The sequence below is a fragment of the Phaethon aethereus genome, assembly GCF_964289735.1.
Source record: "Phaethon aethereus genome assembly, chromosome: Z".
In the NCBI taxonomy this organism is placed as follows: Eukaryota; Metazoa; Chordata; class Aves; order Phaethontiformes; family Phaethontidae; genus Phaethon; species Phaethon aethereus.
Genome location: NC_138577.1, coordinates 11,713,497 through 11,855,489, shown reverse-complemented (window position 1 = coordinate 11,855,489; position 141,993 = coordinate 11,713,497). Strand labels below are relative to the sequence as shown.

At 55.4% G+C, this 141,993-nt stretch overlaps 1 protein-coding gene across 1 annotated transcript; it reads right to left on the bottom strand.

The window, feature by feature from the left end:
- Positions 1–29,929: 29,929 nt before the first annotated feature.
- CNTFR (ciliary neurotrophic factor receptor) lies at positions 29,930–115,662 on the bottom strand (the record flags this gene model as incomplete). The annotated part of the gene is made up of 7 exons (XM_082013680.1): positions 29,930–30,075; positions 31,808–31,988; positions 43,654–43,817; positions 51,100–51,266; positions 52,102–52,219; positions 87,466–87,696; positions 115,581–115,662. The coding sequence occupies 7 exons, from the start codon at positions 115,660–115,662 to the stop codon at positions 29,930–29,932; spliced, it is 1,089 nt and encodes a 362-aa protein (XP_081869806.1).
- Between the last annotated feature and the right edge of the window lie 26,331 nt (positions 115,663–141,993).

The following is a 141,993-nucleotide window of genomic DNA, read 5'->3' as shown; positions in this document are numbered from 1 at the left end:
TTTGCCGGGTTTTTTTCCCATGTCTCAAACTCGTGCCACCGGAGAGAAGGACAAGTCACACCTTTCGGCACAGCCCTCTGCCTGTACGAGAGAGCTGGGCACATGCTCCAGAGGCTGTGGGTGCTGTGACCGTCCAAAAGAGCCTGAAGCTCACCCCATCCCACCCCCGTGCCAGGGTGACTCAGAGACCTGGGAAGCAGCCAGACTCGAGAGATAATTCCTATTAACACGCTGATCCCTGACACCGCAAACCTGCTTCTAATTTCCAGAGGAATTTTCCTTTTTCCATGGAAATGGTCCATGGGAATCTGGTTGTTGCAGAAGACGACCCAACCACAACTGCAAGGCATCTGCATCCTTCCCCACCTTCACAGCCTGGATGGGAGGAAAAAACCATCACCAGGATGTGCAGAGAGATTTGCTGGGTCGCAAGGTCACTACATCCCTGGATGAAGAGATTTGGTGATTTTCACACATGCGATGCTGTCGTAACCACAGGAACACTTAGAAAAACCAAAAGCTCTCTAAGCATCCCAGCAAGTCACTCCAGACACCCCAGGGCTAATTCCTGATGCTGGCTTTCTATCAGCATCCCAAATGCCAGTGAGGCCCCGGTGCATCGCCCATAGGGAAAAGCTCCTGTCCCACGCAAGCTCCATCCTTCGTTACATCTTTGGAAGCGGCAGAGCCACCCTCTCCCACGCCTGAACAAGAAGAGGGGAAACAAGCTGGGAGAGGTGCCCAAAATTTCTGAAAGGAGAAAAGCAGAGACACAAGCCAGCACCTGCCCCCTCCTGCAGGAAGCATCTCGTGAGGGGTTTTCCTCCAGAGCCAAACCCACGGGAGAAGAGGAGGCAAGAAACCTTTGGCTTGTTTAACCTAACGAGGAAGCTATAAATACAGTAGGGTAAACACCGGAGAGGGAGAAGAGGTCTTGAACTAAAAGCACAATGTTGGCATGAACCCACAGGGGAATAAGCTCTCCAGGAACGCATTCGGCAGGAAACCGGAGGGAGGCTGAGCCCTGTGTGAGCAGGAAGAGCCTGGAGATGCCTTTGAACAAGAGCAGAGCGGAAAGAGCGGGTTTGAGCCGAGTGCTCAGTTCGTTCATGGCAGGTGAGGGTGCTGCACACCGTCACTGTCCGTGGGGGTTTTTCCCACTCAGAATGGTCCAGGCGAGCCTGGGGAGGAGGGCAGGGGAGGGCAGGGTACCTGCAGGTTAGGGGATGCAGGTGTGGGCCGCCTGGGTGCCCACCCAGCATGATGGCTTCTGATAAACCCAGCAACTGCAAAAGGGAACTGCCGCCGCTGCCACGATTAAGACAGTGGGGAGACTCGCCGTGCCGTGAGTCATTCATTCATCCTTCACAAACAGGGCCTGCACTTGGCCAAGCATCCTCCTCCCCCCGCCACCAGGACAGATCTCTGGGATGGGGAAAAAGTGGCTTATCAGATATAATTAAGTCAAGTTTTCCCCTCCCTGTGAAGTTCCCAAAAGACTGAAGCTCATGGAGCAGGAGGCAGGGCAAAACTGGAGCTGCTCTTCTCCCAGTTTCCTGCAGGCAGCCTCTGCCTTCAGCTGCATCCCCCAGGGTTTTGGCCAGGGACCCCTACCCATCATCCAGCTGTACCCCACACCCCCCATCCACCCACCACCAGTGACATGCAGCCCTGTGCACAACCTCCGTCCCCCGACTCCATGTCACTTCAGCTGCCAAGGGCAGTCCACATCTCTCCGGAAAGGAGACGTGGCCACTTTCACTCCCCCCAAAAAAGGGGGCAGATGGCTGTGTGGATGCTGGGGGGAAGCTGTGGCCATGTCCTGTCCCCATTCCTGCCCCAAGAGCCCTGCTGGCTCAGCCCCCACCAGCTCGCAGCTCCCCATAAGGCTCCTCTGCCCCATACCAGGCTGGGATGCCGTGGGCTCCGTGCAGCCCCATGCATAACCACGCCGCGACCTGCCCTCCTACAAACAGAAGCAGACTGCAAACACCCCACCTCCTCCTGCAAACGCAGCGGCCAGACGTGGCTGCAGCCTGCAAGGAATGGGCACCTCCCGGCACCCAAGGCACTCGGCCAGCCCTGGGCAGCTTGGCACCAGCTATGCCACCAACATCAGTCGATCCAACACTGGTTTGGGCATGGCAACATGTCCGTGAGTTACTGCAGCTCCAGGTTTCTCCCCATGGAGATTAGGCACAAGGAAAATGAGATTCCCAAGTCAGCCCCAGGCCCTGTCACAGCAGGGTCTGGGGTTTGCTGACAGCCATGTCCGAGCCAAGCTCAGCCTTGCGGGCCCCTTTGATGCCCGGAGCCGGCCCGGAGCCGGCCCGGAGCCGGCCCGGAGCCAGAGCTCGGCGGGGATCCAGGGGGTGACACAGCCAGAGGGGGTGACACGGCCAGCCTGCAAGGGTGGTAGGGGGCACAGCCCGGGGCTGGGCGACCGCAGGGGCTGACAGAGGACGGCGAAGTCGTGACTGAAACAGCGTCCCGGGGCAAGGAGGGACAAGGCAGGCAGAGATCCCTGCCAGTGCCCGCGCATGGGAAAGCGCCTCTTTCCGCGCCTCTCGTAATTGGGAGCAGCTTTTCCCTCCCCGGACCCCCCAGGAGAAGAGGGGCCCTGCCGGGGGCGCGCTTTGCCTGGTGGTGTTCCAGCCTTACTCCTCCCGTAGACGGCGCGGGAGGTGGGGGAGTGTGGAGCTCAAAATTCGTCTGGGTGGTCCGTCTGTGGAGGCTGGGGAAGGGGCTCGAAGATCCCACCCTGGGAACTCCGTCCGTCCCCCGAGCATCACCGGGCAAAGCGGAGGCGCGCCCAGCGGAGAAAAGGGAGCGGCACCGGGTACCCGCAGGCGGGAGGGGGGTGGGGAGCGGGAGGGCAAGTCCCTGCCAGCCACTTTGCGAGGGACACACACACCCCACACAGTCACACGACTTTCCCCGTACGAGCAGCAAACAGCCGGGAGAGCCGCCTGCCTGCGCGGCGCCGGCAGCCTGCCCGCAGCCGTGCGCCCCTCACCGCGGCGTCGGGGCGGCGGCGAGCCGTTCCCCTCGGTGGTGGGGGAACGGAACGGGACGGGACGGGAGGGGTGGGTTTCCTACCTTCCTGCGTGGCGCCGCGGCTATGTGTCCATGGCGCTCGGCGGAGCGGCAGCGGGGCCGGGAGCGGGGCCGGCGGCGGGCTGCCCGCGCCGGGCTGGCTGGGGCCGGCGGCGCGGGCGGTGCGAAGCCGCCGGGGCCGCCGCCGCCGCCCCATTGGAGCAGGGCGCTGCCAATCTGCCGCCGCCGCCGCCGGACGCTTCCTGTCTGCGAGCCGCCCCCCGCGCCCGGGGCGGACCCGCGCCAGCTTCTCGCCGCCCCACCGGGGTGCACGGTGTCCCGTGTGTGTGTGTCCCAGACTCCTGGGGCTCCGCGTCCCGCTCCGCCCCGGGCGCTGGGCTCGGGGTGCCCCCCGGGGAACACCGGTGGAGCACGGGGGTCTCCCCGGGGCGGAGGGACCCCCCTTGCCCGGGGTGCACAGCCCTCCACGGTGCCCTCGGGGGGCAGCACCCCCGGCATTCGCCGGTCCTGCCTGCCCCGCTTCCAGCATCCCGGAGGAGTCGAGGCAGGCGGGTCCTGCCCGTGACTTGGTTTCCCCTGTCCCCGCGAGGGGCATCTCTTTGGGGTTTATTTTTGTAGGGAAATAATGATGGGGAACACATAGGGTGAAATCTGGCCCTGGGGCTTGTGCCCCCGCGCTGAAGAAAAGCCTCTTTCTGCCGGCTTTCAGTGGATGTGTGCCCCTTTTGCAGCACCCCTCCATCACCCTACCTGCTTTCCCTTGGAAATGGGTCTGTTTTGCAATTTTATCACTGAAAATTTTCAGGAGTGAAAACCAAGTTGAAACTCTGCAAATGGCAAAGCAGCTGGTGAAGACCAACTGGAAACTTTCTTCTACCCTGGCACCTCGGAACAAGCGTGGTCTGGGGTCCCCCCAGGACACACCAGAGATCCCAGGTGATGCTGTCGGGGCTGGTGCTGCTGGAGCCCTGGGACAGACACAGTGCTTCCCTCTCTGCTGAGCACAGCACCTCTCTGGAGACAAGGGCCACATGCCCCACGTGCGTGCAGCACCCACGCAGCACCACTCCGGCAGTCCCACAACAGCAGGATGCTGTGCTTCCCAGCAGGAATAAATGGGGTTGCAGCCCCACTCTGCCACCCTACAATAACAAACTGATCCTTGCTCGCGTCCTGGCACACCTCTGCAACCCCACAATAACACGCTCCTGAGTCATCTCACCTCCTGCGTAACCCTGCAGTAATAAACCAGTGTTTTCCTTCATCCCAGCCCTCCTGTGCAACCCTACAATAACGGGCTTTGGGAGAGGTGGAGGCTGTGTGTGGGGTGAGCGCGCCCGGCCCAGCGCCCGTGCCAGCTCCTGGCTGTGCCGCGGGTGATGCGCTCAGCTGTGGTTGAGGCTCAGTGTGACCACATTGCCCAAGGAATAGCCCAATGCGGCACATCTGCTCGTGGCCTGGGCTGCCGCCTCACCAGCCACATGTGGCCACATCTGTCCCGCCTGTGCTACAAGAGCTGGGGCCGAGCCAGGGCTGGGGATGTCCCTCCATGGCTCAGTTCACGTGGCCTCTCAGGTGCTTTGCAGGAGGGGTCCGGTCCCACCCGCCTGCTCACATCTGCCCTTAGCTAGTGGCTCACATGGATTTTGGGAGCCTGGGGATGTAGAAGGGGCTGATCCTGAGCAGAGAGAGGTTTTCTCCATCCAGCTTCTCACTTTTCCCTTCCCGCCTCCCCACACCACCCCGCACTCTGCGGTCCGCATTGAGCTGAGGGACACAGAGCATCTTGCAGGACTAGCCCCTCTGGAAGGAGCGGGGCTGGGCGGGCTGCAGCAAGCGTTTGGCCCTGGGTCCTCCCCTGGGAGCAGACCCTGAGCTTTCCCCAGTGCTTCGTGGTGCTCGCTGGGCGCCGGGAGCCAGGCTGCTTGGCGCCGGCGCTGGCGGGGAGCCATGAGATGCTTTCTCTGCCGCTGCAGCACTGGAGAGCCGAGCAGAGCCATGGATCCGGGGAATCCCCCAGCTCCGCAGGGCTGGGGCCACCCTTGAGGTCGGGAAGCTGAGAGCAGAGCTTGATTTGGAGAGGTCTCTGTGCGGAGGGCAGGAGCTGTCAGACACCGCACTGGGGTGCTGGGACAAGGAACATGCTGGGGCTCTGGGTCTTGCTGAGCCACCAGCTCTGAGCAGAGCCAGCGAGCTGCAATGTTGGGTGAAGAATGGGCAGGTTTGGCAGGGGTAGTGTGGGTTTGCCAGGAGAGCGGGTTGCTTGGCGGGGCTGCAGGCACCCTGGAGCCCTCTGGGCAGGACTCCTCTGCACCTCCCTGGCACAGGGTGAGCAAGGCTGGCACGATCTGCAGCTCTGATCTTGCTGCTCTTCCCCTGCTCCATCCTCAGGCTCAGATGAGGATCGTGACCTCCATGCACCTCCTAGCTCCTCCATTCTGCCATGGCACAGCATTTTAGTAAAGGACATCTCCCAGGCTGGCTGCAGTGTCCTGTCCAGCAGGTGGTCCCCTGGTCAGCACCCCAAAATGACAGAGTTTAGGGGACTGCAGGGTGTCTCTTCCCTCTCCCACTCCTCTGAGCAAGACCAGTCCAGAGAGGGAGCTGCCGGCTCTTGTCCAGACAGGTCATGATTTGGACACATGAGCAGATGGCTGGGGGTTATATTACACTATCACAAACCCACGCAGGACCTGCTGAACTGGGGCCACATGAGCTGCACATTGCTTTCCCTCCCATTGCACGGCTTTGCCTGACTCGCTGCCGTTATCTGCTCAAAGATGTCCTAAGCTCTTTGCTGGGAAGAAGCAGTCACATCCATGAACTGGGCTCCCACTTGTTGGACTGGGTGAAGAGATTGTGAGGTTTGGGATCAGAAGTTCAAGAGCTGGAATGGGACCAAACTTGAAGTGAGATGTGTCATGCTTATATGCGGGTGCCGTGTCATGATGATGTGCTGAGGGATGGGGACACTGGTCCTCAGCCATGCTGGATGAGTTAGCACTTACTGGATTGCTGCCTGGATGGTGCGAGTGGAGGAGACAGTAGGATTGAAGAGGACTAGGGGGACTGGAGATAAGCTGCGGTGTCCTTGCATGGTTTCTAAGCAAGTTGCATCTCCTCTGGTGCAGGGCTGTCCGGTGGCATGGAGCCTCTCCTGCCCCGGTGCCCACCAGTGTTGCCTGTCTGAGGATGGCCCATGACCGTGCAGCCTGCGCATGGATGGGACTGGGGTAATTACAGTGCACACACATGCCCCAAAGCCCAGCTGCAGTGACTGACCCTGACATCCCAGAGGCATGGGTGACTGTTCCAGAGCTGCAGGTGCCTGGTGGGTGCAAGGCATTGCGGGGCAACGTGACTGTGCCGGTCAGCACTGGCCTTTTTCCCCTGCATGGGACGTGTCCTGTGAAGCCTGCTCAGCGGCTTTGCTCGTGCTGGCTTGGCGTGTGGCCGGGCTCTGGCTGATGTGCCGTGGGCATGGCCCTGTTTGAAGTGCAGGCTTGTTGTGTGTTTACCCTGGCCAGCCTGAGGTGTACAGGAAACCAGAGAGCTCTGCTCCCTGGCTGTCGCTTTGTTTGTGATGGTCACAGCTCAGGCTGCCCGCGCTGTGAAAAGAAGGTAGCAAAAAACCCCAAGCGCTGCAGTGCAGCTCCTGCCCTGACAGCCCTGCTCTGCTCTGATTCATGCTGCTTTCCTGTGCCTGGAGCAGTCCTGTCCTGGATAGGGATGGCTGGGATGCTCGGTGCCACGCGATGCTCGTCTTGTCCGAGAGGACAGTGGCTTGCCCCAGGCATGACCAGCCACACCACACCACGAGGAATTTTTGATGGATGCCCAGCCTGTTGCCACACCACAGGCATTATCCGTACTGGCACCTGGATGTCCCAGCATGGTCCCATCTTCCCTGGCTTTTCACCTCAAAGAGGTGAGCATTGCTCTTGGTCTCCATAGCTGGATCCCTGCTCCAGGGCTTTCTCTTCATTCACCTTTGTCACTCCTGGGAAGGAGGTGCAGGGGACACAGCACAGCTGCCACCCTCATGCACGCAGCCCTGGGCTCACCTGCTCACGGGACCCCAGCGGTTTGTTGCCCAGGGCCAGCAGCTCCATGCAGCGTGCTCCAGCCCTGCTGTTGTCCCGGTGAGGACATGGTTGCTTGAAGGGTGGGGTTTAAGGATTGGAGGCTGCTGGGGACAGGGAATCCCCTGCTATGGGGCTGGGGACAGGTGCCCAGGTGGAGACTTGAGCCACATAGCTGCTTCCCACCACTGTGCTCTGCAAGCACCCGGGCAGCAGCATTCAAAGCACTGCACGCTGCAAGACACAGGCAAACTCACAGTTGAAGAAGTGAAGCAGAGAGAGGAGACATTATACACGGGGCTATTTATAGGGGCTGCCCTTCTGCCAGGACGTGACTGGCAGCAACAAAGGCTGGGCTGGTGTTTAGGGACCTCGGTCCAAAACCACCAGCCAGCAACCTGGGGACACGAGATGAAACCCTCCGGCGCACGGAGGGCTCCTGGTCCCTGTGGAGTCACGCGGCTCGCCAGGCTGCCTTGCTATTAAAGGGAGAAAATGCTAGTGAGCTGATAAACAGCAGGAGGTGAGCCAGCTCCTGAAACCCAGTGTGATTTGGCAGCCCTTCTCCCTGGGCTGGCAACCAGGTGCTGAAGCCCACCATGCTGGACCAAGCACTTGTCCTGAAATTATAGACAGGGTGGTTTGAGCCACAGAGAGTTAAAACTGTAGAAGACAGAGCGAGTTGCCTTTAAGGAGGATTTTTAGAGCTCAATATTAGTTTCGTTGTGTTTAGGCATCTCAAGTCTCTGTGTTTTCCACTAAAAGAAAGTCCAGGCAGGGATTCACTGGAGGACCGTGACAATATTTGTGTCTGACTTTCTGAAGATGTGAAATTTATAGTGTGAGATAGTGAGCAAAAAAACACAAAACCCAGAGAAGTGGAACATGAGAAATTATTTCCAAAGGAAAAAATGGAATGTTTCCTTCCAGAAAGACTGGCTGTAACATCTGGACACTGCTGGACTCCACCTCTCCCCCCTGCTGTTGTGGAGGGTGGATATGTCTCCTGGCTCTGGGCAGCATCTCCCTGGTGCTGGCCCTTGGCAGCTGGATGCTGCCCACAGAGCCACTTCCTAGGTGCTGCACAAGCAGATCCTGCCCAAGGACAAGGCTCAGCTGCTTCCCAAAGCCACCAGTGACTTTTTGGCTTTTGGTTGCTCAGACACAGGGATATATCACCCACATACCTGCTCCTCAGTCCCTCGGCAGAATAACTCTCTATCTCCCCAGCACATCTCAGCAGAGCCAAAGTGATGCTTTTGTTATGGGACAACTGTCTTCTCCTGATCCCTTGCTCTGCCTCTCAGAACAGCTCCACTAATGCCTGTGCCCTGCTCTGGCTGTTGACAGATTGACTCCAGAGAGGCCTCCTTGATCCCTCCAGGCTGGTGTAAAATCAGAGGGAGCCACCCTTGGGACCTGCTACCGGCTGTGGATCAGGGCAGGGAGGTGTCCCTTCGTATGTATGTGCTCCCAGAGGCTGCTCCTGGTTGTGGATGGCAGGGGATGGGGAATTTTAAATGCTGATGTAAAAAGTCCCGTTGCTTCTGCCCCGAGAGCTTGGATGGGTGCCTTCGGGCTCTGGGTGATGCCACAGTGTGGAGCAGAGCTGGGAAAAAGGGAGGAGATAGGGAGACTCGAAGCCCGGTGCTCAAAGCTCTCCATTCAGATGGATCCCCCGCTCCATCAGGCGAGGGGATTTACCCCGGGATGGGCATGGGGCCGGTTTGGGAGAGCAGCAGCCCCGCGGCTGGACCCGGAGGTGCTGAGCAAGTGCTGGGAGGCTGCGGGCGGAGCGGGAGCCGTCCCCGCCGAGGCCCCGGCTGCGCCGCTCGGGCTGCGGCTGCCCTCTCCCGGCTGCGGCCCAGGGCTGAGCTTCGCTTCCCGGGCGGCGCCTGCCTCTCCCGCGGCCCCGGGCTGGCTGCAGCCCTGCGGGGCCTTTCCCGCTCCACAGGGCCAGCAGCTCCCGGTAACTCCGACCATCAAACTAGAGCTTCCCTAGGCAATGTGTGACCCCTCTTTGAGAAAGTCATGGGCAGCTGTGAGGACAGAATCAGGCTTCAACTCCGCAAAATGCTCCTTCCCCCTTGGTGACAAAGAGCGCTTGTGCTGTCTAATGCCAGGGGTGTCGTGGTGGCTTGTTCTATGGCAGGTGACAGCGACATCTCTCCTCTGTGCTCGAGGTCTCCCGGGTCCCTGGTGCTCAGGGCCTTTGCTTGTGGTGGGACCCTGAACCAGTCAGAGCTTTGGGGATATCTGCTTGGAGTTTTTTCATCCGAGCAAAAAAATACTCTGAAAAGCAAAGTTTTGGAAGGCAAAAAATCAGAAAAACTATGGTGCGAAGGGCAGCAGTGCTGCATGGGCCGTGGCAGGTGACAGCCCTTGTCCCAGGCAGGACAGGGACCTGCCCCGGGGTCCAGGGACAGGCAGGTGTCACAGAGGATATCTCTGTGAGACAGAGATCTCCTGAGAGAGGCTAAACCATACGCCAGTGCCATTCAAAACTCCACCTGGGTTTTGAATTTTGCAGGTGCATCCTCCAAGGATGCTTCAGGCAACAGCTTTCCAATCTGAAAAAAGGCAAAAGCATCCAGTTTGTCCAGTGTTTCTGAGCTATGCTGCTCCATGCTGCTCCAAGCAGAGTGGGGCATCTGGGAGAGAAAGAGTCACGAGGAGGGTCACGAGAAAATGGACCTTGAGCTAAGAGGCATCAGGGAAAATAAAGACCTGGCAATTAATTGCAAGCATCCCTTGAGTGAGGGCAGGTCTAGATGGAGAACAGGCCACCCATATAGAAAGCAAGGTGGCAACAGCCACCCCTGCACCACAAGGAGATGCTGTGGGCTGGAGATACAGGTAACACATCCGGAAAAGCTGATGTTTCCCTGATCATGGCTGGATTTGTTAACCCCCTTCATGAGAAATGACACCTGCAGAACAGTGGGTGCCGTTCTCAGGGGCACGAGCAGCGAGGTGGGTGGATACAAGGGGAGGAGGGAAGTGGTAGTGAAGATGGAGATGTCTGTGAGCAGAAAAGAGGGGTTTATGCATTGTGCCATAAAATCAGTATCTCCAGTTAAGTCCCTGGGATTTGCTGTCTGGATGGGTCTGGGCCTCTTTCCTGGGGTCAGGATGTGAGAGTGGTGGGAAAGAGGTGGAAATATCCCCCCTTTAGGGGATGTCTCTGTCCCTCACCGAGGGGCTGTGTGAGCCGCCCAAGTGCAGAGCATCTGCTGCAGCTCCCAGGCAGTGTCACCGAGTCAGGGGTCCCTGTGAGACTTGTCGCCAGCGGGGTGGCATGTGTTCGTAAATCCGTGGCTGTTTGGGGTGTCCTGCATGCTTTGTGATAGTTCCTCCAGCACAGCCTGGGCCTATGGGTGCATTTGGTTGATGAGCAGTTGGCTTCTGCTGGGGCAGATGGTGATGTATTTCAAACCAGGACCTTCATCGGTCTACACAGATGCTGCCGGGTGCGCTGGGATCCACGGTGCTGGCGGGAGCACGGACCACATGCCCACACCCCAGCCCTGGTGCGGGGAACCACGGTGCCTGAGCCGGGGAGCAGCGGGACAAGCCGGGCCGGAGGGCTGGGCAGCCCGGCAGGACCCACGCAGCGTGCCCAGCCCGCCGCGCAGCGCAGCCGTGCGAGGGCAGCACAGACCGCTGCCCACACAGGAGTCGAGCAGGAGCAGACCAGAGCCTGCACACAGGGCTGGCTCCTGCGAACTGCTCTGCATCAAGCGAGGGCAGGCAGGACGCCTCCACATTTTCTGAGTTAGCTTGGGCTCTCTGGATGGGAGACACGGACCAGGGCAGCTGTAGCCTTGGTGGCAGAGGGGGACATCTCTGCGTATGTGAAGCACCCATTACCATGCTGGGTAACAGAGCAAGCGTCCCGGGGCAGGGTCCCTGCTGGACCTGGTGCACCATGCTCCAACTATTGCTGCATCCTTGTGGGCACGGAGACCATTCCCCAGCCAGGGCAGATGGGCAGGAGAAGTCACCTTCCCTGGAGAGGAGAGGATGGAGCCACCAGTGTTCTGCCCCCGAGCTGGGGCAGGAGCAGTGGGTGCAGGAGGGGGCTCAGCCCTGGCAACCCCCTGCATCCATCCCTTCCTGCTCTTCTACCCTCTGCTCCTCTACCCTCTACTCTGCTGGGTGCGGCATCCTGTGCAGGATGAAGAGGATGGGCCGGGGAGGACCAGAGGAGATAAAAGTCCACAGTCAGAAATGCCTCATTATCTTTGCCTCAGGTCCCCAGTAGACTGCACTCCCAGGCAGGCTCCCTGGCTTCAGGGTTGTACTTCAGTAGTCCTGCTTGTCGAGGACCTGCTGCCCAGGACCCTTTGGGGACCCTTGCCTAGGGTTGAGGCGGAGCTGCTGCAACACCTGCTGTGGGCTCAGGAGACTTTTCCCATGGTGGGTGCAATGCAGTGACCAGCCTAGCTGGGTGTGCATGGCTCCTGCTGTATGTCATCCACCTCAGGCTTTGGGAATCATTCACTGGAAAAAACAGGCTGAATATGGGAAAAGCCATGAGAAATGTTGAAAGAAATAAAATTTTTTGGGAGCTGCACGGGGAGCCCTGCTCACCTAGAATTTGCCCTGTGCACCAACAGGCCACATCCCTGCACCAAGCTGGGGACAGGGACTGGAAACGTGCCTCTGCCAGCAGTGTGTCCATGCTGGCAGCTCCTTGCAGTGTCTGGGAGGGGGGGGTCTGCCAGGCTGCTGCCCACCCACAGCCCTGCAGTGGCTGGAGGGGAGTATGCCCAGGGTGACAGGAGCATCTCTGGTGTGATGGGAGACCAGTATTGCTCCTACAAGGGATGGGGAAGTGGAAAGAAGTGGAAGAAGTAGCAGGGCAGAAGGTGTGTGGGCTGTGAGCTGCCAGAGGGACCAGCAGGCTTTTGGGACCAGCTAGCAGTCGGGAAGGTGAGCAGGCAGGGGATGGTTTGCGTGGAATCCTGCTGCTAATCCGGCAGGTATACCTCATCGCAGACACCATTTGTTAGAGATAGGAAGGCACAGGGGAAGTTTCCAATATTTCCCAGATCCAGACAGTGTCTGGAGGACTTTCCTCCCAGGATAAGATCTCCGGTAGATGCTGGGACTCACCTAACTCTGCATTTCAGGGAGGAGAACCATGACTGTTGGAGCACGTTACCTCCCAGGGTTCTTCCTCTGCCCTGCCCAGCCCAGCCCAACCGGCACCCAAATGAGTTGCAATGGGGTGGACTCTGCTATCTGTATCTGCATTTGCCAAAGGACACAAAAAAATGCAAAGACACTAAATTTGGGCATTGGTTGACTTTCTCCTTGACTAAATTACCTGGAAACACTTGGGAAAGACCCATCCTCCCCACTGTAACAGCAATGCAATGACACCAGAAGGTTGTCCTATCCATGAGGTATACACCTATGCCAAGAACAGAGAAGGTTGCTCCACCTTTGGAGGAGCTAGCACCTTTGGAGCTAGCTAGCTAGGGAGATCATCTACGCATCAGCTGCAGCTAACCTTGGTACCTGCTCAGGTTATGTAGAATTGCAATGTCTCCTCTCTGGATTTGACCTTCCTTCCTTTACAGTTCCTGGAAACTTTTCCTCTCTTCAGAAAAAGTGCTCTTGGGAATTTGAAGTACTCAGGGGTACAGGTCTGTGTGAATCTAAACACAGCGGCAAAGTGAACATCACCCCATCACAGCGTGGCATGCAGACGGCGAATCACCGGCCTCCCTGCTGGGATGTGCCGCAGTGATTCCCCAGCTGTTGGACTGAACGCAAGCGCCTCCTGCTCGTCAGAGGCACGAGGGTCAGGGACGGGGCACGGCGTGTCTCTGAGAGCTGCCAGCTTTGGGGCTCCAAGAAAGCCAGGTCTGATGCTGCAGACCACCCTTGGGTGGGTGAGCTGGGAGCACAGCTATGGGCCTGTGTTTCCACTGGGATCTGGAAGGGGTTGTCCCAACCCCCATCCCATCCTCTGATCCTTGACTTTTCTCAACCTCCAGCTCCACTGAAGAATAAAGTGGTGCTCCATCCTGCAAATTTCTTCCCTGAAGGAGTCCAAGGAAATGAAGAAAAAAGACTTTTGCTACTGCCCCTGCTCTTAAGCCACAGCCTTGACCGTGCAAAGCACTGCAGGGCAATGTGCGTGCAGGTTTCCCTGCACAAGTGAGCCGTCAGTCACGCCAATAATCCCATTAAAGCTGGAGCCATCACTCTCCCGCTCAAGCATCTCTCAGCCTGGCATAGCCCAGTAACACGGTTCACCCCTAGGGCTTGCCAGGCACCACGCAAAGGACATCGACCTGGGGCAAACGGCTCCTGCGGAGCAGGGACTCTCATAACCCTGGCACGCCTGCGGCTGAGGAAGCCATGGCCTCCCCTGATTTCTCCTTCCAGTCGATTTGCAGATCGTGACAACACCCAGGACAGTTTATTCTCAGACATCTGATGCTTTCTTGCCCGAACGTGCTCCCACGCCAAGGGAGTGCTCAGCAAAACACACTTCTGGAGGAGAGTCCCCCGAGACTGTTAGAGTCCATGGGATTTATCTCTGCAACTTGTAAAAGTTTTACTACAAATCTTCTGGCCCAAGTGAGCCAAGAGCTTGCTCCATAAATTACTACCAAGCCAGGGATTAGGAGCACTAAAACAGACGTACTTTGCAGCTAAAAATAAGGCACGGCACAAGCTTGAAGATTTGTTCTGCCTGGAAGTTTTATTGCACCCAAACTGTATGAGATAATGTGCAACAAAGAAATGCTTAGCGGATCCATCTGCTTTTGGACACGTTCGCCTGCGCAATCGCTCTGGAACGAGGCAACGAAACCACGAAAGAAAGTGGAGTTAAACGGTGTTACCCAGCACAGTAAAACTTTCTCCAGACAAAGGGAATGGCAACCCCGTTCCCCGCCAGCACTGCTCGTACCACAGCCCTGGGGACGCTGCAGTCACGGTGATCCAAGGACCTCGAGGTCGGGCAGCATTTGGGGCTGCTTACAAAGGAGTGAGCCCCACCGGTGCTGGTGCTGGGTGTTGCTCTTGCTGGGTTCCTGCCGTCCCAGAGGAACTTCGTGAACAGCCCCAGCCCAGGTTTGCTGTCTGAGCCCAGCCAAGGGCACGTGGACAGGAGGTCCCTTCCACAGCTGGGAACAGATGCAGGAGCTGTGGAGGTCCAGACAGGCATAGTTAGGTCTGGACTGGGATTGCTTCCCTCTGTCCACAGGCATGTCTCCACCATGCTTAGGTTGTGCTCCTTTAGCCCATGGACATGAACAGGCTTTGAGAAAGTGTTTCCCTTCTGCTAGGGCCTGGCTGTATCTCAAGGGGTGACCAGGTCCTTGCTTGCTGGGTGACTGAGCATAGCCTTGCCAGCCTCCAACCTGGAAACATGAAAAAAATTGTAACGCAAAAATTGTGATGCGTACAAAATTGTTCACAGAATCCCAGAGGGGTTGAGGTTGGCAGAGACCTCTGGAGGTCATCTTGTCCAACCTTCCTGCCCAAGCAGGGCTGCCTAGAACTGGTTGCCCAGGATTGTGTCCAGACAGCTTTTGAATATCTCCAAGGATGGAGACTCCACAACCTCTCTAGGTAACCTGCTCCAGTGCTTGGTCACCCTCACAGTAGAAGAAGTGCTTCCTGATGTTCAGGGGGAATCACCTGCGTTACAGTTTGTGTCCATTGCCTCTCATCTTGTCACTGGGCACTGCCCAAAAGGCACTGGTCCTCTTTGCACCTCCCCTCAGATATTTATATACCTTGATAAGATCCCTCCTGAGCCTTCTCTTCTCCAGGCTGAACAGTCCCAGTGCTCTCAGTCTGTCCTCATGCTTAATCACTTAGCCATCTTGGTGCCCCTTCACTGGACTCCTTCCAGTATATCCACGTGTCTCTTGTACTGGGGAGCCCAGAACTGGACACAGAACTCCAGGTGTGACTCCTGAGTAGAGGGGAAGGACCTCCTCCCTTGACCTGCTGCAAAGACTTTCTACAACGTCGCCCAGGATACCTTCTTCACAGCAAGGGCACGTTGCTGGCTCATGGTCAGCTTGGTGTTTACCAGGATCTCCAGGTCCTTGTCTGCCAAGCTGCCTTCCACCTGGGTGGCCCCCAGCATATATTGATGCACGGGGTTGTTTCTCCCTGGGACAGGACTTTGCATTTCTCCTTGTTGAACTTCATAAAGTTCCTGTTGGTCCGTTTCTCCAGCCTGTTGAGGTCCCTTGGCAGCACAACTCTCTGGCACATCAGTGACTCCTGCAGCAGGGGCAGAGGAGAGTTCGTCCCCCTTGCACGCTCCCGAAGTGGGCCAGTGACACCTGGTGAGGAATGGGATGGAGATGTGTGGCACATGCACCATGCAGCGCAGTTGGGGCTGTTTGGACCCTGTGACCATTGGCAGCGCATGCGTGGTGTGGGCTGGCACGAGCCATGCATCCCTCAGAGATAGGGCTGTACTGGCTGGCTGTATATTAAAGAGCTGTATTTCTGCCAGATAACCTCTGGTGATGTTGAGAGGTCTGGGAGCGAAGCGCCCATCATTCATCAGCCTCGCCAGAGTCCTCATGGCAGGGGTAGGCTCCGCAGTGTGTGCCTTGGGCCAGAGGACCACGTTACTCACAAGGAGATGTGGGGAACAGAGTGACTTAGAGGCTGCCTGTCTGCGTGTCCCTGCCTCCTCTGCCACCTGTGGCTCACCCTGCGTCCCTCCCATGTCCCTGAGGCTGAGCCACCCTAGCAACAACCTCAGAGGTGGCAGCAGGACACAGGCATGCAGCTGAGATCCCAGCCCTGCGCGAGGGTCAGCCCAGGCTGGTTAACATTTGAGGCCATGATCACAGCAGCGTTTGAGGAGCCGTGAACATGCCTTGTCAGGGGTTACCTGTCTCAGGATGAGTTTCTCTGGGACGTGAACCAGCGCATGGGGGAAAGCGGCACTGAAGCAGTCAACAGCGGCACAGAGAGTACAGCCAGGTAATGCGCAGCTTAACAGAGCTGGGAATCACAGCCATGCATGACCCCGTCCCCTGTCTGGGACAGAGACAGCCCAGCCCTGCCCTCTCATCCTCCTGAACGTGACAAGCGTGTCGCCAACTTTGCTGGAGCCAGAGCTGGAGAAATGCAGCACTGTCAGGCTTCAGCCGGGGCTGTGCTGCTCCTGGGTGAGAAGGAGCCCAAGCGCTGAGCTGTGGTCAACCCTTGGTCACATTTCCAGGACACAAGTGTGCACCTGCTGCACCGCCCCACGTGCATCCTCATCCTACCTCAGAGTGCCTCGTGCCATGGGACAGAGGAGGAGGATGAGGCACCCTGCTCTGGGAATTGCCTCTGCATGTGCGTGGGGATGGAGAAATGCAGGAAAGGGTTTGCTGGAAAGTTTCGGCAGCAAATGAAACTGCAGCCTCAGCCCCGCTCAAGAAAGCTGCCAAATCTCCTGTCAGCTCCTGGAGGCTGCGAGCATCCTCCCGCATGAAAACCCACTGAGCAGCAGAAGGAAGACAGGTCTCCCACGTTGACCTGCAGGCTGCCACTGTGGTGCCCAGCCCCACAGCAGCACCCAGCCACCTGCAGAGCCCCACACTGGCCACGGCATTTGCTGCCACTCCAAGAATCTGTAGCCTCAGGTGTGCCCAGGTGGTCTTCAGGGCCACCACGAAAGGGCCAGCGCTGGGAACATACCCTGCGCTGAGACCAAGCTGTGGTGCACGGCAAAGCCATCTGTTTCCATCCTGCAGCTGCTGTCCTTCCCATTGCAATTTACTCTGCCTCCTATAATTTATTCATCCCAGGATGCAGCTTGTACATCTGCAGTATCATTACTGGAGACGCCATTAGCTTGAAAATTTTATAAACCTCTGTGCAGGTGATAAGTTGAAAAGTTAAAGAGGGTTATTGTGGCAGGAAAAAAAGGGCTATTTGCTCAGTGTTCATCTCACACCAGAGAGCCGGGCTCCGGGGGGCTGTGGAGGGAGATCAGCAGGCTGGTGTAAGCGAGTGAACCGCTGCCAGCTCCCAGTCAGCTCACCCAGCTGCGAGTGCCTCCCTGCCGGATCCACACGCTAGCCGAGGGACCTACAGGCATTTCCATGTCTTTCTCCCCTCTTGCCTCCTCAACTGCAACGTCTTCTTAGGCCAATGATGAGAAGGGATGCAAATCCACATGTTTGCATCTGGACATGTTGCCCGTGTTTCTACCAGCATCCGGGAGGGAATTGCCAGTGACTGGTGAGGGTTAGGGCAACCCTGAATCTTCTGCCTGCTGTCTGTTGGTCTGGATGCTGCAGGACTCTCCAAGGAGCCGGGAAAGTCCCCACCATGTAAATGTCCACCACCTGGAGCATGCATGGGGCTTCCAACCTGCAACCCCTTCCTGCAGCCCCCTCCTGCCTCTCTGCTTCCTGACCGGAGCATCCAGCTGCATGCGCCCTCATTAAGGATCACAGCAATTAACTCATGCTGGGGAATTTCCCCTAGGCATTTCTGTGGCCTGGATGCTGGTGTGCACCAAAGACTGTGCTTGCAGGGTTTGGCAGGGAAGCAGGCACGGGAGCCTTCACTGCAGGCCCTGCGCCCCTCGCCATGAATTAACAGCACGTTGATCGCTCCTGGCAGCTGGAGGTCTCTCTGACAGCTCAGCCAGGGGCATAAATTCCCTCTCCCCAAGGCCATGGGAGATGCATGTATAAGGATGATTTACGGGAGCCTTGCAGCGAGTGATGAGCTGGAAGGCTGCAGGGAGCAGGGTCAGTGCCAAGCAGCTCAGGGCACGGAGGAGTGAGGGGTGGTGGGAGGGAGTGAGGGGTGGCTGGGACCAGGCAAGGGAACGGAGGAGACAGGGCCCCAAAGGAGTCCTGCAGCCTGCAGACAGCTTTCTCTCTCCACATTACAGGTGAGAGCACGGATCCCAAATTCCCCCTCCACCCCTGCTGTACCTTCAGCCCTGCTCAGCCTCCTGCAGCCTGAGAGCTTGGACACCGTTGTCCGTCCCCAGGGTATGGTCATGGCACAGGCAGGTGTGAGCACTGGGGACGGGCTGCTCGTGGGTCTTGCTGGCACAAGTCTATCCATCTTGTACCTCTTCTTTTTTGTGCTGGCTAATGGTGTCTCTCTGTCCAACAGGCTGCGGACAGATAATCTGACTTGCACCTGCACTTTCTGTGCACCTAGTCAGTCCCTCACTCTGCCTCCTGTGGGTCTCCATCCTGCAAGGTGGGCTTGTCACACACTGGTTAACTGCGTTATCCAAGCCCTGAGCCCTCACCAACTGCCAGCTGTTGGTGGCAGTCCAAGTTCAAGCTTCAGCAAACATTTCCCAGTCTTCGCATCCTTCTCCACCCTACAGGCACCTTGTGTGTCCTTCCAGAGCCACATTTGCCCAGGATGCTCAAGGACCAGCCTGGAAGGATACAGGATGTAAATGCTCAGCCAGAGGGAATTCACAAACCCTAGAGCAACAGGAGGGGAAAGAAGCATGGGGAGGTACACATCAGCTCAGCAGGGACTGATCTGTTCCCAGCCTGTCCTGCTCTCCTGACATTGCCAGATTGTCTTTTCCTTCCCCCAAGGACAGGTACACATTAACTTTCCTGCTCCCCACCCCTTTTCACTGTGATTTTCAGTCTCTGGTTTGTTGTGGGAGATTAGCTTGAGATGGTCCTAAGTAGGAGGACAGGCTCATTCTGCTGCCTGCCTCAGGCAGCCGTTGTCTGCTGGGATGACTTTGCCCCAGGGCAGAGTTCCCATCTGCTTTTTGGGGCCACACGCTGTGAGCATCATCTTTTCCACATTCGCAGACCCAACACTGTTGATTCCAAAACAGGTCAGCCTTCCCGTCCCATCTCACTCTGCTGCATAGTTCACAGCAGAGATCTTCTCCTTGTCTTCCCCACAAAGCCCTGGCTCCTCCAGAGCAGGGAGGGAACTCCTAGCAAGACCTGGACATCGCCTGCAGACCACAGGGTCCTTGAGGACTCCATGACCCTCAGCAAGCCTTGATGATCCTGGACTTGACTCCATGCATCTTGGTGAGCTGGGACAGAAAAGACAGCTCTGGACTGCTGTTGCTGCTACCCACTGCCCGACTTTGGGGACATACATCACAGTGTGGTGTGTCTGGGGACTGCTGACTGCATGCCCAGATGTCATGCAAAGGCAGATACTTTGGAGACAGGTCATCATCTGCTAGGGTGGGATGGAGTTCGCTGGCTGAGCAGAGGTGGCTGGAGGAGCTACCTGCTCATGCTACTCTGAGACCTCATCCACAACGATCCTTTCTGGAGTATAAAGACCAAGCAAGGCTGCACTTGATGGCCAGTTCTTGCAGCCAAAACTAGCTTCTTCTCACTCTTCTGCTGTATTGGCTTTCTTCCTCCCATACTTCATAACTTCCAGCCATTGATATGCCAGGAGAAAGTCTTCTCTAATTGTCCCTGACTTCAGACTGCTGCCAGGTAAACAGCATGGAAATTAGTGGAGACAAGTAAATAATTTGTAAACAATCATTTATTTATTACTTTCCCTTCCTCTCCCTGTGCAAGCAGATTGCAAGGTGCCTCAGAAGCACTCGCAGTTTGGAGTGAGTTCTCTTCTGAGGCATTTCCCACTCCCTATGAATAACTTATGAAGAGATCAGAGTGAATATTAAAGGCCTGAAAATCCAGAGACTTGGGCTGCTGAACTGAATAAGTACTGCTCCAGTTCCTTGAACAGACGAGCTATCTAACAAAACAGCACTAAGTGGATTCACCGTGCTGTAATTAAAGGGCATGCGCATGTGTTGGTCAATGAGTTGCCCATCAGGTGGTGTAGGTAGCATGCAGCAAGGGGATGGTGTGCCTGAGGGATGCAGCAGGTCTATGAACGTGATGTGGGCACCAATTGTTAGCATTTGCTTTTGGGGGTGATTCATGTTGTACGGTGCTCCTACCGAGCTGTTCATGGGAGGCAAACATGACCCAGCCAGCTGGACTGGGTTGATGCTGGAGGTTCACAGAGGAGCTTTCTGGATAACCTCACACTTCTATAAATTACCTGAGCATTGGTAGAAGGCACGCACGGAGGGTTTGAGCCCCAAACCCACTGAGAACATGAAGATGAACTGACTTCAAAGAGTCCAAAGCCAGACTTGCACTTGGCTTCAGCCAGGTGCTCTGTGCCAGGCATTTATCCACCTTCAAGCTCAGCAGCCTGCTTTGTGTTATTTTTTTTTAAAAAGATTATTATAATTCACTTGGAGAAGGGCTCCCAACCCCTGACTTGGCTCCTGAGGCAAGGATTCATATCAGTGCTACATGAAACAGGGGAGGTGGGCTACAGGCTTAAATCCCTGTTGCTCTAGCAAAGCTCCCTGCCAGCCCTGCGCACAATGCTCCACATCCCAGCTCCAGCAGAATCCATTGCCCAGGGTGGTACTTGCAGGATCATGGGCTGCGTCTGATCTCGTGTGTCTTTCCCTGTGTAGGTCTCAACCATCTCCCAGTGTTGAGGCAGGGCAGGAGCCTTCACAACAGGGGACGTGACCAGCACCCTATCCCGAGGCACTTGGCACAGTTTCTTTCATGCCACCTGGCTGAGATGGCAGGAAGAAGAGGGACTAGATGATGGCTCCAGATCCTGCCTATTTCCTTCATTGTAGTGGCTAGGAAGTCCTTGGTAGGGCTTAAACTGGGGATGAGTTCCATGTGAGTCACATAGCTATGGATCTGGGTACCCAAACACCCGTGGTACCCAGGGGATGCCAACAGTCACCTACTGTCACCCAGAACGCTGTGAGTCTCCTCTGGGCGTGCTGTGGCACATCTACTGGTGTGGCATGGGTCTGTCTGCGCCCCTGGGCATCGCCACGGCAGGCTGCGTGCAGGCAGCCCTGCCAAGAGCACCTGCAAGGCAACGCAGCGGGCTCCGGAGCAGACGGAGGGGACCGTTCCCACCGCAGGGATGGACCCGGCGCAGTATGCAGCTTGAGGCCAGCCCCAGCTCCCCCTCACCGGATCCCCCATGCATCTGTAGTGCTTTCCCCTCTCTGTCAGCCCCGTGCACCTGCGCTCCAAGGCGGAGTGGGATTTATCCTGCCCCAGGCGCTCGGTGCAAGGGGTCAGCCCTCATAAACCTCACCAGCACCGGAGCCCGGGCCAGCTGCCTCGCTCGCGCCCGCGGGGACGGCCTCCGCGTCCCGGGCGTGTTTCGCTATCAGTGCCTGGGGCCAATTCTCTGGACCAGCACCCACGGCGGCGGGTGCAGGGCATGGCGTGGTGGCGGTGCGGTGGGGATGGGGCTGAGCGCTCCTGGCCCCCAGTTCCCCTCCCTGCACCAAGCACTCCGGGTAACCCCGGTCCGTGGGAGGCGGTGTGAAGTCATTCTGGTCCTCCAGCAAACCCCTCCAGCTGTCTGGAGCCAGCGCAGATTGTGGGACGTGTCTGGTGACTGACGGGGCCTCAAATCCACGTTTATGTGAGATGATATCAAGAGTTTTCATTTTTTTATGAGTGAGGAGTTGGGGGGAGGAGGAGGTTCCCAGGGCGGCTCGGAGGGGAGGCGGTGGTGCGTGCATGTGCGTGTGTGAGACACGTTTCGTCCTGTTGACCCCCAGCTGCAGGAGCCCTGTGCAGATAAAAACGGCATCCCGTCACCTCTGAGTGGTGGGGAGCAGCTGGGGAGGAGGTTGGACAATGGCTGCTAGCAGCTTGCCTGGAGCAGGGGTGCAGCAGCAGGGCTTGGAGATGGCCCTCCAGACCAAACTCTCTGCTCAGCCCCTCCTGCACATCGCCGAAGTCCCCTCTGGTCCCTGCCCATGGGGTTGCTCCAGGCTAAGGCCCTTCCTCAGCAGATGAATCCCTGGAAGGTTCTGTTGAGCTGGTATCCTCCTTCCCCAAAAGAGGGACCACTTGATGAAGTGCCTGAGCATGATTTCTCCAGTATCCAGAGCCTGGTGAGATGCTGTGGCTGCTTTCAAACCCCACTGATCTTCCTGGAGAAGCTGCTCTCCTGCCCTGCAGCCTCACAAGCAATGTTTGGTGGGGTCATCCCGTTTCCACACGGGTACCCTGTCTGCAGATTGCTCTTGCCCTGGCTTAATCCCTGCAAACCTTAGCTCCTAGCCCTGCTTAAAACCTCATCATGCCACTGAGGAGCAGGTCAGAGTCACCGATGTTTTTCAGCTGGCCAGAAAATTGCCTGGTCCAGTGTCAGACAAGAGTGAGGCAGAAAGTGAGCCAAGGTGGAGCCTGGACACCTGCTCCCAAGTGCCCTGTGCTGGGTAGGATCCTGCTGGGAAAGGTCTTGAAGCAACTGCTTGGCCAAGAAATCTTGAAAGAAGGCAGTACCTGCCTGCTGCACATCCCCAGGGCCATGTTGGCGTCAGGTGACTTCTGAAGGTGTAGGAGATGCCCACAGGGAGCTGGGAGCCACCTGCCATCAATATCCCATGGCCAAGGCTGTGAGGTGGCCACCAAGGTCACACATCATCACCCTTGACTGTGGGATGGGGACTTCCAGGTGGTGCCTGGTTCTTTCAGTGGGAAGATCCTGTCCCCACTTCCCACAGACAGTGGGGATGGAGCAACCTCTCCCCGAACCAGCCGGAGTGCCTGCGTGCAATGACTCTCACCCGGAAAGGAGGAGGGGGGCTGAGGCCTCTTTGTAACCCAATCTCGTCTGCAAGGGCCCCTTTGTTGTTATTACATTTATTTATTGATCCCCCTTGGGAAAACCTTAGCAGCGCTGGGCTTGCTGGGGCTTTATTAATGGGGGTGGAGGGTGAGGGAAGGGGAGGGGGGCCTAACAGAGCGCTCGGACCATCTGTTCCCACCAAAGGGACGGAGCAACAATAGCCATGTTTATAAAACTCCTCTGCAACTCATTGTATTTGTGAAAGGAGAGCTTCCACATCAAAGGCCGTTTCCGCTCCCGCTGCTCGGGGGCCCCTCCATCTTCTAAGATCCTGCAACGATTGCCCCATCTTGGTCCCCTCCACCCCCCACAGCCCTGGACACATGGTGTGGTGGTAGTGGCATCACCCATGGAGGGACCACCATGGCTGGGGACACCTCGGCTGACAGGAGTGTGCATCATCCTCCTCGTGTCTGACGGTGCAGAGGGACTTTCCAAGGTGGGGTTTCTCCTGGAAGCAGTAAAACTCAACCATAAGGCACTGGGTAGAGTTTGCCAGGCACTAGTGGTGGGAACACCAATATACGCAGAGCTGGTGGGCAGGAGACCTGTTACCCAGGCTGGTTTCATCCAGTCTACAGCAACAGCGATGTTTGTGAAGCTGCTTTGGTTTTGTTCAAATGTGGAAAAAAAAGGAAGAAAAACAAAAAACAAGGAAGGAAGTGGGGTCTGGCCATGTCAAAACTGTCTGATGGGGTTCTTCATAATAAAACAACTTTGTGTTTGGCTTTGCGCTAGGCTTGTATTAGATTATCTGTTACATTCGGACATGAAATAAAGACCGCAATAGCAGCCATGAAATATTTTGACTAAACCAGTATGTTGTTTTTTCTTCCCAAATTGATCTTTATAGACAAGATGAAGGTTTAGTTCTGGCTCAGATCAAAGCTGAATGCCTTCCTGGGGACTTGGAGTTGTCAGCCATCTCCTGACCATGACCTGGCCCTGAAGCAGGGTGACGGGCTGCTCTGGTGTGAGTCTGTAGGCTGGAGGTTTGGGACGTGTCCAGGCTGTCACATGCCCCCAGTGTGACCCTGAATAATGGCATGTCACCTCCTGGCACGGTGGCTCATTCCCTGTTTGCTGGTGACTTACAGCAGTGACTGTCTCCATAGGGTGATACACATGTGGGTCAGTGACCCTGTGGGGGTTCATGCCCACCATGTGTGAGGAACAGGGACTCCTCCCCTAGGGATGTGGGAACATCCCAGTCCAGTCTTGGACAAAACTGAGACCTCTGGAAGATGCTGTCAGCCTGCAAAAGGGAAAGACCCCAACCCAGTGGCCCTTTGTCACCCATGATGTCTCTGCATCACCTGGTTATGCAAGGACCTGATTTCTAGCCTGCAGGACAGGCGCCCTGACAGCAGGCTGGTGACCTGGCAGGCACTGGCTGTCTCACACCTTCAAACCACCCCTTCTATTCTGGAGCAGGCAAACCTTTCCAGAGACTATATGACACCTTACTGGGAAGCAGCCCAAGTCCCTGTTGGCTGTGTCCCCTTGGCCTGTCCTCCTCCAGGCTGCTGGAGGACACCTAAGAAAAGTCCCTGATCACTCCTGGCAGGGCGTTGGAAGCACGCTGCTCTCTCCCAGCACTTAGCAGCTTCCCCAGGAATCATGCAGGAAAGAAGAAGAGGAGCCCAGACTTCTGGGAGACACGTTCATTTCATGTCTAAGCCACTACTCTGCTGCTCAGCCACATGGCTCCATTAAGTCCCCTTCTGGCTGTCTTCTTTCCATCAATCACCCTGTCTCCGCGAGTAGCCCAGACACCGGATCTGGGTTATAAATAAGACAATCAATCAGCGATGCTATTAGATAAACAGAGTGGCAGAAGCCAAATTAATGCTCGTTTTTTTCTTGAAAGGGAGGAAAAAAAGAGTCAATTGCTTATTAGGGGACCCTGGTGGGGTCTGGTCTCCGTGCTGCAGCTGAGGCGGGTGGGCTGTGCTCGGCTGCCGTGTCTGTGAGCAGGGAGGTTTGGGATGCTGTGAGCAGATGGTCTGTGTGGGTCTCCCTGGCCAGAGCAAGCAGGGGACTGGGGCAGACTGGGGGTGGGCAGGGAGGTCACAGCACGGGGGAGGCAGTGGCAGTGCTTGCTGCCCATAGTGCAGCTCGGGGGTGAGGAGGTGTCAGAGCTGGTCTGGCGGGGGGGAGGGCAGGAGGCTGCAGGTGAAGGTGTCGGGACCAGGGACACAGTGCCAGGGCAGAGGCTGAGCCTCTCTGGGTGGACAATGGGAATAGGAAAGTCACGGCTTTGAGTCTCTTCAGACAACAGACAGCCTCTTCTGGGGAGGCATCAAGGCCTGATCTGGAGCCACGAAGGAGTAAGACGGTCCAGGGTTGTCCCTGGCAGTCTGCTGTGACCATCTGTCACCTCTCACTGCTACCAGCCTCTGCCCTACAGCATTGTGGGGATGCCCGGGGATGTTGTTATCCCCAGGGACCCCATCTGCAGCTCTGTCTGCTTCTCTGTGTGGTGGAGGGTGAATCACTCAAAGCTCCTGGGCTCATTCTTGCACTGCTGGTAATAGGCAGGAGCCTTTCCGTGTGGTGGGACCTTGGTGGCTGAGCCATCCCTCCTGCCACTGGGGAAGAAAGTCTTGGGAGGAATGCTATAACCTGCCAAGGGTATCCAGTGCTACATCTTTGTACAGCAGATGCAGGCATTTTCTGAGCCAATGCCCCATGGTTTGGGGTGGGCTCTTCTATATTGTCGGACTTGATGCCATTACAGGTTGAAGATCGGGGAATCTGGGCTCTTCCAACTCAAGCTGACTGCATTGGCATCCTCACCCCTTGCAGATGCTGCTTTTCACCCTCTGACCCTGGGCACGACCTTTCCACCAGCTCCTGCTGCTCTGGCCTCTACCTCCCTGTTGTGATGCAGGAGGACGTTTGCCTGTTGGGGACCAGGTCTACCCCTGTGCAAATAGGCAGCAGCTCTCTGCAAGCTGGCTCGATGGATCCCACTTGGCATTTCCACCCGGCTCGGCAGGATACTCTCATGCTTGGGTTTGGCTGTGCAGTTATTGGTGTGCTTTCTTGGCAGCTGAGCCCGCCTTCACACCCCTGCCACGTCCCTGCTCCCACCTGGGATTGTCCAACGCTCTGCCGGAGTCCAAATGCACAGCACCATGCCTGCTGCTCCACCAAAGTGTGGGGCCCCATTGAAGCCCGGCGACACAGTGCTGTCAGCCCAATTTGTGATAAATAAGCTGCTTGTTATCACCTGGGTGCTCCAGGCTGCTGGGAGGCTGGTGTGGGAGCAGGAAGCTTCTCTGACCATTGGGTCAGGGAGGATGAGATCTCTGCTGGCACCCGCCTCAGGGAAGGATGCAGGAGGTGCAGTGACTCGGACCCAGCCCATCGCTCAAGAAAGGGGGCTTTCTGCTTCCTACGAGACCTCATGGCCAGGAAATAGCTCCTGTTTTCCAGCCGCGCTTCTGATCCCTCTTGCACAGCCTGGGGAGCTCACCGCAAGGCTGCTTTCGCATCAGCAACAGCCGAAAACAACACCTAAGGTGGGATTTACTGCCACATACGTGCTGGGAAGATGCGGGGACCCACTGCACCCGGCTGATGTATTGGATTTCAGGTTATGCGATGCACAGGTTTCTCTGAGCACTGTAATTCTCTCTTTCTTCCTGTATGGTTTCATACTGCTAAGTGGATGGATTTTCTGCTTGGCAGGGCTGCTCCCCTGGGACCTTCCCCAGTTTGAAACGTCTCTGCACATCTGTATGTAATATTGCTGAGGCACTTCACGAGTGGGCTTTTACGACACCCCTTGCTTTATGGACTGCTGCTTAATCCATCCAGGCACTGGGGAGGGGTTGACGAACGGCATCCCGGAGCCGGCGGCAGGCTGCGTACCAACTCCAGGTGCCGGAGCGTGCCCGGGGCTGTGTGCGAAAGCCACAGCTTCTCATACAGCTGCCCTGGGCAGTGAGAGCACAGCTCCCTTGGTCCCTGAAACAGCTTGAGAGGGACAGGTTTCCTCTGCTTAATGACCCAAGACAGCATGCCTCTGGACCAGGCACGGAGATCCTGGGTGGAGATGAACGCAATCTGTCTGTCTGGGATGCTTCCCCCAGGCAAAAGCTGGGCCTGACATTTTCTTCTCTGCTAAGAGCTGTCCCTTCTCCCTGCCCTGAAGAGCCATCTGCTATGGTAGATTACCCTGGCTTTTAGCACTGTGAATCCATAATTAGTGCATAATTAATTACCAGATGTTTTTAACACTAATGAAACATTAATAAATGACAGAGGCATGTTGTCTGGTAATGGAACATTAACCAGTGAACCAAGCCAGCATGTGGGGCAGCGCTTCTGCTGGCACGGCCGAGCCAGAGAACGGGCTGCATGGGACTGAGCTCTCCCCTAATAAAGCCCTGGCATGGTGAAAATCATATCAAGTGCCTGGCGGGAGCTAGTGACTGGCTTGGTGCTGCCTTTGGGCTTTGCAGAGCCAGGGCTGTGGCTCCTTCACCTCCATCCTTCCATCCATCCTTCCATCCAGCCACCCAGCCACCAGCCACCCACCCATCTCCCAGCTGGACAGACACTGTTGGGGCACTGGGCAGGCAATTTGCTTTAAAAAATGAGCTTTTTTTTCCCCTGGGATGAACTGTAGCTTGATGACATCTCTGTTCCAGTTGGTGCTCACAAGCAAGGCACATGGGGAGAGGCCAGACCCCAACATAGTGTGCTTTGCTGCACCCGTTGCCCCCACGCTGGGTCCCTGTGAGCCCTGCCCTGACGGAAGTTTAATTCGGAGCATCTGGGCCAGTGACATTTTCCTAACATGAAATTATTAATCAGACAAGGAAAGTGCATTAATTAGGACTACATGCTGCATCCAGCCTCTGGGCTGCAGTGGGGCACAGGCAGGGCTGCCCGAGCGGTGTTGGGGTGCAGACAGAGCTTGGGGACACATGGGATCCCCAAGGGCCCGTGAATGGGGACACGTGGCACCTCCCCATCACAGCATGGGTGCCATATGGGGCGGTGACAACCACCCCCTCTACCTCACCAGGGGCTTCCAGGGGCAGCCCCCTTGCACCTTCTCAGGATGTCCTGGAGGCCAGTTTTTGGGTTCCCCCAAGCCTTGGGGAGATGATGCTATGGGCTTAAGAGCCCCGGGGCAGGCTCCAGAGTGTCTGTGTCCCCTTCACTGCCATCCCCACCTCCTCCCCATCACAGCCAGCACCACGTGCAGGAACAGGCAGCCAAACCCACCTGCTCCAGCCAGAGGAGAAACAACACCCGGAGCTGCCAGTCATCATGAAATGATCATTTAATGAAGACCGTCTCTCCTGGTGCGTGTGTGTGTACGTGTGTGCGTTGTCTCTGTGTGAGCTTGTTTTTATCCCCTCTATTATTTCTTTTTTTTGATTCTTTTTTTTTTTTATATATATACATCTATAAAAAATTCAAATACAGCATGTCAACAGTGGGAGTACTAGGACGTATGGTATTAAATACTGCACTTGGGTCCAGGCAGGGGCAAGAGGAGGTGTCTTTACAAAACAGGGCTTGGGGCAGGATGGGAGGAGAGCAGAGCAGGCACAGGGACAGCGGGGGACAGCGGGGGACAGCGGGGGACAGGTCTGCAGGGCTCCAGCTCTAAAGGCAACAGCAGAGCTATTCTGCTTTTGTTGAAGAATGAGACAAATGTCAACGGGGGCAATTCCCTGTATCCAACGTGGTTAAAAGTTTGGGGGTGATGTGGGGATGGGATTGGGGCTGGCGAAGGCTCCTGTGGGGTGCTGGGGGGGGGGAAGATGGAGGGGCAGCTCTCCCAGGTGCTCAGTGAGGGGCAGGGGGGGTTTATTGGTGTTTCCTTTTTTTTGCCATTAAAACCCCGTCAGCTCCCTGCTCCCCAACCACACTTGTGAAAGCCACCAGTTCTTCCCTCCATCCTCCCCTCGGAGGGGACTAAGACCCCCCACCCATGCACCCCTCCAGCTTCGCCACGCAGTCAAGAGCTCGGGGGAGCGAGTCCGGTCCTTGGAGGACCCCCTTCTGCCATAGGGGGGTACACAGCTGGGAGCATCATTGCCCTCATCACACCCCCCCCCCCATTTTCATATCCCCTTTTCTCGGTGCGCCGTCACGCTCCCTGTCACCCAGGTGGGCGGCGGGGCGGCGGGCACGTCTTTGGCGTGGGGGGGTTAGCTGTATGAGCGGGTTCCTCGGCTGCGGCGCGGTGCCTGGGCTCGCTTCGCCTTGCTGGGGAAGAGGGGATGGGGATGGGGGGGACAAGTGCGTCTCCTCACTCCAGGCTGGGAGAGGATTTTGTGGCTCCCCAGGGGACGGCGGCAGCTCTGTCCTCCTCCGAAGTGATGGCAAGAAGCGTGATACATCCTCAACGTGTGCAAAATCGAAGAGATAAGAGACTCAACCTGGAAGGGGGGTGGCAGGGTGGGGGGCAGTGGCGGCGGTGGACAGTGGGAGGGCATCTGCGCTGGGCTGCGACGGACAGACAGACGGGCATCTGTGAGTAAGGAGGAGAGGGGTCACTAGTTCTGCTCCGGACCTGGCGATGGCCGGCCAGCGAGGGGACACGCTGAGCTGACTTTGGCCTTTTTCCATAGGGAAATTTGCACCTTCCCAGAACCCGGGTGCCCAAACCCATGACCTCCACCTCCTTGTCCCAGAGTCAGACCCTGCCCAAGGACATTTCTGAGATGCATCTTTGAATTTTTTGTTCTTGGACGATTTTGCTTCTGTCGCTACAAAAAGGCCTTAGGTTTCCATGTGGTTTCTTTGCCTCTTAAAAAGTCAGCAGTGGGAGGCAGGAGGTCTGCTGACAACAAGGCATCAAAGACTGCTCCTTTTGCAGGCTTTGTGGAAAATGTTTGAAAAGCCATTTTTGAGATCTCCACCAGAACACCCAATACGGAAAAGCAGCCAGATTTGGCGCATTTACAAAAAAATGCAAGAAAAACCCAACTGGCTCATTCTCAATGTCCTGCACCCACAGCCTGGTTGGAGCATCCCCTTCCCAACCACCCTGGAGCCCCTGGGGTCCCCATATCCCTGCCCCGCCCTCCCCCCGCTCCCCCCTCCCCCCCCCCCATGTCTCATGCCCCTGGTTTGGGAGATACTCACTAAATAAAGAGGACACCATAGGCAGCCAAGACCAGTCCAGCTGTCCAACATACTGCCACGGCCCCGCTGCCCACCACAGCCCCCTTGTCGCAGATCTTGGTGGTGGGGGGCGGCATGAAAGAAGAGGTGCTAGCGCTCGTTGTCTCTGCGGGGAGGGAGAGCCGATGGCGAGGGGAGCCGGGGCGCCCTGGGATGCGTCCCATAGGGGCAGCCCCTCTCCCCCACCGGTGGGAACACGGCACCGTCTCATCCCCAGACTGCCCCTCTCACTGCCATGCCGTGCTAGGGCTGAGCTGGGAGGCTGGAATGATGAGCCAGGGGATGGAGTGGGCCATGAGACTTTCCCTGCACCAACACTGGATCTACTGCTCGGAGATGCTTGCACCACCAGGCAGAGCGGGCATCCCTCCCAGCCCCGTCCTGCCCAGCCAGGCTGCTCTGCGCATCAGCTCTGTGGGAATTTTGGTCACGACGGCATGGCCAGAAGTACTCAGCGGAGAGCAACCCCCACCCAGGGAGTGCCCTAGACATGGCCGTGGCTGCTGGGCTGGCTTGCAGGGCTTGTCCTCCTCCGTATGGGACGGGATGGGGTGTTTGTCCCCACAGAGGGCTGCAGGATTGTGGGGAGGGCATGGATGGGCAGTCAGGCTGGGGCAACTTCCATCACATCCAGAGGGTCCCCAAGTGCCCCTGGCCAGACAATCTCTGGGAGGCATGCTGGGGGCCACTGTCTTGGCACCTTTCATACCCCACCGAGGTGTCACGGAGACCCTGGACCCTGGCTATCCCCCATCAGCGCTGCATGGCTGCAGCCAGCTGCGTGCACCCTGACAGCGTGTGAGGGACACGTGTGCGAAGGGCACGCGTGCACCTGCATGGGGAGCGGGCAGCTGCCATTTGAAGCGGTATTGGCATTTGGCAGGAAGCAAACCTCAGACCCGGACGCCAGCACAGAGTGCCTGCACTCCTGCGGGGCTTTACCCCCCTGGGCATGGGGGGCTGCAAATCACCGGCGCTGCCCGACGCCCCAGGTGCTCTGCTGGGTGCTGCTTCTGCACGGGGGGTGTCTCCATGCAGGAGGCACTTCTGCCCGTCTGCTGCCGGGCTTGCACCCCCGGCACCCCCACGCAGGGAGCATCACCGGGGCCTGCAGAGGCTCCTGCGGCGCAGGCACGTGCCAGGGATGGAGCTCGCAGCGGGGCGGGGGGTGCGGAGCACCCCTCCTTCCCCACACACACCTGGCCCGCTCACACCAACAGCCCCGACTAGAAGCCTGGCTGCTGCCTGCCTGCCTGCATGCCAGTGCTTCCCCCAGCCCCGCTGCCCGTGCCAGCCAGGGAACCGGCGCAGGGTCCGCTCCAGCCCTTCTGGGAAACGGGCGGCCGATAACGCCCATTTGGACACAGTCCCAGCACTTTCCTAGAAGCAGAGGCTTGTTAACTTTGTGGCTTTTATTTTGAATTGGCATCGCTCCGAGCCATTGCACGGGGTCGGAGGTGTGGAGGGGGTAGGACTGCAGAGGGAGGACTGGAGGGGTGCCGTGCTCCAGGCAATTATTATTACTATTATTACTACTACTACTACTGTTACTACTACTACTACTATTACCCCCAGCTTTGTTGTCACACCCCAAGCATCCTGGTGAGGAGGATGCCGGAGCCAGGTGAGCTGAGTCAGCACCCCTCGGGCCACACTCGCACTCACCACCGGTGGGTGGGGGACACAGGATAAGATGAAGGGCTGCAGCCTCCCCAGGTGCAGGGGGATCTCCTTGGCTGGGGATGAAACTTGCACGGGGCACTCTCAGCCAGGACTCCTGGGTTCTCCCCAGCTGTGGGCACAGCCTCTTTGTACTGGGGGTGGGGTGTGTGTCTCACCTGTGACCTGGGCCTCGGTGGTGAGGTGCTTGGGCTCCTCTGTCCAGGGGGTGGCATGGACGGCCACGCTCCAGTCGCTCCACGTGCCGATGTCGTTGTCTTTGGCTGCCACCTGGATGATGTACTCCTTGCCAGCGTAGGCGTCCGTGATGGTGTGTGATGTCCCGTCCGACAGCTCGACCTGCGGGCAGCGGTGAGGAGGGGAGGGCGGTCAGAGGAACCCCTGGCACCAGGAGGTGTAAGGCGATCAGCTACAGGATGACAACAAGACTTTCGCAGCACTTGGCAAGTGCTACAGGGTTTGGGGCAGAGGCAGAAGCCCAGGACAGGGATGCAGGGTGAGAACGCTCCAGCTGCAGCTAAGCCAAAGGTCTGGTGAGACCCCGTCCTGCTCCCAAACTCGTGGTGCCGGAGTGGAGCAGCTTCCTCTAGAGGTCACCAGAAACTAGCAGATGTGCGGGCAGGCTCTGCTCGGACATGTTGGGACGGCCGGGAGCTGGACATCCGGGCTGGGGGGTGTGCACCCACTTTCTGGGCATCACTGCCAGTGCTGGGAGGAGGCTTCCCCCATCAGCACGCCTCTGGCCACCCTGCTCCTGTGCCTGCTGGCGTCCCACCGGCTTGGCTCGCATCCCTTGGGCTGGGCCCTTGGATAAGGATCAAGCCATGTCCAGCTGCCTTTCCTAGAAAAATTCCCTCTGCCCTGTTGTCACCGCTGCCTGGGCCACGGGAGGTCCTGCCATCCTCCTGGGGAGGTGGCTGCTGGTGGAATGGTTTAACTCCAGACTGTGTCCACACCTTCTGGGATTCTCTGATCTACTTGGAGCTTGGCTCAAAGACAGGTAGGTGCCAGTGCCCGGTAGAAATGCACGCCCATCATACAGCCACCAGTCAGCAAACACACACAGGAGACAGAGGAGGAGGGCTCAGCACCCAAGTGACCCTCTGGGGATGAAGCTGGGCTTGGCCTCAGGGTCCTGCAGGCACAGAGGGGACCAGGGCAGGAGCATCCCACAGAGGCTGCATGGGAGATAGCCCTCCACCCCATCTCTGAAGCTAAGAACAACCACACTGCCAGCTTCATACCCCACCATTCACTGCCTGTGCATGGCACAGAGGAGACGCGGGGCACCCCTCCTCCTCCCCGTGTGCCCTGGCCAACACAAACCACCTCCTCTCCAGACACACGTTGATGATAAAGAACCTGATGGGGATGAGGGATGGTGAGGGTCTGATGCAGCCCATCTGCAAGCGCTGGTGCCCAGCCAGGGGCTCATGCTTGAGCAGAACAAGTGGCATTGCATGGGTTGGGGCAACTTCATAGTGCAACCCATGTGGGGTCCTCCATATCACCCCAGCTACCTAGGAGAAGGTCAGGCACAGGATCCCACTGTCCTGGGGAGCACCAACAGCTGAGTTTTCCTAAGAACTCAGTTCAATGACATGAGCCAAATGGAGCTGAAAACTTCTGCCTGGTCTTTGATCACATCCTGAAACCAAAATAGAGAAAAGCTGCACTGTCGGGATGCCTGCGGGTACCTGGGCCAATGCACCTGCGGAGCGAGGCTGCCCTGGCACTGCGGCTTTACACACGCAGGCATGGTGTGCACGCCAGGGATGTGTCTGACAGCCCGGCCAGCAGCCAGCGTGGTTATTCTCATCGCTCCACTGCGTACCAGGGTACTTGAAAAGCAGGAACCCATCCTGAGAAAGACCCATCCCTTTTCCAGTCCCTCCACTATAGCACAGGCAGCACTCCAGCACAGATTTATTCCCTTTGACAGGCAAACGGCAGCCCCTCCTCAGCTTTTGCAGCCACTCTGGGGGAGCCCCAGGGAAGGGGACACTTTTGCTTTCTTGCTCCAGGTGAGAGCCTTTCCTTCCCTATTCCCTCTCCCAGGGCCACATCCAGCACAGCAGGGTCCTCGGGCTCTGCACTCCCAGCTGCTCACGCTGCCTGGCCCGAGCCCCCAGGAGCCCCACATCTGGAGCACATCTGGAGGCTGGCCTGGCTGGTCACCCCCACCAGCTGCCAGAGAGCAAAGGGCCTCCTGCCAACCGCGAGGCACGAAGCTGTGACCAAACCTTGGCAGGAGAGCAGCACGGAGAAAGGCGCGTGTCCATCTCACCACTGCAGATTTTGGGTCTGGATGGCGAGAGGCTGAGTCCTGCTTCTCCTCGTACCACCGGCTCGGGGCTGACACCCACGGCGCTGGTGGGATGCGAAGAGGGGATGTGGTGGTTTCACTGCAGGGCTTGTGCCAAGCTGAGCTGTGCGTAAGCCCTAAACCACCGTTGGCCAAAGCACCGGCACAACTGGTGCCCGAGTCCATTCCCACTGTCCAGGGGCCACCTTGTCACTGCGCCATGGGTCTCACCGTCCGGTCTGACCCACTGGCATGGGGGCAGCTACTCAGCATGCCTGCCAAGGGGGTCCGAGGTCAGAGCCTGGATGGAGGGAGGCTGGCATGGGGGGCAGATGAGCCCAGTGATCTTGGTGGGGCTCCATGCAGGGTCTCCCTGAGTTTCCAGCACGCCCAAGAGGCTGAGGGCCAGCCCTGGGATCACAGGTGCTGCCTCTTGTCCACATGACAGGGTCAGGCTTAAAGCAGAACTGTTTAGCAGCTCACAGGTCCCTAGCACAGTCTATACCAGGAGGGTGGCTGCTCCCATACCAGGGCTGGGCACAGCCCATCCTGCAGGAAAAGTGTTTTTGACCATTTGACTTATGAGATAGGTGAAAACTGAAATCCTGTGAGGTCTGAGCAGAAGGGAGGATGGGGAAAAGAAGATGAGGAGGATGTTGGTCCCTCCTGCAGGACAAGGCTGTGCATCCTCCAACCCATGGCGGGGGCTTGGCTGAGACCCCATCCCACCAACCCCACCAAGCTCCAGCCCTCCTCAGCCCAGGCCCAAAACCCGAGCTGGATCAGGGTCACACAGAATCACACACAGAATCATTAAGGTTGGAAAAGACCTTTAAGATCATCAGGTCCAACCATCAACCCAACACCTCAGAGGTAATGGGCTTTTGGCACCCACCACTGCACCCAGCAGAGCCGAGGAGACAACTTCTGCACCCTCTTCTCATAGGGACACACCTTCATGGCCCAGGCACCCACGCACAGGCAGGCAGGACAGGAGACCCACCAGGTCATGAATCACCCGGCCCATGCAAAGCACCGTGCTTGGCAGGGCGTCTCCCCGCAGCCTCATGGCACGCTGAGGCTGTCCCTGCCACCCAGACCCTGGGATTCACCATCCCCTGTCTCTGCTGCCGGCTCCGGCCGCTGCTCACGGGCATGCTGTTTGCGGGCACCGCAGGATGGGATGCACATGCAGCGCCGTGCACACCCCACAGCAGAGACCCACCTGCTTGGGATCAGCCCAGCACCGTTTGGTGGCATCCACCAGCTTGGACTGCAATGCCAAAGTGATCAAGCTCCATTACTTCCTAATGACAATTAAATGAAATGAAACCTCACTGGGTGAGCTGCCAGCCCCCTGCAAGCCTGTTTCTCCCAGCTTGGTCTATGCTGGGCTGGGGGTGCCTTGGAAGCCGGGAATGAACACAGGGCTCGGAAAGATGCTGGGGTTACCCCGCCAGTGTGTGGGTGTCTCTAGGTCCTTCAGCACCCTCTGAGCCCCTGGCTGCTCCCTGAGCCCCACAGCAAGCAGGCTGCAGGCAGCCCAGCACTGCTGAGGTTCGGCTGGCCTGGACAGGCTGCTGCTCCATCCAGGGCAGCCCAAAGGGCTCTCCTGGCTGAGCACTTCCCCTTGGGAGCAATTCCTGCCTCTTCCCAGCCGCAGCCAGCCCGTAGCTGAGTGTTTGCAGATGGGGCATTGCAGGCACAATGGGGTCAAGCCTGTTCTGTGCCTGGGGGGCGTGTGTTCCCCCAGGACCCACACTGGAGGACCTGCAAGACCTTCCTTGTAGGACCTGGGAAGACGCTGCTCTAAGCTCCTCTTTAGACGGCAGACAAAAAGGGAAGGCAGAAATGACAGCATCCATCTCTCCCCCCACATACAACATCTGCAAGTGGCACTTCTGAGCTTGGCAGCCGGGGGACATGTCCAACATTTCCCGTGGTGGGTGAGAAAGTCCCTGGGCGAGTGCCCGTGGTTCAGCACAGAAGAGCAGCAGCAGATGGGAAGCACAGGGGAACCAGAGTCCAACTGGACACAGACAGGGAGAGCCAGTGGGGGGGACACTGGGGAGGTCGTGGGGGGATGGATGGACAGACAGCATCAAAGGCAGAGGGAAAAATTCCTTAATCCACGTCTCTGCCACACAGAGACAAAAGTTGGAGGAAGGCTGCACATGGTAATTTTTTTGGCCAGGGGGGTTTGCGTGTTGCTGCCTGCCTTTGTGCACCTGCCAAAAGTCACTCTGGCTGGCTGTGAAGCACTGCCCAGATTAATGAGGGATCAGTAGCCAGTGCGATGCGGAGCTATTAGGATTGGGGGAAAAAAAAAAAAAAAAGGGGAGAGACAGAAAACTGAAAAAAAGCCCTTGAGCACAGTAATTCAGCCGACAGCTTGCTGAAGACAGGGTGGGCTGGGACCCCATTCCCTGCTGTGGCCAGGCACCCCCATCAGCCTGCTTGGAAAGATAATGGGGCTGCCGAGGGACAGCCAGTGCCCACCCGCAGCCCCAGCACCAGGATGAGCCCAGGGGCCGGTGCCACGCTGATGGGATGGGAACAGACACCCAGGGCAGGTAGAGGGGTGGGTTTCACAGTGCTCAGCTTTCTCCCTGTCCATGCTGCTCCCTCCCTGCCCTTGTGCTGGAGGGCTGAGGACATCCACACTAGCCATCCACATCATGCACCCCAACAGGGGCCATCCATGTGTGCCCTCGTCCCAGACCCTGCCCGCAGACTGGTGGCACTGCCTTGCAGTGCTCGGCACAGCAGGAGTTAAGGAAGCCCTTCCCCTCGCCAGGCTCCCCCCCCTCCAGCTCCTGCTGCCCCCAGCCCACCAGTAAAAAAGTCACTGTGCTCTGTTCCCATCTGGGCTCTGCTCCTGGTCCAGTGTGACCAGGTGGCAATTACTTGCGAACAGGGTGATGCGCAGGCAGGACTGAAGCCCAGATGACCTTTGGAATGGGATGGAGGAGAAGAAAACCCCAGCCCTCTCTGCCCCAGCAGCTGGGCTGGGGGCTGGTGTGTGTTGGAAGGAGGTGGAGGGGGAAAAGGGGGGATCAGATGCCTCCTTCTTTGCATCCCACATGTTTGCCAGCTCCCCCACGGTGGCAATGGCTCTGCTTTCCATTCCTTGACACCTCCTGCTCCCCAGAACAGATCCCAGTGTGGGAAGGGGATGCTCCACTGTCAGGATGCTGGTAATGTGAGAACTGGGAGAAGGAAGGGTCACCCCAAGTGGGCTCAATTTCACAGCCTCTTTTCCTGGCAACAAGTGGCCAGATCCTGCCACCTGTCTGCAATGAGTTTTGTAGTGGCTCATGCCACGCAAATAGCTGCTGTTTCAGGTGCCTCTAGTCCCTGCGACTGCAGGGGGATCCCGGCAGGCTCCTGCCTGCCCCGGGGAACAGGCTAAACCAAAAGCAGGAGTCATGCCCAAGCAAGCCGCCCCGCTGCTGGAAGTGCAGGAAGGTCGCTGCAAACAGCCGCTGCAGCCCGCAACAAGATGTTGCCAGCAAAAAAGAAATGTTTTGCTCTTTCCCTTTCAAAGCCACGTCTGGAGAGCAAATAGGTCTGACATTCATTACTAATAAATGAGCCCTCAAATACCTCCTCCTTCCGCAGCGCCACAGGAATCAGTTGGGCTAACCCCAGACAAAACTTTCTGCCCAGACTCTGGAATAACTAAAAGGTTGGGAAAAGTGAGTAACACCCGCCTCCCCGCCCCTTATTCTCTGCCAGCCGGGTAGCAGAGGAGCCCAGCAGGGTCTGAGCTGCGGTCCTTGCTGTCACCCCCCTGCCCGAAAAGGCTGCTGTGCCGCTGCCGCACATCGCTCAGCCCTGCTGCCGGTCTGGGAGGACGAGTTATCGCAGCGCTCCTCTGCAGCCTGGATTGTGTCACACCAGATGCGGCCGAACGGCTCCCTTCTGGCTTAAAATAAAGAGCATCTTTGGAAGGGGAGCTGTAAGCTCGTGAATAACGGGACTCTTCCTCCCCTCGCCTCCTGCCATGTGACAACAGGCGCAGCTCGCTTTCGCTGGCGGCTGCGGGGAGGACGGCATGGGGGATGCTCAGGGCGCTCAGCACCAGCGCTAACGCTGGCATCTGCGGCCGGTGGCCGCATTTACCACGCTGATGCAGTGGGCGGGGGGTGAAAGCAGACATGCAGCTCGTGCACGGGCATGGCGGGGCACAGGCACCTGCCGGGCATGGTCTGCGTGCAGGCAGGGAAAGCTGAGCTTGCCGGCGCCGTCCTACCTGTGTGTGGCTGTGCGAGCACGCAGGCGAGCACACGCACACAGGTGCGTGCATGTGTGCTCTGCTGCTCTGTGGCATCTTTATGGTTGCCTTTGGAGGCCTGATCCTGCTGGGTGTTCAGTATTTTTAGGTTTTTTAATTTATTTATTTTTATGCACTAGCACTGCCCAAGGGGGCTGAGAGCACCCAGACAGAGCCAGCCAAAGGTTCCGAGCCTGGCTGCATCCCTGGAGGTGGGAGGCAGATGGAGAAGGTGATTTTCTGAGCATTTCCCATGTCCGTGCTCCTCTGAAGCACCCTCTGCTGCAGCCCTGCCCATCCCACGCTGAGCTGCGAACGACATTATTACAGCCTCAACATTTTGTTCCCACCTATTAATTTTTTTTTTTCCCCCCTTCTTTTTTAATCACTGACTTTGCAGCCGGGAGGGGAAGGGAGAGAAGTGCCGCAATAAAAGCTACCAGGCGTGAAGCTGTAACCCAGCTCGCTCAGGGTGACCTCCCTGCCAAGGTTGCCTTGCAAAGAGGGGGAGCACAGGCAAAGCAGCAGAGGCATGGGGGGGATGCGAATGGGCGCAAAGAAGCGCACCCGCTGCAAAGTGACATTGCTGCCGCGCCGGTGGGGATGCAGCTGCGTCAGGCGGTGGCACTAATTGACTTCCCAGGCTCCATCCCCTCCCCTTGCCCGTCGCAGGCAGGATACGCATTAGCAGGCACTTTCAGGTTATTTCAGGCTGCCCCAAGGCAAGAACTTCCAGAGATAGCCTGTGGGATTCACCTATTTGACTGAAAAATGTTGCTTTGCCTTGGGAGATGAGCCTGAGCCCACCCTGGCAGCCACCCCAGAAACATGAGTGATGGTGGCTGGCACAGAGGATCACACCCTCCTCACAGTAACGAACCCAACCACTAACTATTTGCCAATACCCACGAATTGCCCACTCTTGTCCCCAGATCCCCATCATGTGCCCAGATCAGACCAGCTCAGCAGCAGAGCTGGCACTGCTGCCTGCACTGGGGGCTCTGTGGCCCCAGATCCTAAAATCCTGGGATAGTGGGAGCACCTTTGCTTGCTTTTCCAAAGAAAAACGTTTCCAGCCTTTGCAAATGCTCACGGACGTGGCTCTAATGCTTCCAAAACAGAAGAGAAAGGAGAGAACCCAACCACATTATTAGCTTTAAATATCTCATGACCTTTTACTGCAAATCTCAAGATCCGAGGCACAGCCCGCCTCACGGTTCGTTAACATTTCATGTTGTCAGCGTGGCCAGTGGGTTCAATTAGACTTTGCGACAGCATCTGCAAATTGCTGGCAACCCACCAGAGGAAATCCTCCCTCGGCCTGGCCGCCAGCTCTGATTCTGCTAGAGAAATGCCTTTTGAGCCTTGCCATGTTCCTGGGACATGCACTGAGTTGGTCAGTGCTCAGTGCATGAGATCTTCCCCCCAAAACTGGGAAAAGGGGAGATCCTGCTCCAGAAAACACTACAGTGTGGGAGAAAATTGGGTGCAAGACCTGCCCTTGGGCCCCACAAAGATGCTCAGGACGGTGCCTGGCCACCCGCCTGCTTCTAGGGGTGAGCGTGCAGATGTGCTTGCGGGGAGATCGCATGTGTGAGCGTGGCAATCGCTGCTGTTGCGAGTTAACTGAAGGAGCCTGTAAAACCAGAAACAGGCTATTAGCAATCCATTAGGAAAGGGTATCCAGTTCCAGCCTAGGTAAGCCATTAGAGGAACATCTGAGAGCATTAGAAGAGCTCGCTTGGGGCCAGGATGGGGCTATAAAACAGAAGAGGAAACCACGCTAATCTGGCTTGAATTACAAACTTAAAAGCAGGAGAAAAATAAAGGATACCCTAAACATTTAATGTTTTATATTTAGGAGACAGAAGCAGAGATTCTGCCAAAAGGAGAGAATAAAAAAACCTGTTTAGGCTTCAAGTATCCCATCTCTCTTCTGGCAGCAGAGAAACCACCAGCCCCTCTTCCAGAAAGGGAGGAGCATGACTTTAAAGTTGGTTGAGTTTCAGAGTGAGCTCGGTGCTGGTGGGGCGCAGGGGAGCTGGTGGCCACCCAGCATGACGCGATGTGACAGGTCTTCATCCCAAACAGCTGGGAAACGCCGGTGCCCAGGTTCGAGGGAGCTGCTGCACTATGATGCAAGGAGCATCAAGCACACGCGCACGCCCCGCCGCACGCTTACGTGGAAACTCGTCATCGTCATCATCTCTCCACAATAATAATTCCCAGAGCACGACATAATTCCCAGAGCAAACTGCGATACGAGAGCTGCTAAGTGGCCTGAGCGGAAAGGTGCTGCTGAGCAGGGAGGGGAAAGGGAGCACAAACAGCACACTGGGGCTCAAACCCACCTTTGCAAAGTGCTGGGAAGGGGATGAGGGTCTTCCCACAGCTCTGGGTCAGCCTCAGACATTGCTTGAATGGGGGGGGTGCTTGGGCCTTGCCTGGCTCCCTCTGCGGGGGGAAACTGCATTTATGGCTAGCTCGTGCAGCGGCGGTCTCGGCAAGATCCACTGCTCCCGCCACGGACAGCTTCATCTTCTGGTGCCGAGCCCTGGCATTATTAAAATCTTGAAAGGAAGAGCCTGGGAGAAAGCAGATGCTGATTGAATCAGGCCCTATGGTATTCGACAGCTCGACATCCATCTGATCCTATTAGTGCTGGTGCGGTCCTGCCTGCCGAGGTGCTGTGCATAAATCAGACCCTGCAACGAATGGGAGGCAGCGGGGAGAAAGGGGTGCTGCTGCTCCTGCCAAAAACACCACGTGCCAGCGGGGCCTGGATGGATGTTCATGGCTCTGGGCAGTCCCCGGTGCTCCCTTGCAGGCTTGATCCGGCAGGGATGCCGGGCTTCCCCCAGGGCTGCCAAGGGGGTGGCAGGAGATGTTTAAAACCCAGAGCTGGTGCGTGGGTGTGTGGCCACACGGAGGCAGGGACGGGGCTTGGCGTGGGGTCCAGGGGCGCATGGGGATGTGGTTACCCAGCTCCTCCTGGCTGGCGGTGAATTCTCCTCTCCCCGCTGGGCTCCCACGCGGTCCCGCTGTCAGCAAAGCAGGTTGCGTGCAATGGCTTTTCTGTGCCAGCAGCCGATGGGGACAGCTAGAGCAGAGATAAGGGGGCAGCTTGTGGCAGGAGACTTTCACCTCAGCAAGAATTAAGACATGCCTGTGCAAGTGTGGGTCCTGCTGCTTGCCCGCTGCATCCTCTCTCAGGTCCCTTCGAGGGGAGACCCAACACCACCACTGCGGGACGAGCTGGGTGGTTGAGCCAGGCTTGGCCCCACCAGACCATCCCCTTCCCTCTCCTGGCTGGATTGGAGCGGGGCAGGGACACACTCAAGGTCTCAAGAAGCAACAGGTCAAGCAAAGCAGAGCTCAGGGTGGCTTGGGCATGTTCCCGGCATGCTGGCATCGGTGTGATTAATTTTTGGGTGCAAACCCCTGCATTTTCAGGTTGCCCAGCTGGTCTAAGCAAACTAAGTACGCCAAGGGGATCTGGGGTCAGAGCAGCTCTGGCTGCTGCAGTGTTGCCATCCCCTGGTGTTCGGGAGCTGATTGAATTAGGCTTCGCAAATAATTCATCTGATGAATAGTGTCAGTTTTCCTCAAATCATCCACAAATCAGATTTTTCATTACCCAGCTGGCAGGGCAGAGAGTCAGAAAACAAGGCTGGTACCTCACTCACTGAATGCTTGCACTTGCTCATTGAGCAAATTATTCCCCAAACATACTTTTCCATCAGCCAGTGACATGTGTCTCAAGGGGATATTGATTAAAAGCAGAAGATGAACTTTTCCCAGCCCTCCTTGCACCCACCATGAGGGCTGGTACCTCCACAGTTCAGGGTATCTTTAAACAGGAGAAATCAAGTTTTTACCGCCCTAGAAGTGCCTTTTCCAGCCAGGGTAACCCTGCGGCCAGTGTCACCAGCACCTCCATGTATTTCCTACCATCGCTGCCTGCCCAAGAGCACTGATGGAGAGGCCACACTGGCCCCGCAGAGGCCCCGCGGTGAGGGGACTGGCATGGCTTGACCCCGCGAATATGGTACCTAAATAGCCAGTGATGGAGGGACCGGCCACCCCAAGGGTCTTGAGGCTGGGGGCAGCTCACCGGCTGTCCCACCATTTTTGGATGCAAACCCCTGCACTTGCAGGGTCCTTGGCTGGATCAGGCCGTGGCAGGGTAAAAACATCAGCTTTTCCCACAACAGTTTCACACCTTGAAAAAACTGACGCTGTGTTTGGTATTTCCCATTAATCCTTCCCCTTTTTTCACAGCTTCTACAATTTGAGCATTTATCCCCCTAGGTGAAAAAAAAAATCCACAGCCAACTGATGCCCAAACTCTGCCTTTGCTTTCCTACCCCTCGGGATGCTCCACGGATACACTCCCGCTCCCAGGAGGGAAGCGAACGGCAAAGAGACAAGCAGGAAAATCCTCTCCCAGCCCTTCTCAGATTTTCAAAGCCATCAGCAAATGCTTCAATCTGAAACACGACCTGCGGCACTGCCTCTTCAAAAAACCCAACCAATGCAAAAAGAAGTCGCTGAGAGACCAACATCTTGCAGAGACATGAGCAAAGCCTCCCATCGCCTCTCTCAGCTGCTTCTCTCCCAAAGAGCTGGCTGGCAGAAAACCCCACTTGCCTTCACGACGCAGATGAGTTCCCTGGGGACTGAGTGCTGCCTCCTATTTGTCTTTTTATTTTTTTAGCAAAACAGTTTACCAAGCAAAGCACCTGACTGGCTTTCGACTGGCCCAGCTCAGCACAGAGGGGATGCTGGATGAGCCATGCCAGTGTAGCAGCACCTCTCCTCAAGTGGCAGATTGCTTTCCTTCACAAGCTGAGCATGCAAGAGCACACAGAGGAAAAAAAAAAAAAAAAAAGCCTATTCGTTATCTTCCTGCAGCTAACAAATGATATCTGTCCTCCGGGCTGCCAAGGATTTCACTGACTATTTTTTTTTTTTAAAGAAACAAGAAATAAAAGTAAGAAAGACGATAACATTGCGGCAATTGCTTCACGACTGTGCTCTGAGTTACGGCGAGCGGTATTTTATCTTCAGTTCAAAATCTAAATGTGGCAGAATGTGGTGACATTTATACTTTAAATGCCTTTCACATCTCATTGGCAGGTTTTATATAGAACATATGTATGGAAAGTAGATACGGGCTGAGGATGAAAATGCGGAGTGGGGAGAGCCTGCAGAGCCATTTGCAGGCAGAATGTGAGTTAAAAGAAAGACTGAGAGGAAGAGAGACGAGAGGAGAGACAGAGAAGGAGAGGAACAGGGTCTGGGGTGCCTAGGCAGTAAACAGACATTTTTTTGGCCCCTGACCACTTGTTCACAGTGCAGCTTGTTCCCAGGCACCAGCTCCCCCTGCTCCCTCCCGTCCCGGCCAGCTCAGCATCGCTTACGTGTTGCCACTGGTCCAGGATGAGGGGCCGGTACCGCAGGAAGAACTTGAGCGGGAAAGACTCAGGGTCAGGCCAGGACGAGGGGTTTTGCCATGAGACCTCCAGCCTCCGAGGGTTATTGGGCACAGGTTTGGCCACCACGCTCTCTGGAGGGTCCGGCTTTACTGGAAGAGAAGAAGGTGACTGGTAAAGCTTTGTGTGTTGGCAACCTTCCTTACACTCCTTGGCATAACTGGCTGGGCTTTGCACCGTGTGCTTTGCAAGGGGAGCAGCCAACACGCAAAAAAATCTTTCTTCCAAACTGATGTAAACCATGACAATCACCTTTTCTTGTCCAGGGCAGTGGTACAGCTGTCCTGGCTCAAAATAACCATTGTCAAGGAAGTGCCAGTGCCTTGAGACCCACAGAAACAACCTGGCTAGGGCACAGAGCATCCCTCCTCCCCAGGGCTACTTGGGTTGGGGCGAGGAGCCCACCAAGCCCAAATCCAGCACTTTCCTTGCACCTCTTGATTTCTGGGAGTCTGACCCACAGAATTTGGCCCTTGGGTTTAGGGCTGGAGTACTGGGGATTCAAAGCATTGGCACATCGTATTTGTCAAGGGTGAAGGACTGCTGTGGTCACCTTCCACCCAAGGTATCTCTCAGACCTGGTGTGCTTTTGGGATATGGGGATATTATCTTGCTACTTGACAAGTATTTCAAGGAAATATTAATTGGCTGCGAGCTGTGCAACATGCTTTGAAGTTGCAGCTACTTTTAGAGTGCTGGGAGCAAAACACAGTCAGGCTGTGATGAATGGCATTGCCTGTTGCAGAGCAAGCCTTGCTCCTCACCAAGGGTTTCCTCACCTCCTGATAGCTCAAACTCCCAGTTTGCAACAGAAAAGCTACAAGAAGGCTGAGATTTTGGTACACCCATGCTTCTGCTTTTCTGATGGCCAGGAAGGAGCTTGGCATGGGCAGCTGGGCACACAGCTGTGGCTGGGGTGGACGAGGGCTCTCTGTTCACTCTAAGAAAAGCAATGCACATGAATTGTGCACATGAAGTCCCAGGAGGGCTCTTAACCCCCTCCAAAGTCCACGTGCAGGCCAATGGATCCCTCCTGGCCTGAAAATCTCTGGACTGAGTAATGGTCCCCTGGCTATGACCACCTCAAGCAGCAGCTTGTGAAGGTGTCAGCATCAAACTTCACTCCCAACCATTGAGGAGGGATGCTGGGGCCATGGGGAAGCCCCTCCCTGCCTGGTAGAGCTCAGAGGTCTTCTCCTCCATGCTGACCCCAGGGGTTCACCTGCTGCAGGTGAGAGGTGATGACCACACAGGGGCTTTGCCTCTCCTGGGAGAGGAAGGAGGCGGTGGTGGCAAATGAGCTGCTCTCTCGCTAGCCTGCCTGCCTGCTTGCCTGCAGTCCTTCCCTATGCATGAAGGTCATCTCTCCCTCTGCTTGAAGCTACATGGGACCAGGTGCTGATGTGGGGCCAGTCTGCTGCAAGTGGAGTGTGTGTGCTGTTTGCTGCCATCTCTGCTCCAGGACGATGTTGGCATCACAGCAACTGTCCCCATGAAGACACCTTCCCTGCACCTTGCTCCTCTGATGAGAAAAAAGCCTGTGATGGTTTCAAACACAGTTTCTTGGCTGCAGGTTAGGCAGAGGTGGGTCGCTGAAATGAAGCCACAGACCAACCAGAATTGGCCCTGCTCTCCCCCAAAACATAGCACACCACCACCTCCCTCTCTCCAGCCCTCCTGCTCCACACCCTGGCACACACCCTGCTGCAGTCCTTCACCGTCATGTTCCCCACCGCCCTGACAGCCCCTCCGGCCTCCCATCGCCTTTCCTGTGCCCGTGGTGGGTGGAAGGGAGGGCTGGACAGCTTCCTCCATCCCCCCTGCACCTGGTGCTCCCGGGGGCTCGAGGAGCGGCTGGTGAGCAAGCATCCATGGGCCTGACCACGGGTGCCTAGTGCCACCTCCCAGCCCCCACTGACCCCTCTCCGTGGCAGGACAGGACACAATTTTCCATTTACAGCTTTATCCTCAGCAGGAGGGAAGACTTGCTGGGGCTGCGCCGCGCTGAACTGCTCCAGATGGCTGTGCAATTCCTCCGCTTGCTTTGAGTCCCCGGGCTTGGGCTGGATGTCAGCTTCCACCCATAGGGACTTGGAGTCCAAACGCGTATGGGAAAGTATAAATCCACTGCTGGCTCGGCGGGCTTGGTTTGCAAAACAAAAGTCTGTTCGGCTGAACAAATGCAGATGACTGCGAACTGCGGCTCTGCAGCACGTGGGAAGGAAAGCGCTGGGGATGGACACGATGGGATACTCCCTGGGGTAACACAGGGAGCCTGGCCCTGATTTTTGGCGTGCCAGCCTGGACAGACAGCAGAGGGATGCTTAAAGGCTGCTGTGCCAGGCAGGGCACAGGTGCTGGGGCAGCAGTGAAAGATGCTACTGTGGTGGGTTGGAGGAAAAGAAAAAAAAGATGCCCTGACACTGCGGTGGAGTCACCCGCCCGCTTTGCAGGGACGTGACCCCCAGCCCCACTCCTGTGGGTTGGAGACCGTCCCTGGTGCGCAGAGCGGGGCTGCCCTGGCTCCGAGCGAGCATGGCAGCGCCCAGCCATTGAAGGGGGCTGCGCTCCTGGCTGCGGCAAGCCTTCTCGCGGTTAATGGGAAAACCAGCAGTCCCTGCTACCTCCCCATGTGTCCCCCCATCCACGGGACTCCTGCCCAGGCTAGAAAGCGCAGCAATGCCAACCCCTCCAAAAGCACAAAGCCGAAGCCTGCTCCTGCCACGTCCCTCCAAGGCAGTGGGGATGCAAGAGCCGGGAGGGGGGCCCGCAACTCCGCAGCTGGTCCAGCAAGGACAGAGATCTACGTCTTTTAGGACAGGCCTCATTACGCTGTGCTCACCATGGGGGACATCGGGGCCGGTCCCATAGGGGCCAGTCCCATAGGGGCCAGCTGAGGCGCGAGGGGAGACATGTTGTGTCCAGCTCCCCGACTTCTATGTGACCTTGAGGGAGTCCTCTATCCTCTGCAGCCCGCCGGGTCCCTGCGCTGCGCACGGGGACGAGCGCTCCTCCGTCCCCAGCCTTTGTCTGCCTCCATTTAGCCCGCACAGCGCGAGGCAGGGGCTGTCTGGCTGTACATCAGCCAGCATAATAGAGCCCTGTCCACAGCGAGGGCCTGCAGGCAGTAACCTAATAAAAGCAATAATAGTAATAATAATAATGGACGATGGGCATTAGGCTGAGTACTGGTTAAGTGGCTACAAACCCAGATGTAATATTACCCCGCAGAGCTGAGGGAGCATCATCAGACATTCCTGGGAAGGGGACTTGGCTGGGAGGCGACTCACAGCTCTTCCCGCTTGGTTTTCGGCTGCCGTGTCCAAGCGAGGGCTTGGCGTGCAAGAAGAGCTGTGGCGAGCGGCTTTTCCTAAAGGCTCTGCGCGCTCATGCTTAACTGCGAGTCTTTAGCTACCCATCGCCCCTGGCTGTTGTTAGACACATCTTGAAACGAAGCCGGCGGTTCAGCAAGGCAGCCGAGACCCTGCAGCATGGAGGGGCCCGTCGCCCATGCCGTCTCTCCGATGAGCGCTAAAATGGATCCCTTGCGGCCGTTAAATATCCCCTGGCATTTTCCACGAGCAGAGGGATATTAAACTCCATGTCTTAGCCAAATGTCAGTCTAGGTAATTTAATTCTGCCTCCCTAAGTAGTATGAATTGAGCTGACCTTCTGCCTAGGCAACTGTACACCCCTGTTCAGAGACTCTGAATTTTGTACAGACACAGGCATGTTTGTCCTCATGCAGCCCCTCTAAGACACTCTGTGTCTTAATTGCCCCAGAGCCAGAGCTGGGAGCATCAAATGACCTTCCCATGGTCACACAAGGGATGTGTGGCAGACCTGGGGAAGGCACCCATGGCTGCAAGGCTCCATCCAAGGCTGCCGTCCTCCTTTTAATGCTGTGCATCTTGTCCTCCTAATTTGCCCCAGGCTTACACTAGGAGAAAGGCAATGAGGTGGGATGCGGGTGTTGCAGCATGGTGGTGATGTCCCTGCCTTCCTGGGAGACGCATGCACCGGCTACCTGGTTCTTGGGCTGAAACACAAGCGAGGAAGGTGGGGTTGTGTCCTGGAGGGCCACAAATGTCCCCATGCTGTCCCAGCCATCCCGAGGGAGGTGGCAGCTCCTGACACACCACCTCACTCCTCCCTGGCACCCTCCTCTGCCTCCAGGCCCTCTCCCACCTCATCCTGCCTTGGGCTGGAGCCCTGATGTCTGCAGGGCTTTGCAAAACCTTGCCCTCCCCACGCTCGCCTTTATTAATATTGATACCTTTGCACAAGACGTAATTATGAAAACAATTTCCAGGAGCAAGATGAGGAGGAAGGCAGCCTGGATCTCCTACCGATGAGAGATGGGGGTCAGAGGGCTGGAAAAGCTTTTCCAGTCATCATTGAAAATGACAATGCCGAGTGACCCCTCGCAGTTGGCTGCTTATAACCAGCACGGCACAACCGCCAGCAAGGCATGGGCTCGGGACAGCAAAAGAAAGTACCAGTCATTTTCCACTCAATTAGAGCCCATCTTCTGAGCAGCTGGGGAAGGGATTTTCTGCTGGGCGCTCCAGGGAGGGAGGAAGGAGAGAGGAAGCAGAACCAGAGGAGGTCACGCCTTCCCAGGGGGATTTTTGTGTTTGCCCAGGCTGGGTGGGTGGTCTGTCCCAGCAGTGGGTCTGCTCCTGGCTCAGACGGTGCCAGCAGGGAGAGCTGCCAGCCCTGCACTGCTCTCGCATTGGCTCCCGGCTGCTCCGTCCCCGGCAGGGCACGGGAGCAGAGCTTCACGTCTGGGGCTTAACGTCCATGCGGAAGGTGTGATGGTTTTCTCTAGGCTAAGGAGAAAACACAAGGCAGGCTCTGACATTCCCAGCCCTGGGATTTTAGAAGCATCATCATGCAGTCACTTGTTGACACCATTTCAGGAGGATGCGTGCACACGTCGCAATGCTCCCACGCAGCATTTTTCCAACGAGCCAATGCAATGGCGTTGTCCTGAGACATAGGTTTTCCACCCCTCCATCTAGCAGAGTGAAACCCAGCACAACTTCCAAGATAAGATCTCAGCCCAGCTGATGCTGGTAGAGATCCTCAGGGAACTTTCTGTGTGCTAGATCCACGCTGCCAGCACCCACCACGCTGGGACACAGCCCCGGGTGTACAGCTGCAGAGAAAAGAGCCAGAAGAGACACTGAAATGCAGAAGCTTCTGCAAGGAGAGCAGGCAACCCAGGGTTTTGAGTGGCAAAATACACTAATGCAGCGCACTTGTTTTAATTGGAAACACCGGGAGAGCGGAAGGAGAAGCTCTGTTCAGGGTAGGTGGCTGTTGACCGGCAGCAGATGAGTTCATCCTGTAAGGACTGCTAAGCCTGCTGGTTGTCTGCTTGAACATTCAATCACCACCACATCTATGCTGCTTCTGCACAGTGGCCGTACCGAATCCTGAGGAGGAGAATTCCATAGCTGTACAGAACGTGGAGATTTTAAGGCCACTAGATATCGAAGTGTTTATGGGAGCGTGCTGGCTGCGGGGTGCAGGACACGGCCCTTCCTACTGGCACTGGCCCTTCATCCCTTCCCCAGGTGCCATCCTGGAGGGTATTAGAGCATCTGCCATGTGGTGCTGGGGGTCTCACCTCCCACCCCAACTGCCGGGACGTGTCCAGGCACCCTGCAGCCCTGCAGGCACCCTTGCAAGAGGCAGCGATATTGCACCCTTGCTGACGGCCGGCCCGGGGCAGTGCTGGCCTCGCTCACCGCTCCTCTGACCGCGGCTCAGATCAAACTGCTGGGCTGGATCTGGCTTGTGGTGGTGCTGGGATGCCCGGGGCTTGCAGCTGGGTGTGTTTCCCAGAGGGATTGCCCTTGTGTGCTGGATAGAGGACCAGATGTTTGGGAAGCCAGGCAGGGCATGGGTGGGATGCGTATGTTACAGGACAATGCCCTGAACTCCTGCAGGAGGGAATGCAAGGAACTTGGAAAATGCAGCTTAATTGCTGCCCCAGGCCCTGCAGGCTGGACGTTACCGTCATTTTTTAAGGAGTGTATCTTCCACAAACACAACAATTTCCATTTAAAGGCACCCAAGTGACTGAAACTCCACCACTTTCCTGCCAAGCCTTGTTATCAACGTTCGCAACGCACTGACAAATACAAGCTTCAGATATGGACCGCAGCTGCAGGGACATGGCAGGACAGACCCTGCTCCAAAGTAATTTCCCTGCTCTGTTCAGAGCTGGCACCTTATTTCTTGTTTGATGTTTTCCAGGATTTGGGGTAGAAAGGGAAAATCTGGGATAGCAGTGGAGCTCCTCTTCTTGCATTAGGGCACTTCCAGACACTCCGGACTGGGACATGCAGCACATCGAAGGCAAAGACTGACTGCTGGCTGCACTTCAAGGATTCACTTATTTGTTTTTCTGGTCCAGTAATTGCCACATGTAACCAGCAAATTGTTTTTCGACGCGTTCCTGAACTCTATTATCTCCCATTTTTCCTGTTCTTTGAGGATGAACAGTCTCGTCACAGCACCGGCTGTAATCCGGCTTTGGCTGGTGGCAAAAGCGCTGTGCCCAGTGCTCTGCTTTGCCGTGTTTGGCACTGAATTGCTCGGTCCACGCCAGTCCTTCACAGTCAGAGGAGCATCTGCATGGTGGGTCTGGACATGGTTGGGCAGCATCCCGGCGGCACAGACACCCTGGTCCCCAGTGCGTGCTGCTCCTTGCCCCACACTGCACAGCATCCTCTGCCTGGGTAGGGCAGTGAAGAGGTGCAAAGCAGGGAACAAGTTTTTTTAGGAGCATTTTAGGTGGAGGATGACTTTGGGAGGGCTTTATCCTGGTTAGGCATGGAGGGAAGAGGATGGCACATTTTAATTTCTCTTCCAGTCCTAATTCCCATGACTCTGTTTCCAGCACAAACACCAAACCTCTCTTTTAGGAACACTCATAGGGGCAAAAAGAACATTTGGACCACACCAGTTTCACAGCCCTCTGCTCTGGTACATAACAGCTGCTTCCCCAGCCCTAAGCAGGGAGGAGCTCAGTGACCACGGGAGACCTGGACCAGTGGGGATGGGACCAGGCAGGACACCAGGCCACTGACGGGACCAGCATGGGGGCTGCCTGTGGGCATCCTGCCTGGCTCCCCCAGGATGCTCAGGTGCCAGCAATCAGTTACAGTAGGGCCATAAGAATCAGAGGCATGGGGAGGATGCCAGCGTGGCTCAGACCCCAGCTCCATCTCATGCATGGGTAGGCAGAGGGTCCCCTTGGAGAGCCTGCCCCTCCCCCGGCTCCAGCAGGGCCATGCTGCATGCAGGGCAAGCCAATCCCAACACCGTCTCGGAGAGGCCAGTTGCTGCCGCGGAAGTTACCTATGGCGAACTCGTCAAAGGTGAGAGTGGTGGAGTTTTTGCCCAGAGCATTCGTGACTGTCAGAGTCACCTTGTACTTCACTGTCGAGAAGAGCTGGAGGTATCGGATGTGACACCTGTTTTTGGGAAAGACATCCTTCTCACAGACCATCTCCCTCGTGCCGTGTCTGGAAAGCAGAAGCGAGAAGAGGTGTTACCCATGGAGCCGTGCTTAAGGTGGGGATGCACCCATGCCGCTGGAGGGAGGAGGCAGAAGGAGCAGCGCTGTGAACCTGCTTTGCTGGTGATCCCCATGCACCAGCCTCTGCCGCAGCCAAAGGGCTGCTTTCCTCCTGCTGCGGAATTTTGCAGGCTCATGTGTATAATGCTTTTTCCCAAGCCTGGACAGAGACTGCGGTGAATGTCCTCAGGTTGGCCCCAAGAAAAGGATGAGACCCTGCTGGGGTTGGGATTGGCTCTGTGCCTCCTGTGAGAGGAATGGGGTCTCCTTTTTGCTGGTGACACAAGCCCCAGAAGGTAACGCATGGCACCAGCCTGTAAAAGGGCTGTGCCAGGACCTGAGCACAGGGTGGAGGAGGATGCCATGCTATGGCCAGTTCTAGGTGAGGCACACTGCTACTGCCTGGCCACAGCCAGTGCATGGTAGAAGCTGAGCTAAATGTCCCAAAAACCAGAGGGCACAACCTCCACTGTGAACAAGTGCTGCAGAGAGGATGGGACTTGCGGACTTGGGGGGCATGGAAGGGGGACCTGGGAGCTGGGGATCTTCCTGGTCCTCTCTGGAGAAATTGGAACTTTCCTGGGACAAAGCCCCAGTGCCAAGCATTCAGTTTGGAATTCACTGGAGCATCCTCCCCCAGGCCCATTTTTGGGGCACCAATCCCATACGCTCAGCTCAGCTCAGACTCACTGCCCCAAGACTTCACAGCACTACTCGGGACCTGCTCCAGGCTGCAGGGACAAAAACTCACCCCACTGCACCCTTCCTTCCCGGGCACTTACATGACAGAGATGTTAAAGGAGTTGGGGATGTAGGTGGGAGTGGGCAGGTGCCAGCTGCAGTAGAAACCCTTCGGGTAGTTGTTGGATCGGCACATCAGCACTGGCTCCTTCGGGGGGGCTGCGAGGGAAACAGAAAGAGCAATTACCCGTTGAGGTGGGGTTATCACCAGGTCCTGAACATGGGCACATCCCTCCACTCTCAACTGCTGCCAGCTCCGGAGGGGACACAGTTTGCAAGGGGAGCCCGGTATGTGTTCATCAGCTGTTCGAAGCATCTGGGAGCCTTTGTCCCATGTCCGCTGCTGAGGTCCCCCATGAGACCCTTGGAGTGGGCTGTGCACAGCAGCTCACCTTCTCCCCTGGCAGCCCACCGGCTCTAATGCGAGACGGAGTGACAGAGGAGGTTGGCAGGTATCAGGGGAAATTGTCTTTAAGGCTGAAACAGAGATGTCGCTGATGGGGAGGAGGTGCTGCTCTCTTGACCCCATTAAGCTACAGCGCACATGTCTTTCTCTGCCATGTCCCTGGGGAGCGATAAACTTCTTGAGGGATGATCCTCCAAAAGACCAGAGGTCCTCAAAGGGAAGAAAAAAGACCGCTTAGGGCAAGATGAGGAGGAACAACTTGAAACCAGCAGAGAAAATTCAGCTCTGCAGGAGGACTGGCTGTGTTAACGCTTTCAGCAGCAGAGCAGAGCACCCCATCCCAGGGCCCTGCCTCCCAAGAGACACGGGGGCAACTGGAGACAGGACAAGAGCATGCAGCGGGGAGCAGCCTTCCTCTGGCCTTGTCAGCTGGTCCTAGGGGTTAGAGACAGAAGAGAATTTTAAACCCAACCAAGTGTTCACACTGGATTCTGCCCTCCCGGACGCATATGCACTCTGTGCTCTTTGCAGGATGTCCCAGGACACGCACTTCTCTCCAAGAAGAGGTTTTGAAACAAACCTAGCAAGCCTGTCAGCCTCAGCTCGCCTCATCTCTGCTCACCACTCCACCATGGTCCCGGCAGTGCGCCCCACCACACGGCTAACCGCGCTCCTCCCGGCCGCTCAGGCAGATGCCTTACCCATGGCAGCTACTGAAAATGAGATGCAAACCGGGATGCAGTGACACAAGCGTTCAAGGAGCACACCCCCCCAGGCTGGCAAGCTCCTTCCCTCGAGGGCTCCAAGGGCAAATGACAAGTCCCACAGCTCGGTGCATGCACCATGGCTTGCTATGGGGCAGCCCATACCGATGTTGGCGCAGGGGAGCCGTGCACCAACCCAGCACCCCTCTGCATGCCGTGCCAGAAAAGCAAAGCACACAGCGGGTCGGCCGAGGGTGCCCTCGCTGCACCACTGAGCCGCCAGCACCAGGAGGATGCCAAAGCCTCGAGACGTCAATGACAAACGGGACACCCCTGCAGCCGTGTCTGTGTGTATCCCTGACGTGGCGCCCAGCCCTGCAGAGCTGCTGGTCTCCTGGAGGTCTCCTTGGTCCCACTTAGGTGCAGCCCAGGCCTCACTGGCGTTAATATGCTTGGGGATGCATCTAGGACCAGAGCAGGACGCTGATGGCAAACAGCAGCCCAACCGTGCCCTCTGGAAAGGGCCAAGATAGACAGTTTGCTGCGAGCCCAGACTGCCATGGTGGGCTGCTGGGATCCTGGCTCGGCATTGCGCAGCAGACCCCTAGGTCAGAAAATAAGGATGGCTTTTGCTAGAAAAGCCTTCTGGGTGGATGCCACAAGCTACAGCTACAGCACCCTACTGCAGTCTACAGAGGGGAAACTGAGGCACAGGGCTTGCATGCCTCTGGGGCAGGGCTGGAGAGGGAGCAAGCAGATGACAAGAGAGCCAAGGGCAGCGGAGTCAGGGAGCAGGGAGAGGGAGAGGGAGAGAAGGGGGCCAGCAGGGAGGGGAGGCTGTGCCGGTCTGCGATATTTGTTCCTCCTAATGGCTATTTCAGCCTTCAGTCGGCAGACGAAGGCCAGAGCTTGGTTAATGAGCCTCCCAGCTAAATTATTCAAGCAGACCCTCCACAGCAAAACAGCGGCTAATCGTAAGGCCAGAGACGAGGGCCTGATCCCTGCCATAGCTCCATCCTCCTCACAGTCTCCTTAACCCCTTCCCTGCCCCACAGCTGCCCCCGAGGTGTGGTGGGAACAAACGAAGGGCAGCATCGCCCTTTGCAGGGGGCAATGGTAGTGGTGGGGTGGTGGTTGGGGGGCTCCCAGGAGGTGTTTCGGAGGGGTTGAAGGGGTGCAGGGTATTTAGGGACAGCCTTTGTGGTCCGAACGACCGCGTGGTGGCAGTGTGGGCTAACAGCACCCGCAAACCGGGCTGGGGGCTGGAGATATTGCATGGCGGGGGGGGTGGATACCGGGGATGCTACCGTGGACCCTCCCGCCCGCTCGCTGCTTGTGCTCAGCTGTCCCGCACGACACCAGGAGCCAGCCGGGAAGCCGGGTCAAGGCACCCAGGCTTTGGCGAGCATCCCTGAAGTCCTGCACAGTCCCTGCCTTGCCCGATGAGGAGGCTCTGCCCTACCTGTAAGGGCCCCAGATGCTGCACTGCTACTGAGCTGCAATTAGTCCGTTTGAGGATAATGTATCTCCATTGTCTCCAGCACTGCCCCAGATCCAGCTCTTGGTGATCTGTGCTAATTCCTTCATTGAGGAGGCTGGGGCAGGCTCGTGCCTCCAGGTTTGCTTTGCTGGGAGAAGGGGGGCTGCTCAACTTGCCTCCCGCTTGCATCTTCACTCTGCAGCAGCCTTCGACGATGCCCCATTTTCACAACCTTGGAACGCCTTGAAGATCCTGTCCTCTGCTCCAAGATTGAGGCCCCAAATGCAGCCCCTGGCCTCTGTGTCCACACCATCCTCCACCTCTCATCCTCTGGTGCCTTTCAGCAAGCCAGAGGCAGACCAGAGGCAGAAGGAGAGCCTGGAGAAGGGGGACAAAATGACCCTTGTATCTCTGCTACCCTCATGCCCATGCAGCATCCTCAGTCCGCTGCAGCTGAAGGAACGCTTCAGCTGTACGAAGCTTGTCTCGCCCCAGCCATCGCCCTCTCCTTCTGGGTAGGGACAAGCTGTCTCATGGGGACACTTCTGCCTCCTCCATCTCTCCAAAGAGCCATCAGTCCCAGAGCCACAGGCATTTCAGGAGTGGGTTGTCACACAACGCCCCACTTTCCACCCTGATGGGCAGAAAGTCTAACCCATGGGAGAGCACAGGGCCAGTGCGCTGTGCCACTTGGGGATGTGACCATGACACCATGTGGGTGACCGTGACCATGACTGCCAGGCACCACAAAGGAAAGGGCTGCAAGTTCCTTCTCAGCTGCCACAGTGCATTGGGAGGGCTGTCTTTGCCCATCCTGCCACGGTGCCTTCTCCAAGCTGGTGGCAGGGTGCCTGTATTCCTATGGGAGATGGTGGCTTGCAAACCTGTTCCTCTGCCCAGCTCTCCCAGGAAAGGCCCTCGCCAGCACAGCTCATCCTGCCCATCAAAGGCTCTTAAAGAGAGCAAATGAAATTGCAGGTTCCAATCGATCCGGCACTCCGTAATGCTGTCTTTGGAGGTGGGCCAGCCGTCGGGCTGATCGAGAGAGCAAGAAAGGCAGCAGAGGAAAACAAAGCCATCAAGGGAGTATTAGAGGCTTTTTCTGTCTTGAGGCTTTGGGCAGTGCCTCTGGGTGCGGGGTGTCCTGCTCCAGCCTCCTCCATCCTCCTGTGGCTGATGTCCAGCTCTCAGCCCCTGCCTGACGAGAAAACAGCCCGAGCAACACATTGTCCCTGCACGGGCATTTCTCCCCGGGCTCCTGCATACAGCCTCCCTAATCCTGGCAAATATTTACTTCCCTGTCGCCTCATGGCGCTGCTGAAGTCTGTAAAGGCAGAGCTCCTTTCCTTTCGTCGCAAACAGTGCCTGCCCTCTCTAATCTGTCTATTAACCTCTCGGATGGCAGGAAGCCACTTCTCCCACGCGCTCGGCTGATGTACTCTCTGCAAACCTGGTGTGTTTAATGCCCGGCTGTGGTGGCTTCCCAGAGACTCGGGCTGCAAAAGCTTGGGGCAAGGGGATGAAAGTCTGCACCAGAGCCGGGGACATCCCACACGGGCACGCTGCTCACAAACCGTGTGATGCTCCAGCAAAATCTGCAGCTGCTAGAGGCAGCGAAAGCTGATGCCAAGGTCTCTGCAGACCCCACACAAGAGGCCTGGCTTTGCCACCACGTGGTACCCCAAGCTTTGCATCCATTTGACCGCTGTCTCTCTGGCTTGCTGGAAATAGCTGTCGCTTGACCAGCTCCAGCATCTCTACCTGGCTGGGGAGAGCACAGCAAGTGGTCCTCGAGGATGAAACAGCTCTGGATGCATCAGCACAGACACAGATTTTTGTCTCCCACCCCATCTCAAAGCCCAGTCGTCCTTGTACCCTGAGTCCCACTGTGCAGAGGAAAAGTGTGACCAATCCATTTTAGAAACCACTAAAAATGATCTACAATAGCTTTTCCTAGCCCTGCTAGGTCATAAGATAATGGACGTTAAAATCATGGCATTTTTATATATAGAAAAGTTATTTTAGGTCATTTTTAGAGGTTTCTTAAATGGATCAGTTATAATTTTCCTCTCCTGCTGAGGGCTGAACGAACTAAAGATGCCTTGCTCCACAGGTGGAGGGATACAAAAAATAGTACTGATAAAAGTTTTAAGAGGCCTCTCAAACACTTCTGCAGGAGGTATTTCTTCTGGTGCCCTCAGGGCACGTTCAGGCGCCAGGCTGCTGGGGTACACCGGTCCTACAGCCCGCTGGTGGGGTCACCTGCGTAACTCCTCATCCCAGTCTGGGGCCAGCAAAGCCTCCAGGGTCCATGACAGTCGCCAGCGCTTGTGCTAGAGCTACCGCCGTGACACCGCCTGCCGGCACGTCGGCAGGACCCCCGCTGCTGCCCCGCCGTGGGGCACAACCCCGGCACTGACGCTGTTCTGCTGCCAGACTCCCGCTGTGAGCCTCCCCGCCTCCCCCCAGCATCCACAGCAGGATCGCTGCCCCATCTCTTGCCTGCGCCTAACACGCCCTGCACATCCTCACCTGCCCACTTTTGCCGCACCACAGCTATAACGTTGCAGGCGGTGGGTATGTGCCCGTAAGTAAAAAGCCACCCAAGTGACCGAAAGCAAAGCTGCGGAGGCTGGAGGACACAACGGGGACCCACCCGGGCATGGGACTCGAGCCCCAAGCATGCGGGCACACTAGCAGCACGCCCCACATGTCTGTGCATGCACCTACACAGATGCTTTTGTTATGCACACGCTGGCTGCGAGAACGATGTATTATTTATCTAACGCTGCTTTTCTAAAATTGTCTGTGTACAGCAGGCTGGTAGGAAACAACAAAGGAAACAAGGATGAATAAATCATATTTCTACTGCCTGGAGGATCAGGGGGGCATCCGCCTGCCGTGCACCACCTGTGCTGGAAGGCAGCACGGCTGTGGCTGGGAACGGTCCCTCCCACCGCCCCAAATGTTGGGATGCGGCTGTGTTTCATTGCTGGAGAAAGGAAGGGAGGTGAAGCTCCAATTTTGCTCTGCTACCCCTTGCCCAGGCTGTTCTCGGATAAGGGTGAGGATGAGGAGGGGTGCAGAGGGCAGTGGTGGGGTGGTACTGAGGCAGGCGATGCTCCCCTGCATCGTGCTCCTGCACTCTGGGAACACCATCTTCATAACCGCCACTTCTTCGAGAAAGATTAAGCAAGGGTTTTTTTTTAAATTAACATGGTAAAATTCATGTGAGAGAGAATTAGAGAGCTGAGGGGTGCAGGGGCACAGGGCTCGTCCCCCACTGACCTCTTGGGTGACCTGGGCAAGTGATGGAGATGGGGTTTAGGTCTCTCCCAGTCAGTCTAAGCCACCCCAACCTTAGCAAGGGACATTTTCAGGGGGACATTCCTCCCCCTTGAAATTAAACACGGAAGATGCATCCCCCTGGAGTGTGAGCCATCCCAGGTGAACACCAGAGTTGCCCACATTCAGCCAGTCCCTAGCCCAGCCCTGACACCCTCATCCTGCAGCATCTCCCCACATGCTCCCAAAATGGGCCCGGGACACCTGTGGCTCTAACCAAAGTCCCCTGGCCCCACTGCCATCAAGGCGCTAGTTCCCCAGCCTCAAAGAGCAAGAATTTATTCTCCAGAAGGTGCCGGAGAAAAAGGTGGACTCAGCAAAAGATAAATTTCTTAAAGGCCCTGTTTTACGCTGATTAGGGCTCATAAACCAGGTTATGGATTTTCTCATTTCTCTTGCAGAAAATTCAGCACATGCATCGAGAGGCAGTGCTGTAAATTTTTGGGCAAGGCGTTCATTACTTGTAGAGAAGAGTGAGCTCAGAGCCCCGCTTTAAGCCCAAATCGTGGTTCAAGTTCCTAGCCCTGAAAGCTGCCTCGCAGCAGGACAGCATGGTAACTGGCTCACCAGAGTTTGCTTTATCCTGCACCTCACAGGCCATGCTATTTGCAGCACAGCAGAGGTGCTCTTCAAACCCGACAGCTCTCAAGCCGTCAAAAAATTAGCAAGCAAGCCTGATTAAGCAGCGAGAGGAAAGAGCAAGAGGAGAGGGGCTCTGGCAACCATGGCATGGGGTGCGGTGGCCGGCTGGCACGGCAGCCCTCTCTGGAGATGCTCCCCAAGGTGAGGGATGCTGTGGGAAGGTGACTGAGGCAGGTGAAGGTGTCGGGCATTCTGCACCCATGCCAGACCCCTTTACTCCCAGCTGCACAGTGGAGTCCCTCCAGTTACACCCCACGGCAATGCCCACGCAGGTCCCTGGAGATGCCACCCAGCACTCCAAACCCAGCTGTGCTCCTGCAGGTGACCATGTCCCCATGGGCTGGGACGCTGGCCTGGATGCCTTGGGACCCGCAGGCAGCGGGGATGCTGGGTGCCTCCAGCCTTTGCTTGGGACCACACCATGGCAGAGTCCCTCCTAACCTCCCTGTCCTTCGCCGCGAACCGAAGAGCAGCTTTGCTCTGAAACGGTATTAAATATTGAACAAAAGAAAGCAAATCTGTTATCTGGGATAATTGGGAGTAAATAAAACATTTAACCAAACCAAATGCAGCTGTTTCTACTTGGAGCCGGCACAACAGCGGGGAAGCCAGCTCAGCTACTCTGTGTCCTCGTTACGGCAGCTGATTATTGTTTTGTGTATAACGGTAGCACCGCCAGGCCTCGAGCGAGGCCGGGGCCCGTGGTGCTCGGTGCAGCACCCCCGGGAGGGGTACACCGGCACGGCGGGACACGGCCCCACGGCGAGCGCGCCGGGCACGGGAAGCCCTTTGCAGTGCTGGGGTTTGGCTCTCCAGCCCTGGGAGTTCACCGCGAGGCCGGCTTTCCTCCCCCAACACCTCTGCGGGGGGATTTGCATGTAACATAAACCATTTCAGAGCCAGGTCACTGGTTCGCACATAGCCCCGGGCAGTAATGACCAAACCTCGTTACCGGCTGCTCTGGGATTGAGCGTGCCGGGCCTCCGTCCAGCTCCTGGAGACCTGAAATGCAGCTTGGGGTAAGGGGCTGTGCAGCTCCCGGGGGAAGATGCCGGCAAAGGGAGCCCAGGGAGGCTATGGGGATGGAGAGCGCGTCCCTGCCCGCAGCTCGGGGCTGGAGCATCCTGGGGTGCCAGGCTGCCGTGCCCAGCCAGCGGGGAAGGGGCTGCAGACCCTGCGGGGAGAGCACATGGAGCTTTCCACTGCCGGAGTTTGGGGAGCACAGCTTGACACCCCTGCAGCTGCCACCCAAATGCTGAGCCTAACCCTTTAAAATGGCTGGGAAGGGCGTGGGGCATGGGTTACATGAGGTTTTCCGGTCCCTGCCAAAGTAAATGCTGCTTCCAGAGGACCCCTCTCCTCAACGTGGGGCTGGATGCACCACTGCCAAGGCACTGTGGGGGCAAAATGCTTCCGAGCATCCACACGGTCCCCCAGCACCTGCTCCTCACCCCAAGGAGCTTGTGGTGGGTGCATGTGGGAGCACGGGACAGCCCTGATCTCCAGGGAGAGATCCGCCGCCTCCCCTGGTACCCCTCGATAAAAGGCTTGATCAGAGCAACCCAGAGCGTCGTCTTCTGCCGAGCCTGGTCTCAGCCCGCACCAGCTGTGAGCAACACACAGCCCTGGAGCCCGGACCTGCGCAGAGCCCTGGAAACCTCCTGCAGGAGCTCAGCTGGAAAACCTGCCAGCCAGAGAGAGGGAACATCCCTGCCCGCTGTGCAGGAGGGCAGTGCCTTCCCGGGCTCGGCTGTGCAGGGGACATGCGGGTTGCCCCCGAGGGCTCCCCAGCAGGTAATGGGGCACCCGAGGGACTGTGCCGTGGCAGCCCGCTGCCTCCATGCCTGCGGAGCTTGCAGAAGGGGACTCACTCAGCATCCCCTTCTCCCCCTTTTCGCAGCTCCAGGCACAAAACCCCTGCACGATCTACCCCGTGTGATGCCCCTGCCCCCTCCATCACCTTATTTAAAGGCTGCAAGAAAGCAATCCATTCTCCCAGCCTCTCCAGATGGAGAAGACAGGGAAAATACCAGGTGCAACCAGACACAACTGTGACCATCAGCAGCCGTGTATCCTCAGCAAAGCTGTCCCACCAGAACTCCTAGAAACTGTATGTTTATCCAGGAGGAGGCTCTGGAGGGAAGCTACAAGCGCTTTGTCATGTACCGAGCAACAAGCTAGCCACGAATATTACCAACTATCACTCCCAGAGGGGGAGTGCGGGCTGCCTCTAACAGCCAGCAGCTCTCCAAAAATGTTTCTTCTCTCTTCAACCCTCTCAAGATGCAGCCTGGATACGTCCCCCTTCTCTGCTCTGCTCTTCTCAAGGCTGTTCTCTGCGCTAGCCCGGTGAGGAGGGTACCTGCTGGCAGAGGGGTCTCTCACCCCACAGGGAATGGAGAGGAAGAAGTAAGAGATTTCCAAAGAGAGAAAGGGATATTTTTGGGCTTCTCTTCCCCTGCCTGGGCAGGAGGAGGAGCCGATAGGAGCAGTTAATAACCAGACACACACTTTCTTCTTGTACTGGCACTGGCTTTTGCAGGAAAAGCTCCTTTCCTTCAGCGTTTTCAGAAAATCCTCCTCTCCTCTGGCAGTGGAGCCATTTGCTCATCCTTGAAGCTGACGACCTCTTTAGCCATCCGGATGGCATCTGGGTTTGCTCACACAGACTCAGCATGCCCTGGCCACTGACTCACATCCTCGGGACTGCCCTTCTGCTCTCCTGCTGAGATGCTGCGCTGCTCTGTGGGGCTGATGGGCAGCCTGTGCCTGTCCCTCAGCCCCAGGGACCATGCAGCTCTCAGTGTGCGAGATCCCCAGCCTCCGCGATGCTGGTGGCTTCTCATGATGACATGCATCAGGGAAGATGCTTAATTTGTCCCAGAAAATGAGGTCTCCATACCAGTCTTTAGCTGCCCACTCTCTGGCTTTGAGAAAGTACCAGTCAGGCATGTCACTAACAGCAGGAGGGTCCCCAGCTCAAGCCCAAATCCTCCCCTCTGCTGCTGGTACCGTGGGGTGGAGGTAGGAAGGAGGGAGCCCAACTTCAGAGCATCAGTCCCTGCAGCTCACCCAAAAGGGCATCCTTCAAGGGGATGAAACCCAGAGGAGTGTGGCATTTCTGGAAGGTGTGGGCTGAGATACCACCTCAGCTAACACCACTGCTTGACACCACTGCTCTCTTTACCAATGTCTTTTTTTCTTATCCTCAGGCCTGAATCAGGCCCTGGCCTCATTCTTATCTTATGGCTGTGAGATCCTTGGGATGATGTAAGTCACAAAAGCCCAGACTTCACTGCATTTGGAAGTAATAGCTGCATCCTTAACACAGAGAACTTCAAGGGAGATCCCATTACTCAGCCCACCTGTAAAGAAATGGAGCTAAAATAAAGGTTCTTTGCTTCATGAAAATGGTGCTCATGTTCCTCAAATCCTGGCTGGACACTGAAGTCCCCACAAGAGGCAGTGAGCAAATGTCATGGGATGCTCTTGGCATGCACGGCCAGGACAGTTCGAATGGCTTGGGTAGCTATTCCAGGAGCTGCTTCCCACCTGCATGAGAGCCCACAATTTGCAAAACGAAGTGTGAAGTACAAACTGACTCGATTACTCACAGCAACTGTTTTCAGCCACTCTAATCATCACCTGTAAAATCTTTGCAAGGTTGATTTCATTTTCCTCCCTGCCCACTCCCCCCAGCTCCACTCTGCACCTCACTAAATTCCACTAATATCCCCTTTAGGTCATCCGCTATCTTCTAATCCTTTAATCAATTTTACTCCCTGTAATTTATAGATGGCCTTTTAATAACAAAAAACCCAGAAGCGAACACACTTTTCCTGAGTTGCATCGGCACCAGATCAGCGGCAAAAGCGGCGGTGTTTCCAACACTGCCCCGGCAGCGATAACCCGGATGCTCAGTACAGCCTGTGCCTCCTCATGGACGACAGTGGCTTTTCATGCATCCTCTGATTTGCTTCCAGCGAAGAACAAATAACAAAGCAGTTACCGTTATAAAAAACATTGTTATACATATTTTAACTATTTCCCGAGGGCTGGTGGGAACCCCCAGCACAGAGCTCCCTCGGGGTGGACAACCCTCCTGCAAATGCCAAGCAGCAGAGCTGGGGACTGAGCTGTCACCCGGAGGTCCCCAAATCTCTTCTGGGCAGGGCCAGGCAGGCAGGAGGCCAGGATGGGCACCCCAGGTGATCAGGGCACTGCTGCTTTTTTTTGGGAGGCACCGTACTGTGCAAGGCAGCGGCACTGCCCAGTGCAGCAGGAGACCCCGTCAAGAGACCTGGGCAGAGGGGAGAGGAGAGCACTGAGCCCAGATACCCCACCGATGGGCTGGGACTGATTCCTGGCTGGGTCGTGGCCTCTGCAAGAGGCTCAGCACAGGATCAAGGAGTTTGGCAGGGAAGCCCACGGCTGCTCTTTATTCCCCTGCCTTTCTCACCCCCTCCAAGGTCAAACAGTCCTGGACTCTCAATAAACTGTCGTAGGGGCTCCAGCGGATTTCAGGAGGTATTTGATAGGATTTCAGCAGACCTGAAGCATGACTTCACAGGGATGGGGGGGAAATACCATAGAGCTTTGGAGGGAAACGTTATTTGAGCCACTGAAGGATTTTGCTGTTCCCTCTGAAGTGTTGCACAGAAAACTGCATGAGAAGAGCAAGCCCCGCGGTCCAGACAATGCCAGCAACAAGAAGTATCACAGAATCATAGAACCTTTGGGTTGGGAGGGACCCTTAAGGTCATCTAGTCCAACCCCCGTGCAATCAGCAAGGACATCTTCAACTAGATCAGGTTGCTCAGAGCCCCGTCCAACCTGACCTGGAATGTTTCCAGGGATGGGGCATCTACCACCTCCCTGGGCAACCTGGGCCAGGGTTTCAGCATCCTCACTGTGAAAACTTTGTTCCTTTCATCTAGTCTGAATCGACCTCCTTTAGTTTAAAACCATTACCCCTTGTCCTATGGCAACAGGTCCTACTAAGAAGTCTGTCCCCATCTTTCTTATCTCCCCGGAGCCTTCTCTTCTCCAGGCTGAACAACCCCAACTCTCTCAGTCTGTCCTCACAGCAGAGCTGTTCCACCCCTCTGGTCATTGCTGTGGCCTCCTCTGGACCCACTCCAACAGGTCCATGTCTTTCCTGTGCTGAGGCCTCCAGAGCAGGACTCCAGGTGGGGTCTCAGCAGAGCCGATGCTGTGGTGCCCCAGCTCACAGAAGCCCCACTGCCCTGTCATGGACCGGGAGCACTCTGCTGCTGTATGCACTGCAAATGCCTCCTGCAACAGGGACAACTCTCCCCTTGATGCATGCAGATGGCTCAGTATCCTCCTGAGATGAGGTGAGCAGCAGGGACAGGTCCGAGAGCAGGGGCTCGACTGTGGATGAGAGCTGCATGGATGTGCAGGGCAGGGCAGTCTGGTTTCACCCAAACATCTTGCCATCCTCTCCTGGAGCAGAGAAAGCAGCTCTGCCTGGTTAATCCCAATGTAGCTAGGTCTGTGCCATGGCACAGGTGCCACCAGCAGCATGGGATGAAAGGCAGCATGCCTGAATTAAGTGGAGAACTGCTGCGATGCTGCCGAAGTTGCTGGTATTTCCAGCAGTAACACGGGGTTTAACGTGCCCAGGATCCAGTACAGGGAGATTTGGGGTTTGTTTGCAACCGGGAGATGCTGGGGGCACAGCTTTGTACCTGCTCCGTGCCCAGAAAGTTGTTCACAGGCATTTTCAGGGAGCAGCTCCTTTAGCAGCACCCACGACATTATGGCAGAGCAGCTCAGCCACGGCCCAGCATAATGAAATGCAAATGACTTTTGAGGTCATAGCTCACACATGCATCTCTGTGGCGGTCTCTCCTGCTTTCTGCACTAATATGGGCTGGAAAGGCAAGAACTGGGCAAGGACCCGGAGGGCAGACACACAGTCTTTGTTTCTCCTCCCCATCCTGATGCTTTACTTGGACCCTTGGGGAAGTTTGTAGCTCAAACGCAGCCCTTGCTGTGAGCCAAATGGGTTGCAAATGTATCGGCATGTGTTGTGTCATCCGCAGTGGTTAATAGGATCCATTTTCCAAGGAAGGGGAAAAGAAAAGGAAGAACAGGAAGGGAATGCTTAAATCTGCAAAACAAACATCCATCACCCCTTCTGAAGCACTAAACCCACGGCAATAGATTATATATAAAAGGTTGGTCTAGAGCAATAGTCTGCAAGGGCTTCTCACAACAACGCAGCTGGATTCAGACGTCACACCAAAATCCTTAGCACTTAATGCCTTCAAAGCATGTACAAAGAATGGATGCGATGTTGACCCCGGTGGGTTATCGGGAATTTGTCTCTGATTTCACCAGCAGTCCCATTAACACACCAATTCCTGCTGCCCCAGAGAGCGCAGGGGACCTCCCTGTCCGGTGGCAGCTACACCATGCCCCAGCTCTGAGATGTTGCAGGAGTTGCCTTCCCACCTGGTATTTGCTACAAAGCTTGGGAGAAGTGATGAATGGGAGACAAGCACCCTGTGCCACCTTACAGCCAAGGAAATGGAGGTACGGAGTAGCCGAGGGATGGCCACTGAGGATGGAGAGGCTGACTGAGGATGCCTGCTAAATCCCTCGGCCCTGTGTGCATCTCTCCACGCGTCCTGGTGAACCCTGGTGCTCAGTCCACCTCTGTCTGCATGTGAGCATCACCGGGCTCAGCACCCATGGGTGGCTGGGCTGCCAAAGCCCCCGTCCCTCCTCTTGGCCCCAGGCAGGGCTAGCAGAGCCCTCCTCGCCTGCCCGGCTTCCCCGCAGCCCAAGCAGATGTTCTGGGTCCCGTATCCCGGGATGGATCCTGGCTTGATTTATTACTGGACGTGACTTCTGGAGTTTGTCAAAGGCACCCGCTCCCCCTCCCCTGACTTTCCCCACACCCTTCCCATTTTGTTTTACGTTCACTTTGTGGTCTCCCCACCATAGCTTGCAATAAACAGAAACTCATTTCCAGTATAAACAACTGCACACTCTGCCCCAGCAAGCCGTACGACCCTGCCTTTCCCGCTCCCCACCCCTGCCTGCTTTGGGCTCTGGGAAAACAGTCTCTTCCTTCTGCTTTTTTTCACACACCCGCCTCCCTCCCCCCCCCCGCCCCGGCCCTTTCCTTTTTTTTTTTTTTTTGCTGAGATTTATAACGTGCCAGCTGGAGCCAGAGTGGTCTATCCCACTCCACGTCACACACGTGCTATTAAAAGTACCTCTACCAATACATTGGTAAGGAAAGCCACCCGACATCCCAAAGAGCTGGAGACAGGAGGAAGACTCTGGCAGAGCTGGGGGTTTTATACCCAAGAGGGGATGTTGGTCCAGCAGGGCCAAAAGCCTCCCAAGATGCGGGATGCCTCTCGAGGCATGAAACGGGGCAGGATTTAGAAAACTTGAGTCATAGGCTCAGTTCTCGTGCACTGATGTGTGGGTGCTGGAGCGGCTGCTGGGTGGCTATTGGGATAAGGAGGCTGTTAGGGACCCTGCGCTGCTCGTAATCCAGAGGCGTTAGCGCCGGTGGTGCTATACGGGGGGGATGCTAATGGTGTTCCCATGGGGGTGATGCCTGGACAATCGACGGGACCTGCCTGCAGCTGCCTGTGGCTGCAGAGCCCTTTCCCCATGTGCCCCTGCACTGACCACTTTGTCCCAGAACCTGTTTCTGCTCAAACATCCACAAGTTCATGTTTATTCAGCCCCACAATCCTCCCCCAGTGATGGAGGTGTGCGGGGAAAACCCTGCCCTCCCCAAGCCCTGCGCTGGGAGGGATGCCACCAGGATCAGAGGACAGCCCGATTGGAGCCAAACCCGGGGAAGAAGGCTTTGCAGGAAGACCATGGAGGGCTGAATGGATTCACCTCTCCAAAGGGCTGGGCTGATGCTCTCAGGGTTGCCTTTATCCACCTTTACAGACCTGGAAGGGAGGTGGCTGTCTCCACTCCTGATGTGCTCCCTGGGGACAGACAGGCATGTGGGGAGGGCAAATCACCAGCTGGCATTCGAGCCTTTCTTCTACACGGGGTACACGACTGTCTGCGATGTTTTCAAGGCTGTACAGGGAATGTAGCCAACACACTTGTGCTAGAAAACCCGTTAATTTTGCAAACACGATGCTTATAAACGCCTTTGTCACCCAGGATGGGCACGATGTGCAAAGCCAGGGTGGCTGTGGCTCAGCAGTGTGCATGGTGTGCTCGAACCAACTGTCCTGACCTTTCATCTGCCACTGTGAACCCAAGCAAACTAAGCCAAAGCCACGCAGACTCAACCAAGAAGAAAGGTCAACATCTTTGACACATGGGTAATTAAAGCCTGGAATTGCTCGCCAAAGGCTCCAGTGGATTCCCTTCCACTGGAAGTCTTTAAATCGAGGCTGAATGCTTTCCTAGCAGCTCAGCTGCCCTTCAGAGAGGGACTCATTCAGGCCAGTGCCCTGGCACGGGTGGTGGGAACAGTGCCCCCATCTCCCTCGCATCCCGCATCAGAAGGATGCTGCAGGGGATGCTCACACCTGCCTCCGCCCGCCACGAGGACACTGGGGTCAGTCACCTTGCAGTGCCCAGGAACAAGGCTGCTTGTTCGGCCGCAGCTCTGCGGTTGCAGTTTTACCCTCTATTATCCTCTCTCTGGGACAAGCCAACCCAAGACCACCAGTGGTTAGGAATTAGTCACTTAATTCCAGGCAAGGAGCTGGTCAAAGCAGCTGATGGTTTCATTTTTGCTGGGAGAGTAAAACAAACAAGGAAATGAGGTGGGTTGGTGGAAATCTGAACCCAAGTGATTTGGCTGGAGAGTGTCCCAGCATTGCAGACTGGCCTCTAAGAAAGCTGGAAATATCCTTATCCCTGCTGCAGATGCTGCCTAACTCCAGGGTTCGCGGTACCGCCGGCTGGGACTCACTGACAGCAGGGCTTGGGCAGCCCCAGACAGTTGTATTTTGGATGCTTGTGCGGCATCTCTATTGGTTTTGCTCCATTTGGGGTTGTCCATGTTGAAATGAGTGCCTCGAGGGGCTGCAGAGCACTGGGGTGCTGCTGGAGGGCTGTGAAACATCAGCAGCACTGCATCAGGAGCTCCATGCCAGAAAGAAGGTTGCACTGATTTGGAAAAAAAAAATGCACAACATTTATGGCAACATTAAAGCCAAACGACTATCTCTGTGCAAAGCCCAGGTGCAAGCAGAGACTGTGGTACCATGGAGCAGAAACCCCACACAAAGCACCAGGGAGGTCTGTCCAGAGGTCCCAGCATTTGCCCACTTCCAACAGCAGCAAAATTTGCAGCTATCCCAAGCAGGTGGGTTTGTCCATCTTCTCTGGTCCTGAGGGAGCAGCTGATGCTGATCAAGTCTGTAATTTTCCTGAGACAAGCCAGTGGGCAGCATCCGGCCTGAACGCTATCTCCATTTACCCACTGTAATGCACGCATGCGCTGCGTTGAGCCTTGCATGACACACGCTGCTCGACGCAAGTACCAGGCTGCTGGCTGGACCCAGGGAAGCAGCGTCCTCAATGCGGGAGCTGCTCCAGGTGGTTTAAACTCCCTTGAGCGGGAAGGGACTCACTGACAGAGGTCTGGTAATGCGAAGCCACCTTGGTATGTCCCATGCTGCAGGTCCTGCAGATGGTCTGCTCATCATATTTGACGGGAAAGCTGAAGGGTACAGGATGTTTCCTCTGCAAAATGCCTGATTCCCATGGAAGCACAGTGATCAGAAGGAAACACTCATTTAGAGAAAAGCACAGACCAAAAACTTCAAGCAGAAAAATCTCTGGAGTGGAGAAACCCTTCTGTTACGTGTGGAGACTCATTTTATGTCGATGGCTTGGCTATTATCTTGCATCATGTCCGCATTTGCCAAAGGCATGGCATGACACGGCTCTGTATCACAATGACAGCAGTTGGCTTGCGGGTGGCTGTACCACGGCATGAGAGTTACAGGCAGCTACAAGGAACTGTATGGGTCTGCCGGATTCCCTAACAACAAATCCATAGCAATGGACTAGCTGCCTACGGAAATAGATGATAGCATTTTATCACCCCTTCGCACCCCATTGATAAAAGCACTTCTGGTATGAAGGGTAGCCAAAAGACCGCTCTTCTCCTCTCCCACGGATGAGCCGCTGAAGGGTACCCATCCAGCTGGAGCCCCTTAGCCTTTGCTTTGTTCACCCAAACCAAGCATCCTCAGCGCAGTTAATCACCGTAAGTGTTGAGGCTGAAGACAGCCGAGGCCACTGAAGCCCGGTGCAGTTCGCTGACCCTGGGGAGGAATGCGGCTGACTCACACCATGGGAATCCGACCTTCATCGCGGCCCCTCGACTGGCTGAGATCACGGATATCCATCTCCTGACACTGCGGCTCCCAGCAGCACTGCAAACAGTCCAGCTTGCCCTTGTGGGTCACGGCGGGTCAAGCTTCTCACCTCACTGCAGTGATGCTCCTTAGGCATCCCAGTGCGTGCCTGCCCCTGTCCCTGTCCCTGCTTCTGGTCTGCTCAGGAGCACGGGCAGCAGTCTTGGCTCTCTCCAGCATATTTGCAGCTAGGAAATGCTCCAAGTGTGCCAGCACTGGAGCTCTGCTGCCTCCGATTCTCCTCCAAGTGACCCACAGGGTCCTGTTAGAGCTGCCGTTATGGTGATTTTTATTTAAATCAATATCTTCCGTGTTATCCCTGTAGCGCTCGCTACTAATAACCTCTCATCCTCCCAGGATGCTTTCAGCCATGGCCTGATTTGCTTAGCTCTGCACAGAGCTACAGGCTCTCGACACTTCTCTGCAACTCCACCGCTGCCCAGTGCCACCGGGGAATGACTCTGCTTCTACCCCAGGTGCAATTCAACCCCTCCAGCAGTCACCTGTGGGACTCCCAGCTGGTATTTAAGTTTCCAGCCACTGTGATGGGGAGAAAGCCCTGAAAATCCTCTTTTCCAAAGACTTAAGTGCCGGCCCCAGGTGAGAACTGATAAAGCAAATCCCCCAGTGTTTGGTTGGAATAGCAGGTTTCAGGTCCAGTGCATGGCTCTTGAATCTCACCTCTGCAACACTCAATGCTACTCTTCGTACATCCTGGCCCTGCATTTTTGGCAGGGTGCGCGTCCCTGGGGGCAGCGGGCGTTTGGCTGGCTGGTGTTTCTCATCGTGCAGCCTGGAAGAAGTCTGGGTCTCTTGGTCACCTGCACCAGAAAGGGGCAGAGGAAACCCCTAGGCACCGACGAGATCCTGCTAACTGCGCAGTGCACAAAGAAACTCCCCAGTTTCCCAACGTCTCTGAATTTACAAGAATAAATCCTTCCCCGTTTCATCGGAGCGAGTACGGGTGCTTCCCTATCACAGCTAAAAGGTTTGGCGGATTTTCCACCGGTACAAGCATGGCTCAGCCTGACAACCACACGGTGATAGTCCTGGGGTTGGGGACCTGCCAGCATGAAGCACGGCCCTGAGGTGACCAGAGACGGAGCCCCATGGGGATGTGCTGCCAAGACAACCCTTGCCGTGAAGCACCGTGCCGAGGGTGCTGCAGACCCTTGTGGGAACAGCCCCCCTGAAATGAAGCATCAGCCACCATCTCACTTCCCCCTGTCTGCCCCTGCTACCCTTCCCCAAATCCTGCCCTCAAGGTTGTAAAAGCCAAAACCAACAGAAGAAAAAGTGAGGTGTAAACCCGTCATCGTGATGGCAGATCGGCATGTTATGGGTTTCCCATGTCAAAATAATGGATCAAAACTCGTGCTGCCACCCGGGCTCCAGAAGGGCACTGCCGCTCCTGCCCATGGATTATGTTCGATGAAACTGAGTTAGTAGCGTTTTTATCTGTCAATTAGGAACTATGAAACAGTTATTAAATAGAGTCAGAGCCCTCCTTGCTGCTCTCTTGGGCAGCACAGGAGACACATAACAGCCTGTAATGAAGCATTAAGCAGCAGCAGTTTTGTTTCTGATAGGATTGGAAATGATAAGCCAGTGAGGCATGGCTGGATGGGGGGAGTGGGTCCCTGGCTCAGTGGCCATATACTGGCAGCTGCTACGGGGAAAATCAAGACCAAAATTTCTGCACCCTGCCCTGAACAAAGTCTGCAGAACTGCCATCTTGCTGCATCTGCTTGCTGGGGTAAAAGCGAATTTAAGTACCTGCTTTTCCTGGTGCGGCTCTGGGTGATAACCGTGGAGCCAGGAGGGCCTTCAGCTGTGTGCAGAGATGTTATCCCAGCCCCGGGGAGAAAAAGGGCTGGTTTGAACAAGCTTTAAGAGACAAGGACTGGGCTGTCCGCAGGGATGGAGATAACACAGGCTCAATCCACTTCTGGAGGTTATCAGAGTCCAGGGGATGCTGTCACTGCCCTCCTTCTTGAAGATGCAATGCCCTACGGCATCCTTCAGTTTGCTGGCACAGCTTGGGGCCAAAGCTTACCCCCAGGCCAGGCTGGGACGTCTACCTGCCCTCATGGGCTCTCCGCCCAGTATTTGGCACAGCGCAAGGCCAAATTCTGGGCAGAGGGGTGGTGGTCCTGCAGGGAGGGAGATCCCAGGGAGGGGAAGAACTGTCCTAGCACAGGAAGGGAGAGAGGCACACGGTCCCAGTGCCACTGGCCACATTTACCCGTCTCCTTCCCATCCCTTGTGTCTCAGGGCTTGGTAAGCCCTTGCTCTGCCCTGGCATCTCTGTACCCATGCCAGCCCCAGGATGCCCAGGAGCCCATTTGCTCACCCACCCTCAGTCGTGGACCCATCCCCTCTCCAGCTGGTGCCGGCACACCTGCCGGCAGCGCCTGTTTGCAGCCACGGGGCCACCCAAAATGGGACAGAGCAAACAGTCCTCCCTGTGCCTCGTCCTGGTTAGCACCAGGGATCTGGCCATGCCAAAGGGTTTCACACATTTGTGGCACCTTTGCAGCTTGTTCGCTTCCAACGGAAACATGACAACAACAGCACTTTTTTCGCTTCTGCTGATTTTAAATGAAAGGTTGAGTTTCCAGGGCTTTTCCTTTTGAAACTCCCTCCAATTTCATTAAAACCTCATCAAACAGAAATAAAATGAGCAAAATCTTGAACCCAAGAGCTTAATTCTCTAACTTCCTGATTCACCAAAAATTTTCAGCTGGCTCTGACTTCCAGGGCATTTTTCCAAAGTTGCCAGTGAAGAGCAAAATCCATTAATTCCCCTTTTCTGGGCAAAACCCTCAGGAATCCCTCCCCAAAAACTGGCATCTCCCAGTGCAATGAGGGTACCCACCAGCTCCTCCTCCAGTTGCCAGCCTTCAGAGAGCAGGAGGCAAATGCAGCGTGGGGTTACGCTGGCTCATTACAAGCCAACGCCACTCTCTTCCCAGGGATTTTGCAGAGTTTTGGTGTTTGCAAGCTATTAAGGGACTCCTGGACAAGCATCACCATTGCACCACTGTGTCCCGAGTCCCACCACCATGGCACCCTCGTGACATGGTCTGCAATGCCTGGCCTCAAGGCTAAGCCCTCTCCTTTCTTCCAGACACGAAGAAATGAGAGGAAGACCTCAGCCCGGCAGAGATCTGAGCTCTCCCTGCATGGAAAAATGTAGCTATAGTAACAAATTGCTTGGGGCTGCAAGGCAATGACGGACAGGTTTCAGCATGGCAGAGGGGAGGGATGCTGGTACCCCGGTGGGTAGGATGCTGGGAGAGGAGCATGGAGGAGACAGTGATGCACACGCTTCTCAGGGGAAGCAGCCTCCTCCCGTACCCTCTGCCCTGCTGCGTGCCTGTGCCATGGGCATGTTGTACCAGTGTGGGGCTCTCTAAACCTCATGGACAGAAGGCAGACTTGAATATTTACTGCTGTCAAGACACCTCCAACACCTTCCCCTTGCTAAGATGAAGAAGATGCTCAGAAGGGGGCTGAAGCAGTTGTGCTGCCTCTCCAACCTGTCTGAGGAATAAAAAGGGGGAAAGACTTGAAGTGGAAGGAGAAGCAACAGCCGCTGTAAAAGAGAAGACAGAAAGGACACAGAGCCGTATCTGCAGAGCAGTCACACCCAGCCCCTCTGTTCACCTCTGCATGGCAAAGCTGCTGCCTCCAGCAGCTGCTAACGCGGCCCCCGTGCATTGGGATGGAACGGGATCTGGGGCAGGTTTTCCATCCCTGCACCATGGTGGGTTGCACGTGGCTTGCAGGCAGCAGCGGGGCCCAGCACCACCCAGGCTGGATTTGATCCCAGATCCCGCTGTGTGCAAGCTCCCGTTGTGGTTTGGTATCAGCCAGTGGAGCCGGCGCGGCACAGCTGGGGCAGGCTGGGGAAGGAAAGATGCAGCAGGGACAAGAGAAACGGCAGACCCTGGCTGCTCTGTGTAGGTGGTCATTAAGGGAGTCTTTAAGCGATGTTTCCAGCCTCCTTCCCACCTTGACAGTACCTGCAAGGTGGCCAGGAGGGAAGGCCATGCTGGGTTTCTGGAGGCATATCTCTATCAGTGCACCAACAACAAGACAGGGCGCAAGGAGCAACCCAAGTGGTCATCCCCACTCTAGGCTGAGCAAGATGCAAAATTAGGGCCAAATGCGGACCAGGGTCCTCACAAAGCACCTTCCACCCGCAGATGCCTGGGGATCTTGGCCTCTGCAGCCCCGCAGCAGCAGGATGCTGCCCTCGCTGCACCCACCCAGCTCACAGAGGCCCCAGGCTGTTCCTCAGGGATCAGCCTCTGCTTTCGGAAAGCAGCCAAGTGGCAAAACCAGGCTGGAGCCTGCTGCTGGTGCCAAGAGACAAACTTGGGGTGGGGACACAGACAGGGAGATCCACGGGGGACTCTGCAGCAGCAAAAGGGCTCTGCAAACACCTCCATCCCGGCATGAGCATCCTCCGGCTAGCAGGAGGGGCTGCTGCCTGACCAGCTCTTCCACGCCTGCTTTTGTACCCGGGAGGGATTCAGGGGGCGAGGAGATGGAAGGCTGCCAACCCCTCCTCCCGCATCTCCCTGGCTCCCCTGAAATTTGCCCAAAAACAAACTCTCAGGGATTAGCGGCAGCCACATCCTGGTGAGAAGAATATTAAGGGATTATGAGATTAGAAATACCATTTATGCCGAGAGGAATAACTCTAATTCTTATCTGATTGTCTACAGATGTCAGCAATCAAAGTGCCTCTTTCATGCAAAGCAGGGAGTGCTGTGGGAGCAGTAGGTGAACGGGATTTGGCCCCCTCCTAGCAAGAGAAGAGCCAGCTCCTCTCACCGATACGTGCCCCGGATCGCGTTTGGCAGCAGCTGCCAGCATGTGAGTTTCTTTCGTGGGCAAAAGCTGCCCAGCAGGAGCCCTGCGCTGGGGCTGTGACCCCCTCCTCTTGTGTCTCTGCTGGGCTTCCCCCCCCCCCGTGCAGGCTCACCCGTGCCCACTGCAAGCAGGGTGCTGGTGGGGAGCCCAAGGTGGTGGGTGCTGCTCTGCCCATGAGCAATGCCAGCCTCAAACCCCACACCTCCAGCTCACCTGCAAGCCTGCCATGGTCCATCTGCTGCCCTGGACCACCAATTCCTTCTGCCCTGGGCCATGTCCCCCTTTGCAATGTCAGCACCTTCGGACAAGGACACAGCACCACTACCTGCAGAGTGCATGGCATCCTCCAAGCAATGCATGGCTCTTCTTGCTCCTAGAGCGTTCAGAGAGCTTCAAAAAGAGACAAACTATGACGGTCTCACCCCAAACCAGTGTGCTGCCTCACTGCACTATCAGGGCCTGCCTTACATCCAGTTGGAGGGGCCAGGAGCGCTGGGGCTTGAGACGGCATCACTGGCTCCATGGCACAAACTGCTCCATGGGCTGGCCGAGCACTTTGTGCCAGCTCAGCTGGGGAGGCAGCTCCTAATGGGGTGGCCTGGGACGCTCTGCCCAGTCATTAAGGGAGGTAAGTGCTTCTGGGCATGCTGTGCCAAGCTCCTGTCTGCACGCTGGAGGCAGAGGTTCATGGGGAGCTGCTCCTGGCTCCCTCCCCACCGCTATTTGATGGCACATTATCTCCATTCGGCTCCTCATCAAAAGCTCTCTGTCAATCCCTCCTTTGGAGGAGAGCAGCAGGAGCTTCCTCTTGTTCGGGCTCATATCTCACATGAGTCTCTCCTCCATGTCGCCCTTCCCCCTTCCCCCTTCCCTTTCTTAACCTTTTCCGCCTTCCCTGTGCTTTGCAGACACCCCAGTGCTGAGCCGCCACTCATCTCCTCCTGGCCGGGAGCAGGGTGCACACAAAACCGAGGCATCGGGGATCTGGGACGGAGCAGGGTGAGGAGCTGTGCTCCTCTGGAGTTCTGCAGCACCACTGCTGACCCTCCTCTCCCCAGGCACCTTGCTCCAGGGTGCTCGCTCGCAGCTGCCCCCAGCACTTCACTTGCCCTCCCGGCACTGGCCAGAGCAGCCCGGTACTGCAGAGAGCATGGCTGGCTGAGACATCTGGAAAGCCACCGTCGTCCCCATCCCGTCGCTGTAACACAGCATCCCTGCACAGGGTTGGACTAGCGCAGTTTAGAGCCAGCAAGGGCAGCTCTGCCCTTCCCCACCTCCCTCATTTTGCTCCCTATAGACTCCATTCCCCCGCTGTCTTTCAGGCCAGATATGAGCACCAGGTATCTCAGGAGATGCAGGGGACAAGGGGCACAGTCTCGGCCCCATCCTAAGGGGGGACATGCAGCATCCTCCAAATGCCCCACAGCCTGCTGTGCTGCAGGTTTGTCCCCGCAGCCCTGCTCCGCACCACCAAACACCCGAGTCACATTACTCGACGAAAGAAACAGCCATTGCAAAGCGAAATCTGCAAGACAGGGATATGTACCTTCCTTAACTCACCGGCTTGAAGGCCACAGCAGAAAATTAGTTCATCTCACCTGACCTCCTGGGTTGCATAGGCCATTACGTCCCTCCGTTACCCCTCTCTTGAGCTCAATAACTCGTGTTTGACTGAATCATCTTTCAGCAAAGCAGCCAGCCTTGCTCCGCAGATAACAAGCGACAGAGGAGCTGCCACTGCTTTTGGCAGTTTGTTCCGATGCTTAATCATTTTTTCTATTAAAAATATGAGCCTCATTTCTAATTTGAACGTGGCTGCGCTCAGCTTCCAGTCATTGGCTCTAGTTATGGCTTTGCTTGCTGGTTTAGTACCCAGTATCTTCTCCGCTTGGAAGTAATTACCAACAGGAGTCAAGGCACCTTTCCAGCTCCTTGTGAAGCCATTGAACAGACTATTTTAAGTCTTTCTCCTTACAGCAGTGCCCCCCTGCCCCGCTCCCTTTGCCTCCTTCTGCACTTTCCCTGTTTTTCCAAGGTCTTTCTCAAATTACTCCTCCCTTAACATCCTGGGGCCGATCTGCAAGGAGGTCATATGCAGCATTTGGCAGAGCTGGCTCAAACTTGGCTCTGAAAACCCCACAACAGTCTTTGTGGCCAGCCTGTCCCAATACAAACTCACAGTTTGGGCTGTCTCCATCCTGGCACCCTCCTGCAGGATGTATCTTCTGTGCTGTCTGCAATTTTGATTATTTTCATCATAATTAAGACCTGGAGGTGTGTGGCAGCCCAGCCTTCACACCGCTGCCAGCCCCAGGCAGCTGCTCTGCTCACCCCAAGTGGGACTCATCCCCGAGGTCTGCTCTGATCCACCAGCCGCCGGGAGATGGGGAAGTGAGGGGCGAGAATGCAGCAAAACAATGCCTGCACCGACTATATGTCACAGCAGCTTTGTGAGCTTTATAATGCCCGTGAAAAAGCCCACTGCTCTTTTTAACTTCTGAACAAAACCCTCAGCATCCCCCATGGGCCGACGCGGCAGCCCCCGCACCGCTGTGGCAAAAAGCACACCCACAAACGCTGCCTTGGCAGATAAAAAAGCAAGTGGTGTTTCCCCTCCCAAGCCTCCGGAGGCAAGAGGACTGCTGCTGGTGTGCTCAGGCTGCTCCAGCGAGGAAAGCCTGGTTTGCAAAAGCCACGTGTCACCACCGGCGCTTGCAGCAAGGAGCAGTCTGGTGCTCTTGCACAGTCCCCAAGCCAGCAGCATTTTCCCCACTGCTTTGCATTAATGTGAATAGCAGGGGCGGCCACGGGACCAGCTACCTCCCTCCACGCTCTCTTCTCCAGGAATAACGCAGGGTTCTGATTTTGGACCTTATTTAACCACTTATGTCCAACGCAGCAGGTCAGCTGGAGATACGGGAATTCCCCCTTCCCCAAGCTTCATGGCTCTGTCTCCCTGCTGCAGATGGGGAGCCGTTGCAGGGAGCAGAAGGGAAGCAGAAGTAAGCCCACATACGGCCAGCCATGCTCAGCAAGCTCCAGCTCGTTTGGCCAGGCAGTGGGAGGAGGAGGAGGGATAGGAGGAAGGGCTGGATAATGGAGGCTGTGGCAGAAAGGGGAGCATGTGTGGAGGTCGCCCACAGGCGATGCCTCCAGGCTGGCTGCCCGTGAGCTGTCCTGCTCTGTGGTGTGATGCAGAGGCACCCAGTCCTCTGTGACCGGGGGTGCTGCTTCCCTGGCATGGGCTGTGGCAGGTGGGAGCCCTGGGGTGGGGGTACCCAACCCAGCACACCTCAGTTGGGAACCCAGGTAGGGTGAGGAGGACTCTGAATCACGAGTCTCATTTCTAAGCCCAGTTGCGTGGCTTTGGGAAATCACTTCCCAGTCCGTGCCTCAGTTTCCCCTTCTGCCTTTGCATTTAGGCTCTGACCCCCCCGACTTCACACCAAGCTGGGGCTTTTCTCCCTGTCATGGAGGGGAATGGGAGGTGGCAGGGGCTGCCCTGTGTCCCCAGCGCAGCACTGGAGTCTGGGTCCCTGGGTTTTGGTGGGGCAAGGGAGGAAGAGGAGGAAGAAGCTGACGAGGCCAAAGAGCATTTGCAGAGGGCAGCTGCACCTGGCTGGTGACTCAGGGAAGTCAGGCACAGAGGGAAGGAGCGGCTTGGGGCCAAATGCAGAGCAGAGATGAATCCAGCACTGGAGGACGGAGCATTAGGTCAGAAGCCAGAAATGTTCCCACAACAGCCAGAGACCCTCCATGCCAGCTTCCCCTCTTTGCAAAGGCCCACTTAACCCATTGCACATGGTCTTTCAAGCCACAGAGCTGCCCGCCGGGCCGTGCAGTCAGCCCGCCGCACAGGTAGGGATGCTGCGGCAGGTGGGCAGCAGCGCACAGGTACGCGTGGGCAGGTCGTCGCGCCCCGGAGCACCAACACCCCCGCGGACACACCTGCACGGGCACCTCCGTGCGCAGCAGCCTCCGCTCTCTGCTCAGAGAAGTGCCCACGCTGCACTGCGCTGGGTGCTCTGGGCTCTTGCCTCACTGCAGGGGTGGCTTCGGGAGCACAAGCCGCCCGGGGCACTCCTCTGGGAGAAGCGCATGTTGGGACACACCAGCAGCGTGTCCCCACCGTCAGAGGCAGGGGTTCAGCGAGGCAGCCATTCCCCGAAAAAGTGAACAGCCTCGCGTCGACCCCAAAGACGGCAACAGACAACGAACCCCAGCCCGTTCGCCATAGACGCAACGTATTTCACAGCTCCCTGGCTCCAGCCTGCTGGAGACGCCGGGCACTGGCTCCAACCAGTACAGGTCGCACAGCACCCCGAAAGCAGCAGAAGGGCAGAGAGCTGCTCGCAGCCCTGGGCTTTGTCCCCTGACCAAAAGGGCAGGGCACGCACAGCCCCGGCACGTGACACCCCCCACCATGCAAGGCTGCTCCTTATGGAACATGCACTGAATTGGGGTGTCCTCAGCCAAGGCAGCCCAACCCGAGCAAATAGCAAAGTCTCAGCTCTGACTCCAAATCTCCCCATGGTTTTCTGGCACGGCCTGTTGAGTCATGTCCTGGCCTCCAGAGATGGACAGCAGCATCCACCTCTTCTCCCCACACGTCCAAGCTCAGCCACACAGGACATCAAGCTTCTGCTGTGGACATGACTCCCGTCCAGCCCTGGTCTCATGGTCGCTCTGTCCTCCACGTCTCTCACTTGGGGCAAACCACAGCGCCGGGAGCCCCCTCCGGCCTGCTGCCTCCACTGTGCCCCAGCCCTGCAGCTCTTCACGCCCCTGGAGCGAGACCGAATTTTGCTTGCTTTTGGCAAATGCCCCGCGCCTCTCTCCCGCCCCTGCATCAGTCAGGCTGCCCAGGCTGGTACCCAGCGAGCCATCGGGGAGAGCGACGAACGGCTCGCCGTTAGCCACATCCGCGCTCGGCAGGCTGCGCACAGCTCCTGTCGGTGTAGGGAAGACCATCCTGGAGAGAAAGCAAGCAGCCGTCACCCTAGGGACAGTCTCATAAACCATTTTAATAAGGCATTTTTCTCCCCCTCCCCACCATCCCAACTCAAGAAAACACTGTCTTGTTTAGTTGGCAGCAAATGATAAAGACCCCCAGGGAGCAGAGGAGTGGAAGAAAAGGGACATCTGTTTAGAGCATTTCTACTGCGTGGCTCTCCCAGGCTATTTCTATCTCTTCTTGTCAAAATTTATCAACTGCATAATTGTTTAAACAGCATTAAAGTGCTTGGAGCAAGAGCAACTGGAAATTGTCCTGCAGTTGCCTCTGGTACTGATGCTGACAGCTCGGGAGGGGACTGGGGAGAGAAGGGATCCATCAGGCATGGGAACCCTCTGACTCCTTTTCCGGCGGGGAGACACCACCCCGTCCTGCTAACGGGAGGAAAATAATCTCACTTTACTCTCAGTGCCCTTCCCTGCTTTCCAGACCCAAGACTCTCCTCCCTCTCCTCTCCTCCCCGCCTTGGCCTGCTGTTAGCACACATTTACACTGCTAAATTATTTACAGCAGACGCACCGGCTTGGGAAAACACAGCTAATGACAACGTCTTTCACGCCGAAGTACACTGGATCCTGCCCTGACCCCGCTGAGCCCTCAGCCGAGCCCTCACTGCCTGCCTGGGCCCTGCTGCGGCTCCCAGCCGCCGCCCGCAATTTCAGAGAGGGATGGAGAAACACTAGGAGCTGGGAAAAGATGAGGATTTGTTGCTGTCTGCCATTTCCTCTCCTTCCAGGCAGGAGGAATGGGGCTGCAGAGAGTTCCCACCACAGGGTCTTCTCATCCCCGGGGGGACTGCCTGGCCTGGGTCCCTGCAGGCACGGGCACGTGTGGCCGGTGACAGACAAGAGCTGTGCCCTGTGCTGGTGACAGTGGTGGAATTTCTTCTTCCAGCATCGTCTCGGAAGCAGGCTGTGATTTTCCTTAAGTGCCACAGCCGTGCGGAGCACTGGGTGGAGAAGGAAAAGCAGCATCCGCACGAGGACCATCGACCCCTTTGCCCTCTGCCCCACGGCTGTGGTGACAGGAGGTGGCAACATCCCGGCCGGTCCCTCCCCTCCCAGCACATTCGGAGCCGGGGACCCACCGCCGGCGAGCGGCAGGAAGCTCGCGCCAAATATTTTGACAAGGGGCACTTAGGAGCGGCCAAGCCGAAATCCTTCCTGGCGCAGAGGCCAGTGCAAACACGAGTGCCGTGCCGCCAGAGCGTGTCCCCTCCGCTCCCCCCGGCATGCACCGTCCCAGCCAGCGGGCAAGGAGACCTTGTCCTCCCAGCCCCCGGCATGCCCAAGTCCCAGCACGGGGAGCAGGGGCTGTGGGAAGCTGTTGAGACTGGACTTGGGCTTCTTTAGTTACGGGGCTGTTTTTGTCATGTTAAGGAGGAGAAACAAACCTCAGGAGAGCGGGAGGAGGCTGCACTGCCATCCGCCCAGGAAACGGGAAGCTGGCGTAGCACGCAGCCTTCGGCATTTGTACTAGGTGAGGAGGAGGAAGGTTTCCCAGAAAGTTGCCAAGCTCCAAAGACCTTTTTCCTCTTCTCTAGCCCATGAGCCTGTCCCCAGCCCCGCTGCCGGAGGGGTTGCACAGGGAGCCTTTGGGCTCATTTCACGCGTAGGTCCAAAGCTTTGGACCCCACTGGGTGCTTGGCAAGTGGGTTCTAGCACCTAAGAGCACACTCTCTCTGATGGATGCTCCATCCCTGGCTCTGGCTGGTCACCAGCGGCCCCAGGACTCCCCCACCTCCACCATGGGGAGTGGACTGGCGAGGGGGTGACCACCTTCTCTGCTTCTTGGTGGCCTCATGCCAGGCGACGCTCCTGCCGCGACTCAGGCGAAGAGCCTGCGTTTTCTACGAGCTTTCCATAGCACCCAGCCCGGCCAGAGCTCATCAGCTGGTGGGGTCAAGTGTTAAACCACAACACGGGGCTACGTCCCTGCAGGTGCCAGCCAGGACCTGCCACGGGACACGGGACGCCGCACGCGCTGGCCACCTCCTGGGCATGCTGTTCCCTCGGGCGGGGGCTCTGCAGGCCACAGCATCGCTGGGGCCGGGGCAGAGCCGCCGGTGCTGCCGTCCCGTGCCGCCGCACCTAATAAATGCCACGTGCCGCTCCGCTCGCCCCCGCTGCCACGCGCTCCTTGCCGCCCCTGGCTCCCCCCACGCGAAGGGGGGGTGCCGCAAAGATGGGAGAGGGGATATTTTTATTGTTTCTGACACCGGCTGCCCCAGATTATCATATTTTACGTAGCGAGCCAAAGAAGCATCACTCTGCTATGCTGCAGCTGGGCAGGCTGCCCAGCCCGGCAAGGGGAAGGGCGGGAGGAACGCAGCGGGGCGCGGGCGCGCGCGGGCGCGAGCGTGCGCACACGCAGGCCACGGGGCACCGCTTCATTCAGCCCTTCCCGCCGCGGCACGGCAGCGTGCATCCCGCCGGACGGGGCAGAAAGGTCGCCCGCTGCCTGCGAACGTGTTTGTTTTTCTAGCCCGGCTCCCAGTTCAATTAGGACTAATTGCATTTGGGAGCGTAGTGGGGTTTTTGGGTGGGTGGTTTTTGGCCTTCTCCTTAAAAAGTAGGGATGCCAATTTGCATATCGTTACCCAGCATGCCTTTCCAGCTCCCCGCTGGGCCAAGACCTGAAATCTGGGCACAGGCAGCAAAGTTCGTCTGTTGAGTTTTCCCAGCGGCGAACAAACAGCTCGGCATGGAAAGGAAGCAACTGGAGAGCATGCGTGCCTCGTGAAACAAAGCTGAATTTCGATGAACAAGGCACTCTCGAATAATAAGAAGTAATAATAATAATAAACCCAACAGCTTTGAGGTGCATCTCGCGACGCTGGAACATCAGCAGCCACATACATAAATTTACTAGCTCCATCCCTGCCATAGGTTTGGTCCAGGTTAATGCAGTCCTGTCCCAAGCGCTGCTTGGGCACAGCCTTGGGGCTGACCTTGTGTGGGGCTGTCCTCAAGGGGCAGGACGACATTTGGAGGGTGAGAGGGATGAATCGCAGGGGTGGGCACTGCTTCCTGCCAGCTGGCCCTGGTGCCTGGGAATGGTCGCAGTCATGATTAGCTTGCTGCTCTTGAAATAGCCTCAGTTTACATGGCCGCAGGAAGGGATTGGGTAAGTTCATAGGGGAAAAATCCATCATAAGGGCTTTTAAAAAAAAAAAACCCCAAGTCCTGCGTCACAGATCGCTGGACACGAGCAGGGAAATATCTCCACGTGCTGACCCCAAGCCTGTGCTTCTCCACCAGCATCTGCACCAGCGGCAGGAGCACTGGCCTGACTGGCAGCACGCTGCTCCGAGGCAGTCGTCCTTGCTGCCGGCTGCTGGAGCCATCTAAACTTCTGTTTTCCCAAGCCAGCATGTTGTCAGTGCCCTCCTGCAGTTTTTTGCACCAAACCAACATATGTAGGCAGCCGGGCAGACTGGCATTGCCTTCCGCCACCGTCTAGCCCATGTCCATCGTGGGATGCTCACGCCTGCCCTGGTGTTCCATTCCTCTCCTGGGGAGCTGGAGGTGCACGTCTTACACGGAGACGGTGTTACCTTCTTTGTTTTGCATGGGTGAAAAAGACAAAAAGTTGTAAAAACAATAAAAAAAAAAAAACAACCCAAACTGCAGTCCAGCCCTCCAGTTGCAGCTGGAGCCCAGCTGGGAGGAAAGGGACTTCTAAGGCAGAGAAAAGGGAGGCTCTGATTATTTATTAGTGGCCGACGTTTGATCGTTTGCTAATCAGGCCAGAGAACACACTCAGGCTCTCCCGGCCTCCCTGCTCACATGTGGTTCCTGTTGCTTTGCCCCTTCCCCCCTCCCTCTCTCTGGTTTTGCTTTGTTTGTTTTTCTGTTAATTTGGTTGTTTTTCCATGTCGTTTTCCGTCAAACCGCATGTTTTTTCCCCTTTCTCTCGCCAGCCACTGCAGTGACAGACATGGAGGAAGGAGGCCAGCTTGGAGCCGCTTGCCCTCTGCCAGTCCCTTTCCCACCACTGCCCGGGAGGCAGCGATGCCGTGGGGCAGGGCTGGGGCTGGCACTGGGCTACGAGCCTCTGTGCCACCACTGTGACGCGGAGGGCAACTCCACTGCCTGCATCCTGACCTGAGTCCCTCCTGCTGGAGGGGATTTTGCTGTACTTTCTCTCTCACGCAGGCCCCATCGCTGCGGGCATCCCAGCACCGCTGGCAGCATCGCCTGGGCATCCCCAAAGCCGGGCAGAGGGGCAAAAGGAGAGATGCAAGTGGGCAGAGCCACCAGGTCAGGATGGAGATAAGCAGGTCAGAAAGGGACGGAGGGATGGGAACGGAAGGACAGACGCCCGCCCTGGCTGCCTCCCTCCCTCCCCTCTTTGCACACAAGGCCTCCCCGCTCCCATGTGCGCTCTCCAGCTTCTGGCAGCCTTTCCGCCGCGCGTTTCCACTCCTCTCTGGCCCATTAGCAGTATTTTTATAACATTCTGTAATGCACGGAGCCGTGTGCCAAACCTCAAGAGTGCATTATTTCCCAATGTCTTTTTGTTATATCCATCCCTGGGCCCTCCAGCCGTGTGTTTCCAAACGCAGAGCTGTGGCTCGCGGGGACAGCCGGGAGCCCGACGCCACACTTCTGGTACCTGGAGCCTTCCCCTCCCTCCTGCCTGCTCCTGGTGCTCAGCTCCGGGATGTCCGGCGTGCAAAAAACCCCAGCCCCTGCCTGTGGCCTCGCTTGGGCATCTGCTGCTCTCCAGGCTGCAGGGCAGATGATCCCCCATTGGAGATAAATATAGAGAATTCTGGTTGCTCTCCTGTGCTTCGCCCCATGCTCAGCTGCCTGAAAAAAAGGAGATCAAGCAACACGTCGCTGCCTGAAGTCCCCTGGAAGAGGCTGCCCTGGAGAAGTGCCCCCTTCCCCTGGGCTGGTTTGTGCTCAGGATGATTCACGCCCTGGAGATGGGTGATCCGGGACCCTCAGGGATAAGCAAGTCTGTGGGGCCTCCCTCTCCTCCATCCCTGCTCATCCCATCCTGGATGCACGCTGCCCTCATTGTATATGCACCAGTGTCCCCACCTCTGCAGTGGACAAGACAGCTTAGTTACCCCATCTGCACTTCCCTGGGTGCTACTGGGCTCCTGGATGTGTCCCCCACGATGTGGACTTGGGTGTCAAATCCCACCCCAAGGACCAGCTGAGCTACCTGTGTCCTCCTGCCATGTGCCGAAGTGTATCAATGAGACACCTTCTTCATGCTTCTTTATGCAGCATCCTGGCCTCTCCAGCATGACATCCCCACCCCAGAAATCCTGGGGTCCTTCTGCAGCCACTGGCATGTCCCACTGGAGCTCCCAGCTCCTTCTGGGCCAGAGCCATTATGGGAAACACCACCAAGAGATCTGAAGGCTGATGCTGAAGCTCCCCCCATCCCTCCCAGCAGCTCCCCTTTCAGCACAATCTGATCCCCTTTAGCCATTTCCTAAGCCATGTTCCAACTCTCATACTAATCCACATTTTCTCTGGTTTAACTCATAATTTCCCATGTGGCATCATAGCAAATACTTCACTGAAGTCAAGACAGATTACATCGACCACATTTCTGGGCTTAGGAAATCAGTTCTCTTATCAAAGAGAGCTATCAGGTTAATCGGGTGTGATATATCCCTGGCAAGTCCCCCTTATATTTTTCTCCCATTTTCCGTTTGTCTCCATGTCTTTAATTGTTCCCCCTTCCAAGCCTGCCCTGCGGCTTCGCTGTGCTGTGGGGTCAGGCTGTCCGACTGGGATTTTTCCTCCTCTCAAGCAGAGCGGACACGTCACCTCTCCCCACAGCACTGGGCACCGCCAGTATCCTCTTGGCTGCTAATGAGCCTTGCTAATGAACAGGAGATGTCCTCACCTGGGGATGAGGTGCTCCCTAAGCCTTCAATGCATCATTTTCTTTGAAGGTACCTCTATGGTGGAGGACCGTCTCCAGGTTTTATCCTCCTTCCTCTCCCCCAGCCTGAGCTGCCCTTGCTCTCAGCATTGCCGCTTAGACCCGGCGGGGTTCATTCGGTACCGGGCTCTGCCGAGCTTACCTTTAACCTCCTGCGAAACTGGCAGCGTAGCCAGCTCCGCTCTTCTCTCCTTGTTTGCTCTGTATTTATATGGCTAACCCCTCTTTTCATTTCCCCTGCAAGGTCTTGCTCAGCTTGACTCCTGGCAGGTCTCCCTTTATGCCTGTGCGTGCCGACCCCCGCGATGGAGCTTGCTTTGCTCATCGACACTCTTTGTCAGTCCTGGCACTGCTCTGCTCCCCCCCCGCATCCCTCACCCCCGCCCCGCCCGGGGGGCACGCTCCCAGTACCATCCTTTATTTAACAAGATCCCCAGATCCGTGCAGCCCCCGGACCCTCACTCCTGCTGCTGTCATCTTTTTTGTTGCCTCAGTAAGAGGGGAAAATGCAGGCACAGGCCTGTTTTCATTTAACTTCCAGTCCAACTGAAATGAAACAAATCCAAGATCCCTCAAAATCCCAGGTTTGGGTGCCCAAAATCCCAGGTTTGGGATCCCTCAGATCCCAAGTGAAGGCTCCAATTACACTCAGCCACAGCAGGGATGCTGCCACAAGGCCAGGCTGCAAACCTCCCGCGAGCCAGCCATCTCCATCTATCCCTATCCCCATCTCCATCCCCATCCCCTCCTGGGATGCTCCCAAACCCACAAGCAGCCTGTGCACCTCCAGCGCAATCAATCGCGCCCCGTACAGGCAAGAAAGTTGGCGGGGGGGGGTACAGGCAGGGCCTGGGGGTGGCAGCACTGGGAAAAGAAACCTTGTGGAGAACATTGAATTAAAATCCAGGCAATTAAATTAATTACCACTAAAAGCATCTCACCTGATTAGTTCCTTGCATACTTAATTGCATTAACAAGACCGGGCATTTGCTTATTTACTTGTCACCCTCTCCGGTGGCCCCGGCGGTGTCTGACCGTGCTCCTCAGCTGTCTGGTGCTCATGGGGGCTGTGAGCTGCCAGCAAATGGGAACATGCAGTAATAGGAAACAGCAGGATTTGGGCTCTAACGCTGAGCAATTCCCAGGGGTCCCTGAGTGGATTGACAGGGATTACTATTAGCGAGGTGTTTAGCAGATGGAAGAGCCATTGCAAAGTCACAGCGATGCCACAGCTGCAGAGGAGGTGGTTGGAAGTTGCAGCCCCTTCCCCAGTCCCCTCGTTTCCTCCAGATCTGGGTTGCAGCCCCCTCTGCACTGGCATGGCCTGGGACCTCTCCCCAGATGGGACCTGGCGAGCACATACCCAAGCAGAGGAGCCACACAGCCGCCTCCTGCTGCTGCTGCTGCTGCTGCCTGTGCTGCACCCAGCTCCTGCCTTCCCTGCCTCCGAAATACCCGTGAGCACCTCTTCACCCGACAGCGTGGCTGAGAGGCCCCTGGCTGATCTGCTGCTGCCTTTTTGCCTGCCGTGCTCCCAGTCCCAACACCTACTCGCTGCTGTAGCCCCTGCCCTACGTTGACTGCTCCCCCCTTGTCTGCTTCTCATGTTGCTTTTCAGTTTCTTCCGGCACCCCTTGCCTTTGGAGCATGTGCCAGCAGACCCTAAACCATGACTTGGACACCGTGCCACATCCCCAAAACTTGGTTTTCTTCAGTCTGACCTACAGGTGCACCGAGCCCCTCCTGCCTGATTTGCAGGGCTTACGCCGGCCACGGCTGGTCCTCCTGTGACCCTCTGCCCCTGGACCACAGTCTAGGATGCAAATGCCACCCCGGCTCTGATGAAAGGTGTGGAAGGTGAGACAAAGAGCAGAGGAAGGCTTTGGCGTGTCCTCCAAGCCTGGAGTCATATGGCCACCTACACGACGCATCCCCAGCTGGGCCGGCTCCCTCGCAGCATCCGCAGCCAGCCATGTCGGCTGGTGCGCCCAGACACCCACCGCTGACGCTTGCAGATTCCGTACCGCAAAATACACAGTTGCTGTCAGCTGTACAAACAGAGCAGCCCACCGAACACGCAGCTGCTGTCAGCCCGCAGCTTTGTGTGACATACAGCGCAACTCTTATCTCCCGCACAGAGACCCGTGAATCAGCGCATCTCGCACTTAAGATATGCAAAATCCTGGGATTTTTCTGTCCTCCAACACGCCTGTACACAGGGGCCCTACAAGCACACAGCAACCGCCAGCACCTTTTGGGGGCTCCTCTGAAACAACCGTGTTGCAGTAACCCCAGCCAGTACTTCTTCCCAGCTGCAACCCCCTCTAACAGCTCAGCCCCAACTCTTTCCACCTGCACAGATAGTGGTCATGGCACTGGGCTGGATGGAGAAACAACATCCCTTCCCAAATTATTCTTGGGGCATCATTTAATCTACCGGCTTTGATGCGAAGTTTGGGGCAGGGAGGGCTGATTCCAGCATTCTGGGGAGCTCCTACGGTGGGGTGCAGCAGGCGACTGTATGTATAGAGAGTACAGAGGCTGGCACGGTCTGTGAGGGGTCAATATGGGAGCAGAGAGCATGGCTTTGTCCCCCCCGCGATGTCACACGCCGGGTACTCACTTCCCACCCTCAGGCAGGTCTGGTATTCAAGGTGCCAGGAGGAGCCCTCGTAGCAGGAGTACCGGCCGCTCTGCGTCAGGTCGACATTCTTCAGGATCAGGTAGGAACCGTTGAGGTGGGACTCATCGATGTCGGTGCCATTGGCTGTCCAGGTCACGGCCGCATCCCAGTCCATGGAGCCACACTTCATGGTCACATCTGCACCTACCCGCTCATACTGGATGTGGCTGTCTGTGAGGAGGAAGAGAGGAAAACCAGGTGAGCTCAGAGGCCCATGGGCAGGGCTGCCTTGGAAACAGCATCTTACCATCACTTGTATAGGAAGCGGGGGAAGGACTGGGGCACAGACTGACAGTGTGTTGGTGGCCAGGGAAGCCTAAGTTCTCTTCCTGGCTCTGATAACGTTTTATTTTAACCTCAGAGTGAATCCGCTGGCAAGGACCAGGAGATAAGGACTCATGGACCACCTCTGTCTCACAAGATGCCTTCCTCTGACCTTTACTTAGAGGAGACATGTCAGGGCTGCACCAGCCAAATGCCCCACAGCACAGGCAGGTGCCCACACCAGCCAGTCATTGCCACCCTTGTATCTACGTGGCTTGTTGCAGGATGTAAACCAAGTGCACACATCGGAAATTCCTAGCAGAACGGTGACAGAGCCCCAGGACTTGTCACCAGCAAACTCGAGTTACTTACTAGCAGAGGTGGGAAGCAGGTAGCAGTGCCCAGGAAATCAGATGGGAAGACTGCAACCTAACCATGCCGTGCTTCGGAAAGGGGCAGCTGCTTGCTACATGCTATGCTGTTTGTGTCCCTGCTTGGCTTTTCTTCTCTCCCTGCAATAACATGATGCCTTGCTGAGCTGTTTGACTTAACATCTTGCAAGTGGGGCAATACAGCTCATTGGGCACCAGCTGCCTAATTGAATTTTCTCAGGTTTCTGGACAGGAGCTCGAGCTGACGTTCATTAATGATCCTTAGCAATTGAATCTTTCCTGTGTTGCTACACTGGCTGTGCTGAGCTGTGTGTGGCAAGGATAAAACCGTGTGTGTGTGCATGACACGGGGTGAAGCAGGACAGGCGGGTGAGCAGGGGATGAGGTTCCTTCAAGGCTTCATCAAGCCTCTGTGCACAGACGAGCGTGCTTCAGTTCTCAAAATACTCCCGGGTTTCAAAAACACATTTGACAAGGTGCCTGCCAAGGAAACCAAGCAGCCCTGACACACGAGGAAAGTCCTTGGAAAGATTTATAGCAGGTAAAGGTCAGGAGACCAAAGGTGAGAACAAGCCATTGGAGGTGGCAGTAGAAGACGTCACCAGTGAAGTTCAGCAGAGATCAGCGCTGGATCAGAGCTGCCCAACACCCTCATAACTCACAGGGAAAAGGGCTCGAGGCAGTGAGGAGAGACAGTGTGCTGCTGAGGCTGCCAGGGCAGCCAAATTACATCTGGGTGCAAAAGCGTTGCAGAAGGACATCACACTACAGACCCACCATGCAGTTAACACCGTGTCGATAAAAGCACAGGGGTCCACACAGGGAAAATGAAGCCTTGCTTCCCCTATGCACTCACAGCTCCAATGAGCTGCAGCCTCCATGGAAACATATCTTGCAGTCATCATGCTCACCTCCCCAAAAATAGCAGCTCAGTGGTGACCAAAACCATGAACTCAACGCTAGGAATTGTTCAGAAAGGGACTGAGAACAAAACGGAAAGCGCTGTACCCTGAAAGCCACACACAAATCTGTCCCTGTGCCATCAGGAGTACAGCTCATCTGAAAACAGAGCAGGGAAAGGAAAGGGGAATAGCAAAGGCTGGAAACAGCCCCCGCACAAGGATGGCTTAGCAGACTTGATCCCTTCATCTGTAAAAGGAGACAACTGAGCAGAGACGTGATGGACACCTAAGCAATGATGAGTGACACGGAAAGGACGAATAGAGAAGGACCGCTTCCTCTTTCACCGCTTCCTCTTTCTCCTAATAAAATAAGGTGCAGCAAATGAAAACAAGCAAAAGAAAGTGCTTTTTTGCACAAAGTGTGATTAAATTACAGACAACCATGTCCGACAGATGCTGTGGATGTCAACATTTGGGGGAAAACGGTGATTAAATGAATCCATAGCAGAAGATACCACCCAGGGCGGTAAAACCCTGAGCTGCCCAGTGAGCCCGGGGAGGATGCAGGCAGCTGGTGGTGGGGAGGGAGGAGAGAAGCACCCCTGTGCTTGTCCTGCTCTTTCTGCTCTCTCTAGACATCAGCTCCTAGGTCCTGTTGATAGGTGGGACTACATGGGCATGATCCAGCCATTCCTTGCGTGAAAGCCCACAGCCTGAGCCCATCTGCAAAGGAGAGGACCCCAGGGTGAAGCCGGCCCTGGAGGAGTCCCTTGGCAGCTCTAAGTCCTCCTGCAGATGGTTTGTCAGGACACCTACTTCTGACAGGGAAATAGCAACTTTGGGGATGCTGTTTCCCTGCTGGGAAAGGGGGTGATAAGAAAAGACAGGTAAAAAATGGGTTGTAGTGAGTAAGAAAGATGCTGGTGAGATGCCCCAGGATCATCTCAGACATTAGCCAAGGATGGGGACCTTTGAGAAACTGCGCTGATCAGACAAGGGTGTTTCAAGTGTCTTGGAAAAGCTTAGAGCATATACTGACAGGCAGAAAGAGAGGAGAACATCTAAGCTGAGGCATCTGTGTGAGGAGTGGTAGCTGGAATGGGCCCAGATAAACAGGCAGATAGACAGAATTGTGGAAGAAGATAGATGGGTGAATGGATGGATGAATGAATGTGTGTGATCACAGACAGATGGACAGCCGCCTGGATGGGCACAGATGGGATGGAGGGAAGTGTGTGAAGATGAAAGGATGGATGACTGTGCAAGTGGATGGATGGATGGATGGATAGATAGATGGGCATATATAGGGATGCAGAAGCGTGTAGAGGATGGAGGGATAAGCATATAAGCAGCTGGCTGGCTGCATATGTGGACAGCGGGATGGGTGGACAGATGGGTGCATGGGTGGAGGGAGGGATGGAAGGACCAATGAATCATAGTGGTGTTGGGTGGATGGTTGGCTGTCTGAATGGCTGTGGAGGTGGATGGATGGATGGATGGATGGATGGATGGATGGATGGATGGATGGATGGATGGATGGATGGATGGATAGATGACTAAGCAGATGCGTGGATGGACAGATACAGAAAACAGAGATAAAGTAAGAGTCTCAGCACCTCACTCAAGTTCCCCTCTAATTTCCTCTATTGCATAAGGTAAAGACATTTGCTCTTTCCCTTTCCTGCTGGCTCACAAAAGGCTCCTGGCCTTACACTTGGGGATCTGCTTGGCAGAGACACTGGAGATGCTGCAACACCCACCAGCCTTGCATGGAGAAAGGCTCAGTGCAGCAATGGGCCCACAGAGCTGCCTGCCTTGCCTGTCTCCTCCCTGCCCGGTGCCTAGACCCAGGGAAGGTTTGAGAGTGGGGGAAAGCTCTGGGGTGACCAGCTCTGCTTCTCAGGACTGTGGCTGAGATCTTGTCTGGTGGCAGCAGGACTGAGCTAGGAAGGGGGAAAGGCACCTTGAATTATTTCCTATTTGTCCTTAAATACAGTGCAAACACATTGGCATTCATCCAGAAGGGCTGAGGGAGCCATTCCTGGAAGACAGGTCTTTGAAAGCAATGCTCCTTTCCAAGGCAATGATTTAAGGCCCCTGACGAAGGAGAAACCCAAGGCACAGCTTCAGAGGAGGTGTTTCTCCCAGCCGTGTTTGCTGAGGCTGTTACTGGAGCTGAGACAGGTCCCAACATCCCTCCTGCCCTGTGTCAGGTGTGGGAGTCCCACCCAACTACAATGTCGTGCAAACATGTGGCAGCCCCTTTGGGAAGGGGGCACCATGGGGACAGCCCCTTGTCCCAACACCGGAGCAGTCCAGTCTTGTGCTGCAGACACCATTTCTGCTTTAGGATGGGGATGGGCAAGGCTGACCAGAGCTTTTAATGGGAGCCTCCACTTTCCACAGGCTGGGTATGGGCAGGACACCCCCCCAGCCCACCCACGAAGGGAGGGAGGTTTGTGCACTCTCCTGGTCATCACATCACTAGTAACACATGGGATCAATGACCAAGATGGCGGTGCCTGCGGTGCAGGGCCAGTCCTGCTGGATGGACATTGACTGGTGACATGAGCAGAATGAGGACCAACAGCCAGGGGCTGCAGCTCAGGAGGTTCAAGCTGGATATGGAGGAAAATTTTACTCCAGGAGGGTGGTGGCACCGCTGGGACAGGTACCCACAGAGGGGAGTGATTTCCATCTTCGGAGGTTGTCAGGGCTCTTGACAAAGCCATGGCTGATCTGGTCTGCTGTTGAGGATAGCTCTTTTCTGAGTGGGACACTGGACTAGACACCTCCGAAGATCCCTTCCCACCAACACTGCTGTGATCATTGGCTAGAAGGGATACTTAGAGATGCTGCCCTGTCCCTACACCACCCTGCTTCTCCAAAGGGTGAAGGAGACGTGATGGAAAGGTTGTGAACCTGCAACCCAACCAGTACCATGTCTCTGAGCATCCAACCCCACCAAGTGCCACACTCTCTGCTGCTGCACAGCACACCAGCCAGGCACAGCACGGCTTATGACATGAAGTCCTGGAGCTAGAGAGGAGACATGGTGATGGCTTAACAAGGGCAGAAATTACAGCTTTACCCGCAGCCCTGCAAAGCTGCAGAGGAGGGAAAATGGGAGTCACCCGTGGGACTGACACACACAGCTCCCAGCAGTGGACCTGAGGCAGCTTGGTGAAATGAGCTGCGAGCTGCCCTCCTAGAGATGACAGATGATAACTCGATGGCGCAACTGCAATGCAACAGCGACCAACGGGACAGGAGTCCAACTGAGGGACACAGAGGGAAGATGAGACGAAGCAGCTGAGACACAGGGCCCACAGGAACATGTTTGATGCTTCCCAAACCCACCCTGCTCAGCTGGAGCTCCTCAACAGAAACATCATCCTCATTTTCCTTCTTAATGAATATTGACCTGCCTCAAGACTGCAAGGGCAAGAACACAGGGAAATCCTGCAAACTCGAGGGCTGCCGTGGCATGCACCATGCTGGGAAGGAGCAAAACTCCTCTTGAGACCCTCCACCTCCCCTGGCTGCTCTCCCTCTGCTCCCACTGCGGCTCCCACTCTGCCAGCACGGGCAAGTGTGCTGCTGGGCACTGCCCTACGCAACATGCATGGAGCCGTGCCATAGATGTGGCCCTGGGGGTCTGTGCCCAGATGCTCGAGGGGTCTTTTGAACAGTGAGCAGAGGAAGATGGTAAGATGGTTTGCATTCCCGGCACCGCAGCCCCTCAATGGGGCTCTTTGTGACAGGGTCTGTTGGGAGCAAAACTCCAGCATGTACTCGTGGGGGCCAAAACTGTCCTCGCTGTCACAGTGATTTGCAGGTGGATGGGGCCAACTGTTCCCCCTGGAGCCCCCTGACCAAATGCACCGCTGGGTTGTGGCTAGTGTAAGCAGAGCAAGAGCAAAAGGAAGGCACCGAAGCTTTTCTGGGGACAGACACAAGCACTCTTCTCTGCAGGATGCACAGCCTCTGGCTCTGCCCCTCTTTTGCAGATGGGGAAACTGAGGCAGCGAGAAAGAACATGTCCCCACTTACCCTGACAGGTCATGGAGCGCTGCTGCAGTGGGATGGAGAATTACATATATGCCGTCAGACACGGGGGCCTTCACATCACCCCCATTAGACTTCATAGGTCCCTCCCAGAGCTAAGCAGCCAGCCAGCCTACTATCTCAGCAGCTAATTAGCTCTCTGTGTATGTATTCATAATTTATACATTTAATATTTACACAGTGCCAGGGCTATGCCGAGAGCTTTCCAAGCAGATAAACCGGCGAGGTCTTGCACCCTGCAACTTCCCACGGTAAGTGAAATTAATAAGCCCACAGGAGATGAGCGGGGAGCCTCAGAGGGTGGGGACGGCGAGGGGAAACAGCCCATCCAGCGTGGGGAGGGAAGGAGGGTAGCACTGATCCCCACCTTGGCTGGACACGGCTGCAAGCGCCTCTGCTCAGCTCTGTCCCAGGCTGTCCTGCCTCCTTGCAGCAGTGACTCATGTGCCGGTGCCTGGGGAAGAGGTGGCTTGGCCATCTCCATCATCCTTCCTGCATGGAGGAGGACGTTCCTGACCACTGGGTCTGGGTCTCAGAGCAGTGGCACAATTCTGTGGCTTCTCTCCTGCTCGTGCACCCGTGCTGGCCAGTATGGGCATCACTGACCATGCCCAAGGGATGCTTGTGGTCTTGCTCCCATCTGCAGCTTCACAGCACTGAGGTCTGTCCTTCTTGAGACGAAACAGCCCCTGGTCCTGTAGAAGGTTTCCCGACACCAGCTTCCTGCAGCACACCCCATCTTTGATCTCCTCACATCTATTCCCTCTGATGCCGCCTAGTCTTTGCACAGCTTTTGCTGCCAGCAGAAACCTTCCCTTCAAGGAGAAGGAATTTCATGCTTAAGGAGGCAGTTCTTCCACGAGTGATTTAAAACTAGATACATCTTTGTAAGGAAACAGGCGTAATTAAGTGTCATTGATGTAGCCAAAGATATGGACCGTTCCAAGTTAATTTTCTCCATTAATGAAGAACTGCAGCAAGGAGTGCTCACGTTTGTTTGCTCTACTTTGGTAAATCCCCAGAGTCAGCAGCTTTGCTCTCTTGACAAGAAAAAATAATTAGCAAGAAACTTTAATTAAGAGATAACAGGTGGGTGCTAAAGGACTTGTACTCAACCACTCCACGCCAGCCTGGAAGCAGACCTTGGGTTACTTCAGGGGTGCTGTAAAGGAGGCACTTTTCCCCTCCAACGTGCTCAGCTCAGGGCAAGCTCCAGGGCAGAAGAGCCTCTTCTCTTGGCTTGGATGTGACCACAAAACGTCCCGTGAGGGGTAGCAAAGCCCTGCTGCCCCCGAGGAAGCTCTCATCCAGCTTTGCAGCAGCCTGACCTCCCACCATTGCTCTGCAGCTGAGTGCACCTCCCTCTGCAGCCATACCCCAGACACAGATAGGGATGTCCATCGCAGGGTGAAAAGGGCCTTCGTGGCCCTTTTAGCCACTCAGCTGCAGGAGGCTGATGCTTCTTCCATGAAATTTAATGCAGTATCTACTGGGACATTCTGAGGATGAAGGCACGCTTTTGCAATCAAATATGCCATTGTCACAAATGCTAATCCACGCCACAGGCTCCCTCCTGGACCCAATGGTCCAGCGGTGGGGAGGTGTGATGCCTGCTCTGCTACCGGCTTGGCATGCTGTCCCTGGGACTGAGCTCCAGGTGGCACAGCTGGGATGGTGGCACAGTCAGAATGGTGGCACTTGCACGGCTTGTGCATGGGCCTCAAGAAGGCTATGCAGTGGCAGGACATAAGCACCCTCCTGGGGAGAAAATGCAGTTCTAAAGCCAGTGGGAAACCACAGAACAGAAACCCACTGCTGGGAGCAGAAGCAACACAAACTCGCAGCAGAAGCGAGGGCCAAGTCCTTGCTGCAGCACTGGCTCAGCCTCAAGGGATGCGGCAGCTCCCTGTGCTTTGTGGGCTGTGGTCCCATGCTGAGCCCTGGCTGGGAGACATGGCAGCAGGATAGGGGAAGCTGCCTTAGCAGACGAGTAACTTCAGCATCATTTTTCTGCTTATATCACACTGTTAGACTGGCTGAACCAACGGCTTTGACCCTCACCAAGGCAGAGCATGCCCTCCTGTGCCAGGACAAGACTCTATGTCCGTGTCTCCTACTGGTCTTGATGCATTTTTGGCAGCCCCGTGTTGGGATGGAGCCTCTCTCGCAGTTCTTTAGACCTGCCAAACCACATCAGCCTGGAGCATCACGCTGGCAGTGCTCCTCACTGCAAGCCAGAAAGGCTCCATGTCAGAGGCAGACTTGTTTCCCCACGTGCCATCACACTCAGCTCTTGTTGGGAGCAGCAGGGGCTGTACAGCAGCGTGCTGCCCCAACACCAACTTGTCCCCAGCCATGGAGGACAAACAAACCTGGGAACAGCAACGAAGTCCATCCTGCCTTGGTAACAGGGTCTCTCCAGACATGCATGGGTAGAAGACCCCAAAGAGGCTGCCCTTTTCCATGACTTTGGGGCAGGACTGAACACTGCCAGAAGGTGCTAATGCTGGTGTGTACCCATCTGCAATGGTTGCATACCTCGTCTTGTGTTGCCATGTGCCGGACCGGGAGAATATGTGCCTCTGCTGCTACTTCTGCTTTTCTGTCTCACCTGCTCTGCAGCAGGGAGGTCTGCATGCTGTTGGGTTGGTGATCTTGGCTTTTTTCCCCAGGAGACTTTGCTCTTGCATCCCAGGAGGGGACCTGAGTTCATGTGTTGACCTGTTTTCCAGCAGGAGACCTTGGTGAGACCTTCACTTGGATGTTCTAGCTCTTCTGGTCCAAAAATGCCTGTGTGCTGGGACTCCAAGTGCTTTCCTGGCCAGGACAGGCTTGGCTCTGACACCATTTTCATCCCAAGGCAAAGGGAAGGCTGGATGCCCTTGCCCACTTGTCTCCCTTGCAAAATCAATTTGAGATGACCCGTCTTGAGGAAGAGCAGTTGCCTGGTGAAGCAGCAACTCCTCCACCCCCCTGCATCTAGATTGTGGCTGCTCCAGCACGTGGGGTGGGATGATATGGAGGAGAAGGTGTTGGAGGACCAGAGGGAGACGAGTGGCACTAACAGGAACCAGCACACAGCAGAAAAATCCCACCGATATCCTCCAAGCCAGGCTCACTTGTGCCTTCGCCCTTGGCTGCCAGGTGACTGGTGTTAGCACCGCAGCTGAATTAAAGGCTTGTTTCCTGGTCCTGCGTTTTCATGCAGACAGGGCAAATAACTCTAGGCCACAAAAGAGTGCTTAGATCAGGCTTTTCAATGCCATTTAAGGAGAAATCAATACAATTCGGAATTAGGTGCCCAAATCACAGCCGTAAACACAAGAAGAGCTCACTGTGGTCCAGCAACAGCGTGAAGACGTCTGTATTTACCCAGCTTTGGGGAGGGGGCCAGCGCTGGATAGAGACATCGGGGCACCTCACACCCCGCTGACCGCAGCCTGCCTTTTAAGCCCGGTGCACAGCGTACACTTCCCCACCACTGTTTGCCAAGGCCCATGTGCCCATCCTCAAACAACAGCCTTCCTCCGCACGAATACACCAGGGGCAACCGCTACTTGTTCACTTAACAACGCGGCTCCTGCTTCACCCCACTCAAGGCTGCAGATTAGCATCAGGCGTTGTGCAATATTTTTTTTATTAGCACAGAATTATGGAAGTCAGAGGCATAAAAGACCTGTTGGGTCCCACTCAGTCCATCCTCCTTCTGCCAAGACAGTATTGGTCCCTGCAGCATATTTACTATTTCTCCAGTCTAATTTTACATACTGTACAATCTGTGCAGTGCCAAGTTACGATCCCTGTGTGAGAAGCAGAGCTCTCAATTTCCAGGCTCTTGGGTGTGTAAAATCACAACCGCGATGTTAAATTAACTTTTTTTTCCCTTGCATTTAATCATTTAATAGCTCTAAAATTCAGCCCCTCAGGCTCTTTCTGTCTGTCTGTTGGCTTGGGTTTTGCCTGCTGTAGGCCAGTGGCTTGTCGCTTACAGACGTAACGCTCACACCCCTGGGTGGATCGGCAGCAGCTGGGCTTGAATCTGGGACCACTGCAACTAAACACATGAACTTCTGTGGCCCAAGGATGGAAAAACTCCTCTGCTTTCTTAACCACAGGTATGGGAGGTTCATCCTCCTCCGTGTGACCCAGCCCTGGCAAGGAGGAGGTACAGGGTCCAGGACTCAAAGGCATTGCCCAGGCTAGATTTAGAAATCAAAGCCAGAGTGCAACCTGCAGCACTGAGACACAGGGCAGCTCTGAAATATTCCCAGTGATGTCCTGTGCCCAGAATCTCTCAACAGAAACACCAATACCTTTTCCTCCACCCCTACATCCATCGGAGGTTAGACCCCAGGACTTGTTTCTTCCCAAGAAAGAGCCTTCTTCCCCCTGCACCAACACCAAGACTTTTCTTTATGCATGTGGCTATGGGATAACAGAAGAACTGAGCTGCTGCCAGCCCACCATGGCGAACAGAGGGTGGGAAGAATAGGTGCTGACAAAATGGGAAGCATATTCCCAAGTAATTTTTTTTTTGACTCAGCCACCATCACTCACTTCTCCAAGTAACACTTGCACTTCTGGAGCCTGGTGATGACTTCAAGGTAATATTAATAATAAGACAAGCATCTACTCTGCCCATCAGGGGCTGTATTAACAATTAAGCCAAGGTCTCAGGATATGCCTCAGCAATAACAAAATACTACATTTGTATTTCATGCCTTTCACTCCAAAGGATCCTCAAGCAAAGCCAAGCCTGAAAACGATCACCAGCGTGTGCTGAGCTGTGGCACAGCTGTGGAGCTGTAGCCTGACAGTCACACAGAGCATCTGCTGGGTGCAAACACCTCTGGGGTGAAAGATGGCAACATATCAAACCCATGGCACACCGGAAAGCACGTTATTTCTACCAGAGACATCAAGATAAATCCCTGAGTATAGCTAAAGAAGCATGGCAGACCATGACAGGACCCTGGCACAGAGCTCCCAGATCTGAAGCAGAGCTTGGGAGCAGGCTCCAGCCGGGGAATGAGTGAGGCTGGGTTTCTGGTTATGCGCTGGAAGGTGTATCTGGGGCATAGATGACATGGCTGCAGTATCGTCGTCCCCAAATGGCTTCTGCTCAGCTCACGAAGCACGTCTACAAGACAGCAGGAGGCTGCACACACATGATGCTTTGGGGCATACGGGCAGAGGCTTTGCCTGCCTTGTGCAGAAGCACACACATATCCCTACAAAGCACAGGGTAGAAGCTCACACAGCGATCATACCACCTCTGAAGAGAAAGCCTTAGGATGAGGACAGTAAGCTGGGAGCTTCCAGCTGGTCTCCCATTCCCAGCAGCAGCACAGAGTGCTTTCAGGGGAGGGCGCATGCAGCTCCTCAGAGGGATGTTAACTAAGCCATCTCCTGCCTGGTCCTGCTCCATCGCTGGTGCCTTGAAGAACCGGTGTCCAGCACCCGTTCCAAAAGCTCTGAAGAAGATGCCCTTCACCCAGCAGCTGGGCATTTCCAAGCAGCCCTCATCGGCTGGCTGGTGGCAGAGGCCCCCGGGTTCATCATGCAGAGCCCGTAACAACCGCCCCGTAGTTTCTCTTTGACGCTGGCTGCCTGTTTCTGGAAACACCTCCTCCTCCACGGAGCCCTTCCTGCTCGTCAACCCACCGCTATTCCCTCTCGCTGCCGCTTTTATTGCCACCCATTTGACTGAACTCTCGAAAGCAGAGAGCAGCGCTGCCCTCAGGGTCTGCGCAACGGGAGCTCAGCCCACCTTCCAGACCACCTCCCAACCTCCAGTGACTGATGCTGCTGTTTCTGAGAGCCCTCAAGTTGGTGGGCTTTTTTTTCTTCCCTGTGTTGGGGATGATGTGCAAATGTTAGTTCAGGAGCAGACATTCATTCAGTATGATTTGAACTAATTGCCCATTATTTCCTAAATTTCAACACTTAAAAGCTTTGAGTGTCTTATTGCAAAACAACAGCTAAAAGGCCAGTTATGTTCATTGACTGAAATACAAATAAACGTGCTCAGCTCTCTGGAGAGCTCTTGGGTTTGAAGCAGCAGAAGATTTTAGGGAAGCATGCTTTCTGAAGGTAAGATTATACAGAAGCTCACCACTTCTAGAGCTCCAGTTATCTGAAGGCACTACTGAATTACAACTAATATTAGCGCAAGAGATGCTTGAATTCTGGAATTTCGGTAAAATGTTTTGAATTCAGGTTCTGAAGCATTTAAAGGACTTGAGAAAACATATTTGGCCCCAAGTCAGCAAAGCACTTAGGCGAGCCCTTAACTTTCAGCATGCGTTTAAGTACCTTGCTGACTTGGGGCTTTTAACCCCGACAAAAAGAAAGCAAAGAGGAAAGAAAAGCCAAAGGAAGAAGTTCTAGCATGTGTGTAAATCTCCAGGCAAGCTGAAATAATATGGGAATCTCTTCCGGAAAGTAAGAGAACAAAAAATAATAGTGACTTGCTTTAAAATTAAACACTAGAGGAAGCTTTCTGGAGAGGGGAGAAAGACTCCAAGAACAAATGGAGTATTTCAATGTAGCCTAACGCAGGCTTTGCTCTCCTGCCTCTTCAGCAAGCTGAAATTATTTATTGTTGAAAAAAGAAAACCAAAAAACAACCCGAAAACCTGCTTCCCCCTCCCACTTCCAGACTAAGCGTGGTGGGAGAGAGAAGAATCTTGGCTTCGGCAGCGAAAAAACATCTCTGAAATGAGTCGGCTGTGAGAGGCTGTCTCTTTCAGGAGGGAGGAAGAGAAGGGATGAGGGAGTGAATGGTAGTAAGGAGGAGGAGGAAACTGCCCACAGGCAGGAGCCTGCAAACAACCACACACACTGCCTGTGGGAGGGGGAATACAAGAAAGTATATACTCTCCAATACAAGTAAGGAGAGAAAATCAGTGCAAATCTATGCACGCACGTATGGAAAGCAGCTACAGGCAGCAAGCAGCTCTTCCCCTACCTCCGGCTTGAGGCCATGAATAGAAAACAAACTGAAGCAGAGCAAAAAGAGGATGCTTTGCAGCCCACCCAGGGAGAGTGGCTGCTGGCTTGCGGGAGGACGGCGACAGGGAGAGCGGCCGCCTGCGTGGGGACGGGCTGGAGGAGATGCTCTGGCTCCTTCGGGCTCCGGTGCTCGCAGCCCCTCACTGCTCTGGCACGGCCAGGGCAAGCTCAGGATGCCATGAAGTTGGAAACGCTGCTCTGGCCCCATCAGGGCAAAAGCCCAAACTTCCAAAAATTCTCCTTTAAAGAGAACAAAAAAAAAAAAAGAGGATGGTTCTTTCTTCAGAAGGAAACCAAGGGGTTTCATATTTTTAAGTTTTTTTTTCAAAACTACCACACTGTTGTACAAAAGGCTTTGCAACCCTTTTGTCGGGGGAGGGGGGTGTCCATTTGAAGTGAAAAGCCTAACTGTTTCTGAAAGATACCAAAAAGACATACTGCAGCCCTTCCCCTCATCCTGCAGCTTCCCTCTCACCAGAGAAATTTTGTAAAACGTTTGGATGTGGATGGGGTTTCATTTTCCAACAGAAAATGGCTCCCCTGAGGATATTCCCCGACAGCTCTGCTTGGGACAGACTGGCAGCAAGCGCTTCACTTCCCAGTGGAGATGCCCGTCGGGGAAGCACGGGGTCCCGGCGCAGGGAATGGAGGCGGCTCTTCCCCAGCACTCACGCTGCCGCGCTGCCTGCAGCCTCCAGAGCACGGGCACCCTGTCACCCTCTGCTCTGTGCCGGCACCCAGCAAGAGGCAGCTCTCTCCGCAACGAACGGACAACTCAAACAGATGAGACAAACAAAGGGAGCATCACTCTCCCCACCTTGCAGACAGAACTGAAGTCCCCGAAGCAGATTAAATGACACCCAAGGGTGTGCAAGTTGTCTGCATCAGAGCTACGCTCTGATTTTGCATCTCCCCTGTGGTCCTCTGGCACCCAGTACATCGACGCCAGGGTATAGTTTGCCTCTCCTGGCCCTTGCTGAAATACAAACACCCAAAGAACAGAATTCATTTGCGCTGGTGGCTTTTTATCCATCTTGAATCCCCGTATATCCCCCAGGATGCTAGCACTCGGACACTGCAGCGGTGGCTTGTGAGGCTATGAAATGGCTGCTGTGGTGTACATTGGTGATTCCCCCTGAAGGAGCAAAGTGAAAAGCCTTCTGTAAATACTGGTTATACTAAAAAACTCCTCAGGGCTAAGCAAGTTAAGAAAAATGGCCCAAACTCACTGCAGGAAACAAAACACAATTAAATCAGCTAGCAGCCCATATCTAACTAATCCCTCATGCTACAGCCCAACGGGTTTGTCTCAAACGTCTCTACCTGCCAACATCCACCTCCCGCCCCTCTTCCAGCCCTGGCACTGCTTTCCCAGCAGCCTGGCAAGCCAGCCATGCACGTGTGTTGTGTGGGAGAGAAAGTCCTCCAGAGCCCAGGGCTCCCAGCATGTGGACACAGCCTGACTGGGACCTGCTGGCATGTGCTGTGCAAGGACAGGCTTGGGAGCTGCTGGGCCAGACCACAATATGAATTAAAGATACTCAGCTTGTGGAGGACGGTTCAATATTCACTTGGAGACAGGTTTGCAACACCACGTAACACGTTAAAAAAGCTGGGATGCGCTCTTGGTGGCTCTTGGTATGTGGCCTTCATTCTGGAGCTGTGATTTAGGGAAGGATGAAGAAAGTAATGGCATTAAATCTGCCTACCTGAATCCTGAAGTTTTCCTTCTGGGTTTATATCCTAAAGTCCTACCCATGGCTCAACAGAAGGATGCCCACGGCCATCTCTCTGGAGCTTCCAAGAATGTAATTGCAGAAATATGGAGAAATAAATGCATCATGGATGCAAAAGCCCATGGACCCACAGAACTCAGCGGAAAAGACTTGCCCAGGTTATGGAGTGAGATGGACAACCTCACATGGAAGGAAGGCTCACCATCACAAGGAACGGCTGACTACTGGGTATCTTGCTCAGATAGGGTAGACACCTCCACACTCAAGTGACTGATCCAGCCCCCTGCAAATTTCTTGGGGACAAGGCACATATACACCTCCTAAAACAGCACTTCTTTGTTGCTGCTGCACTCAGACAGGGGAGCTGGGAGCAAAGGGAGCACATGGAGGTTCCACGCTTCAATAGCTGAATCTCCTGGTAGGCTGATGGGCCCCGCGCTGACTTGCTGCCATGCAGAAGACACAAGCAGCACCTTCACTAAGGCTAAGTCAAGCTACGCCAATGCCAAGAACCAGAAAAAAAAATAAACCCAACCCTGCATAAATGCATAAACAAATGTTAGTTTTAAAATGACAGCTTCCGAAGTCCCATGTCATTACTATTCCCCCAGGATTTTCCTTTCTGTCTCCTGTGCTGCCATCGCAGCAGCTATGTAACTTTTGAAGAGCACCGACCGACAGCATGAAAATGGCCGCAGTGATTATATTGCAACACTTGACTGCTTCCCTGAGCTGCAGCTCCTTCCTCCACTCTTGGAAGTGAAGCACGATCAATGCTAATTAATTATGAGCCAGAACCTGCCAACCATGGTCACACCGAGTTCAGTGCTGTTTCTTGAATATTCAGGGCTCACTCTCCATAAAAGCAAGGACCAGTCTCCAGCAGCTTGGGTTAAAAACAACAGAAACTCTCTTTGCAAGATGGGAGGGACATAAGTACGTGTCTGTCTCAGGGCTGAGAGCTGGAGGAGTTGCCTGCATGGGGGCAGACCCAGCGCGTGTGGCTGTAAATCAGCAAAGCACCATTGACACGATGGGAAGGGCAGCGAGGCAGCTTGAAGGTGTCTCTAAAGGCTCTCCCCCAACAAGAACCATGGAGCTGGCAGAGCTATCACGCCCAACCAAGGCCAGGAAAAGGATGCTTGTGATGGGTCCAGCAAGAGAGCACAAGTACCCTCCAAGAACAAAGAGAAGCAACACCCATTCTCTTAGCACCCAAAGGGCTGTGCCCTGCGATGCTGCGAGAGGGCAAGGCAAGGGCTGGGGTTACTGGGCAAAGCTGGGGAGGGTCCTCAAGGGCAAAGCCCTGGAAATAGCTGAGACAGAGAAAAGTTCCAATAAAATGAATAGACTTCCAGAAGGATCACCAGTGGGAATGGTGCTACTAGCACATGGCTCATGTAATTCTCTAAGAGGTGGGAGGAACCAGTGGGGACCCAAGCTCCTGAGCTGCCCTTCGCCAATGCCACACAGCAGGGATCCTCACCGGAAGGGAAAAAGAGACAAGCACACAGAGCAATTACCTCATGCTTCCCACCACAAAGGAAAAAACAATTTTCAAGTCTGCTGAGCACAGGAACTTGGATGTGATCATCAGCCAGGCACCTTGCTGCATCCCAGGTAGTGCTACATCCCCTCCCAACAGCAGGAGTCCTGCAGGGCTCAGCAGCCCCTTCCCACTCCTGAGCAATGTTACTGGATTCTCATGCTTTGGTCCAAGCCTCTCCAGTTGTCATCGCAGCTGGCACAGGTTGTGGCAGATCTCCAAGCTCCTAGTTATGGCCACACTTGGAGGCTTCCCGTGGGAAATTCCAGGGAAAGGAGCAGACAGACAGACATTAGCTTCTGGATTTAATACACCCTCACTCCCGTGTGCCTCAGTTTCTCATTTGCACATCATAGTCTCAGCTGGAGCAACCATACCATAGTGCAGGCAATCCGCAGATGCAGCAGAATCCAACCGACCAGGGCTTGTGGCTTGGCTGGAATCAGAGGCTCTCTGCAACTTATCCTACGAAGTCTCAAGTTCATGGCTCTGGCTGGAGACTCCTCTCGGGAGCAAGTGCTCCGGGCTTGGCTTACCGTCCCCCTGGGAGCAGGCTTGCACGCAAACAATGCCGATGGTGAGCAGAGCTCTCCCACCCGGTTGGAGGTCTGCGCTTGGACGGACGCATGGATGTGGGGCTGCCAGGACTGGCCCCCAGCAGCGGACCCCCACGCACATGCTCTGCACGATGCAGGTTTGCATCAGCCGCTGCTGTCGTGAGCCTGCCTTCCTACCGCTCACAACACGACGGGACCCTCATCCCCCTCCGTAGCTCTGTCACCTCCACAAGGGATGCTCGGCAACTTCCTTGGCTTTATTTCAGTTTTAGATCCTGGAGGCAGCAAGTGTGGCCCCCTGCAAGCAGCACAGACGGGCAGACTACAGAGGGGACCTCTCTCCAGAGAGCAGAAGCATGCTTCGGCATAGCAAAACGTCCACTCCCAGCAGCTCTCTGCCAGCAGAGCTGTGTTACCCAGCAGCGCGCCCAATGCCTGGACATCAGAAATACATGCACATACATGCACACCTTAGCAAATTCAGCAGGAATCACGCAAGACATGCTAGACGCTGCAAATCTGCTTTAGCTTGTGCATCCCAGTCAGCTCCTCAGCGTGATGGTGCTGGCTCTCTTCTGCCTACAAAGCACACAGCTCTTGGCTGGCAGAAGTCTCCAGACTTCCAGCCTTGCAGGTCAATGTTTTTCAGCGTCGGCTTTGCAAACCTCTGGCTGCTTTGCAACACTCCAGAATAGGTAACTAAGAAGAGCTCGGCTATTGACGGAGGGCTTAAATCCACTAAGAAGGATCTGCACTGGGGAAATGCTTCAGGCTTTGCAAGCTAAAAAAGCTAGGAAGGTCAAGTGTGTTGAACCTGGACGAAGGGCAGTGCACGGCCCTGCCAGCTGTGTGCACCCTATGGCATGCGCCCCATCCAGAGGGATTTCACACCAGGAGGTGGATGTGTTTCGCCCAGGGCTGTGGGAAAGAGACTCACCCTGCACACAGATGTGTGTGACTGTGCAAGGAAAAGTTTTTGGCCCCTTTCCTTTGTCTCCTGAGTAGGGACAAAGGCTGTTTCATCCCCATGTTGTGAGTCACATGCAGAAAGCCCCTTCTCCAACACCATCCTCTCCAGTATGGCTCTAGGCAAAGGAAGACAGTACAAAGAGGCTCCAGACTCCTCAGCTTCAGTTAGCGCCTGGTGGCAGCTAAGCCTACAGAAAAATCTGTCCCAGCAAATCCTACACCAAGAGATCAACGGTCCATATGCTGGACTAATACGGCTGTAACCCCTCCTGCCTCCATCACCATCAATTGCTGTGTGGTTTCACTCCACTTCTCCACCTGATTGGCCTTCCTGGAGTACACATTACAAGGTGACACACATTGCTTTTCCCCTCTGTAACGAGCCTGCCACAGCCCTTGCTCAATCCTCCTTCTTCTTTTGCTTCTAATATGCCACAATTATATTGGCTTCTCTGCAAGGATCTGCTCCATTTAAGTGCTGCCCAAGACTGGGCATCCTGAAAGATGCTCTCTTCATCCACAGGACAGATTACACATCTTGCAAGCTCTTCTCCTGTTTATATTTTATGCTCCAGCATCTCCCACCCAGATTAGGAAACTGGGTATTAGGTATTTCCCTTCGCAAAGAAGCACAGTGTCTGCCCAGAGAAATTAAACACCCCAAAGGGCTCTGAGTGTTAAGGTTTGCGCACGTTGTGTCGCAGCATCTGCGCTCCCCAGCATGCTTCATGGTTGCTTTGCTCTGTTCCCACCCTAGCAAAATCCTCTCCCCGGAAAGCAGAGATGATGATGTTTGTTCTCAGTGTCTCGCTGGGGCTGTGCCCCTGTTATTCAGGGCTTTGCTTGGTCACAGACGTGTCGCAGGTGGCCTGAAGACAGCAGCAAGTGACGCACTCTGTGTCCAACACTACTGATGGATGTGCAGGACCTGAACATGTCAGTCCCAGCCCTGCCTGCCCTTTTGGTCCCCGGGTCTGTTGCGCACAGCCCTGCTGATGCGCTCCAGGAATGATTTGTAGCACCCTCTGCTAAGGTCATGGGCTCCTGCAAGTGGTCCCCGGAGCTGCAGCACTCTGCTCTTTCAGCCTGACCGGAGACTGGCTTTGCAGTCCCAGGGTAGCCTATGATCCAGCACTTCAGACACTGGAAACCCTTCAAAAGGGATAAATAATGAGTGACACCTTCAGTCCAAGTGCAGCTGGACACATGTCACTGAACAGGCTGGTGGGGACCAGGCTGCTTTGCAAATGTGAGAGGGCTGGCTCCCTGAGACGTCCATATGTGACTTCCAAGGTGAGACCTCTGAGCTTTTGGAGGCTAATTGAAGCCAAACCCCTGAAGTAGCAAAGGTTTCTACTCCAGCTGTCACCATTTTATGAGATCTTCCCTTTCTTGAAAGCCTTTGAGAATGTAACAACAGGTACATAAAAACAAGCGCAACCCATGGACGAGGATGGCTTCCTCCCTTGTCAAAAGGAGCTCAGTGCTAGGACAGGACATGGCCCTTCTTCAGCAGTCAGAGCTCACACAAAGAGCAAAGCGCACGGCTGTTCTCCACGTGCTGGGCTATGCCTCGGCTCCCTGACTCTGAAAATCAGTGCAAATGAGATCTGGGCTTCTACCAGCACTTGGGGGCTCCTGGCTGCTACAGCAATGCCTCAGTTTACAACCACATGTTTGGCAGAGGAAGGGATGCTCCTGCTTCACACAATGGGACGGTGCTACCCCGAGAAGAAGGTGCCGTTTATTTATCCAAACCCTTTCTCCCAGCCTCTCTCCATGATTTGCGCTTGTCCAGCAGTGGGTTTCAGCAACGATGGGTTGGCAATGACCCAGCTGGCTTACACAGATGCCCCATGAGCCAAGTGCTGCTCCCTGTCCCATGCTGTCCCCTCTGCACATCCACACCAGCAGGTCCTGCCTCCTCCCCCTGGGTTGTGGCAGCTTTGACCCCACCAGCATTAATTCCCAGGGCTTTATCCCGGGCTGAATGGTCTCCATCCAGAGCTTCTCTGGGTGGACTACAGACCCCATTCCTCCTCCTTCATTGCTCGTCGATATGTTTGATAGTAGTTTGATAGTAGTCTAAGAGACTACTGAGACATGGTTTTCCTTGCCACTGTCAGAACTAATGAATCCTGGCAGACTGCGATCCTCCCGGCAGTTTCTTCTCCTCACCACAGATGTGAACTATTTTCACCAGTTGTGTGGGATCACAGGCTTGTCCAAAACCTGTCAGATCCACACTCTTACTTTTAATTGCTTTTTCTTTTCTTTTTTTTTATTTAATATTTTACAGCTTTGTGATCTGTTTCAATACACCAAACTGATGGAAAAGTTCCTATTTTTCTTAGCATCCCAGATATTTCCTACTAGATTTCCTCTCAGATGGCTCAGGTGGACCTGGGGACAGATCCTCGCTTTGCTCCAGAACCTCATCTCTGTTGGCTCTATTTCAGATACCTTCTTCCATCCCCATTCTTACACGTTTCTGATTCCAGAAAGGGGTAAATTCAATGCAAGTGCCTCCAGACAGACTTGCATAGCAAAAGCAGGCAGCTTATTTGCAACGTCCTTTGCATGTCTCCAAACTTCAGTAACTTGCAAAAAGCAAGTCTTCAAAGCCCCGGAGCCACGGAGCCGTCCTCCCTCTCACTTACGTGCCAGCCCCTCTATTTTTCTTCCTGTCCTTCTCCTCCCTCCCCCACTTGTGCTTTAAGAGCATCTCTCCTCATGCGTCCGACAGCACTTTGCACAAGGGGACATCAGTCTTGCCCAGACCCTAGGCGAGTGCCGCGACCTCTCCGCTCCCTGATGGGCATGAGACGAGCTGTGCTCCTGCAGCATGCCCCAGCAAGACAGGCCACTCTGCCCTGTGCTCCTGTGACCTTCTGCAGCGCAAAATGAGCAGACACTGCATGGAAATAAACTCTCTTGACTTCCCAGCGCCCAGGTGGGAGGAGTGAGCCTGCGACATGCTCCCTGTGGGGCTATCCCACACTGCCAGCCGGACCCCCAGGGGATGCTCGGCTCTAGGACCTGCAGGGTGATGAGGCAGTGGGCAAGGAAACACAGGCACTAAAAATAGGCTGTCTGTGGTAGGGGCCGACCACATTTATTAGTAAGCCTGTGCTCCGTCTGACCACAAGGTCAGCCTCCGAGAGCTTGGCCATAATTCACTGTGTCTGGGCAGGAAATCTACTTGAGCTCAGAGGGATGTCCAGTAATACAAAAAGATGTTCCAGGACCTCAGGCTATTTTTGCTGTTTTCTTTTACTTTGCGGATGAGGAACTTTTCAGGAGACGCATCTTGTTCTGGGGAAGGAAAAAAAAAAAAGCCAGGTGCTCTGGGAAAGACAGAAGGAAAAGGGGGACTGCAGAAGTTTGTGCCTGTTTGGGTCTGGAGTTCTCAGACAGACTTCACCATGTAGGGCAGGTAAGCAGCAGAGAAAGATCAGAGCAGCAACAGTGTCTCCAGACCTTGATGGGCTCTTAAACAACCTAACAGCATGCAGCAGAGTTTAATGGATTGCAGCTGGGGTGTCACTGCAGCTGGGGGGAGTTGCTGTCTCTGCTGCTTCCCTGCAGCTGCAGGCTGGCAGGGAAGATGGGGAGGCAACAGGGAAACCACCATGGTTAATGAATGCCCATGGATGGAGGTAATGGACATTCCTTCCAAAGCCATCAGAGAGAAACGAGTTTCATGCAACTTGAGCTACAGCCGGGTTGTACCTCTGGCCAGCATGGGGTGGGCTAGCAGGCTGGCCCCCAGCCGATGCAGCAACCCCACTGGAATGATGCTGGTCCCCAGCAGAAGGCCATGAGCTAGGGCTAGCTTAGCCCCAGGAAGCAATCGGCAAGGCAAAGGAGGCAAAGAGCAGATGCCTGCCCTTGAATGGCAGCCTTCAGAATGATTTAAGCAAGCTCTACCTCATGGAGAAGCCCGAATCCTAATAGCTGCACATAAGCTGCCAGTGCTGGAGCGTTCATGTGAGGGGTAATGTGTCCTCGGTGAGTCACGCTGACTCACCCACAGGTACATGAGTTGCCTACAGAAGTGAGATGATTGCTGGGGTGCCCACACCTTTCCCCATTGCCCCAGTGCTTGTGTCTTTCCCCTCTTGCAGCTCCAAGGCAGGAGCATCTATCTACTCATGACATGCCCTGGGACCGAGGTCTTCCAGATACAGCTGGGTCCTTCAGCAGGTTATGTGAACACCATGGTGAACTGAGCTCATTTAGCCCGAGGACAGGCTGAGATAAGCCCCCTGGATAAGCCCCCTGACTTTGACTGCGCTGAGCAAACCCTGATAACATCCTTCCAATGCCAAGACATGTCCTTTTATTGATCCAGCACTGTGCTTCGGTTCTGCCTGTCCAGGCGCTCCACGGTACAAATTTGAAGAGCATTTTGGCTTTGAGACGGCTGGCAAAGAGTGAGGGAAGCAGGGGCGAGAGGCTACACCAGACCTTGCCTCCTAACCCGAGAGAGGTCCTGGAAATGCTCTGAAACTAGCTCACATGCTGAACAGGGCTGCAGTTTGGAGCAAGGCTGGTATTTCAGCCAGCTGGATAATGAGAGCATCCAGAGTTGTAACAGGAAGGATTAAAAAATGTAATTGCTGATGAGGAATTAACTGTTAATGGGGAATCATCATTGCAGGAGGGTGTTCCCAGTGCGGCCCCCGCAGGGATCTGTTCTTGGCCCATTGCTAATCACTCATCTTATCAATTATCTTGAAGGCAACATAAAACTGTTGCTGGCAAAGTCTGATGGTGACACAAAGGCTGATGTATATAATGGAAAGAACGAGTCCACTGCATGCAGAGCTCTGGAGCAGTTAATACAGTAGCCTTCCCTCAACAAAAGCATGTGTTTTATGCAGCCAAACACAAGTCCATTCATCTCTGGTGGAGGAATGTAGGTCAGACTCGCAGAAAGCATGGCTACATCTTGAGGAGGACAACACCAATAATGCCTTGGCAGGAGCCACCTGGAGATGAAGTGCTGTGAGGAGAGCAAAACTTGGCCTGTGACACAAGGAGATGTCATGGGAAGTGGGGAGGTGCTATGTGATGAGGAGACAGAGCTTTCTCCTGTGCAGGTCCCAGTCTGAGTGGGGAATGAGCCTCTGCGGGAAGCACGCACCGCCACCAGCCTCCCGGCCAGCCGCTTGACACACACATGCGGTCCCTTTGACCTTGCCTTCCCCAGTGTAAACACCAAGTGCCAATTACAAAAATTCCAAAACACTCTGTTGCACATGCATCTCGCCCTGGGGAGTGGGTGGAAAAACAAACAAGACATGACAGATGTTAGTCATGTCACTTAATGCATGACTAAAAGGCACTCCAATGGAGAGGAGAGGAGAGGAGAGGAGAGGAGAGGAGAGGAGAGGAGAGGAGAGGAGAGGAGAGGAGAGGAGAGGAGAGGAGAGGAGAGGGGAGGGGAGGGGAGGGGAGGGGAGGAGAGGAGAGGAGAGGAGAGGAGAGGAGAGGAGAGGAGAGGAGAGGAGAGGAGAGGAGAGGAGAGGAGAGGAGAGGAGAGGAGAGGAGAGGAGAGGAGAGGAGAGGAGAGGAGAGGAGAGGAGAGGAGAGGAGAGGAGAGGAGAGGAGAGGAGAGGAGAGGAGAGGAGAGGAGAGGAGAGGAGAGGAGAGGAGAGGAGAGGAGAGGAGAGGAGAGGAGAGGAGAGGAGAGGAGAGGAGAGGAGAGGAGAGGAGAGGAGAGGAGAGGAGAGGAGAGGAGAGGAGAGGAGAGGAGAGGAGAGGAGAGGAGAGGAGAGGAGAGGACGAGACCTTCTGTATATATATTTGCAGATACTACTCCTACAGTGCTGCCTTAAGTTGGATGCACATCTCCCCTAAGCACCCATGGGCACAAGACCAAGCCTTGAGACTCAGGTAGCCCATCACACCACTTGAATCCAGGCACCTTAACTGAACAGCATTTGCACAATCACCAAAACCTACTCAGATGTCTACAAACAAACCACACATTCCTGCATGAATCTACAAACCATCTCCTACACAGAAAACCCAGAGAACACCCCCAAAAGCAAAGGGCTGGTCGCACCCGTCAGCCAACAAACGCCACAAAGAGAAGGTTAGACATTCTGGGAAGGGGAGAGAGGGGCATATCTACAGTTGGTTTCTTTTCAAAAAGTCAATTTGCATGGCTTTGCTGTGCATTTTGAAGGCTGTTTACCAGCCCAGCCTTTGTCTTAGCTGAAATGTAGGCAGCATTTCTAACGAGGCACATGCAAACTGGAACTCCCGGGAGGCGTTGCAGCAGAACCGATTGCAAAAGATTAGCACCAGGGCTTAAGAGAGCAAGAGAGAAGGGAAAGTAACGAAACAAAATCTCTTTTTCTTTTCCTCAGTTGAGGAATGATAGGGGCTAATTGCTTGTTGCTAGTGAGAAAGAGGGGAGCTAGCAGCTTCTGCACCCGTCAATAAATTAACCCTGGCATGTGGCATCTGAAACGCATTCACTTCCAGGTACGTTTATCTCTTTGTCTCCTCTCCTGGGTGAAAACATAATTATTGTTTAAACACGAGTTAATTCAGCAAAGTGAGGTTCAATAAAGCAGAATTATTCCTCTTTTAAAAGCAGAGAAATCGCAGTCTGGGACAGATGTGGACATAACTGGCAGAGCTGATGGATGGGGAAGATGCTTTGGTTGTGGCAGGAACCTGGGGAAGGAAAGCTTCCTCTTCCTTGCTGTAGCCCTTGGGTCTACTGGGAACAACGAAGTCCAGCCACGGGCAGTCATTGCAATGAACACAAAGTGCAGAAATCACCCATACGCGTGTGCTTTATGGCCTGACATGCAGTTAGGCACCTCTACCATGTACACACTTCCCATGTAAGGAGCTTTGTCAAAGCCAACAGGCTTATCCTGTGCCCTCTCCCTTTCCTTGCAGGATGCCCAAGCCCTGCTGGGGAGAGGGTCTCTGCACGGCAGGGACATCACCGGTGCTGCTCGCACACGACAGAGCCCCTGGTCAGCCAAAGCTGCGAGTGTCGCAGCAGGCAGCATTGCTTCTGTGCTCTGCTGGCCTTCCCTCATCCCCTTCCTCTTCGCTGAAATAAATCGGCAGCTACCACTGCCTGGAGAAGGAAACACAGGAAGGAAAACTGAGCTACACACAATAACGGGGAGGGCACCGGGCTCTCCTGTATGGTCTTCAGCCAGTTCTGCCTCCTCTGTTCCCTCCCATTTCTTCTTGCAGCTCCTGTCCATCCCTCTGTGCCGGCTGGGACCTCTGCAGATCGGGACAGCCCCGTGGCTGGCTGGGCAATGCCTGTCTCTGGAGGCAGGCTGTCCCCCACCTGGCAGACCTGTCTGAAGATGGTTTATTTTTAGTGCTTATCCATGCACCGGGGGGACATCCCTGGATCGATCGCTTGCTTCCTGGAGACTGGCAGGAGGGCCAACCACCACCCTACACCAACCTATTCTGGTGGCTAATCCCTGCAAACCTTCTCTCTTTTTTCCTCTGCTTCCAATTTTATGCAGTGCGTTGCCTTTTTCTTTGCTAAATTCAAGAGCACTGAGGCGGCTGCTCAAAATGATCCTGTGCCGGCTGCCCTGGCCGGGCTGGGGAAGGGCGTGCATTCAACGCAGCTGCAGCGAGCGGCAGCGAAACTACGCACGCCGAGCACGCCGCCGGAGCCTGGCAAAGGAACCCACGTGAGGGGCTGAGCGGTGCGGGGTGATCGGTTTAGCAGCAATAGGATTAGCCGTGAGCGCACTGTGCAATTGCCGGCTGGCGGCAGTGCTGGCAGCTCCAGCAGCACCCACGGTCCAATCCGCCTGCCCCAAAATGGCATCAATGCTGGAGCCAAAGATCCTGCAGTGGAGGTGGGCTAGGAGCAATCCCCATTTGATGGCTTGAGCTGTCCTGGGGGTGAAGACACAACCTGGGAGATGAGGGATGTTTCTCCTGGGGAGTGGCATCCCTTGCCTGCAGCCAGGCACTCTGCCCCATCGCCGTGCCCCCCCGGTCAGGGTGACACAAGGGACCATGCTGTGGAAGAACCCCTCAATAACATCCTCTTCCACCGGGAAGCAGCAGTGCCCAGCGGGGTGGTGCAGGTGTAATTTTAGCAATCTGCCACGGATGCAAAGCAAGGCAGGGAGGGACGGTACCCAAATCCGCTGACCTCTGAGCCCCTCCACCCCACGGCCATCCTTGGAGAGCACCCCGGGCTCCTGCAGCCCACACAAATGCACCCTTTGCTCTGCCAGCTCCGAGGAGAAGGACCAAAGATGAGCAGCAGAGGGGTTAACGCATGAGCAGCCTCACCTCCTCCGAGTCCCACGCTGCTTTTATTAATTCATGTGGCACTTTGCAGGACGCTCCAGTAATCACCAGGGTGCACGTGAGAGCCAGGAGCGGGTGGCCAGCCTCGCTGCGCTGTGCTCATGCTCACTTAACAGCTTGTCACATCCTCCTCACTCAAGTATTCAGTGCTAATGCATCTCTTAAAGTGCTTCACGAGCTATTAAAGTCGAGCGTGCCTCAAGTGCATGATAAATGGACTCTATGCCAGCGTCTTCCCCCCACTCCACCCGGTCTCTGCCACCAGTGGGATTAATCCATCCTTCCACCCCATTCCCACTGCGCTTTCCCAGCCCGAGTGCCTGGCTGGTGGGGGATGAGCCCCATGGCTGGCTGGTGAGGGGAGGCTGCAGCGGGGCAGGGGGTGAGCTCTGGGTGGGGGGCACAGAGCACAGCCCTCCTGTCTCCAACGCAGGCAGACGCTCCCCGACTTCACCCGCAGGTCTGCAGCCTCTCCAAGCCAAGCATGGCAGGGTGAGCAGGAGACCTGCCGCTCCAAAGCCCCTGCCCAGAGCATCACCTCGGTGTTTCCGAGAGGTGCCCAGCAGGGACACACGGTGCCTCTGGGGAACAGACCGAGGACAGTCCTGGAAGTGCCCTATTAGCCCTCCTCCAGCTCCTCCAGTTTCTGCCCCCCTCTCCTTTTTACATCCCCCAGGGCCGAGCATACTCTCTGGCTCCTGCAGACAGGGAGAGCCCTGCCGCACTCCGCGCACCCCCTCCAGCTGCCTGTTGATGCACTCGGGTCTCAGCAGCTCCACTTTTGAGCTGGTGCCCCAGACACCTCCCTCCTGGACACAGCCGGGCAAGGGAAGGAGGAGAGACCCAGGGACATGGAGGCTATGCTGCCAAGCCCCTGAATCCTGCCGCATCATGGAGCAGAAGGTGACAGTCATGGTGGCTCACCTGGCCAGGGGCCTTCCCCGGGGCTGGGCTCTCTGCACCAGCGTGCTTCTGCCAGCGGTGAAATGCATGGCCCTGGTAGGGAGCAGCGTTTGTTTCTCAGTCTAGACAACATATTTCAGGTGTGCGTAACCCTGAAGTACCTGGCACTTCTGTGTTTTGTCCCTGTGTGACAGGTCTGGGCCGCCATCTTCACAGCATGGGGGGGAACAGCACAGTGCATCCAAGGGATGCTCTGGCAGCCTTGACGCTGGGTCCTTCAAGGCTTCCCAGGCAGCCGTCCTGCAAGCAGAGCAGGACCAAGCAGCATTGCTTCTCTGCAGAAAGCATCGCACCACCACAAGCAGCACACAGCTCAGCATCCAAATGCTTTGAGCTGGCGCCCTGGGAAGGTGCTGGGAATGATCCTGCAACACCACCCAGCAAGCTCCCTCCTTGTCCGGAGAGTGGCTGTCCCCACACGATGGGGACACGCCACTGAAACCCATCTGCTTCGTGTCCAAGCAAGCAAAGCTGTAGCTTCCAGCAATGTAAACCCACCCAGCTGGATTTCGGGGAGCTCAGCGGGGTGCTCTGGCTGTGTTTCTCAATCCCACAGAGCCCACGGATGCACAGATGTCCTTACCAGTTAATCAGCAAAATTCTCCTCTATAATCCACCAAAAGCAACAACAGCCAGGCTGACTGACAGGGATCCAGTGAGTTTTGGAAATCCCCTATTTTGTCCCATTTTTGCACGGCTGCCATAGGTGACTCTGCAGTGGGACCCAACCACTGCCCCATAACCATCCTGCTCCTGCCTGGAACCAGGACCACCAGCATCTCTAGAATTTAATCTCTCTGAAGCCATCACTAAGCTAAGTCCCAAGTTCTCTGCTAACTGGAGAAGCAGGAGCTAGTGGTGGGCACAGATGGGGGGTGGCAGTGGGAGGAAAAGTCACCCGGAGGAGGTGACAGCAGGATGAGGCACCCATCATGGTCATGGGGTAGGGTGTCGGGGCTTGGGGCTGCCAGGATGCCGCTTCTTTCCACCCACCCATCCCTTCATGGGTGGGTTGCACAGGGCAGCGTGCCGAAAAGGGGCCTGAAGGGCTGGGAAGCGGTGCCCTGGCTGTCGGGGCACCCTCGGACATGTGGGGGTGTGGGCAGGGTGAGGGGCAGCAGCCGGCGTTGTGGAGACGCCCAAATCCTGCAGCGGCAGGCAGGAGGGGATGCATGTGTCATGGAGAGGAGAAAAGTGATAACATCCAAAAATGTAGTATCAGGCAAGCCGGGGGAGCACACCCAGCTTGCCCCAGGAGAAAGGCTGAAAGAGCGGTGTTAACATTTTTTGGGACAGAGAGGTGTGAAGAGACTCACCCTGCTGGCTGTGTCTCTGGGCGTACACCACCACCACCGCGGCGAGCACCACGCAGCAGGCTGACGGGATGGGGTTAGCCATCTGTGGAAGCAAACACAGGCAGGAGCAGTCAGGGTTTGCCCCCAGGAGACCCTGCACGCAGCATACCGAGAGCCGGTCCCTCCTGGGCAGCCGAAGACTGCAACGGGACTGCAAGGACATGGCCACGAAGCGAGACTTCAGCTCAGCCATGGGGGAAACTCGCTGCAAAAAGAGGCTTTTTGCTGGTGCGTGCTCCATCGCTCAACGGCCTGTGGCACCTTGCATGGGAGCTGCCAGCACAACCAGGTGCCCAGAGGTGACGATACACCTTGGACAAACGCTGCATTTTTCTCATGTCATTTTCAACCCTTCCCTTAAGAAAGTCAAGCCCTGGTGTTGGGCTCTCCTTGGGAGCTGCAGCATCACTCTAGGAGCAGACACAGCCTGCAAGTTGGTTCCAGAGGTTTTCTGAAGAGATAGGAGCACACCTGGGCACTTCACAGCAGCAGCTAGTGTTTGCAAAATGCAGATCCCAGCACGGCCAGCTGCTGCTGCTGCTCCAGTGTGGCCCCTTCTGGCACCAGCACTGAGCACCATGCTGTCCCCCAGCCTGATGCAAGAGCAGCAGCATTTCTGGGCACGCCAGGGAACGCGTCACCCCATCGGTGTCGTTGCAGTGACTGATGGGTGCTGCATGCTGCCTGACACCCCAGTGGGCCATGGTCAGCCCTCGTCTCTCTGGGCTGGGAAAGGGGCATAGGCTGCTCTGTCCCGGTGAGCAGTGCCATGTCCCAGAGGATGCTGGAGTGCAGGGAGGTGTGGAGGGGGGGCCAGCTAAGAAAGCAGGCAGGTAGAGACATGCTGGGCTTTAGGGAACAAGCAGGGAACATCCTCCTTGCACCAATGAGCCTCCAACGGGAGTGGACAAATGGCAGCAACACCCACAAGGATGTCCTGGGCAGCCCTGCCAGGCTCGGAGACACTCAAGCTCTACTCCTCTTGTAGCCAGGGCCAGTGGAGAAGACCAGAGCCTGGAGGGAGCTGCTGGGGACTGCGATGGGGATGCCAGCCCACCCGCCAGGAGGTAAATAGCACCATGCATGAAAAGCAAATTACACCTTCAAAACCGTTTAAACCTCTCTAATCTCCAGCACCGTATCGGTAACGCATGGAGGATTGCCTTTTAATCTAGAACATGAGTATGGGCTCGTTAGCCAGATGGCATCCATTTAAACCTAAATAAAGGGGGAGCTGTATTGGCCAGAGAAAAAAAAAGCAGCAAAAGATATTCCGTTACCCAACACGGCTGTTGCAGGAGCCCAGATGGCCTCGGGTTTGCAGCAGGACATGAGCCTTTGCAGAGCTGGAGGGGAAGGCAAGCATGGCTGGGAGGGATGTCACAAGCAGATTTTGGGGTGCAGCCTGATCTCAAATCCTTCTCAGGGATGCTGGAGGGACAGGAGCCCTGAAAATGGGGAGCTGGGAGACAGGCAGAGACTCATGGGCCCGCTGCTGAATTCGCAGCACTGGGTTTTGGCAGCGAGGGCTGGCAGCAAGAGCCAGCCCTCGTGCGGTGGTGGTGGCAGAGCACGGACACGCCAGCCCCAGACCCTGCTCCCAGTCCAGCCTTCCTGGGTCACCTTGAGCAAATCGCTTTCACTGCCTCCCCTGTGCCTCAGTTTCCCCGCCTGTAAAACAGAGATAATGAAGGTGACCTTCCCGTGAAAGCTCTGGGCAAGGCGTGCTGAGTGCTAATTACAACACCGTTATCATTCACGCTGCTGCTTCTCTCCTGCTCCTCTTTTTCCCCGTGCCTGCTCTCCGCTCTGCCTCCTCCGTGTGTCCCCACCGTGCCCGCAGCGTGGCTCCCCGGCTGCCGCCCCGCTGCGCGCTAGCTGCCATCGCAAGCGGCAGCGTGGGGAGCAGGTGCTGGCTGGGACCCGAGCGAGGTAGGTGGCAATGCCACATCCCCAGGGCAGTGCTGGCTTGCGGGACCCCGAGCAGCCTGAAAACCAGGAGCCAACTCTCCCTACCGATCCCAAATTCACTTCCCACTGCATGTTCCCTCCCTACAGCCCTGGAAGTTGGTGGGTGGCACAAGGAATTGACGCAGGTAAGGAACTGCACCAGGGCTGGAGACCCCGCTGCACTGCAGTCCAGGTACCCCCCGGCAGCACAGCCATCCCTGCTCTGGGGACAGTGGCAATGACGGGACAGAGGACAGGAGCCCCCCCAGCCCCCCGGCAATCAGCCTGCCAAAGCGTGAAATCTGCTCGCCACAGCCTTTGGTTTGGCTCACACTGGTGCAAATATCACCATCAACCATTCACGCTCTGTATCTTGGTCCCGCCAGGGAGCAAAGCCACTCACTCCCCCCTGCTGCCCCTCTTCTTATCAGTCATTAAAATAATTGCTGCTGCTCCTGCCTGGCCGCCCCACCGGCGGCCGGACTCGTGCAGAGACAAGCACCAGAGTTACGTGGCAAGGGACAAGTCCTGCCCCAAAGCACCAGCAGTCTCCAGGGTGATGCTATTTGTCTGCAGGTAGAAAAAGAGAGACAAGGGACCTGACCAAGGTCCCTGGGGACTCTGTGGCACAACCAGGACACAGGCAGAGGGTCTCAGTGCTGGCACAAACACCTCACTGCTCAGCTGCTTTCACCCTGCAAAACCTCATTCCTTGTCAAAGATGAGCCCTGCCGCCAGGCAGGAGCCAGAGCTATTTCAGTGCGAAAAATCTAACCAGAAAACCAACTTTTTCTCACTTGAATTGCAATTTCCCATGCAGTATTTGCTTTGTTTGCCTGTTTTGCCCAAAGCCATTTTCATTTTTTTTCCCAAGCACATAACAAAACCTTCGCAATTTCTGCAGATGCTTCTAATGCAAATTTCCATTTGCTGTATTTGCTCATTTAAGAGTTTTCTAGCAAAAGCCAGCACCCCGGCACACGGCACATGGGCCAGTGAGCAGCAGCTCACCAGGCGTGCAGCTCCCCGGGCTGCGTCCCCGCTCCGGCAGGGAGCAGTTGAAAAGTGATGGTGGGGAACTGCATTTATTACACAGCAAACCCAGCAGTGGGAAACTGAATCTTCTGTGGAAAAAGAGGTTGGAGAATATTTGCTTTTTCCCCTGTAGGGAATCTTGGTGGCAGAGAGGAAAGAGGACCCTAGGCAGGAGCGGAGGGAGGCGAGAGGGGCACACGAGATGCGGTGTCCCAGCAGCTGTGGAGCTGGAGCCACCTCCAGCAGCCTTCCTTGGTATCCCCAGCTTCTTGCTTTGGGAGAGACCAACTAGTTGATCCTTCCCTGCCTTTTCTCTGCACCAATAGTAATGAGGACAGCAGTCATGGTCACTCTTAGCAGAAGACAACTCATTGTAGACATGAATATGGTCCCCTCCGGCAGCTCTCGGTCTAAACCAAATGCATTTCCAGTGGTGCTTTCCCTCAGCTGGATCAGGCTACTTGGAAGGGGGTCGTGGCCAGACCTACATGAAGACAAGCCCAGAATCTGCCTCAGCAAGCAGGATTGAAGTGGCACAGCAATGTGACCTGCTGTGGCGTGACGGAGTGAGGACAGTCCTGAGGTGGGCAACAAAGAGCGAAGAGGATTGTGTATCCAGGCAAGAAGTAGGATGCCACCATCTGCTAAACCGTCTCAGTGTCCTCTTCTGAGCAGGCAGAGAGATGGATCCTTTCTGCCTCGCCCTCAGAGGGATCCCCAAAGCCATGGGGGTGCTTGCTGGCAGTGGGGTTACTAACTGGCGACAGCCAACTGGAAATGGCAGCTCCATGGCAGGGCTGTCCCCAGCTGTGAGGAACGTGGGCTGCCCCCAGCCTCCCCCTGCAACTGTCACCTCCTCCCAGTCATGCTAAGTAAGACCTGGTTCTGGAAGGGGGCATTTCACCCCCAAAGAAGGGGTACTTTCAAAACCTAGTGTTTCTATGACAAAGACTTCTGTCAGGCAATTTCCCGCCGGCGGCTGTTACAGGGCCTGGCTCTGACGTGTCCTGGGGAGAAAAAAGCTCCGTTAAGTTGCTTCCTCCCCCTGCACCCCCCACGCAGCCTTGCCAAGAGCCTGCCAAAGCAGCGCCGGTACTGCAGGCGCCGACCATAGACACCACGGTGTGCCTGTACTGCAGGCAGCGACTGTAAACACTGTGGTACAACCTCTGTTGCAGACACCAGCGGCAGATGCCATGGTACACCTGTACTGCAGACACCGACTGCAAATGCTCTGGTATGCCTGTGCTGCAGACACCAACTGTAGACACTGTGGTATGCCTGTCCTGCACACACTGACTGCAGACACTATGGTACGCCTGTACTGCAGATGCTGACTGTAGATGGTACCACACCACCTGTACCGCAGATGCTGGCTGTAGATGGTACCATACCACCTGTACTGCAGATGCTGACTGTAGACACTGCAGCACACCCATCCTGCGGGAGAGGTGACAATCTGCCTGTCCCCGAGGTGTGATGCTACGCCTGTAGTGCAGACGCCGACCGTAGCCATTACAGTGTGCCTGCGCTGCAGACACTCGCAGCAGGCACCTTGTGGGCCCCAGCCCCACAGAAACACCCTTACCAAAGCCACCCTCCATTGCTCAGCCCGGCCTTTTGCTAGCAGAGATCCCAGCCCCAGGGAGCCGGGGTGCCTCCAGCGAGATGCCACCCCTCCGGGCGGGCAGCGCGTGCTGCTGGGACAAGCAGCGAAGCGCCGCAGTGGGGCAGGACATCCCCCAGCCCCGGTTCCCGCAGGGACTGCACCACTCGTGGGCAGCCCTGTGGGCAGGGGGGAAGCCCTGGGAGCAGCGCCTGTGTGCCCAAAAGCACCAAGTGCCACCTCCCCTCTTCGGACATCACCCGGCAGCAAGGCGAGGGGAAGGAGAGGAAAAAATAGACGTTGCTTAATGCTGTACACTTGATAATAGCACTAAAACCTCCTGGTCTTGCCATGCACCGTTCAGTGCTGAACTCCACTTTGCTGCTTAAGAGGAGAGAAAAGAGGGGCTTTATTATCTCCTTAATACGTGCTATCAGAAAGCCTCACCTGCAGGGCCAGAGCCCCTGCTGCTTGAAAAGCCTTCTTAAATCTAATTTAAACCCCCACTGTCAACAGGGCGATTAGCACTGCCCCCCTGGACCACAAGCACCACAGGGATGACCGAGGCCAGCTGAAATTAATTCGCTCACAGCTCTTGCGGACGGCAGCTTTCCTCCCTCCACCTCCTCCCTTGCCAGTAACGAAACAGAGATGCCGAGTGAGAGGCATCACTGTGCCTCTGCCATCCCGGGGAGTGCCACCGGGCACCCGGGCGGCTCTGCAGCCTCTCCTGCCCTCGTGGTCTAGGAGAGATGGACAGAAGGAAGAGGGATGGCCCTCAAAAAATTTCCCAGCTGCTTTGGCTGAAGGCGTGGCCCTGAAGGTAGCCGTAGACTTGCAGGGCTCTTGGCTCCACCACACGTGTGCTGAAGCCTGGAGGTGTGCCATCATCCCTGGATGTCACTGGTAGGATGTCTCAGTGAGAAAGGCAGCGACCGAAGCTGCTCCCTGTGCCTGTGAGGATGAAGAAAGGGCTCTCCTGGAGGGAGCATCATCCCAGTTAAAACCAGAGCTGCTTTCCAGCGGGTACTGCTGAGCCCAGAGGCCCCAGGGGCAGCTGGGATGGTCTGGGGAAGAACAAGCAACCCTTGCAACGTCTCAGGTTGTTTGGTAGACTGTCCCAGTGAGATGGCTCCCAGGACAGGTAATTTATTGCTCGTGTGGATCACAGTGATGTGCTCCCGCTGGGGCAGGGAGCTGTGGGAAGGCCAGTGGGGCCCCGAGACCTGCAGGAGCAAGGTCCTCCTCACCCTGCAGCTGCAGGGGCTGGGGGATTTCTGCTCCAGGAGCAAGGTGGGTTCCTCTCCTCTCAAACCACACCTTGCAGCTCCTCTCAACCGACCAAGTCAGCCCTATTGCATCAGGACACTGCAGCCCACACCCTGACCCTGGTAGGACAAGGGACACAGGCAGGGAACTGTTCCCCCTGTTCCCCAAGGACAGGCTGGGGACCCATCCTTGCGGCACGGCTCCCTGCCAGCCCCATCCTACCTCCAGGAGCAGGTAGAGGACATCAGGACAGCATGGCACAGGTACACCACTGGGAACCTCCCCACCGACCCTGCCTACCGACGGCCCTTGGTGCCACGCCGTCACGGGGCAATGCCACCCCGCAGGCAGCTGCCTGCTGCTGCCCGTCCCCTCTTTCCACTCAGAGCCTGGAAAGGGGATGCTTCCCACAGCCTGTACCTGTCCTCACAACTACCACCACGTTAACCGGCCTTTCTGCAAGGGCAGCGGTCCAAGCACAGCCATCTGCTCCAGCGTTGATAAAAGCCAAAACAAATCACAGCATACTAATAAGCATTGCACATCTTCAAAACTGGTGCCAGGAGAAGGCACGGCAGGGCAGGAGGGGGCCTGAAACCCGACAGCAGAGGTTGTGGAGAAACACTGCACCGAAGCCTACTCCTCAGGGACACTGCTGCTCCCCCAGGGTGAGCCACCCAGAGGAAAGCTTGGACCAATGATGGATAACACCGTTTTCATCCCCTTTTTACTCAACTTTCCTCCACGCGGAGCATTTTCTGGCTCCCTGCAGACAGGAATCAAGCAGACGTTTGCTTTCATTAAAGAAGCGCCAATGATGGTTGTCTTTTTTCTGGAGCCTGCCTTCAGGTGGGGTCTTGGGTTGTTTTTTTTCCATAGATGCTTCCCCCAGTGGCATGGAGCTGATGGCACCATGCTGGGAACAGAGAGAGAAGATCAGAGAAGGGAAGGAGATGGGAGATAGGAAATAGGAGATGCTCGTAGTCCAGGTGTTTCCCAGTGCTCCTCCCTGGACACCAGAGAAATCGCCCAAAACGGACGCATTTGGGGGCAGATCCTGCTCACTCTGCCTCTCCCGGCTGTGATTACTTTGAGAAAGAGCTCTTGGTGTCACATGGAACTTTGGCACTTCAATTCCCAGTCTCCACTCACGAAAATAGAATATTAATGATGGGGAACAAAACCCAAAACAAAATACAAAAGTAAAACCAAACCCCCATACACCACACAAACAGCCCCAAACATTTTAGGAAGGTCCTGCTGCCTCACGCCAGGTTCAGTTTGTGTTTTCCAGGCAAATGCCTGCAACGTTTCCTATTTTTGTCCACAGGCCTGCACTGCACTTTGATCCCCCCAGGACTGTACTCACAACCCTGCTTTTTCCCTTGAGGACAGTCTGTGGCCAGACTGCTTTACGAAGTCCCCAAACACCCCTTGAGATGCAAAGCTCCAGGGTAGAGGAAAGCATCCTAGCATTAAAATACAGACCATGCTATAATCACCTGCCATCCTGAGCAAAACAAAGAGGAAAAAGAGGACAGAGCTTGTTGCCTAGACTTCTTCCATCAGCGGGACAATGGACATGGCGTAGGGCAGCACGGTGCTGCCAAGCCTCAGGAGCTTGGCTGCTGCAAGTGGGGATTCGCGGGGGGTGTCTGGCCACAGGACCTTTAACATCCCCCTCAATAGCACCTGGGGACACAGGGACAAAGGGGGTTGGCTTGAAATATGAAAACCACACCTCTTAGTAGTCCAAACCTGCTCTGCTGGAGGTCCATTTTCTACATGGGCAGGACTGGAGTGAGGAGCGCTGTAAGAGACCTTGGCAGCCCATCTTGCCCAGAGAGGGAGTAAGACCCTGGCTTAGCAGCCGGGATCGTAAGGGAGGGACCATCCAGTCGTACAGAGCTTGCTGGGCATTTTAATTTTGGCTTGTTTATTTGTGTGGGCTTTTTTTTAAAGAATTACGAGCTTGGCAGGGAGGAAGCCACTCCAGTGACTCTGCCGCCGCCTCCCCAGAGACACCTCGGTATGATTTGTTCTGCTTTGCTTCATCTCCCCCCGCGCCTGGCAGGAGGATGGGGTGGACAGGGGCCATGCAGCCCCCAGGGCCCAGGGAGGGCAGCCGGCCCCGTGCTGTCCCACAGGCTCCCAGCACGCCCTGTGCAGCCTGCTGGGGACTGTCCCCAGATGCCACAGCGGCACACGGTTTTTGGAGCAGGCAACCGAGCCGGCTGCAAAACGGTGAGTGGGGGGAAACTGAGGCACAGGGCTGCTCCCTGACACCCCGAGGACAAGTGAGGAGAGCGGCAGCTCAGGGAGGTCCTAATCCTGCCCTTCGGCTGGGGCAGCCCATGTCGGGGCCGGTGATGCCGGAGGGGGCTTTCTGCTGCCAGCAGCCCCTTTCGTAGACGCAGGGGTCCGCTGCAGAGCTGCGCCCGGGGTTGGCGGTGGGACCGGCGCGACGTGCCCGCCCCCTCCTGCTTGCAAACCCCTTCCTGGGAAAGCAGGGGGGAATAACTGATCCCTTTTTGCCCCGACCCCCCAAATGGCCCCACCGGCATGTCGAGCCTCGCCGTGCATCGGCAGCTGTCTTGCCATCACCGCCGCCTCAGTTTGCAGCAGGACCCCGCTGACCCCAGCCCCGCCGCAGCCTGGCGTTGCCCGGACAGAGCTGGGGGAAGGGGAAAAGCAGCCGCAAGAGGCTGAGGCGCAGGGTCTCTCCCCCAGCAGCATTGCTGAAACGGGCTGGGGGCACCCGCACGCCCCAGGCTGGTGCAGCTCACCTGGCCTCCAGCTGCTGTCTGCTCGGGGGGCTCCGACCGCTGCAGCCCACAGCTGGCAGAGCTTGTGGGGCGAGACCAATGGGCCGCGGAGAGCACCTCCGAAACGCACCGGGGACCCTCGCCCTCCCTGGGGTCCTGCCCCAGCCTCGCAGACGGCGTTTGCTGAGAGTGAGCAGAGGATGAGGAGGGAGGAACGGAGGCAGCTGTGCTGAAATAAAAGGCAAGAAAGTCTCTCGCCCAAAACTACAGGAAAATTTAATTATCAAGGACAAAACACCATCTGTTTGTGTGGACTGTGACCTCCCGCTGGCCCCTGGCTTTAACAGCTCTTAAATTAGCATGTTTGTTAGGGGGTATTAGCTGCCTGACATGACGGAAGCAGTTCCTGCAGGGCGAGGAGGAGGACGGAGCGGCTGTGCACCGAAACGCGTGCCGGGGCGGCGCAGCAGGCTCAGAAAACAAAACAAAACACCCCTTTGGAAACGAGGATCCCCTCTGAGCATGGCTCTCGCTAGCAGCGATGAGCTCTGGCAAGCCCAGCATCGGTGCGCGCTGCCACTGGCAGCTCAGCTGTGGCATCAGACAGTACCTGCGCCTCAGCCTCTTTCCAAAAAAGAAAGAGCCAAGACGACGTATGCTCAGAGGAAGATTTTGCTATGTAGAGCCAGCAGAATTAAATGAATACTCAATATAGGAGAAATTGGGTTAAAATTCAATTTGTTTCCAGCCCTGCAAGGGAGAAAAAGATACACACATTGGTACCATGCCCAGGAACCGATTCAGTCCCCAAGTGATCTCAAACTGCGCAGATCCTTTCTTTCTTGCGGTTTGTGGGGTACAGCACTCAAGGTGGGCATACCATCATCTTCCTACCTACCAACACTGGCTGCAGTGAGCAGAAAATGGTCTGACGCCAGTCTGTCTGTTTAAGAGAATATCGGCTCAGCTGGGAGAGGTTCCACTTTGCAAGATCCCAGCAGCTCTTTTCTCCAGCACTTGAGCTTTGCTCTGTGAGCTCTGCTCTGCTCTCAAGCCCTGCAGCCGCTTGCTGGAGGCACGGGTGGCTGCTGCCAGCATTGCTCCTCCGAGGCATGATTTCCACCAGTAAACCATCAAACCCAAGTGCTAAACGTGAAGGCAAATGGTCTCTCTGACTTGCCATGAAGATTTGCATCCAGGGAGCATGGATCCAGGCCTAAATTCATCCTGGGCCAATTCTAGGGGCCACAGCTGCAGAGGTGGCCATGCTGCAGACCCCAGGAGTGCACAGCAGAGTGCCCGTCGCTCCTCCTGCCTGGCCCCATGCTCTCCGCCACCGCTGATGCACATCACCTTGCTGCCCATCACTCTGCTGCCCATCACCCTGTCCCGCCAGCCAGCCTCTTGCTGGACTCTCCTGGCTCTCCTTTCCTTCCAGTCCACAGAACCAGCACCTATCTCCCATTCCCGTGCCCCTGACAGGTCAGGTCCTCTCCAACTCTGCACCACATTCATATGCCTTAAAACTAGCAAGGGGTTTTGTCCTCACACTCAAGATGAGAGCCAGCATCAGGTCTCATCCTGCATATCTGCCCCTCCTTGGGGTCCTCTCCCTCCAGTGATCTCCCTGTCCCTTCCACCCCCAAAACCATGCCAAGTCTTTGCTCCTTCTCACCTTTGCAGGCAAAACAGCTGGTATATGAAGAGCAGCCCCTGCAACGCCAAACTTTGCTTGGAAGTCCCCTTGCCCACCTGCACCCCAGTGACCGCCATCCTGGGAGGCTGGTGCTCTTCAAACCGCCTGCCCGAAGCCTGCGCTCATCCCTCCCCTCTCTCGGGGGCCAGGCTGCCACCCCTGCCCGGCCGGCTGCCTTCCACCGCACGTGGCCGGGCAGATGTGTACCACGTGTGCGCTGCATCTCAGGACCCTTCTTGCAAGCTCCAGCACTGAAGGAGGGAAAAAAACCCAACAGCCGAGAGCAGCCGTCGAGTCCCCGGTGGCCTCCAGCCCCCTCCCAAACTCTGGCTCAACTCCATCTACTGGGGCAAGACTCAGTTTAGGGGAGGGCTTGTTTTTTAATTAGAAAATATTCATCAGTGTTTAAAAATAAAATAATAAAAAAGTGTCAACCAGCTGGGGCTGCAAAAGCTGGGGTGTTTTGGCTCCCAACCGAGCACTTTGATAGAAAGGCTCTTTGGAAAACGCCGTAGAAAATATTTAATTTCTCCCAAGGCCTGCATATGGGGCTCATCACTTGCGCATATTGCACAGGAATATTCATGTGCGCTGGCCTGCTGCTACAGGATGACAAGGGTTCGCCGGTGCAGCATGTGAGAGGGGCTCCTTCCCTTCCCCCTTTTTTTTTCCTTTGGAAGAGGAAAGCACTGTATTTTATTTTCAATCCCCAAATATTCCTCAATAGCAGAACAAAGGGAAAGCTGAGCCAGAATCAGGTCTACTTGTACTCATCAGCTTGCTGTGCTCACTGCATGGTAAAGCCATGGATGAGCAGCAAACGCATCACTCTAACGGGGAAGCACATTTCTGCCCCCAGTTTTGCTCCCTGCTGGTCACCTGAGCCCGATGTGATGCTGCCTGGATGGCGAGTGGGAGCCAAACATCCACCTCGCTGGCACAGCAGGAGGTTTCAGTTCAAAGCCCAGCCTTCCACCCCAGGGACATGGAGCTGGCTCATCCTGGACCAGCCGCTGGGCATATCCTTTAGCTAATGCCCTTCTGCAAAACTCAGGGAGCGTGGAAATACTGCACCGCAGCTGCAGCGCTGAGCCTGTCCCAGCAAGGGGATGACTGCCACAGCTCGCTTGGTCCCCCGTCTCCACCGGTGCTGCCAGCTCCCTCCCTTTTACCCTCAGCTTTTGGATCAACAGCATTTGGGATGAGGGCTTTTCTGCAACAAGCCGATGAGCTGCTTTGGAAGGAACCGAACTCATGACAAGCACCTTCTCACCCTCTCCCAGGGATGTTCCCCTCCAGCAAACGCTCCTTTCCTCCCCGCAAGCCCCCACCCCGAGGTGCTCTGCCTCCCGCCCTGCAGCCTGCCGGGGCAGCCTGACCTTCTTTAACCTCTCCTAAAGGCTTCGTGCTCCCCATCCCCAGCTCTGGCTGCACCCCTCATTCCCACTGCCCCTGCGAGCGTATCTCTGCAGCTCCAGCACCTCCCAGCACAGCATGCAACAGCCCTCCACGGCCCCGAAACAGCTTCCTCCTGGCAGATGAAAACTCAGAGCACTAATTAAGAGAACTCTGGCCAAGGAGAGGGGGTAGGAAAAGAAACTTCTATCTCTGTGGCTGAAGCGAAGCCGACAGCAGCCTGGGGAGAGGGCACGGCTCCCAGCGGGGCTGCAGAGGAGCCTCTGACCAGAGCAGCGCATTTGCACAGAGGTCAAACCAAAGTTCTCAAACACACCCGTGGAAAGTACTAATAAAAAATCTGTTGAATCTTCAAAACAGAAATTACTCCTAAATAACCGTGCACACAAACATGCGCAGATGCATGTGCACACTTTATTAATTTTGTTATTTTTTGGGCAACTTTTCCCAACTAGAGGGTAAATTTGCTGCCAGGTACACACCTAGGCAGAGTCTGCAAGATTATCCACTATGGAAAAAATATTCAATGAAAAAACATGTTCTTTAAACCACATCTGGAGCATCGTGCCCAGTTTTGGGGCTCCGGTACAAGGTGGGCATTGCTGACCTCCAGCAAGTCCAGTGAAGGGCCATCAGGGTGGTGATGAGGCTGAAGCACACGGGGATGAGGACAAGTTGAGAAAATGGGGCTTGTCCAGCCTGAAGAAGGGACGGTTTCAGGGGGACCTAACAGCAACCTGACAGCGCCCAGGGTTGCTGAGTCAATGAAGACAGACCCCTTCTGTCCATGGTGGGAAGATGAGAGAGAACAGGCATGAGCTGAAGCAGTTCAGGCTTGCTGTAACGAAGTAATTTTCCCATGGGGACAGTCACCTGCTGGAAGAGGGACGGAGACAGGTTGTGGGATCTCCAGACCTGCAGGTTTTCAAGACCCAGATGGGGAAACTAAACTGGTCTGCACTCAGTATTCACCCTGTTTGGGGTAGGAGGTTGGACTAGAGACCTCCTAAGGTCACTTCTCATCTGGATGGATGTATAAGCATGCCATTGCCAGGAAAAATTAATTATGAAAGAGTCCCCCACAAATTCTGGGAGAGGGATGGCTCAGCCCAGAGCTCCTTTCAAACACATGGGAAAGCAAAATCTGTTTGAACAAATCTGACCAGCTCTTCTCTTGGAGCAGGATGGAGACCACGGTCTGCAACACACCAGGGCCAGACCCTGCACTCAGCCCATCTCCACCGATGGAGACCAAGGAGGTGGCTGCCTTCCCCTCTTCCAGACCTCCTTCTGGGGGGACTGACTCAAACGACACCGGTAAGTGATTAACGAGCGGACAAGCCCGTCAGCACACAGGCTGCGTGCATGGGCGCTTGTGTGTGTGCGTGCTGCTCCCCGAGACTTGGCGGGGAGGTGAGCTGGGGGGAAGAGCGCTGACAAGCAGATGATTAATTGAAATGTAAGGGGGAGGAAGAGTAACGTCCGCTAAAACTATCAGGCGGAGCAAGCATGGGAAAGAAACTCGGAGATGCTGTCCCCATCCCTGCTCCACACGCATCGCGCCTCCCAGCTCTGAGCTGCTCGCCAGTCCCTTCCTGGCTTCTATTTTTGCAGGTGCAATTCCATATTTGAAAATAACCATGCTGCACACGCACGTATATTTTTTTCCTCCCCAGCCCCCGGCTCATTGCACGTGGAAACGGCAGTGATGGGAGAGCAAACCTCCCAATCTGCGGCACACAGCAGCAATTATAGGTCCAAGCTCTCGTTACCCTGCGCCTCTGGGTGAAGGCGCCTGCAGCCTGGGCTCTCCGCACCACCTGCACCTTCCAAGTGGCACCAGCTTGAAAACACACATAAAGTTGCTATTTTGCGCTAAAATAGTAAGACAAAAACCAAAAAATGATAGAACAAAAGAGGCTGAAAGCTCAAGCTTGGTTCAGCTCCAAAACTTTGCTCAGAGTCTGTAAATTGTATCCCAAGCATCAGGGCTGGCACGATTGCACCATCAGCAAAAGAGGGTGAGCAACTTCTGTTCCTCATCCGGCGCGAACAGGCTCAGCTTGGGTCACCAAATAAATACCATGGAGATGCAAAGTGGTACATGCGGTTTCCCTGCACCGCTGCTGGGAAAAGCGCAGAAGGTGACGGGATGGGGATATCCTAGGGGAAGGTTTGAAGGAGCAACAAAGGCATCTATTTATGGCCAGGGTCAAGGCTAGCACCCCAGGAACCTCCTGCCTCCAGCTCCTCCTCCAAGGAGAACCAAAGGGAAGACCAAATGGTCTTCCCACGGTGAGATGAGGATCCTGAGCTTCAAAGCCTTGGGTTGGAAAATTAGGGATGTGATTTTGCCAGTGGCCTCTGGATGCAACCATAGCGCAGACGACAAACCCTAGCTCCTTGCTGGAGCGTGCACCAAGCAAGCACCGAGTGAGCGGGACTTTATGGAGGCTAGCAGGAAGGGGATTTACACTGGGGTAAAACAGGACCCGAATTTGGGCTGCTGGAGCATGGTTATTACCAGCTTTTGCTCGGCAGGCTGATCCCCAGCCAAGACAACCGGCTTGGAAAATTAGCTTGGTGCTGTTGTTCAGCACTTTGCTGCTCAGGTAACAAGCGGAGCTGTAGGTGATTGCATCGGAGGGCTTCATGAACTGCTTGTACCATTGACATGGTTTAACAGACTGCTGTTTATGAGACAGAGCAGTATTTAAAAGACACATTTCTCTCAGAGCCACACATAAAATTTGATAGCTAAATAGCTGTAAATGCTACTGAAGTCTGACAATTCGAAGAGGAATCGAGGGTCTGTCATGCGGAATATCCGCCAATACACCCGGCCCCGCAGAGCCAGCGAGACTTCCAGTCTCATAAAACCTTTTTTATATTGGAAGTGAGAATTTGTGCAGCACATATGAACTCTCTTTTATTGGGCTGGTGTGATGCTGAAAAAATGCAGTTAAAGTTGTACAAGTCCTCCTTGGAGCACTATTGGGGTGCCTATAAATCAAAAGCTTTATCCTGGAACAGGTTTACTAAATAAACCTGTTTTAATTCGGGCTCACGCCGAGTGGCAGGACCTCGCAGCGAGAGCGGGTGCCTCCCCTCGACACTGCCCGTCCGCACCGGCGGAGTGGGACCAGCCTGGAGCGGGAAGGGCTCCGGCCCTTCTCCTTGCTCTCGGAGCCAAGAAGAGCATCCCAATAACAGAGCATCCTTCAGAGCCTGGCACTGCTCTCCTCTCCCCCAGCACAGGGGTTTCACCTTCCTGGAACATCCATGGCCCCCCACAACGCTCACGGCTCGCAACCCCAGCCCAGCTGCTGCCCTGAACCCGGTCCAGACCCCTGTGCCTACGCAGCTGATTCAGAGGGCTCCCGCGAGCATAGTGGGCTGGAAGGACCACAGACCCACCTTCAGCACCCAGTGGAAATGGAGTATTTCCGAACCTTCACAAAGGCCTGGAGCGCTCCGGCTGGGGAGGAAGATTTGGGCCAGCTCCCTTATTCCCCAGAGACTCCTACATCTCCACTCTACAGCTGCATTAATTATTTCATCTTAGTCTGGCTTCCTCATTAAGCTAACCTAGACGGCCCGCGGCTGAGTGACAGTGAGCTAGTCTGCAAGAATCCAAGCCAGCAGCACTGGAAGCCATAGGCTTGATGTGATTTACGCAGACTAATATTACACATATCTCAAACACGCAATCTTTAGAGGACCTGCGTCTGCCGGACGGATGGAGGAAAGCCCACGCAGAGCTTGCAGTGCAGCAACCAGACTGAGCCTGGGTATCGGCATCTCGCCCTGCGCTTGGCCAGGACAGTCGAGCCCGACTGTGGGAGCAATTCCCTCGCAGATGCCCTGGAGCCGTGGGGAGCGGAAAGCCCTGGCGCTGCTGCCAGCGGACCCGAATGTGACACAAAACATCTGTGTCAAAGCAAGGGCTGGGAAGCACGACTCCCCCGGCACCGGCCACGGGATAGCCCCTTCACCCCACTGATGTGGCTGCGAGTTCAGCTCACTCTGGCATCGGGCTCCCCTTGGGATGTCTGGCTTTCGTGGGCTGTAAGAATGATGCTTCGGGGCATTATGCAGATCCCCTTTTTCCAATACTGCCAAATCCAAGGCTTTTGTGTGAATCCACCGCGTTTTGCCGTCTCTGCAAACAAGTGTATAGAAATACAAGACTTCAGCCCCCTGGAAGCCTCCAGGGAAAATTCAAAGCAAAGAAGAAATATGAGTTGTTTTTCCATGAACCCATCGAAAAAAAGAAAAAAAAAAAAAACCCTGAAAAACCCCACATTACTTTTCAGCCTGGTTTTGCCAGCAGTACAGGTCTTTTTCCCACAGTCTAAGGAATCAACACATTTTCAAATCACTCCTGCCTATGGTATTGAATATCAGAAAACGATTGCCTTTCATTCAGCAGCTGTTTTGGGACACCGAGTGAAAAGGCAGGCAGTCTAAGCTTAGCAAACATGACGAAAGGCTTCAATGCATTTAAAAACTAGTTGCAAGGACTGGAACAGGAAAGGAGAGGTCTGTAAGGGGTACATGTGAAGAGGAGGATTTCGGGGTGCCAGCATCCTTCCACAGCCGCAATCTCTCTCGGTAGCAGAGGGACCATTGCAGCAGTGCTCCACTCCTCCAGCTTCTTGGGAAAACACAGGGATATGTCCTCACTTCCCCAGGAAAATCAGCAGTATCTACCAATTTACCCACGTTCAGCCTTTCTGATACATGGATGCCCTGGCATCTCCATGCTGCTGGTGGGGAGTGGGCAGCTCCAAAAATAAAACAAGCAGCTCGGTGTATTAAAAGGAAACCCAACTGAGAGAATAGCAACAGGGGATGGAGGATTTGCTGAAATAAGTTTGCTCTGAAGCACTGGAAGGAGAAAAGCCCTGGTCTCCTACAGTCTTGTGTCATTTAATCCCCCTGTGCCCCCAGCAATAGCTCCAACCTCCTGCTCATCCTATGTCCCCTGCCTCATCCATAGGGGGGGGCCCAAACCCCAGAGCTTTCCTGAAACAAGGGCATGGACCTGGCCACTGACTCTCATGGCTTTCTCAGTCTACCACAGCTGGCTGCAATCAGCCAGCAGGATGGCGAGCCTTCGCCAGGGAAGGTTGACAGCCCAGCAGCCCAGAAGAAGGGGACGAGAAAGGAAGGGAGATGGGAACAGCCAAACCCGGCAGGTATGAGCACTCAAATCGGGTCATGCAGCCCACCAGCCCTGGCTGAACATCCCTAACGATACCCCTGCGTGAGAGACCAGAGCAGGGCACCTTGTCCCCATCCTATCTGACCCCTGGTTCCCACCTGGCCCCTGCAGAGCCACAAAAAAGCCTTAATGCCACCAGGTAAGCAAAGAGCCACGACCGCCCGGCTTCTAACAAAGACAAACTGCCTCTCTCCTTCCTCCCAGATTGCAAGCAGATGTGTGCTTAAATTACCTGCTGCTGACTGCGACGCTTAGCAAAGCGCCATGGTCTAGGAGCAGAATGAAGAAAAAATGTGTGAATCGAGGGAGGGGAGGATTAGCGGGAATTCAGCTGGCTCTGGGAGCGCAAAGCGTCGCTGTTGCAGAAGATGAATGTCACTTCCATCGCAAGAGGTGCATTCGTGACAGCTAGCAAAAGGGAAACCCTGACCTGGCTAAAGACACCGATGAAATTAAGAAAGCCCAGGAAAAAGCTGTAGGGTTGGGTCTGGGCTCCCCAAAGGGACCTCCCAGCCCACAGCATGCTGCAGGAGCAGCCCTGCTTGCGTTACATGGCCTTGGCTTCCTCTTTCAAAGAAACCCTTCAAGCCTGTGCACCCTGCTGCCTGCATGGCTTGTACATCCTGGCTCCAGACGGCTTTGAACTGCCTGACTCAGCTGCTGCCAGTGTTGGCTCCTGTGGTGGGCTGGATGCGTTCACCCATCCTCTTCTGTGGGTTTCTGCAGCGATGCCTTGGGAAGTTCACCAGCAGCCCTCACGCCAAGGAGGGTGCAGACACCCAGGGCCTATGGTGGTGGTGCTAAGAATGATGCTAGTGGAGGAAAAGGCTGGAGAAAGGTTGCCTCACTGTGCTGGCCCACCACGATGCATGGGGCAGATGGGCTCTGCACCACCTCTGCCCTTACTCAGAGCCAGCTTGCACCCATGCTGGTGGCAGCTTTCCCCTCGTGGGAGGCTGCCCAAAGCCTGAAGCATCAGGGCATGTCTTTGCACCAAGGGTCAGGCTCCAAGCAATGCCTCCTTACAGAGCTGGGATGTGGGTGCAGCCCAGGAGAGCCTAGTTGCTGCACATCTACCACACCATTGGGGGCAGCGGCTTGCTGCAAGGATCCCCGAACTCTGGAAGAGCATCCAATGGGGTCTCCCATCTCCCAGCAGCATCCTGCACAGCAGGACAGCATTCTGCAAGCTGAGCCATACAAATCAAGCCCAACCTGCTCCCCTTCCCCCTTGCCGCCCCTGGCTTGCTCTCTGCCGAGCCCTTGTGGGTCACACGTGGCGTCCCACTTCCCGGCACAGCTCCGCCGGCTGGAGCAAAGAGCAGAGTCAGACCCCAAATTGCAGATTAGTGCGTTGGGTTCATGCACGGGAAACAAAAGATCGGAAATCTCTGAAGTGCACAGCTGGAATCCACACCCCGACCATGTTTTTGTGAGATATCACGTACATTTTTAAAAGCTATCTAGAGAGGGTTCTGCTTTAAAACAGCCTGGCGGCTGCTGCACTGACACCACTGCCTGTCACACTGACCAGGACCTTCGTTTGTTCCCTGTCCCCCACAGGCCATGCTCATCTGTAGCCTTTAGCCTTAGGTTATAAAATTATTCAAGGAAAGGATTAAACATCCTCCTCTGCGTTCGTTCAGCACCAGCTGTGGTGGGAGGGTGGGAAGGGAAGGATGTGCAACCCAGAAAAATCACCGCAGGATACTATGTGCCAACACCCCAAAATGATGGTCTCCAGAAACCCTGGGGTTTCTCTCTCCATCGTATTTACAAGGTCACTGCAAGGGGAAAGCCCATGAGCAGCTGTAAGATGCGCACACGGTACCATGAAGAACAGGGACCACAAAAGCACTCCTCTCCCCTTCATACTGCAAGTAAGTTTTCTTCTCCTTTCAAAGCGTCTGCAACAGCAACTATACTTCTGTGAGATGCCAAACTATCAGGTCTTTCTTTGCCCCATTCACATACCAGGCTTCTCAGCTAAAAGGCACCCAAGGTGAGAGCAAATATCCTGGTGAGATGCTTACCTACCCTGTTCCTCAACACCGCTGGTCTCCAAGGAGCTCCCCAACATGATGCGGGTGCCAGGGTGATGGTTTATTCCCCTTAGGGCTTCATTTCTTCCTTGCTGCCCCTCCTCCCCATCTCTCACGCTGCCTGGGTTGCAGACTGCCCTCTCACCCTGTCTCCATGGGATTTTGGCTTCACCTTAATTCACAGCTGCCCACCCGCGAGCCCTTCCTGCCTGCATTGCCAGCCGGGAGTAACCGGCGAGCCCTGCCTGTGCCCGCTCCTTCCCCGGGCTCCGCCACCCCGAAGCATCATCCATGATAATCTTGCAGCAGGCGTTTCCTCCAGGACAACATGGTTCCCTCCATTCACACTGACCTGGGCAAAGCGGCAGCTTCTCCATCCCTCCTGCCCTCCCTTCTTTGGACCAGAGGAATCGACATGAGACATTGCATTTCCAATTGAAACAATTAGCTTAAAAGCCCGGTTTGAAATTTAAGGTCCAACCCAGTGACATGCCACAACCAGCCTCCTCAGATAGAGGATATTTTGGGAGCCTCTCCAGTGTTTGTCCTGTAGGGACGGCGGAGAAAGTGCAGTGTGGTGCCAGGATCCAGCAGACACCGTGCTCATCAAAGCACTCGCCGTGCTGGGGCACGGAGCGGGACCCCAGGCCCCATTTGGACAAACACTTTCCCTGACATGCAATAAATACTGGAGCAGCAATACCCACTGCTGCGGCTGCAGGCTCACCCCAGTGTGGGGAACAGCCCGGCCAAGCCGAGCCGGGACAGCAAAACTGGGAGCAAAACCTGCCTCCAGCAAAAGCAGGGCCGACGATGAGATGCAGAAAGAATATGAGTCATTGAAGGAAGGCGTCTGCTTTTTCCAGCACAAGTGTGGAGTTACTCTCACCTGAAATCAGTTTTTGGACAGCTAGAGAGCACATGTTGTTTCAAGCCAAACATGCCCGGGTCACTCTCCCAGGCAGGCAGTTATCTCAGGGTTTATTAATGGGGAAAGCCACCACACCAACATGCTTGTGGGCCCCAGCTCAGCCGTGTTGTGGTGAGAGTGGCGGGGAAGGAGAAGCAGCAACACCCTCTCTGCTCCTCTCTAGGGAAATGATCAAAAAAAGAGCAAGACCATTGCCCGCAGCCAGGGATGCCCAGCACTCGTCCGGACGGCTCCGAGCCCGGGCTGCCCTCCCTCCCATGCCGAGATGGGAAACCCATTAAACGCTGCAAGCAACGAAGCCTCCGCTGCTCCTCCCTGGAGGCACTTTCACAGTCAACTTGAGGAAATTGTTCCTGATATCCAGCCTAAATTTCCCTTTGTTGATTTTCAGTTGAGCAGCGGAAAGGTGGGAGCTTTAATGAGACAAGCGGGGCCGCTGCAGGGGAAGGAGCCGTCAGTTTGAGCGAGGCAATGCACAGAGCTGCGGTTTAAGTGGAGCAGCTATTGCGAAAAGCCCAGAATCCTACAAACTTGGGATGGAAAAGGTCTATTAACTTTCCCAATGGACTAACATGAGATTGTTCCCCCATTTTCTAATGCTGCTCCCAGTCCAGCTATTTGATTGGGACCAGAGCTCTGCAAAAATATGAAGGGCTTGCTCTTTTTTAAAGGAATTGCTGCATGTGGAATAAAATGTTGGGCTTTATGGCCAGATTTTCTTGTTTCATCCAAGGGCAAAATTTTTGCTGGCTTGCCTGCTAGATGTAGCTTCTTCTGCCTTGAAAAACCCACCAGAGCTCTTCTGGCACATGAGCGAGGGCACGATGTGCATGGCAGCCAAGTTGCTACCAGCTTGTGTTGGAAGCTTTTTGGGGAGAGCAATGTGACACAAAACTGCAGACAACCACTTTCTGGGCCACAGGTGCCGCCCAGCAAGGCATCACCTGCCTCAGACACTTCGTCACAGGAGCCCAGCATGATGCTGTACCGCAAACTGGCACCGCAAGAAGTTCACTGGATGTGAAGCCAGTGCCATCCTTAACTATTTTTTCCCTCTTCAGCTGAGGAAAGGGTTTTTCATCAGCAGGTAAGACACTGCAATGCTCACAGGAGCACGCCCAGGACAGACAGATGTCTGAGCAAGGGGTGTGTACAGCAATGACAGTGCAACCATGTGGGCTTGGCCATGGGGACAACATGCTTCAAGCAATTGGGACATCAAGCCCTAAAAATCCAGCATGGGACATGTGCTTCAGCAAGCAGAGCAGCAATGGTTGGGTGCAGGAGCACCGGGGCCTTACTCACCCAAACAGCATCAGCACTGGACCACCCTGAATCCCCAGAACAGGCTAGGTGCTTTGGGACTGCTCCATGGGCTAACGAAGCTCCCAGGCTGCGCTGCACTGCTGCAGCCAGACCCCTTTGGAGAAGGCAGTACTTTGCCCAACAGACCCGCAGACCCCCACGGGGTCATGGAAACAGAGGCATTGCGAGAGCTAGACCGCACAGGGCTAACCCACCCCAGCAGATGTTTGCCTTAATCGCACGCCGTTTTCTTAAATGTCAGGTGGCTGCATGGCAGTAGAAGGGCACTTTTCCACTCCGCCTTTAAGGGCTTGTAAAGGCAAAGTGGCTGCACGCTCCCTGGAAATGTCAGGCTCCGTTTTCCCAAGGACTTGCCATCCGTCAGGAGGGCACGCTCAGCCGTGCTGAGCGAGAGGTCTGCGCGGGCAGGTATCGCTGCCGTGAGCCCTCCCTCCCCTTGCACCCGTGCCGGGTCAGAGAGGTGCATCGCAGCCTCCAAAAGCAGCACTCAATCTCCCGAGCGGAGAGGGGCAGGGGGGACGGCATTGGTGGCAGCAGGCACGAACCCCCCCGAGGCTAACACCAGGTTTTGCAAGGTTGGCAAGGCAATGCTGCTGTGCCGAGCAACCCTGCAATTAACCCTGAGCCTGCAGCCCTGGGATTTCCCTGCCGTTGTCACAGCAATACACTCATGGGATAAAGCTTAAGCACACAGGCTGCAAAAACTTCAGTAAGAGATCCACACCACAACATTAAAAAAACCCAACCCGCTGGGTTTTGTGGCAGGATTTAGCAGCAGGACAAACCTGAGTGGATGGGAATGAAATAGACATTTTTCTCCAGCTACTTCCTAAACGTCGGGCAAGGGAGCACATTGCACGGTACATTGCAAGTTTGGGATGTGGCAAGATACCAACTGCATTTTATGTGTTGCAAAACCACCTCCTCTGTGGCAGCTGAGATTTCAAAGGATAAGCTCCGACCTTGGTAATACTTTTTACATATTGAGCCACTTCTGACACTGGAAATAACAGAGGAAAAGGGCTGGGATTTCAAAGATTTTAATGTATGGCTAGGTCTGCTAAGAAGTGGCAGCCCCAGCTGCCAGCCCGGCCCTGCAGCCTTCTGCCACTCTTTGTCAGGGGCACAAGGCAGCAAGATTGAAACAATCTGAGGCAGGGTGAAATCCTGGCATGCCAGACCGCAGAAGAGGAGAACGAGGATTCAAAAACCTGCTGGGATGCAGCCTTCCGCCGGTAGCCCTAAGGGCGATGAGCATGGCTGAGCAGGTGACTCCAGGGAGGATGGCTTGAAGAGCCCAGCCCCTTCTTTTTTTTTCCCTTATGCAAGAAGTCAAGACAGGTTAATGTCCTTTTTCTGTGAAGGCAAACATCCCAAAAACAACGAGGGGAGAGGCGAGAGAGGACTGGGCAGAAAGCCTTTTCCACTGGTGGGAGCAAAGCTAGATGGACAGATGGATAGGGAAAGAGAGGAATTCTTCTCACACGTGACATCCCACCTCATCTGGTCCCTTCGGATTGACCCTCAGCCTGAAGGTCTAGCCCCCCTGAGACACTTTACCAGATACATAATTTGATTCCCCAACTCTCCCCCTTCACCCAGCAAGGGAATAGCTGTCTCTGATAGCCCTGATTTGCTAAATAAAACACTCCTTGAAGGCTCCTCACAATAACATTTGCACACAAAATTGACATTCTTCCTCCTCCCATCAGCCCCAACACTGTTCGTTTGTGAGTTAATAACTTGGACGCTCGGCTGAGCTATTGATCCCTTCTCAGCACAATCATTCTTTTGGGTCCAAAATACACACACACGGGAGGGAAAAAAAAAAAAGAACAAGCTAGAACAAGCTAGTGGTAGCAAAATTAACTTAGCACTTGCGTGTGACCCCATGGCATTAGCATTGCAAGGGGACTTGGGTCTTTCCTAGCTGCTCATGATGTCTTCTGCAGATGCAACCTCTGTATGAGGTTGGATTTATTTCTCCACCCTTCTCCATTGTCAATGAAGTGGTGTTGCAGCTTGCAGGCAGAAAGTCAGCTTTCACGACCCAAAATGATCATTTAAGCTTTAAACATTCATCACCCAGACAGGGCAGATCATCCACGCATGTGACCAGGCTAGAGATGGGACCAGGCTAGATGCCACTCCAGCGGCAGTGGTGGATGGGTACCATCACCTTTAGCTATAGGAAGGGCAGTGTTTCAGAACCCCAACTCCGCAGCTGAAGGAGAGAGGGCAACACCGGATCCACCCCTCCATCCAGGGCAGGATGCTCTTTGGGCTTTTGTTACATTAGACAGGACCTGGCATGCCAGAGGCAGAGCAAAGCTCCAGGTTTCATCCATTCCCTCCTGCCACCATTCGCTTGGGAGCAGATCTCCCTCCGATACCCACTGTAACAAAACCTGATGAAAGGAAACGATTAAGGTCTCTGCAATGCTCTCATCCTCCTGAGCTGATCCTGTACCAGCAGGGCATTGCAATACCTCTCCTGGGGGAATCCTCGCCCGTGCCCTGACGTCGTATTTTTTTTTGCTTTGCAATCTGCTTGCATGCCTGTGGCTAATTGTTCTTTGGATTGCTCCTTTCAGGGGAGATTTTCATGGCAAACAATTTTTCCCAAGTTGCATTTTCTTCCCTCAAAGCCTTTGATGTCTGGGAAAATAACAGGCAACCTCAACACACGGCTGAGCATCAGGCGAGGGCTGGGAAGCACTAAGCGGAAATGCATTTAGTTGTCTGGGTCAAAAACCATTTCCTTTGTTAAATGATTATTATTGTTCCAACAGGATTTCAGTGGGAATTGAGGGTGCTTAGATAGATGGATTCACAGGTTTGCTGAGCTTCTATAAGGGTCTCTATATCCTCCACCATAATTCTACATCATAACTTCCAACACCAATAACTCTTCTATGACTCCCAACAGATATTCCTGTGCCTTCCAAAGCAATAACTTCTCAATGAACTCCAGACCTGCCAAATCGACTGTTTTCCCCCTGCGGACGCCTGCTTTTTGGCCCTTCTCACCACCCCCCTGGGAATCTTGACCCATTTACCTCTCCTTCTGGTTCCAAGCTCAGTGCAAGGGGAGATGAGATCAGAAAGCGATCTGCCTCGGACGTCAACAAATAGCTCTGGCACTAAAAGCTTTCAGTCATCTCCCATTTTCCTGACTGCTCTCAGCAGCCGAGGATCCAGATCTGGACCTGCTTGCACCAGGCATCCTTCTGAGCGAACCTTCCCCCACCCCACGCCACCCCCTCTCACACATTGCTTGTTTCTTCCCACTCATACCTGAAAATTGTTATGAGCGCGTCCGCAGGTCTCCCCTGGAGAAATTACTTAGGTTATTCACCAGGGCTAGAGAACAAACACTGAAATAAGAAATAAATTGCAATGCATTTCTTGGGTCACCAAGCCTCCCAGTTCAGCCGTAAGAGCAGCGCACCAGGCACAGCAGCACAGAGCTGCTACCTCTCTGCGCACTTGATCTTAACGATGTGTTAATTAAGCTAAGGTTAGAGCTGCTCGTTACCTTATTATTTTTGGTTCTATCACAGTAATGCTCAGCGGCCTCAATCAGGAACAGGTTTTTTTTTTCCCCTCTCTCCTTTTAAGTCACAAATTATTTCAAGATCTGGTAAAAATAAATGTACACAAGCAGGCTCTGCTCTTTTCCAAGGGATTTTGCTCTGCGAGGGAAGAAAGGTTTCAACAGTGCGTTTGAATCAAAAATGAACATATGCAAGAGGGGAAGAATGATATGCATCAAAAGTTACCCTTTTTTTTGTTGAAAAGGTTTTCCTTTAAACAAAGAAAAACCCCGAAAGACTAATCTCACAGCACTAGGTGCTGTGTACAGAGTCAGTTCGTGCTGCAGAGTGAATATTGAGCAAGTTACAAGGCTGCCCAAAGGAGGACAGAGGAAGGATAAGCGTTTTGGCTCCGTTTTCGGACTCTCCGGTTGCTATCCCACTCACCGACCTGCAAACTCCTCCAAGTGCTGGGGCCGACGGTGTCCGGCCGCCTCTCAGGTCATCCCCATCCCACCTGCAAACAGACAGCAAGCAGTGCTTCTGCACCCTAATAAATAACTACATTTTAAAAGATAACACTAAATTTGCAGGCAAGTGTGTAAAGAAGTGTGCCCTGGTATAGCTCTCTCTGTGCCAGGCTGCCTTCACATGGGTGCAACGAGCTGCCAGTTCTCATCATGATGAGCTGCCACAGGCACAGTTCCTTGGGAGCGGGTACCAGGTGGGCAGAACTGGGGAGCAGGAGCTCTGCAAACCATCCCAGTCTGAAACCAAATGGAGTCCAGGAGGGAGAGGTGGATGGGGAACACCACAGGGGCAATTTGGGCAGGTCCTCTTGACCCCAGGTGGGATGCGGGTGCCCATCCTCAGGTTTGCCAGGCTGCTGCCCTGGGAAACCCTAATAGCATCCTCCGTTTCCACTCCCTCCCAGCCAGGGGGAAATGAGCCACGAAAACCTCTCAGGGTCTTTGCAGGAAGGTCTAATGCTTCTAACTTGCATCACATCACCCAGCTGCACCCCAGCACCACACAAATGACCTGGGGTTTTTAAAGATGCCATCACGCCCACACTATTTAATTACTACAAAACAATTAAGCTGATGATGGACCTCAGGACCACCATGGAAAAATGTGAAAGGGAACCACCTGCTCAGCTGCAGGGCCTGATTTCTGCAAAGGATTTGCAACCCCGTGTTGCGTCTTTTGTTAAACGGGAGCTGGGACTCTCTTTTCCCCCGGTATTTAACCAGAATCACCCCATGCCATTTCTGCCTGCTTCCAGAAACCGCTTGAAAACGTCATTAGGAAACGAAACCTCTAGAAACTGTGTTTCCCTCCCCTGTGCCGAAATCGTCACTTCCCTTTGCATTCAGTGCTGCTATCCTCAACGGGAAAGAGCTGGTTCCGTCCCAAAACTTAACCCTTAACTTTGGAAAAACTATGGAAAGGAAAAAAAAACCCCAAACCTCTTTCTGGGTGTAAGCCATAGGAAAAAGGTTTCGGAGAGGCTCAGCGGTGCTTACATGGATAACGCAGCCGAAGTGGCTCTGGGAAGCAGGGCGAGAGCGGACT